The 129,714-nt window shown below is 43.9% G+C and overlaps 1 protein-coding gene across 2 annotated transcripts; it reads left to right on the top strand.

Moving 5' to 3' along the window:
- Window positions 1-28,509: 28,509 nt before the first annotated feature.
- spire2 (spire-type actin nucleation factor 2) lies at window positions 28,510-128,211 on the top strand. 2 transcript variants are annotated; one of them, XM_085991623.1, is made up of 15 exons: window positions 28,510-29,814; window positions 35,286-35,329; window positions 54,220-54,573; window positions 80,298-80,375; window positions 83,223-83,387; window positions 94,581-94,667; window positions 103,578-103,707; window positions 107,222-107,397; window positions 109,171-109,384; window positions 111,074-111,210; window positions 112,598-112,735; window positions 113,855-113,922; window positions 114,717-114,744; window positions 122,538-122,638; window positions 124,583-128,211. In XM_085991623.1, the coding sequence occupies exons 1-15, from the start codon at window positions 29,532-29,534 to the stop codon at window positions 124,782-124,784; spliced, it is 2,205 nt and encodes a 734-aa protein (XP_085847749.1). In that variant the 5' UTR covers window positions 28,510-29,531; the 3' UTR covers window positions 124,785-128,211. The 2 variants fall into 2 exon arrangements, with proteins under 2 accessions (XP_085847749.1, XP_085847747.1); XM_085991621.1 differs by having other exon boundaries at window positions 28,512-29,814; window positions 111,071-111,210.
- The last annotated feature ends 1,503 nt before the right edge of the window (window positions 128,212-129,714 follow it).

The raw sequence follows: 129,714 nt of genomic DNA, 5'->3' as shown, positions 1-129,714 counted from the left end.
AGTGGATGTGGTGTATTTGGACTTTCAGAAGGCTTTCGATAAGGTCCCGCATAAGAGATTAGCGTGTAAAGTTAAGGCACATGGGATTGGGGGCAAGGTACTGACTTGGATAGAGAACTGGTTGGCAGACAGGAAGCAAAGATTTGGAATAAACAGGTCTTTTTCCGAGTGGCAGGCAGTGACTAGTGGGGTACCGCAGGGATCGGTCCTAGGACCCCAGCTATTCACAATACAGGAAACTCTCTTTTAAACGGCAACTAAATATCCGGAATTCTCTATTAACCGGCAAAATTCATACTCCGAAAACAACACCTCAATAACCGGAAATGTTGCCGAGTCCGAGTCTCCTGCGGTGGCCGAGTTAGTCAGTGGGGGTCGTTCTCCAAACTGCCACTACTTGGCTTCTTGGTGCTGTCGGAAGTCCAATTACTGTATACTGCAAATTTCTTGATTTTTTAATTTTTGTTTGTTAAAAATAGCCTCGGTAGAAAACCCTCTCCGTTATCCGGAATTTTTAATCAACCGGCACCATCCCGGTCCCATCGGTGCCGGATACCAAAGAGTTTCCGAGAAGCTCCAGTATGATTTGGACAGGTTGGGTGATTGGGCAGAAGCATGGCAGATGCAGTATAATGTGGATAAATGCGAGGTTATCCACTTTGGTGGCAAAAACAGGAAGGCAGATTATTATCTGAACGGCAATAGATTGGGAGAAGGGGAAGTGCAACGAGACCTGGGTGTCCTTGTGCACCAGTCGCAGAAGGTAAGCATGCAGGTGCAGCAGGCGGTTAAGAAGGCAAATGGTATGTTGGCCTTCGTAGCGAGAGGGTTCAAGTACAGGAACAAGGATGTCTTGCTGCAGTTGTACAGGGCCTTGGTGAGACCACATCTTGAGTATTGTGTGCAGTTTTGGTCGCTTTATCGGAGGAATGATGTCCTTGTCATGGAGGGAGTGCAGCGAAGATTCACCAGGCTGATACCTGGGATGGCAGGAATGACGTATGAGGAGAGATTGGGTCGATTGGGCTTATACTCGCTGGAGTTTAGAAGAATGAGAGGGGATCTCATTGAAACTTTTAAAATTCTAACAGGACTAGACAGACTAGATGCAGGAAGGATGCTCCCGATGGCGGCAGAGTCCAGAACCAGGGGTCACAGATAAGGGGTAAGCCATTTCAGATTCAGATTCAGATTAGATTTATTTGCCATATGTAACAAGTACAATGGAATGCTTGTTCCCCGTAGGGACGCGTCAGCTATACATACAGCGCCGCGTTCAGAGTCAATACAATGGCTTCCCGTGGCAGTGGGAGCACGATGTCCCTCAGCCGCTCCGTCCTCCTCTTCACCGCGGCCTCCTCCTCATTTAGGACAGAGATGAGGAGGAATTTCTTCATCCAGAGAGTGGTGAGCCTGTGGACTTCTCTACCACAGAAGGCAGTGGAGGCCAAATCATTAAATATATTCAAGAAGGAGTTAGATATATTTCTTAAGGCTAAAGGGATCAAGGGATATGGGGAGAAGGCAGCGACAGGGTACTGAGATTGGATGATCAGCCATGATCTCATTGAATGGCGGAGCAGGCTCGAGGGGCCGAATGGCCTACTCCTGCTCCCATCTTCTATGTTTCTAATAGGGGAAAACTATAAGGTTAACTGTCCAAAATTCTTATCTGATGTATTGAATCAAGAAAAAAACAATGAAGTTGTATCTTTTGCTCAGTTTTCAATTAAATCACTTGGAATTGACAACCCTAGCAACTCTTGCCTCTTTAACAAATCTCTAAAGATAATGACACAGGTTAATTAGGTCATTTAAAAAGCAAACCAAGCACTGGAGTTCATTTCTAGACCTGATAGAATTGAAAAGCAGAGAGGTTATGTTAAACTTGTATAGAACCTTGGTTTGACCACGGGCGGAGTGCTGAGCACAGTTCTGGCCCCATATTATAAAAAGGATTTAGAGTTATTGGAGATGGTGCAGAAAGATTCACAAGGATGATACCAGAACTGAGAGGTTATAACTATTAAAGACTGAACAGGTGGGGCTCTTTTCTCCAGAAAAGAGAAGGCTGAGTGGTGACCTGTTGGAGGTCTTTAAGATAATGAAAGATTTTGATGGGGTAAAAATGGAGAAAATGTTTCCAGTTGTGGTGGACACCAAGACTAGAGGTCATAAATATAAATTAGGGGGCATAGTTTCAAGGTAAGGGGCAGGAGGTTTAGAGGGAAACCTTTTTCACCCAGAGGGCGGTTGGAATCTGGAACTCACTGCCTGAAAGGGTGGTAGAGGCAGGAACCCTCAAAACATTCAAGAAGCATTTAGATGAGCACTTGAAACGCCATAGCATACAAGGCTATGGACCAAGTGCTGGAAAATAGGATTAGAATAGACAGGGCTTGATGGCCGCCACAGACATATTGGGCTGAAGAGCCTCTTTCTATGCTGTATAACTCTATGACTCTATGAGTCGCTAATAAATCCAATAAGGAATTCAGGAGAAACTTCTTTACCCAACGAGTGGTAAGAATGAATCACTCACTACATAAGAACATAAGAAATAGGAGCCAGAGCACGGCCCCCCAAGCCTGCTATGACATTCAATAAGATCATGGCTGATCTTCTACCTTTCCCACCTTACCCCCATATCCCTTGATTCCTTTAGTATCCATAAAACTATCATTTTCAATCTTGAATATACTCATTGACTGAGCATTCACAGCCCTCTGGGGAAGAGAATTCCAAAGATTCATAACCCTTTGAGTGAAGCAGTTTCTCCTCATCTCAGTCCTAAATGGCCGACCCTTATCCTCAGACTAGGATACCCTAATTCTAGACTCTCCAGCCAAGTGAAACAGCCTCTCAACATCTACCCTATCAAGCCCTCTAATAATTTTATATGTTTCAATGAGATCGCCTCTCATTCTTCTAAACTCCAGAAAATATAGGCCCATTCCACTCAATCTCTCCTTGTTGTACAGCCCTCTCATCCCAGGAACCAGTCTGGTGAACCTTCATTGCACCCCCTCTAAGGCAAGTATACCTTTCCTTAGGTAAGGAGACCAAAACTGTACACAATACTCCAGGTGTGGTCTCACCAGGGCCTTGTATAATTGCAGCAAGACTCCAACCCCCTTGCAATAAAGGCTAACATACCATTTGCCTTCCTAATTGCTTGTGGTACCTGCATGTTAACTTTCTGTGATTTGTATACAAGGATCCTAAATCCCTCTGAACACCAACATTTCCCAGTCTCTCACCTTTTTAAAAAAATATATATATATTTTGCTTTCCTATTCTTCCTACCAAAGTGGATAATTTCACACTTCTCCACATTATACTCCATCTGCCACCTTCTTGCCCAATCACTTAACTGCTCCATCTCCCTCTGGAGCCATTTTGCATCCTCCTCACTTTCCCACCTAGCTTTGTATCGTGAGCAAACTTGGATATATTACACTCGGTCCCCTCAGCTAATTCATTGATATAGATTGTAAAAAGCTGAGGCCCAACCACTGATCCTTGCTGCTCTCTGCTAGTTACACCCTTCCATCCCAAAAATGACCTGTTTATTCCTACTCTCTGTTTTCTGTCCATTAAACAATCCTCAATCCATGCTAATATATTACCCCCAATCCTATCAGCCCTACCACAAGGAGTAGTTGAGGCAAATAGCATAGATGCATTTAAGGATTAGCATAGACCAGTTGGGCCGAATGGCCTGTTTCTGTGCTGTAGACTCGCTAGAACCCAATGTAGATGTTAAGGCTGGAACTAGGTAACATGCTCTTCCTATTCGCTGTAAGGGCATTCCCTCAATTGTCGTTCTTGGCAAAATGTTTACAACGCAAGGTTTAACATTGAGTCCGAATTCTCCTTTTAGTTAAAAGGAAGTGATGCTATTTCTTCAAAATGAAAAAGTAAGAACAATGAAAATGTTGAAAACAGACGGCTGCTCAGACAGTTATTTGGGGAGAGAAAGACAGGACATTTTGGGGAGAGCCTGCTTCAGAATTGATTCGTTTCACCATTCACAGAAGAAGTAACTATTTCTTCACCCATTCACATAAGATAGTGTAAGATTCGAAAATTTTCATTAACTAATCACACAAGAAAACAGGATTAATAATACAGCTTTATTGACCAAAAGAAGCTTATACAGAAAACCCTTTGATAAAAAGGGGCATACAAAATGGCCGCCGGACCTCGTGATCAGTTTCTGGGACCATTTGATTTCTGTTACTGCAAGCCAGACAGGCTTGTGGATTGAGGACAGTAAGCCCGCGAAAGCCAGTATCGGGAAACCGAAACTCAGGGAACTGGGCATACATATTAATTGGATTCTAAGTACAAGACAGTTTCAGGTAACAGGACGGGGCCCATCAAGATATGGGCGGACAAGTGAATGAACACTTAAACCCATTTACTGTACAAAGGAAAGACCGTTTAACAGCCATCAAGGGCAATCTCCAGACCGATCAATATGCGAACCGAGTTACGGTGACAAAGTAAAAGACATTATCGGCCAGGAAGGCCAGTTAAGCTATCACCGGCTCCCGTTACAAGACAAAGCGCCCCTGCAGAGATTTCTGCCCGCCAAAAATATTACAAAGACTGGACTATGATCTGGCGGGAGATAAGACTGTCCCAAAAGAGTATAACTAGGGATTTGAAAAGTCCATCAGGGCGCGATTGGAATCTTGGCGATTGGCGATTCTCGTAAAGACACACTGGGGGCAACGCTTCACCTTGACAGCTACGCTTCATTCGTAGGACGATTCACTTCTTCGGTACAATTCGTAACTTCGGTGACGACGAGAAGACTTTGGCTGGGAAGCCAGATCGGCCAGGCAAGGCTCGACTACGACGGGAAGACAAAGGAGGGTGGCCCGGGTACTTTTGTCGGGAGATCATCGACGACCCAGGCCGAAGGAGAAGACACCCTCTGGAAAACCGCCGAGCCAGGCTGGAGCGAGAAATAAAAGGACATTCCGGGCCTAGCCAGTCAGGGCCTCGACATACCATTCGGCCAGAAACTCTCGGATTCTCCCATGTGTATCCAGTTCTTCAACGGCTTGTTAACGGATTCAACCATGACGAGCGCTCATCAAGGCTGTGTCCACTGCCTCATCGTCTGAGAGAGAGAGAAAAACAAGCTGCGCCAGAAGTTTCCAAATCCACGTGACGACGGAAAGCTGTACCAAAAGGCTGCGTACCCCCTCTTTTGCGAATCTGAAAGTGGTGAGCATGATTCCGAGTTCCTCAGGTCGAAACTTAGTCTAGGTCTAGGGGAGGGGGTAAGGGTAATCGTAATGTGTTTCCCCTTTTTCGATGTGCCGTGTGTTTCCCATTTCCGTGGAATTAAGTTTATAGATATGTGCATGTTTGTAGTTGCTTTAATTTGTGCTTATGACATGTATTTTATAATGCTGCAAACTGTTTAATAATAAAAGCATCCATTTCGTGCTATTCAACCTGGTCTATTGAGTCTTTCTCTGCACTACAGTTCCCTGCACCTAAGTCCAAGGTCTAGAACCGTAGGGGAGAGTGGGTCGAACCACTCAAGGGTAATTATTGCACGAAGCCTGGTAGGAGACCAGAACGAGCAAGAGAAACCCCCTACAATAGATAGAGCTAAGGAAGGACATTACCCTTACTCAGCTAATTTATCAAAAAATACACCCTCACCCCACCCCCCACCCCCCCCTCGCATGGCATCCAACTTTATTTCATATATGATTCGCTACTCTACCCAGAAGTCAGTTTTCGGTGTTGATCACTCTTTGTGAAGAAGGACTTCCTGAGGTGATTCCTAAATTTGCAATTCACTAGTTTGAACCCGTCTCTTGTCCAGTTTTAATTTTAAGATTTTCTTTTTCTATAAAAAATGTTTACTATCTTAGATACTTCTAAATAAGGTCCTCCTATGAAGTGGAAAAGCTGAAGTTTCTTCAATCTTTCCTTACGACTCAGCCCTCTGATGCCAGGGATGTCTTTTGACTCTTCTCTGCACCACTTCCAAGGTTTTGATGGATACAGAACTCAAGGTTAGTCTGACCAGAGTACTCTACAGTTTAAGCATGACTTCCTTCAGCTTGTACTTTGCTGTTTTGGTTATTTTGTTCAGCTTTCTAGTTACTTTGGTTTCCTGCTCTACAGTGATTGGATGTGTTGTGTTCTGGATGTCTTTCAACTTTACCATGAGCTATTTTGATACCATTCATGGGGAACTTGCACCACCCATTTTCTTCTTCCTGTGTGAAATAATTTCATCTGTATTGCATTTCATCTGTTAATTTTCACCTTATTTACATATTTTGTTTAACTCATTCTATTTTATTTTTAAACATACTTTTTGGTACATTAGACAAAAACATTGTATAAAGCTGTTGTTTATACTTCCATATTTAAGAGAACATTACGTAAGAAAATGCAGCATGAGAAAAGGCCATCAAAAGTTCCATGTCGTTATTTCATCATGGATGTGTGTCTCAACTCACTTGTTTGTAAGGGGTTTTCCTCGAGAGATTTCCTTGAGGTTTCTCTCTCTAGAGGCCTCTCTCTCTTGCACAGTAAAACCTTGAGTGGTTCGACCCACTCGCCCCTTAGATTCTATACTCTGGACTTAGGCGCAGGAACTACAATGTAGAGAAAACTCTTGTAGACCAAGTTTGGTGAAACAAAATGAAATTTTATTGCATAAGGAAAAATATCAAATCAAATGCAAGCAGATGAGGGAGTACATGGGAGGGAAAAACACACAAACAAATCATAACGACACAGTACTAACTAAAGCAAATACAGGCATCTTATACTCTACAAAGATCATTATGAAATAAGGAAACACACGGAACATCGAGGGACAACAACTCATGTTAATTGTACCCTTAAATCCACCCCCTTATTAAACCTATCTAGATCTGATTGTGAAGGGCCAGAAACATGCTCACCAATCCCACTAGGAAGTGCAAGGTTTTGAAATCGAGTCTGTGTTTGGTCCTTTCAGGCGTTTCGTCTCCACGTGGACCGTGGAGTCCCTGCGAGCTGCGCCACACCTCTCTCCTGAGGTGGGGGTCAGGGGCGGCTGGACACCGGCGGGCCTGGATGTCGGCGGGGTCGAGGATTGTCGGCTCAACCCTGGTTAGAGGAGCCTTGGGCTGGTATGGCCCCTTTGCTTTCGGCTGCGGCCCGGGTATGGTCGATGATCTCCCGATGGTTTTCCCCGGGGCGGGACGCTGGTTTCGAACAACTTTCTTTATGCAGTCATAATTCTTCTTCCTCCTCCGACGGTGGAGAGGAGTCCGCTGATCTTTCCCCAAACCAGCTCCTCTTTGCCCAGCTCAAAAGCTGGACCGGCTGCTGAGGCTGCAACGACTGTCCGACTGCCACCTGTAAACTGTCTTTCAGCTCGACTCTCCTTGTGACTGTTCAAGCTTGCCTGTCATGTCGAGAGAGTGTTTAACTGCCGAAAAAGTCTCTCCAGATATACCTTTCTTCCAGAGGCTTCACTTCCCGCCCAAAATCAGGTTAGTCTTTGTTTTAATTTTGGCGGGCTGAGAGCACAGTGGGGTAGTTATTATATTTAAAATGTCCTAAACGGCTGGTAACGGGCCCATCTCTGGTTTGAAATTACCTCCATTGCTTTGAATGCCCTGCCGATCTCGTTACCTAGTCCTGGGTGCTGTTCTCATGAATATGAAATTGTCCCCTTTTGTCTGGGGCAACATCTTGATGGCCTCTGTCTCCAGGCCGATCTTGACTAGATCTGCATCTAATCCATATGCATACCTGTGGGTCTGGTTTCGTTTCTCAGGAACGGCTTCCAGAACTTACTGTGGATTGAATCCACAAATCTGTCTGAGGTTGCGCAGGAACCATTTTAAAGTGTCCCAATAAGCTGATCACATGGTATGGTGGCCATTTTGTATGCCCCTTTTTCTGGGCTTCTTTTTAAAACAGTCTTTATAATCACGGCCTCTTCTGCCATTTAACCCTTATTAATATTAAATCCAATTTTGCGAATCCTACAGTTTATCTCTCTACTTTAAGGAATATTAATTTACTTCACCAACCTAATCTGAAAAAAATATCCAGCAGTGAATAACACTAACCTTTAATCTGCTGCTCTTCATTCCTTCAACTCTGACCTCTTGTGCATCCCCCACTTTCTTCGCCCCACCATTGGTGGCCGTGCCTTCAGCCGCCGAGGCCCTAAGTTCTGGAATTCCCTCCCCAAACTTCTCCTCCTCTTAAGATACTGCTTTAAACCTATCTCTTGCCTCTTCTAATGTTTCCTTCTTTGACTTGGTGTTAATTTTTTGTCTGATTAAGCTCCTGTGAAGCTTGGGATGTTTTACTACATTAAAGGCGCTATATAAATGCAAGTTGTTCTCAAAAGATGCCAGTTAAGCACCTTTTTTAAAAGTGCCAATTGATCCTGAATAAAAGTACCTGCTTTGAAGTTTGCAGTTGCACCAAAAACATTTGATATTTCTATCACCGTGTGCTGGATAATTAAACTGGTGTATTTGGCTGGCATCCATTTACTGGTCACACCCCACAAACTCTTGTGTTTTGTTTTGAAGAAGTCACCTCAAATATATTATTCTGATTTGTAATGAGATGAAGATGATTTAAATGTAGCGGTTGATCAAGAGTGGTGGAAAAGTTGACTCTGGTGGCAGCTAATTTCAGTGGTCTAACCTGTTAGATCCGTGATTCGGAGAGTATGATGTTTTTCAATAACCACACGGATGCTGTAACTTAACAATCAACAGGTATTTACTGGAGTAGGGTAGTCTCAAGACTGGGGGTACAGAGGCATGCGCAAGGCTTATATACAGGTGTGGTCACTGCCGGTACTACAGTATACAGGAGCTGTAAAAGTAGTTCTCTCTTAAAGGTACATACACTACAATTCCTCCCCTTTTAGATTAGTAGTACCCATAATATTCAAATAACAATTAACATGTACATTAAACAACAATAGTCCATTTATAGATTCAGTCTTTGGGGCGGCTTCCTGATCCTTTCGGGATAGCGCCTTTCCTGAGGTTCTTGTTCTTGGTGCGGAGGCGATTCTGGCCCCTTTTCATCGGTTAGTTCATCGGTTTCCACTGCTACTGGTTCTGAGGTAGATGCTACCGGTATGTTGGGTTCATCCCCAGGTACTCGAGACATGGGGTTGACTCGTTCCTGTGACGCTAAGATCTGATCGACGTGGCGTCTCACAATGTTCTCCCCGACATCCACTGTGTACATTAATGGCCCCTGCCTTGTGCATATCGTTCCGGGTTGCCATTTCTCTGTTCGGTAGTCACGGGCCAAGACTGGTTGTCCTACATTGAAGCTCCTTGTCGGCTTCTCATTGATGTGCTGGAATTGTTTGTCCTCAACATTTCTTCGCACATTTGGTCTGAGCAAGTCCAGACGAGATCTCAACCTTCGGTTAAAGAACATCATGGCCGGGGTCTGGTTGGTAACTGCATGTGTCGCGTTTCGGTAGGCTAGTAAGAAATTGTCCACCATATGCTGTAGTGGAATTTCATCATCGCACATGGCATTTATCGCCTTCTTAAAGGTTTGTACGAACCTCTCAGCCAATCCATTTGTGGCTGGATGATACGGGGCAGATGTGTAATGCCTTACCCCATTCCTTCTCATAAATTTTCGAAACTCTTCGGACACAAACTGTGGTCCATTATCAGAGCAAATCTGCTCTGGCAAGCCGTTTCTGGCAAATATGGTCCATAGGACTGCAATCGTTTTCTCTGTAGTGGTTGAGGACATTTTTATCACCTCAGGCCACTTTGAATGAGCATCCACTGCTATTAAGAACATTGAGTCCATGAATGGACCAGCGAAATCAATATGCACCCGTTGCCATGGAGAGGAGGGCCACTCCCATGGGTGTAGAGGGGCATGTGGTGGTGCATTTTGGACCTTCTGGCATCCTGAGCAGCTCTTGGTTAGGTCTTCAATTTGTTGATCGATTCCCGGCCACCACACAAGCCCTAGCAAGGCTTTTCATTTTCACTCCCCCCAGATGACCTTCATGTAGCTCATTTAGCACTCTCTCCCTTAACTTGGGTGGAATCACCACTCTGGATCCACACATCACTGTCCCCTGGCATACTGACAGCTGTTCTCTTCTGGATGAGAATGCTGGCAACAGTGAGTCGCCATGTGTTGGCCATCCCCTCACCGTCAAATCATATACCCGAGACAGCGTCGGATCATTGCGGGTCTCCTTCTCTATATCCGCGTTCGTTACTGGCAATCGTTCAATTATTGACGAATAAAATATCTCGATAGGGTCCACTGCTGGTGCTTCCTCCACAGTAGGCAGTGGCAGGCGCGATAGCCCATCAGCGTTTCCGTGCTGTTTCGTGCCTTTATATTCTATTTCATATTGATTTGCCCCTAGAAACAGGGACCATCTTTGTAACCGTTGTGCAGTCATCACTGGAACGCCCTTCTTAGGATTAAAGATGGAGACAAGTGGTTGGTGGTCAGTCAGCAAGGTGAACTTCTGCCCATGCAGATAGTGGTTGAATTTTTTTACTCCCCATACTAGGCTGAGGGCCTCCCTGTCAATCTGGGTGTAGTTGTGCTCGGCTGAGGTTAGTGACCGAGACGCAAAGGCTACTGGCCTCCAACCCGTCTGGGAATTTGTGCGACAGCACCGCTCCAATACCATAGGGTGATGCATCACATGCCAAACGAATTGGTAGTGCTGGGTTGAAATGGGCCAACACCTCTTTTGATGTGATCAATTCTTTACACTTCTGGAAAGCTCGTCTACGTTCGTCATTCCACTTCCATGGTACCCCTGTTTGCAGTAGGGTGTTCAGTGGGTGTAATACCGTGGACAAATTTGGTAAGAACTTATGGTAGTAGTTTACCAGCCCGAGGAACGATCTCAGTTGTGACACATTTTCCGGTGCTGGAGTGTTGACTACTGCCTCAATCTTTTCAGGGGACTTATGTAACCCCTCTTCATCGATGACGTGGCCACAATACGAGATCTGTTTCTGGAAAAACTCGCACTTGTGGCGATTAGCTCATAGCCCATACTCCTTTAATCTGGTGAGCACCGTCTCCAAGTTGGCGAGGTGATCACTGTCATTTTCGCCCGTGACCAGGATGTCGTCCAAATAACACTGGGTCCCTGGAATCCCTTGCAGGACTTGATCCATTGCCCTTTGCCAAATAGCCGGAGCCGATGCTACCCCGAACACCAGCCGGTTGTATTGATAGAGACCTTTATGAGTGTTAATCGTAAGGTATTGTTTCGAGGCTTCTTCTACCTCCATTTGCAAGTACGCCTGGGCTAGATCAATTTTGGTGAAGCGTTTACCTCCAGATAGCGAGGCGAAAATATCCTCAATTCGTGGAAGCGGATATTGTACCATGTGAAGGACTGGGTTCGCTGTCACCTTAAAATCCCCACAGATGCGGACCTTCTTTGGTTCCCCAGGCGTATTACTCAACGACCTCTTCATTACAGGAACGATGGGTGTAGCCCACTCGCTCCAGTCTACTTTGGACAGTAGTCCTGAACATTCCAACCCTTCCAGCTCTGCTTCGACAGCTGGTCTGATCGCATAAGGCACTGGTCTGGCCTTAAGAAACTTTGGACTTGCATTTTCCTCTATTTTAATCATTGCTGTTATGCCTTTTAGTGTTCCGAGTCCCTCCTGGAACACTTCTTTTGCATCAGTTAGCATTTTTGACAGTCGTCCAGGTGTGACGTCGTCATCCTTTTTGGCCTCAACCTTCAGTGCCTGTATGGAATGCCAATCTAATTGTATCTTCCGGATCCATTCACGTCCTAGCAGTGGTGGTCCTCCATCTGGCAATACATATAGGTCCATTTTAGGTATTTCCTGGCCTTTATATATCACTTTCACCCTTATTTTTCCTTTGGGGTAGACTTTTTGCCCCGTGTACGTCTTCAAGACAATCTCTGTAGCTTTCAAGGGCATATGTGAAAATAGTCGCTTGTAGTCCCTTTGGTTTATGACTGTTCGTGCTGATCCTGTGTCCAATTCCATTTTCACTTGGACTCCGTCTATCTTGAGTGTAACCCAGATAGTCTGGTGATCCTCCATTTTGGTTACCTTATGTAGTTTCAGACAACCCAGCTCCTTGCTTCTGGAGTCTGTGTCACTTTTCTGTCCGTCTGAACTACTGTCCATCACCTTGTGTACCTTTTTGTACTTCTCCTGTGGAGATTTCTTACTGTTGGTTTTCTTCCCAGACCTGCAGACTCTTGCTATGTGTCCTGCTTTTCCACACTGTCTGCACACTTGGTCCTTGAACCAACAATCCTTCTGGTCATGTGTTGTTCTGCCGCAGCGATAGCACTTCCCTGTTCCATAGGACATTTCATTGGTGCCATATTCTTGCGGTCTCCTTTGTATCTCTGCAGCGCCCCTTGCGGCTGCTTCGTGTGATACTGCCATACTGAAAGCCTTGTCCAGCGTAAGATCCTTTTCTGATAGTAGCCGTTTCTGGGTTCCTTCACTTTGCAGCCCGCACACAAACTTGTCCCTTAACGTATCTGCTAGTCCCGCTCCAAACTGGCAGCGTTTTGATAGCTTGCGCAGTTCCGTTAGGTACTCAGCATTGCTTTTGTCTTTGTGTTGGTTCCTTTTATGGAACTTAAATCGTTCTGCTATCCGCAGCGGTGTGGGGTTTAAGTGGTCCTGTAGGATTTCTACTATGCTTTCGAAATTCTTGTTCACAGGCTTCTCTGGGGTTATTAGGTTTCGCAGTAACCCATAAGTTTTTGCACCCATGGAATTTAACAAAACCAGTGCTTTATTAGCATCTGGCACTTCATTCGCCCTGCAGTACACCTCAATACGTTCCACATATGTCGCCCAATCTTCGACTTCATTGTCGAACGTAGAGATACTGCCACTCTTCGGCATCCCTGGGTGTGATTTAACTGTCAAAAATGGCGTCTCCCGCGCTTCCCCTTCTTCTCCGCTGGCACAAAATGGCGCCTCCCGCACTTTCCTTCCTTCCCGCGCTCGCCCTTCTTCTCCGCTGCGGCTTCTAAAAATGGCATCTCCCGCGCTCTTCCTTCTTCGCGGCTCAATGGCGTCTCCCGCGCTCTCCCTTCTTCTCCCCGCGGACACTGTTCAGCCCTTGAGCCCTGGCTGTGCTCTGCGCGTTCTTTTATTTTGTGCGCCTTTCCCGTTTCCGCCGCTCAGTCCTGAACCCGGCTGTTGCTTTACCCTCTCTCTCTCTGTTTTGTTTTTCCTCGACGCCGCTCGGTTTTTAACCCCCGGCTGCGCCCTGTGCGCTTCACCCTCTCTCTTACCCCGTCGACGCTGCTCGGCTTTCTCTCCTCCATCGGTCGGCTCCAGCCGCCGCTGTCCGGGAAGGGTCTGCGCTGTCCCTGTCGTCAGTCTATTGCTGATCGTCGTGGCTGGGGAACCAAGCCCGGCTCTCCACAGCCTCCCCTGCGATGTTCACTCTCTGCCGGATGACTGGGCGGTTGCTCGTGGTCGACGCCCGTGTTTCTGGCTCGACTTTCTTCCACCACCCTCCCGGAGCGAATCCTCGAAGGGAAATACAGAGTTGCAGGTAGATTCGAATCGACACTCGTCGCCACTGTTAGATCCGTGATTCGGAGAGTATGATGTTTTTCAATAACCACACGGATGCTGTAACTTAACAATCAACAGGTATTTACTGGAGTAGGGTAGTCTCAAGACTGGGGGTACAGAGGCATGCGCAAGGCTTATATACAGGTGTGGTCACTGCCGGTACTACAGTATACAGGAGCTGTAAAAGTAGTTCTCTCTTAAAGGTACAGACACTACATAACCAGTATTGAAAAAATCTATAAACATTTCAGCCAGGTCCTGATCACAGGATTGTTTTGCTGCCTTCCATTGTCCAACTGCCACACCATCTGCTAGTAACATCGGTAACATGAACACCTCCGATCAACATCCTGTGATAAAGGCCAGTCATACAATCTAGTTTGTCCTCGCGATCCATATGATTACAGAATTCATCAAAATTGACTCTGGAATAGAATCATGGAATTTACAGCATAGAAGGAGGGCATTTGGCACATTGTGCTTGTGTCAGCTCCTTGAAATATAAATCCACTTCGTTCTATTTTCCTAAATTTTCCCTGTTTGTTTAAATTTTTCTTCTTCAAATATTTATCCATCTCTTGTTTAAAAGCTGCCTGCCTTCTCCGTTCCTGCCCAACAGGGAGAGTTAAAATCCCCCACCCCCAAGTTTCTCTACTCTCTGCTCATAACTAAAGCCTCAACCCAAATGTGATTTTAGTGAACAACTTCTACATCCTCTCCATGGCCTTGACATCTTCCTAAAGTAAGGCCACCATATTCTAACTGCGGCCAAACCGAGGATTTGTATCGGGTTAGCCTTACCTCCTTGATTTTTGCACTCTATGTACAAATCTAGGATCCCTTATCCTGTAGTTACTGATAGGAGGTGTAAATATGCTAATCAACTATCAAACGCAATGTGACTATTATTTGTAAAAGGCAGTTGGTTATTTTGATGCTCTTCATGTAAATTATGCCAGTGGCAACACTTTTGTGAAGAAACTGTTCAACTTGTCAAAGTCATTACAAATACTGGTGGGGAAGCTGCAGAAATCAGGGCATCACATTGGTATGTGGACAGTGAAAGCATTTGTACACTATGGTAGCCCTTTTTTGTCCTTCAGCATGATAGGCTGGAATATGAAAGTTAAAACAGTGGAGCCCTTGTTTCTAAAAGCTGGCATAAAGCTAAAAGTTTATTTGCAGGGAAAGGAAGTAATTGTCTGTATCCAACTTTTTTTTTCCTTCTTTTTCATCCTCTATGCTTCAGTAGACAGTGCAAGGTTTCATAAGGTGAAACTCAAACTTTTTCTGGGTTCCACACTTATGCCAGGTGACCTGAATTGTCATATCCCAGTATCATTGTACCCTAGGTATTATAAAGGTCACAATTTACATGGCAATGCCAATAGGCTGATGACACATTTTAAATTAATGTATTTTCAAGAATGTAACTGTAGCCTTGCCATAAACAAACAAAGGCTTATTTGCAGGACAGTTAGAAATAAATGGATTAGTGCCTGAAAACTGGAGAAGGAGAAGGGCAAATGCTTTATCAAAAAGGGGCATAGAGTTAAATCTGTGAGCTACAGACCAGTGAGCCAGACCACCAGAGTCGGCAAAACATTTCGGGGAATCCGGAAGGAAGAAATAATGAAACACCTAGAGAAATATAAGAGGGAGTCAGTGAGACTTTATGGGACGAAGGTTGTGTCTGACAACTATATTGGACTTTATTTGAGGAATTGAAGGATCAGTTAACTGGGGAACTGAAATAAAGAGTAGATTGCCTTTCAAAAGCTAGGCTTTATTAACCTTAAAAAAGCCAGCAGTACATGCTGAGCACCCAGTCTCAACCAAACTGTAGAAACTGAATTTAAGATGGCCACCACAGGTCACATGGAATCAACTAACCAATAAGTTTACAGCATATATTTCAAGGCAGGAAAACAGGCAACCAATTACAATGCTTCTTATAAAACAAGAATAATCACCACATTCACCCCTCCTTTTAAAATATACTTCAACCTAGGTAGCCTTTACAGTTTACAATTAGTTATTTATGACTAGAGCAATACATGTATAATGCCTTCAACAATTTTAAAATTTTACTATTAAATTATTAATTATTTTAAAAGTCCATTTTTAATCGGTCGACCGGATATCTTGTTCGTGTCGACCTTCTTAGCCTTGGTGGAGTTCCTTGCCGTCCCACACCAGGAGACACAGAAATATCTTCTGCAGGGCGGCTATCAATACCCTGATTATCAACGGTTTCCGGATTGGAAGTCCCATTAGAAGGTAGACTGGGAGGGTCATGAACATCCATCGGGGGCAGACTAAGAGAATTGTAAGTGTCTGCAATAGGATTGGAAATGTTCATAGTATCTGTGACGACATCAACATTATCTGAATTATGGCTATTGTTAATGTCCTCAGGAGAGGGCTGGCCACCACAAGGAGCTAAGTCTTTAACTGAAACCGTACTTTCTTTCCCATCTTGGAATCGGATGTGAGCATATTGGGAATTTGCCTCCAATAGCTCCACCTCCTCCACTAAAGGATCATACTTTGACAGTCTAACATGGCATCGGAGCAGCACAGGTCCCTGCATAGTAAGCCATGAAGGTACCGAATATCCCGTAGTGGATCTCCGCGGATAGTTGAAGAGCCTTTCATGGGGGGTCATATTAGTAGCCGTTGAAAGCAATGATCTAATGGAATGCAGGACATCAGGCAGTACCATTTCCCACTGTGTATTCTTAAGGTTCCGGGATGTCAAAGCCAACATAACTGCCTTCCAGATCACCCCATTATATCGTTCGCACTGTCCATTACCCTGGGGATTATACGGGGTAGCTCTGCTAGTAGAAATTCCCCGACTCTGGAGGTATTCCTTCAACTGGGAAGACATAAAAGAACTTCCCTGATCCGAATGGATATACGCAGGCATCCCAAAGATGACAAAAAGTTGAGTCAGACATTTAATAACTGTAGCAGCTGATACATCTGCACAAGGAAAAGCAAAAGGGAACCTTGAAAACTCAACCACAACAGTAAATATATATCGATTCTGAGTCGTTGAAGGAAGAGGCCCCTTAAAATCAACGCTCAGGCGTTCAAAGGGAGAAGTAGCCTTTATAAGGTGAGCTCGTTGAGGCTTAAAGAAATTCGGTTTACACCGGGCGCAGACAGAGCATGACGAAGTCATCCGCTTGACGTCTTCAACTGAAAGGGCAAATTCTCTTAGTCTGCCCCCGATGGATGTTCATGACCCTCCCAGTCTACCTTCTAATGGGACTTCCAATCCGGAAACCGTTGATAATCGGGGAATCCGGAAGGAAGAAATAATGAAACACCTAGAGAAATATAAGAGGGAGTCAGTGAAACTTTATGGGACGAAGGTTGTGTCTGACAACTATATTGGACTTTATTTGAGGAATTGAAGGATCAGTTAACTGGGGAACGCAGTAGATGTTTTATACTTAGATTTTAGAATAGCCTTTCACAGAGCCACACAGGAAATTGGTTCACAAAGTCAGAAGACAGAACAACTTCTGATTGAGCCAATATCAATCCCTCTGTCTATGCACCCTAATTTCTTATTTGCCTTCTTTATTGCTGTCACTTGCTGTACTGATGGTTTCAATGAGCCATCTCCAATTACCCCAAATTCCACTCGTGCTGTCCACTATAGTCTACTTCATTTGCTTTTCCCACTGCTTATTCGCCTTCCCCAGTCTCATCACCTTGCATTTGTCCACATTAATCGACATCCACCACTTATCAGCCCTATCCTCCAATCTATCCAACTCACTGTGTTTCGTTTGCTTGTTCTGTGGTATTTGCAACCCCCAAGGAGGATCAGAAATTGGCTCAGTCAGAGGAAACAAAGTGTAGTTGTTCATGAAGCTGCATTATACAAACATAGAAACATCGAAGATAGGAGCAGGAGTAGACCATTCAGCCCCTCGAGCCTGTTCCGCCATTTAATGAGATCCGGGCTGATCATCCAAATTCAGTACCCTGTCACTGCTTTCTCCCCATATCCCTTGATCCCTTTAGCCTTAAGAAATATATCTAACTCCTTCTTGAATATATTTAATGTTGGCCTCAACTGCCTTCTGTGATAGAGAATTCCACAGGTTCACCACTCTCTGGGTGAAGAAATTCCTCCTCATCTCAGTCCTAAATGGCTTACCCCTTATCCTTAGAATGTGACCCCTGGTTCTGGACTCCCCCGCCATCGGGAACATCCTTCCTGCATCTAGTCTGTCTAGTTCTGTTAGAATTTTATAAGTTTCAATGAGATCCCCTCTCATTCTTCTAAACTCTAGCGAATATAAGCCTAATCGACCCAATCTCTCCTCGTACGTCATTCCTGCCATCCCAGGTATCAGCCTGGTGAATCTTCGCTGCACTCCCTCCATGGCAAGAACATCCTTCCTCAGATAAGGCGACCAAAATTGCACACAGTACTCAAGGTGTGGTCTCACCAAGGCCCTGTACAACTGCAGCAAGACATCCTTGTTCTTGTACTCAAACCCTCTCGCTATGAAGGCCAACATACCATTTGCCTTCTTAACCGCCTGCTGCACCTGCATGCTTACCTTCTGTGACTGGTGCACAAGGACACCCAGGTCTCGTTGCACTTCCCCTTCTCCCAATCTATTGCCATTCAGATAATAATCTGCCTTCCTGTTTTTGCCACTAAAGTGGATAACCTTGCATTTATCCACATTATACTGCATCTGCCCAATCACCCAACCTGTCCAAATCATACTGGAGTTTCTCTGCATCCTCCTCCCAGCACACAAGCCCACCCAGCTGTGTGTCGTCTGCAAACTTGGAGATATTACATCTAGTTCCCTTGTCTAGATCATTAATATATATTGTGAATAGTTGGGGTCCTAGCACCGATCCCTGCGGTACCCCACTAGTCACTGCCTGCCACTCGGAAAAAGACCCATTTATTCCAACTCTTTGCTTCCTGTCTGCCAACCAGTTCTCTATCCAAGTCAGTACCTTACCCCCAATCCCATGTGCTTTAACTTTGCACGCCAATCTCTTATGCGGGACCTTATCGAAAGCCTTCTGAAAGTCCAAATACACCACATCCACTGGTTCTCCCTTATCTATTCTATCAGTTACATCCTCAAAAAATTCCAGTAGATTAGTCAAGCATGATTTACCTTTTGTAAATCCATGTTGACTTTGTCTGATCCTTCACTGTTTTCCAAGTGCTCTGCTATTACATCTTTTATAATGGACTCTAGCATTTTCCCCACTATAATTCCCCATTTTCTCTCTACCACCTTTTTGAAATAGTGGGGTAACATTAGCTTCCCTCCAATCCATGGGAACTATTCCAGAGTCTATAGAATTTTGGAAGATGACCAGCAATGCATCTACTATTTCTAGGGCCACTTCCTTAAGTACCCTCGGATGTAGATTATCAGGCCCTGGGGATTTATCGGCCTTCAATGCCGTCAATTTCCCTAACACCATTTCCCTACAAATACTGATTTCATTCAATTCCTCCCTCTCATTAGAATAGAAAAACGTGATTAACGGGGTATCTCGGGTCAATTAGAGAATACAGCCAGAGAGATGGAACATGAGTCCCAGGTGATAATAGTAAGTTTGTTTTTAGCATCAGTTTGGCTGTAGTTGGAGTATGTGGTACAGTTCTGGTCATCCTACTATACTGGGGACATGCTGGCTTCAGAGAGGGTTCAGAGGAAGGCAATAAACTGAAACCATAGATTAGGAACCTGAGCTCTAAAGAGACTGTAATGAAGCTTGGAATTTTTACAATGGAGAAAAGCAGGCTCTGGAGAGACCTTATTAAAGGTTTAAAGATCCTAGTGGGTAAATAATCTTAACCACAATAAATTGTTGGCATACCACAAACTCTAACCAGGGGGCACAGACTCAAGCTTAGAAGAAGGAAGATGAACAAAGAGTTTAGATATATCTGCTCCACACTGAGAGCAGTAAATATGTGGAATAAACTCCCGAGGCAAATAGTGTTAGCGAATTCAGGAAGGAACGGGTTAGTTTTGTGGCAACAAAGAACAATGACGGGGGGGTGCTTCACGTGAAAGGTGACGGCATCAATCCCAGGCCACCTGCATCGCTGATTCACTTTTGCATGATGTAATTTGTAAGATGGACATAGTGGAAAATAAAAATCCTTCAGCCTTCAAGCATTGCTTTCTGAGTTGTAAGAGAAATTTAAAAGCAATACTTTCTAGTCCGATCTCCTACCTTGAACTTGGATCTGGTTTCGAATCCAGCTTCGTTTGATGGGTTGAAAGGCTAATCTCTGACGGCTTTAAGGCCTCTACTTGAATTGAGATTTGACAAGCAACGTTACGTATGCATTACTATTTTGCACGAGATAAATGTAACACGAGAGGAATTTTCCCTCTAAATTGTCAGTCTCATTCAGTATGAGGCCATGAAGAGATTTAAACAATAGGATGAGAATTTTAAATTTGAGGTGTGTTGGACATCCTGGAGAGATGTATGTTGGACGTCTTGGGGAGTTAAGGGTTAACAGTGGAACTTCTCTATTTTAAAGCAGCAGTCTTTCCGATATAAACAGGATGACTCTGAAGTGTCATGAGGAGAAGGTATTGCTTGTTTTCTGAGATGTAAAATGCTTGTGTAAGGAAATAAGTGTAGGCATTAAAATGTAACTTTGGTTTTAGGGTAATAAAACAGGGGTAGGAGTCCTTTTGCTAAAGATAACAGTAGGTAAAGGAAGTGTTATTTAAGGGAAGTGGTTCTGAGGTAAACAATTGCCAACTGTTTACATAGAGAATCTGTTTTCAGAGGATCTGGGAAATAGATACGTCATTTTGACATTTTCCTTTGATTTATTTAAAATATGATGTACAAAGGATTATGGTTTTCAACAGTATCTGAGTGTATTCAAATGATTCAGAAACCGGAAAAGCCACTCTCTCTCTACAGTTAAAGGCCGATCACCCTTCTGTGTATCATAAAGTCTGTTCCGTATACTCCACTATGAAGTTTCATGTTTACTCAATGTGTTGTTGTGAACCAGAGGAGGTTGCTTAACAAGGTGCTGGGAGACAGGAAGCCAATGTAGATCAGCGAGCAGCACAGAGGTGATGGGTGACTGGGACGTGGTGCGTTACAGGATACGAGTAGCAGAGTTTTGGATGAATCGAAGTGTATAGATGATGGAAGGCTGGCCTGGGGAAGTAGTCGAATCTGGAGGTGACAAGAGCATGGATGAGGGCTTTAGCGGCCTAGAGACGGAGGTGGGCATTCTTCCTGATGGCAAGGATATGAGATTGGAAACTTGGCTTGGGGTTTAATAGGAGGCTGAGGTTGTTAACTCTGGCCCAGAGCATGTTTTCTGATTACTGGATCTGAAGGTCAGTACCGGGAGTGCATTGGAGTGTCATGGGTTAGTGCTGTGAAGTGAATCACCAAGGCACTAAATTCCTGATCTCCGCCATGCTGCAGAGATGTGTTGACAGCAGGCCTGATTTATCTCTTGGCGGTGGGGTAGTCAACCCAATCTCTCCTCAATCTCTCCTCATATCCCAGGAATCAGTGTTGCGCCTCCTCATCGCCTGTTGCGCCTCCTCAAAGTTAGCAAATGAATTAAAATAAACATTTTGCAAAAAATAGCTGAAACAGTATTTGACTAGCAATTGGCAGCAGTTAGGATGATTGGCTATGATAAATTGACCCTTAGTGTTAGGGGGATTAAATACGTGGGGTTACGGGGATAGGGTGGGATATGTGTTGGTGTAGGGGTTACGGGGATCGGGTGGGATATGTGTCGGTGCAGGCTCTATGGGCCGAAATGGCCTCTATCTGCACTGTGGGGTTTCTGTGATTTCTGTGATTTCTGTAAAATCCTGATTTGTACACATTCTGCTAATGCCTATCATGTGTTCACACGAGGTATAATTATGTATACCAAAAATATTTACAGATCATGTAACACAGTTGTTACTGCAATGACCTTGCATACCAATTATAACTATTGTGTCAAATACCTTTGAGGAAACGTGAAGAAGCTCTCATTTTTAAATAGGTCTGAATCATCATCTTTTAGTTACCAAGTCTCCATTTTAACATCCACTACAGTATATAGACCTTTATTGTTTTTACAGATTCCCACTCTGCAGATTTTTTCTGACTAGATTACCACTGTCCATACAAATTTCTATTGTGTATACAGTTCTGTACCGCTGTACAGATTTCCACTACGTACTGCTTGAACCTGAGGCTGTGCCTGCATGTAAAAGTATGAAATGAAGACATTTTGCCATCATGGTTACGCAAATTCTATGCACTGTTTATATTTCAAATTCCCTGCATTGAATGTCCATTGAATTATTTGTATTGTGATTTTTCCTATTGAACCTTTCTTCCCCCTCCCCCCCCCCCCCCCCAGGTTAAAATTTCTCTGTTCAAGGCTCATGATCTACATTTTGCTTTCACTGATTCTAAGCAAGACCTAAAACTTAAGAGGCCTGATGGGACATATTTAAAGATGAATTCCTTTTGCTTCTCTTGTGACTAGAAAGTTATGTATTTGAATGCTGGCTGCATGTTGGTTGGATCCACTCACCTAAATAATACTCCCAAAGTTTTCAGTTGCCTTCAACAATGGCGAGCTGCACAGAAGCCTTACTGAAGTGCCTTCTTCAATCCAAATACCAAAGTGACAGCACTTGAAGAACTCCACCCTCCAGAATAAAATTTGCCTTGGCAAGAGGAACTTGGAGAAAAATGCAAGGCCAATTTAAAATAAAATAAAACGTATAATTGTCTATCTTTCTTTATTAATATTTTACTTATTCCTACATTTTTATGAATTAAGCAGCTTTGATTGCTTTGTGGAAATCCAGATAGGAGACTAGTTGCAACATTAAAAAAAAATAGTTTTATTTAGTTTTTCTCCTCTTACCTTCATTAAGTGGGCACTTGCTACTTCAGGCTTGATAGAAAACAGAAGAATCAGTCTATAACGTCTGATAGATGTACTAATCTGGCCTTGGAAGCTAATAGCCCTGTTGGCTGTGTTGCCACAGGCCACAATTGACAAAGATTCATTTTTCTCTAAACTGAAACATTCCGCTTCCATAAGTCACTTCACTAAAAATGACATGGCAACTTAGAACTGAGAGAGTTCACCACCTGTGTGATGTGGAGACCAAGCACCATCCACCACTCTGTAGTAAGCACTTTAAATTGAGTGTGTATAGTTTTAAAACCAAATTGCCTGTCTAGATACTCCCAAGTTGGCTATGAAATGTAAGTAAGTTTTGAGCTTCACAACATCAAACCTGGCAGCAGGAAGTGAGCACATTACAAGCTCTACAATTTTGCTTTGAATTGTTTCATGTTAGATCTTCATGTGGAAATGTAAACAGATTACAATTTTGAAATTTCAAAAATATTGCATTGTTTATGGCAGAATTGTATTCTTGGATAATGTTAGCCAACAACACTAAACTAGTATCAGCCAAAGCTGTTCCTGTAATTATTGTACCTCCCCACCTTCCATTCTGGAGTTGCATTCTTCTTCCACCCACAGACCAGTTAGTTTTCTGGAATTAATTAAAGAAATATTTCCTAATTTCTTGGGTTTAATTTGTGATGGCTGAGGTTAGAAATCTACAGAAAACCCTATAGAATTAAAAAATCTTACAAAACAGAAATGGGCCTATGTGTTACTTCACAAATGTCAAACATTGGAATGGAAAGGGTTAACTCTTTCTCTCATTACATTTTTCCTAGTTACTAGCTTTGGAATGCTGAAAGTATGATATAATGCTGCTCTAACAGGTTGGTTGAGCAGGTTGGGCCTATACTCATTGGAGTTTAGAAGAATGAGAGGTGATCTTATTGAAACATAAGATTCTGAAGAGGCTTGACAGGGTAGTTGCAGAGAGGATGTTTCCCCTCGTGGGGGAATCTAGAACTAATGGGGCATAATTTCAGAATAAGGGGGCACCCTTTTAAATCAGAAATGAGGAGGAATTTCTTCTCTCAGATGGTGGTGAATCTTTGGAATTCTCTTCCCCCCAGGAGCTGTGGAGGCTGGGTCATTGAATATATTTAAGCTGGAGATAGACAGATTTTTGGGAGTCGAGGGTTATGGGGAGCGGGCAGGGAAGTGGAGTTCAGGCCAAGATCAGATCAGCCATGATATTATTGAATGGCGGAGCAGGCTCGAGGGGCCAAATGACCTACTTCTGCTCCTATGTCTTATGTTCTTATGTAACAACACATTCATGATCTCCAGTCTTACTCCTAATTTAATTAAATCTATTTGCTGTACCAATGCCATCTTTTTCACTGTTTCTCTTCGTGCTTGGTCAGATTCTATCTGTTACATTTGCTGGGTGAGAAGACTGATCTCATCAGTTCAGGAGCAATATGGTGGAGCAAGTGAGACAAGGAGCTTGGAAAAAACCCAAAACCTTAACTGCTCTTAACAATAATTGTACATTTTAGTATCTCTCTGATTACTGAATTTCCCTAGACAGCACCCTAGACTTTCAATGATTGTTAACGTCAACATGATATAGTAATGTATAAGTGCTAAAAATTGAATGGACTGAAAATAAGCCAAGCCAAATATTTACATTGACCTTTTGCCTTCAAAATTTTAAACCTGTTGTGGCAATTAGGTTTCCACTGCATTTTCACATTTAAAGTAGCCTTGAAAGGGATGGTAAGTATCTGTGGAAAATGTGAGTGTGAATATTTGCTGAAAGAAATTTCACCCAATGCTAGCAAGCATTTTCTCATAAATATTTTTTGCTGAAATTGTGTGCTAATGAAGTTGAGAAATATTAGTTCTGGGGAATTGAAAATGTCTATTGATTCTATACATCAAATGACCTTTTTACAATAAGACTGTTTTCACAGATATGTTTCTTCTATAATGTCAGCTTGCTCAGTTGGTAGCACATCACCTCCTTGTCAGAAGGTTCGGAGTTCAAGCTTCCCTCCTGGACTTGCCCACATGATCTAGGCTGGCTCTCGGTCAGTATTGAGGGAGTGCTCCACTGTCAAACTGAGAACCTGTCTGTATCCCATGGTACTGTAAGAACAGAAGCGAGTTCTCTTGGTGTTCTGGCAAATATTCCTTCCTCCACCAACACGAGCAAAAAACAGATTAACTGGCCATTTATCTCATTGCTGTTCGTGCGCAAAATGGATACGCCGTTTGTCCTACATTAAAAGAAACATCATGGAGAGGTTTCTGAAAGAAGGTGCTATAAAAATGCAAGCCTTTCTAAAATCTAACCGAATCCAATAAAAGGGATTTTGTTTTTAGCTGCAGAAGAGTTTGACATTGCAAGCAGTTTCTCCCTGGCGACAGATTCTCAGGCGAATTTGTTGTGTTTGTATCTTAATTAACGGTCATTAACCGCGGTCATGTCGGCAGTGGTCCAATGTGTCAAGTCTGTTGTATTTCTGGGGTTGAACACTAACGGTGAATGCTAATGGCGCTGTGAAGAATACCTTTACAGAATTCTGCAAATTTGAATGAAAAAAACCCTTCATGCAGCACTACAATGCAGAATGCTTAAAACAACGACACCGGAGATTTAAAAAATAAGATACAATTCATGTTAATTAGGAGAACTTTGGAGGGGAGAAGGAAGCCAGTTGGTGGAATATATGGAGCATATAAGGATGCATTTCTGTCCCAGCATTAGTGTCGCAGTGAAATGGTTTCTGCTGCACTGTGAAGTTAGTCTGTAAACAGAGATTGACAGCAATGGTCTGAGAGTGAATTGCACCGGAGCTGCTAGAGTGAAACCCCAGGAGCTGGAGCTTAAACCACAGGCTAAACGCTGCCTTTTGCCGTTCAGGGTGAAAAGTGGAGCCAGGATACGCCTGCAGCTTTGTCAGCAAGGCAGGTAAAATTGAACCTTTTACTAAAAGTAATTAAACAATTCGTTGCCCCTCTTGCCGATAATGTAGGAAACTTTGTGAAATTGCTGGTAAATGCCACAAACTCGCGTGTGCGCATGTTCTCTGACCATTGACATCACACACACGCAAAATTGCATTCGTGTCAAAGGGGAAGCTGTGTGTGTTGTGCCTTTCACTGTTAAAGAATAGCATGCCGTGCAAACACCGCATTTCCACCAGTGCCAAATGGTATACTTTGCATGTCCTTTGATTGACTAAATTGTGATCTTATCTGATTTGAACATTGGAATTTGGACAGAACCCATAAAGAAAGCCAGGAACGAGCAATAAGTACAGGTTAAACTTTGTATTAGTCGGCAAATAGTAAGGCTTACATTCCAACCTACTGATGTAATACAGTTGAATACACCTTTCCCCCTTCCCTCAGTCACAGCCATAGGAAGTCTAGCTTCGTTTGAGGATTTTGATCTTCATTCGACCATAAATACTGAGGCTGCTATTACTACACCTGTGAATGAACAGATCCATCTTCAGCTCCACACCGCACAATGTTTGGTTACTTTAAAAGGAAACCAACTGGTGCAATCTCGTCCAGCTTCTAATCTCTTTTACTTCTTTTGGTTCTTTTATTCTTTTGTCCGATCGCAGCCCTGCCTTCGATCTAGTTCCTTTTCTCTCCAGTTTTGAAGAAGGGTCAAACCCGAAACGTCAACTCAAATTTCTCTCCACGGATGTTGCCTGACTTGCTGAGTTTTTCCAGCATTTTCTGTTGTTATATTGAATTGAGAGCCTGATTCAATGAGGTAGCCTAAGGCAAGACTTGACACATTCCACTGTACCTTTTCCAGAGAGTGAAGTTGGGATCAGTTTGATATGGAAGTAGTGAGGACATTATAAGGGCAGCACAAATCTAGATTAGGGTTTAATTACAGAGACAAGGGGATTTCACAGATTGCAAAATGATGGGCTGGGCGTGACTGGCACTGCACATTGCTGTAAATGTCCTGCTATGAGATTGAATGTGTTGCTGCAGTATTCCGCCACAATGTTTCTCATACTGCGATGTGCATTTGATAAGAGCACCCAATCTGGGAACATTGGTAATTATCTGACACAGCCAGACTCCTTGGTATCAATCAACTGGGCACTAGTTTGGGTTTATAAAAATGTTTCAAATAATCCACTTCAATAAACACATTGTGGATCTGACTTGCTGCTGCTCAGTCTCTCTAATACCACTTGGACAAGCATGGACTAATAAAGGAGAGCCAGCATGGATTTTTTAAGGGCAAATTGTGTTTGACTAACTTGATTGACTAACTTGATTGAGTTTTTGATGAGGTAACAGCGTGGGTAGATGAGGGCAGTGCAATTGATTGTATTTATGGACTTTCAAAAGGCATTTGATTTTTAAAAAACACATTAAGCTTGTTAGCAAAATTGAAGCCCGTGGGATGAAAGGGGCAGTAGCAGCATGGCTACAAAACTGGCTATGGGATAGAAAACAGAGCACTGTGGTGAATGGCTGTTTTTCGGACTGGAGGGAAGTATACAGTGGAGTTCCCCAAGGTTCAGTACTAGGACCACTGCTGTTTTTGATATACATTAATGACTTAGACTTGGGGGTGCAGGGCACAATTTTGAAATTTGCAGATGACATGAATCTTGGAAGTGTAGTAAACACTGAGAAAGATGGTAATAGACTTCAAGAAGACAGACAGGCTGGTGGAATGGGCGGGCACATGGCAGATGAAATTCAGTGCAGAGAAGTGTGAGGTGATACATGTTGGTAGGAAGAATGTGGAGAGACTGTACACACTAAATGGTACAATTTTAAAGGGGGTACAAGAACAGAGAGACCTGGGGGTGCTTGTGCACCAATCTTTGACGGTGACAGGGCAGGTTAACAAAGCAGTTAATAAAGTATAGGGGATCCTGGGCTTTATAAATAGAGACATAGAGTACAAAAGCCAGGAAATTATGCTAAACCTTTATAAAACACTAGTTCAGCCCCACCTGGAGTATTGTGTCCAATTCGGGGCATTACACTTTCGGAAGGATGTGGAGGCTTTGGAGAGGGTACAGGAAAGATTTACTCGAATGCTTCCAGGGATGAGGGATTACAGTTACATGGATAGACCAGAGAAGTTGGGGTTGTTCTCCTTGGAGCAGAGAAGGCTAAGAGGAGATGTGATCAAGATGTTTAAAATGATGAAGTGTTTAGATAGAGTAAATACAGAGAAACTGTTTCCAATGGCTGAAGGGTCGATAACCAGAGGGCACAGATTTAAGGTGATTGGCAAAAGAACCAGAGGTGACATGAGGGAAAACCTTTTTACGCAACGAGTGGTTAGGATTTGGAATGCACTGCCTGATAGGGTGGTGGATACAGAGTCAATAGTAGCCTTCAAAGGGGAATTGGATCAATACTTGAAGGAGAAAAGATTGCAGGGATATGGAGAAAGAGCAGGGGGGCTGGGACTAAGTGGATTGCTAAGCTGCACGGCCGCACCGCTGTCTACCAGTCCCACGCAGCCCGGGACCGGCTTTTCCAGTGTGAAATTTCGCGCATGTGCTTAACTTTGATCAGGCCGCGCAGCCTGTTAAAGGGGCCACGCACCCGAAAAAAAAATGAGGGAGAACCATTGGCGCAGACTGGATGGGCCAAATGTCCTCCTTCTGTGCTGTACTCTTCTATGATTCTATGAAAATATGAGCAAGGGCAGGATACTGGAGAAAAACTACAAAACAAAGCCAGTAAATTGCAATCGACAGAACCTCAAATCAAATAACCAGCACTAAACTCAACTAGCTTCTACTTTCCACCACTGAAGATGCACACGGTCATTGTAATATACGTTGACTCTGTTTCTCTCTCCTCGATGCTGCCTGACCTGCTGAGTGTTTCCAGCATTTTCTGTTATTGTAATATACATATTTACCTGTCAGAAACCTTTCAATCACCAAGATTAGTTCATGCACGCTATAGATCGAATAACAATGGATAATCTCTCTGCCCTTAAAAATCATTGTTTTAAAAACTTATTTCAGGAAGTAATAGAAGGAAGTGTTCCACAATGTGCCCGAACCCTTCAAGTTACAAATAGGCTAGATATTACAAAGTAACAGCAAGATCAAGTGAACCAAACAGAAATATCAAAGAATCACCACGTTATGTTTTAGGGTGTCTCTAGGATTGTGTCTGTTGGTCATCCTTGGCTAGGAAGCCCAGATTATAAGACTTATTATATCACAGAATCACAGAAACCCCACAGTGCAGATAGAGGCCATTTCGGCCCATCGAGCCTGCACCGACACATATCCCACCCAATCCCCGTAACCCCTACACCAACACATATCCCACCCTATCCCTGTAACCCCACGTATTTAATCCCCCTAACACTAAGGGTTAATTTATCATAGCCAATCAACCTAACCCGCACATCTTTGGACTAACAAATGAATAATAGATGCGCGGGCTGTGCAGCCAGGCTGTTGGAAGCAGGTGATCCTGGTGTTGGCAGTGTTAGAGTATGGGCTCATTCTCGCCAGTGAAATACAAGCACATTGCACTCTCGCTGCTTGGACGTTGCTATATATGTTGCCGTGGGTTATCAGGATGCCGTATGCTCACAGTATGATATACCAAGCGACATTCCACACAGTCCAAGCCTGCGGGCGAACAAAGAAACATTTTATGGTAAGCCCAGCTGTCAACGCCCAAGTTGGCAGTTTACGGGATACTTTCCAAAAGCTGCACTTTATTCCAATCTGAGCCGCCTGCCCTGGTCTGTCTGATTTTTTTTTGTCCTCCTAGTTCTTCTCTCCTCCCATTTGGCTGTGTGTTTAGGAGGCTGGGCTGGCCCGGAGCAGGGCGATCACATGGTGCCGGCTGATTGACACCGGAGCTGCGGACTGGGACTCGCTGTTATGGAAACCTGGAGAAACGTTGGGAAGTAGAAATGAGAAACCGAAGGAGAAATGGCCAGGTCGGGCAGTGAGGGAGAACCCCAGCAGCAAGTAGCCGGGTCCGGCGAGGTGCTGGAGCCGCAGGTTTTATCCCTGGATGAGATCCTGCGAGCCTACAAGCAGCCGATCAATGAAGAGCAAGCCTGGGCGGTGTGTTACCAATGCTGCCGCTCGATGCACCGACACTGGCACCAGGAGCAGGTGCGCATCGGCCGCGTCAGGGAGCTGGCAGCCATCCTGCTGCACCGGGATGGCACCGTGTCGCTGTGCGGGGAGAAGAGGCCACCGCTTACAGGTAGGAAGCAAGCCAAGTCCGCTCACTTTAACAGTTACAGCAGCGGGGTAAACGGGTAACATCCAGCCATAAGTTTCTAGTCTGATCACTTCAACCCCAGCCTTGTCCCATATACTACAATTACAGCTTCAACCCCAGCCTTGTCCCATATACTACAATTACAGCTTCAACCCCAGCCTTGTCCCATATACTACAGTTACAGCTTCAACCCCAGCCTTGTCCCATATACTACAGTTACAGCTTCAACCCCAGCCTTGTCCCATATACTACAGTTACAACTAGACATGTCCCATCACCCACAGAGAAGCTAGCCATACCATAATTACAGCTATCTGTCCCATCACCAGAGAAGCTAGCCATACCATAATTACAGTTATCTGTCCCATCACCAGAGAAGCTAGCCACACCATAATTACAGCTACCTGTCCCATCACCAGAGAAGCTGGCCACACCATAATTACAGCTACCTGTCCCATCACCAGAGAAGCTAGCCATACCATAATTACAGCTATCTGTCCCATCACCAGAGAAGCTAGCCATACCATAATTACAGCTACCTGTCCCATCACCAGAGAAGCTGGCCATACCATAATTACAGCTACCTGTCCCATCAACCCCAGAGAAAAGAAAGAAAAGAAACTTGCATTTATATAGCGTCTTTCACGACCACCGCACATCCTAAAGTGTTTTACAGCAATGAAGTACTTTTGGGGTGTAGTCACTGTTGTAATGTGGGAAATGCGGCAGCCAATTTGCGCACAGCAAGCTCCCACACAGCAGTGTAATAATGACTGGATAATCTGTTCCTGTTATGTTGATTGAGGGATAAATATTGGCCAGGAAGCCACCCAAAACCACCAGTCCATGGCGGTCGCAGGGTAAGCGCTCTCCCTGAGTCGGTCGGCCCACTCCCGCTACAGACGCTGTGCATCAGCGCTGATGAGTTCGGCGAGTCGGTGGGGAGGCAGCAGAAGCAGCGATCGAGGCCACGGCGACCTGCTGTAGCACGGCGGCCGGCAGCTCCTCGGCGGGAGGCTCGGAGGTCGAACCGGTAGGAGAGGAGGCGGCCAGCGGACCGAGGGCGGGAAAAGCAGGCCCTGGAAGGTCGGACACCGCGGGAGGCTCGGAGGTCAGACCGGGTGGAAGGAGAGCCAGGGAGAAGCAGGCCCTGGGACGTCGGTACCACGGCGGCTGAAGATTGCCGGGCAGGAGTGCGGGAAGGCGGAGTGAGGCGAGAGCGGACCCTATTGTGATGGCGCCGATGAAGATGGCTGCCGTCCTTGCGGGCTCCGTGCGTACCAGGCAGCTAAGTGTCCTTTGCTGATTGGTGCGCTCGGCTCGTTAAGAAAAAAGCATTTCACTGACTGGATTTCACTTCTTGTATTTGGTTATGTGACAAATGAAATTGAAATTGAGCCATGCCCCATCTCGCAACACCGCTTGGGTTGTAGTTTCATTTGCAGTTGGCCTGAGCTGTAGGTAATTACCGAGTTATTACATAAATGAAGTGGACATCTAGCGCAGTACTTTACAATAGGGTTAGAGTAAATGCATCTACTATATAAAACAAATTGTTCACTGTCTCCATGTATACTAGCATGTGAAAACAAAACATTGTTCTTCGTACTATCCATATATATATGTAAATGTCTAATGTAAGATAAAAGTTTCTATTGTAAATAATCTTCATTTTCATACAGATTAAGAGACTGTTGTGAGCCTCAATTGATTGTAATTGGAAGGAGTTCAGGATTCCTAAATATAAATAGACTTCTAATATGTAAACTAATTTGTGCCATCCATGTTCCAGAATTGTTCAGGTGTTGATGCTTTATTTATTTAAAATGTTTCAGCTTTTCAAACTCTAGATTCTTTAAATCCCAGGCAGAGAATTAATGAAAAATATTGTCTTGCAATCCAGTTCCTTAATTAGCCTACATTTCCTTCATTAGCCTACTGTATATTTGCAATCATACAGGATCTGGCACTTGTTCTGAAGTAAGTTTACCAGATGTGATCCAGAGAAGAACTTGTTACACAGAACATAGAGCTGACTTGAAGGGAATTAAAAAGCAATTGTCCAGTCATAGGGTACACACACTATTTTTGAAATTCATCTGAACTTCTTGAATGGATTACAGTTCCCTTTCAATTATTTGTTAATATTGATAATGCATAATTTTGGACTTGTGTGTGAGCATCAAATAATGGGTCTTCTTACTTAAATACGGCTCTAGCTAGACTCAGTTTTAGCAGAAGCATTCTGTGTTGCCAAATGCAGCCTGAATGCTTATTTGTTCACACATTTGACTAACAATGATCTGTTTTGAGGCCTTTGCCATTACCATGTAGGGAAACAATAACTGAGAAGTGTGTAGGAATGACACAGTTAGCTTGGCCTCTAAATTCTGTATTCATTCCACCCCCACCCTCCCTACCTCTGCCTAAATGGGTTTGCCCATTCTGCTGAGCTCCCAATCTCGACTGCGCTGCCAGCCAAGTAGAAAGAACAACTCCTGGGTGTAAAGAATATCCCTGGGACACTGCCATGCCCCCCTCTCAGCCAGTTCAAGAGTGCTATTGGCAGAGAACTGAGCGTGGGTTGCTTGCTTCTTCTTAACTGTGGCTGGTGCCTTACCTCAAGGTGTTGAAGGCGGGAGGAAAATCAGTAGATTCTTACCCTTACAAAATTACAAAGCAAAATTTGCTTGTATCCCATACGACTCTAAATCTACTTTTATTTTGGTAGCATACAGCACTCCTCCCCACCCTGCCGCCTGCTGCATGGAGTTGGAGTGTTAAGAGCAGTTTTTGTTCCACTCTGCTCCTGACAATGAATTTAAAAGGAGATGATAAAGTTACGTTGTTTATGGTGTGATGCAGAGCCAAAAATTGACAAGTTCCATGACTCACTGGTATATTGAGTATCAATTGGGATTAAGTTAGCCGTGGTGAATTTAGTACTTAAAGGGATTTTCAAAATTCTGCCCAGTCACCTCCAGGGAGAAGAGGAAGAAGTTAATTTACAATGGAACAATATTTGTATTTCCTCTACTCTTGTGTATATGTAATTTGTAATTTATAAATTTGTATTTTATTTTAAAGTAGTATAGGGACTTCATGTATCTTGCATAAACAAGATATGCAAAGAGGAACTGTGAAATTATCAATATTGTTGTATGAACGTGGAAGTTTTGTTAGCAACACGCAAGTGACAAAACCAGTTCATCCACACTTTAATCTACATCCTCTTTAGGAACAGATACTGTAGCTATACAGCTTCATTCTTCTCCTGTATGAGTCAGAGTTCACTGTCCACCTGTTTTTCAAGTTCATCTGGGAGGTGTCTATAATCGTGGGGAAATTCCTATTTTGTACACAAACTGACCTTTTTGCTGCAATTATCAACAGGAGGAATGTTGCCATCAGTTGTTCACAGCTATTATGGAATGTTTGAATTATTAAATCATGTGAAAGTATCAAATTACAAAGGTGGACATCTACCACCATGATATAAAATAGGGTACACCGTCTGTGATATTGTATTAAAATAAGATTTACATATATGCATGGAGCTTATCTATTAAACCAGTTACATACATACAAAGAACTATTTGTAAGCGCATAAGAAATTTGTGGGGTCTATCAAAGGGCTGTTTATCAGGCTTTGAGCTGTTTGGTCAACATAAATTGGGCTTTTGCCAGGAGTAGGAAAATTCTCACAATGAGAGGTCTCTAATAATGGCAGTCCTCTGTATATAGGCAGATTAAGTAGCAATCAGCCAAAGTTTTGCATTTGAAGACCCATCTCTTCACAGGCCCTAAGCTCTGGAATTCCCTCCCTTAACATCTCTGCCTCTCCACCTCTCCTCCTTTAAGACGACCCTTAAAACCTCTTTGACCAAGCTTTTGGTCACATGTCCTAATATATCTCTATGTGGCTCAGTGTCAACTTTTGTTGGATAATGCTCCTGTGAAGTACCTCGGGATGTTTTACTACATTAAAGGCACTATATAAATGCAAGTTGTTGTTGTTGGACCAAGTTATCAATCGTGGATTGATGAGCACTTGGAACAGCAGCTTTGAATTTAATCCCAGCTGTTTTCCGACAATACATCACACATTCTTAGGAACATTCTATACGAAGTAATTTTCAGCTATTATTATTTTACACTAGGAAAAACATTGTAATGTTTATTCATTGAATAGTATAAATATTGGTCCTAAGTCATTACAATGTTTCACAAACTTTAAGAAGTAGAGCTTGCTTAAAATATATTTTTGGCCAATGTGGTTGGACTACCAAGCCTCCACTGTACCATTATTAAACCCTTGGCTTGAATCTTGCATGTAGTTGGCTGAAATGCCAATATTGAGTTAGGAGAATTAATAGGATACTCTGGAATATGTCCTTTAACCAGTCTTGTCCTCACCTTTCACCCCACCAGCCTCCACATTCAACGGATCATCCTCCGCCATTTCCGCCACCTCCAACGTGGTCCCACCACCAAACACATCTTCCCCGCACCTCCCCTTTCAGCATTCCCAAAAAACCTTGTTCATCTTCTCTTATCCTCAACTATTTCTATTTTTTTTTTAAATGAAAAGGAACTATAGAACATGATTCATGTCCCGCAACCAGACTGACCAGATAATTCGTGAGAAACAAATTCATGCGTTCTATATAGTCGGAGTAAGAAGTGGAATGTAAATCATATTCCATGGTTCTTCAAGTAATCTGTTCATACTACAAAATGCTGAAAAATTAAATGTTAATTGTAATTTAGGAACCACATGAATTGATTTTTTTTTAATTGCCATCTGGCGAACATTGAAATATTCAGTCTATTCCACTTGAAGTATGGAGATAACCATTCATTGTGAGAATGCTCCTAAAGTGTAACCTGTCTAAGAACAGGTAAAAATAATCCAGTCGGTGCTGGTGTCCAAGCTGGAATTTGAACACCTAACCACTGCCAGTGTAAGTGCTCAGCTCGAGCACTTGTATATTTTGTGTTTTTAATGTTAATTTTCCACAAAGATTTGTAGTCGTATAAAATAAACCTATTATATTTTGTACTTTATTACCACTGACCCTAAATTAAACGCTGGCATACTTTGGCTCTTCTGCTTACCTTGGATCATTATGGGATAAAGCTTTCCTCAAATGCTCCCGCTTGAGATGGACAGATACTTTAGGCAGGGAGTTCTTGGCAAATGTTAAGATATTTTAAGAACAGGAAAGCAGTGGGGCAGGGAGAATATGACTGCCATAGATTTGAGAATGTTATGTGATCTTGGGGAGATGGATGGAACATCTTGCCTGCTCTTGGCAAAGTTATAGATCTATCAAAAGTGCTAGTTGACAAAAAGTTAATAAAAACATTAAAGTATAACTTCATTTGAATTGTTGTGGTGAAATCTGTCCCCAAAGAATTGTTGGTCTTGACAACCTATTGTTTCATTTTAGATTCCAAGACGAAGATTTCCCCTCCATTTTGTACAGAAGGACAGGTATGTATCTGTCAATTACAGTAATTCTGATGATTGTCTTTTGGTCATTTAACAGAAATAATCAGTTTCATGAATCAATCATTTAGAATAGATTGCAATAGAAACTGAACTATATAGTTTGATAGCTGCTTCTTGGCCGATGAATGATTTAAGACATACCTATTAGGTGTGTGGCAAGCAGAATATATCCCAACCTTCAGGGGGTTGGGAAATCTTAATTGTGTGCTGTTTTTGCCCTATGCTCCACTTCTCCTCTCCTGAAAGTATTGGCTCCTACTCAGTATAGTTCTGTGGACACTGGGCAGTCCAGTATTTTGCCCTAGTGGTCATTGTTCATGTGTGAGCCCAAACAGTGAATGCTATATGATTATTGAGTCATGTAGAAGAAGGCATCACAGAGCAGCCTGATTCTGGACTCCCCTGATATCCATACAAGTGCATTTTCCAGCAGAAGTTAATGGATAGTTAATTGTGGCATCCCTACTGACATGAATCAGTCATTCATGAAAGAAAGACTTATGAAATAATACTGACCGGCCTGCGAGTGGCGCTGTCCAGGGAGAGTATAAATACTCGGGCATGGGCCCAGCTTGCGCAGGACATTCTTAACAGGAACTAGTGAAGGACACAACTAGATCTCCATGTTGTAAAACAGTTGAATAAAGCTTTGTTTAACGCTTAGACCAAGTGCCTAGTAGTTTTCTTACGTCACCTACTGCCAATCCAGCTGAGATCACCTAATCCATATCAGAACGTCAAACATAGAAACACAGAAGATAGGAGCAGGAGCAGGCCCTTCGAGCCCGCTCCACCATTCAATGAGATCATGGCTGATCATCCAAATTCAGTACCCTGTCCCTGCCTTCTCCCCATATCCCTTGATCCCTTTAGCCTTAAGAAATATATCCAACTCTTTCTTGACTATGTTTAATGAACTGGCCTCCACCGCCCTCTGTGGCAGAGAATTCCACAGGTTCACCACTCTCTGGGTGAAGAAATTCCTCCTCATTTCAGTCCTAAATGGCTTACCCCTTATCCTTAGACTATGACCCCTGGTTCTGGACTCCCCAGCCATCAGAAACATCCTTCCTGCATCTAGTCTGTCCAGACCTGACAGAATTTTATAGGTTTCGATGAGATCCCCTCTCAATCTTCTAAACTCCAGTGAGTATAAGCCCAATCGACACAATCTCTCCTCATACGTCATTCCTGCCATCCCAAGTATCAGCCTAGTGAATCTTCGCTGCACTCCTTCCATGCCAAGGCCCTGTACAACTGTAGCAAGACATCCTTGTTCCTGTACTCGAACCCTCTTGCTACGAAGGCCAACATACCATTTGCCTTCTTAACCGCCTGCTGCACCTGCATGCTTACCTTCAGCGACTGGTGCACAAGAACACCCAGGTCTCTTTGCACTTCCCCTTCTCCCAATCTATTGCCATTCAAATAATAATCTGCCTTCCTGTTTTTGCCACCAAAGTGGATAACCTCACATTTATCCACATTATAGTGCATTTGCCATGTTTCTGCCCAATCACCCAACTTGTCCAAATCGTACTGGAGCTTCACGACATCCTCCTCACAGCTTACCCTCCCACCCAGCTTTGTGTCGTCTGCAAATTTGGAGATATTACATCCAATTCCCTCGTCCAGATCATTAATATATATTGTGAACAGCTGGGGTCCTAGTACCGATCCTTGCGGTACCCCACTAGTCACTGCTTGCCACTCGGAAAACGACCCGTTTATTCCAACTCTTTGCTTTCTGTCCGCCAACCAGTTCTCTATCCAAGTCAATACCTTGCCCCCAATCCCATGTGCCTTAATTTTGCACGCTAATCTCTTATGTGGGACCTTATCGAAAGCCTTCTGAAAGTCCAAATACACCACATCCACTGGTTCTCCCTTATCTATTTTACCAGTTACATCCTCAAAAAATTCCAGTAGATTAATCAAGCATGATTTACCTTTTGTAAATCCATGTTGACTTTGTCCGATCCTGTCACTGTTTTCCAAGTGCTCTGCTATTACATCTTTTATAATAGACTCTAGCATTTTCCCCACTACCGATGTCAGGCTTACCGGTCTATAATTCCCCGCTTTTTCTCTACCACCTTTTTTGAATAGTGGGGTAACATTAGCTATCCCCCAATCCATGGGTACTGTTCCAGAGTCTATCGAGTTCTGGAAGATGACCAGCAATGCATCTACTATTTCTAGGGCCACTTCCTTAAGTACCCTGGGATGTAGATTATCAGGCCCTGGGGATTTATCGGCCTTCAGTCCCATCAATTTTCCTAACACCATTTCCCTACAAATACTGATTTCTTTCAGTTCCACCCTTTCATCAGACCCTATGTTCCCCGGCATCTCTGGGAGGTCATTTGTGTCCCCCTTTGTGAAGACAGAACCAAAGTATGTATTTAGTTGGTCTGCCATTTCTTTGTTTCCCATTATAAATTCCCCTGATTCTGACTGCAAGGGACCTACGCTTGACTTCACCAATCTTTTTATCTTCACATATCTATAAAAGCTTTTACAGTCAGTTTTTATGTTCCCTGCTAGCTTACTCTCATATATTCTATTTTCCCTTTCTTAATTAATCCCTTTGTCCTCCTTTGTTGAATCCTAAACTGCTCCCAATCCTCAGGATTATTGCTTTTTCTGGCCAATTTATATGTCCTCTCCTTGGATCTTATGCTATCCCTAATTTCCCTTGTTAGCCACGGTTGAGTCACCTACTAGTCTATATGGATCAGACCTATGGGCACTAATTTCTGTCTACTGGTGTAAGCCAGTTCAGTAGCTGTCCGCCTTGGCTCAGTGCTAGCACTCTTGCCTCTGAGTTAGAAGGTCATGGGTTTAAGCCAGAGTTTTGAACACTTAATCTAAGCCGACAGTTCAATGCAGTACTGAGCCGCTCCATTGTCAGAGATGCCATCTTTTGGATGAGACACTAAACCAAGGGCCCAGCTGCCCTTTCGGGTGGAATTAAAAGATTCCATTCAAGGAAGAACAGGAGAGTTCTCCTAGTGCCCTGGGCAACATTTATCCCTCAACCAACATTATCAAAAACAGATCGTCTCTTCATTTATCTCATTGCTGTTTGTGAGATTGTGCTGTGTGCACATTGACTGACCTGTTTATCTACATTACAGTAAAAGTATTTAATTGGCTGTGAAGCACTTTGGAATGTTGTGAAAGGCAGTATATAAATTCATTCCTTAAATGGCTAAGAACTGGTTTAAATCTTGGCACAGTGGTAATGTGCTATTAGCGCTCAGTCTTCATGGTTCAGGTCAATTGCATAATTATTCACAGCTGCAGATGAAACTAAAAAGGATATTGACAATTAAAGGGCAGTCCTAGAATAGGGAAACAATTCTTAACAGCCTTTGTAAAGACTCTGTGCTATTCCAAATAATTGGCAGACTTTCCAAGGCTGGAGTGGGAGAGGGCAAACATGAAGGGTGAGGAATCCTAATGCACAACCAGGAGTCTGCAGACGAAGTGGCTACGTAGCCCAAAAAGTTACCTCCTGTTTGATGGCTGCTGAAATGGAGATGATGGTGCTTGAGGTGGTTGAGAGGAGGGCGGCTCTGTTTTCCTCTCTGACACCATCAAGTTCCTTGCCTGATTGTGAAACTAACTGATCTCTGCATCTATGTGGGATTACTATGGGTGAAGAGCATACGAAACAGATAACCAAATCGGTGTAATAACAGGTAAATATCAGCCAATCACAAAAGCCAACATCCAGTGCCATTATAAGAGCTTGCTAGGGAACAATATAAATTAGTATAGAGGGTTAAAAAGAGACCAGTTATGAATAACAAGTAGATAGCCTGTGTATTTCTTTGGCAAAGTCCTTGCATTGGCATTGTTTTTTTTTTCTTAACACTGAAGTTAGTACCTTGAACTGTGCCAAGCTGTTGGGTTCTAAATGTAGAACTTTTTGAATATTTCACTACACTAATGTGTGCCATTCTGGGAATTAATACTGCGTGCTCAAAGATACAATTCTAGTGTTCAGGAAAGCAGAAATAGCATTCACAGTTTTGTACCTTTTTATATTCTCCAGGTGACAAATAAAGTTCCCTGGTTAGATAAGGTAGAGCAGTAATGCCTGGAATAAACTCTTGTCATCTCAATTTCCAAGAAAGTCTCCATTAATTTGCAAAGGCCACTTGCATTTTCATAAAATGTCAGCTGTTAAACCACATGAAGCTTTAAGGTTTTGAGACTGCTTCACTGGATACTTAAGACCACGCAAAAACTAATGTGGAAGATTTTTAAAATTTGTGTTAATTTAGATACTGACTTAAAAAAAATGTATCTTATGATTTTTCTTCCCCTTCTTGTGTTCTTTTATTTCCCCTTCTTTATGTCACCTTATACCATGCACAATTCTTCAGGATCCCTACCCATAAACCTCTGTCAGTACAACTTCGATAAACTATCGGAATTAGACGCACCATAACAAGCTGAAATATTGACACTATTGTCACAGAATCCTGGGCAACAGCAGATAAACCTAGAAAGAAAGAAGAAAGAAAGAAGTTGCATTTATAGAGCATGTTATCATCTCTTTGGGGCATCTTAAACCATATCACAGCCAATTAATTGCTTGTGAAGTGCAACCGCTGGTGTTAAGTAGGCAAATGTGGTGACCAGTTGTGCATAGCAAGGTCCCATAAACCGCAAATTAGATCAGTGACCGGGTAAACTGGTTTTATTTTAGTCGTGTTGGTTTTGAGGGAGGAATATTGAACAGGACACTAGGCAGACCGAATGTGCCTTGAGATGTAAAATAAATTTAAAGAACAGGTTAATATACTAAAGAGTAGTCAGCACAAATTTCAAAAGGGAAGGTTATGCTTGACCAACCTTATTGAATTCTTTGAAGAAATAACAGAAAGTGTAGATAAGGGTAATGTAGTAGACTTAATATATTTGGATTTTCAAAAGACCTTAGATAAGATACCACATAGTAGACTCATGACTATGGTCAGAACATGGGTCGGGGGACAATAGCAGAATGGTTAGCAAGCTGGCTACAAAACAGAAAACAGAGTAGGGGTTAAAGGTAGTTACTCAGACTGGGAAATGGTGTTCCACAAGGGTTGGTGCTGGGACCACTGTTGTTCACTATTTGCATAAAAGCTTTCGACTCTGGAATCGGAAGTACAATTGCAAAATTTACAGACAACACCAATTTGGAGGATGTAGTTAATACAGAGGAGGACTTGCGGCAAAATACAGGAAGACATTAATAAACTTGCAGAATGGCCGTGTAATTGGCAAATGAACTTCAGTATAAAGGAAGACAGACTTTCATTTATATATTGCTTTTCGCAACCACCGGATGTCCCAAAGTGCTTTACAGAGGTACTTTTTGAAGTGTAGTCACTGTTGTAATGTAGGAAATGCGGTAGCCAATTTGTGCACAGCAAGCTCCCACAAACAGCAATGTGATAATGACCAGATAATCTGTTTTTTAGTGATGTTGATTGAGGGATAAATATTGGCTAAGACACCGGGGATAACTCCCCTGCTGCTCTTCGAAATAGTGCCATAGGATCTTTTACATCCACCTAAGAGGGCAGACGGGGCCTCGGTTCAATATCTCATCCGAAAGACGGCACCTCCGACAGTGCAGCACTCCTTCAGCACTGCACTGGAGTGTCAGCCTCGATTTTTGTGCTCAAGTCCCTGGAGTGGGACTTGAACCCACAACCTTCTGATAAGTGTGAGGTGGTACATTTTGGTAGGAAGAATAACGAGGCCACATACTCCTTGGAAAGTAAGTGTCTCAATGGGGTAGAGGAACAGATCTGTGGGTACAGATACACAAATCACTAAAATTAGCGACGCAGGTTATTAAGGCTCTTTTTTAAAAAGCAAACAAAGCACTGGGGTTCATTTCCAGAGGGATGGAATTGAAAGCAGAGAAGTTATGTTAAATTTGTATAGAACCTGGGTTAGACCTCACTTGGAGTACTGCGAACAGTTCTGGTCTCCATATTATTAAAAAGGATATAGAGGCACTGGAGAAGGTGCAAAAAAAGATTTACTAGAATGATAGCAGAATTGAGAGATTATACCTATTGGGAAAGATTGAACAGGCTGAGGGTCTTTTCTCTAGAAAAGGGAAGACTGAAAGGCGACCAGATGGAGTTCTTTAAGATTATGAAAGGATTTGATAGGGTAGATGTAGAGAAGACAATTCCACTTGCGGGGGAGACCAGAACTAGGGGTCATAAATACAAGATAGTCACTAATAAATCCAATAGGGAATTCAGGAGAAACTTCTTTACCCAGAGAGTGGTTAGAATGTGGAACTCGCTACTAGAAGGAGTAGTTGAGGCGGCTGGCATAGATACATTTAAGGGGAAGCTAGATAAATACATGAGGGGGAAATGAATAGAATGATATGTTGATGGCATTAGATGAAGAAGGGTGGGAGGAGGCTCGTGTGGAGCATAAACACCGGCATGGACCTGTTGGGCCCAATGGCCTGTTTCTGTGCTGTAAGTACTATGGCCTAGAAATTCAGTGGCGCCCCGGTGCCAGCCTCGCCAGGGCGCTAAAAGTAGCGCCCCGGAAGTAGTCGCGGCCGCCCGCCGGAAATTGACTTTGCGCGGCGCTACTCGAGGCGTCCCGCATCCCTCTTGGGGCGCTGCAACTCAATATCGCTGCGCAACGTGCCACAGCGCCACACGCTGCGGCACGGCGTGCTACGGTACTGCAGGCCTTCCTCCCCTTCTTAAAGGGGAGGGGCCTGCTAGAGCGCGATCAATGATCGCGAGTGCCGGCAAAAGAGCCCGGCACCCAGGAGAAGTGCCGGGCTCTTGGAACACAGCTGGCACTCCGTGGGGGGGTGGGGCTCAGGAGGCCGGGGACGGCCGCGCGGAGAGGTGCTGGCAGGCGGCCAGCAAAAAAAAATGGCCGCCCCGCACCTCAGCGCCTCTACTGCTGCAGGTAGGCCCCCCTGAAACGGTCGCAAATAGCGACCGGCGTTAAAACAGGGGGGCGCAACTACATTTTGCGATCGGGGCGCTGCGCACACCGATGACGTCATCGGTGGCGGCGCAGCGCTAACGGCTAGCGCTGCCATTAGCGTACTGCTAAATTAGCGGGAGGCATGGCCAGTGGCGTCCAACCCACTAAGTGCCCTCTTAAGGCGCTAACAGGTGGCGCAGCCCACTGAATTTCTAGGCCTATGTAGGTAATATTTAGGCAAGCTTGAACAAGATGTGCTAAGTCAACTGTGAGTTTTTGTGTATTATAAGCATTTACAGTATATATAAGTGAAATATAAATAATGGTTATTCTGAAGGGACAATTTGTCCCCTCATAGTAGCTAGAATATATTTCACCAATAGATGAATGCTTGTAATCTCTGTCGTACACAAATGATAATTTATTCATGATTGGAAGGCAATGTTTATGAGTGAGTGTTTCTTTATGATAATGGACTATACGCTTCTCATTAAGTAACTTGCTATTATAGATTGGATGATGTTGCAGCACAGAGGAATGCTGCAACCTTTGCTCATTGGCACATCGATCCGATTTCTTTTTACCTTGCTTGCTCAAGCAGAATTTCAAAACGTTATCATGAAAACAAAGTGTTGGAACTTAGAAATCAGTTTCCTGGGTATATTGGAACACCATCTGTTACCTGTGCAATAGTATTTGTCAGCAAAACTCATTGTGTTTCTGGCTAGAGAACTTAGGTTTATTTGTTTTTCCAATTATGATGTTGTTGGCTCCATTGCTACTCCTGTCCACAGCTACAGTTCCACACACAAAGGCATGGCAATGGATTGTAGAATTCTTCTCCCTTCAGTAAACATGCTTGGCTGCGAATGTACAATAGGAAAAAGATTCCTGATTTATTAAGATGCTCAGCTTAGTGGCTTGACTGTATCAAATGCATCCTGTCATGTGTGAATTCTGTGTGTATGATCATTTAGTAGGTCAGAGTGGTGTTCAACCTTTTGGATCAATGGAGCAAATTCTGGTGACAAAGTACTGAGTGGGCCACATCTGATCATTATAATTCAAGCAGAATCGTGATTAAAAAGCTATGTCCCACTCTGAACCTATTTTGTATTTCCTAGAATCCTTGGACCATGCCAGTCATCCTTTTTCACTTCACTTCTCTCCTCTCTCTCTCTCTCTCTCTCTCTGCCTTTTATCCAATTGTTTAGATCAGGATGTTGGCACCAGTGACTGGGTGTCACTGTCTTTTTCATGCAGAACATCTTGGGACAAGTAAATACAGAACTTTCTGTTTGGATACTGAGGAAATTGTTGTGTTGACCTTGAGGATTCAGTCTGGAATTTTTTTTCAATATTCCCTAAATGGTATAGTTTTTAAAAAAAATAAAGAAATTCCTCCCTTCATGTTTAAAAGTTACTCTTTTCCCATCCTCCTTTAGATTTGCCTATCTCCATACTCTTAGCTGATTGAGACAGACAATCTCCCCCGAGCCCTTTGCTGCTTTGTAAGCTGCTGTGTAGAGCTGCACAGGATTAGCATTGGGTGATTTCCTGACACTCTTCCTTCCATAGAGGTGCATAGCTACCACTTGCAGTTTATACCCACAGGCCCACCAGAGGTCAGGAACTTGTCCGGTAGGAAATTATAGGCACAAACATATACTCTAGTATTGTATAGCATGGACCAAAGTGCTGTGCCAGCAGATTGTATATGAGCATATTTGCAACTAGCAACAATGGGAAATGAGAGAATTTGAAAAATTCACAAAAGTGTGAACCAAATATAGACTCCGTTTTAGTTCTTTTGGATGCAAACCTGCTGTGTAACTATTTTGGTAAAAGAATGATCAGAAACAGGACATACTTTTCACTGTGTACGTATTAGTAGCATTAATGAAATTCAGCTGCAGACTCAAAGCTTCAGTCAGACCTTGTTTTCTAGTCCACATCCCAGCCTGGCCATAAAGCCTTCGTATCTTCATTGAAGCTCCAGTGAAATTCTTAGATGGTGCCCAGATTTTGGGTGTGGACATTGCAGTCTTTAAATCTCTGAACTGGGGTTTCTTTGTCATTTGTCCTATTTTTTTAAATATTGTGTGAACAAGTTTCTAAATTAAAACAAGTTGTTAAACCTGGCCAACCAAACCCTCAGTCCTGCTTAAGGTGAATTACGTTTTCACAAAGATCGCAGTTATTACTGACTTCACTCAAAAATGAGCCCATTACCCCCTGGTTTCTAATTTTCTACAATGATATTCTATGATCCAAGGAAAAGGTAGAATGTTAAAATTACTGCTATTAACACAGAATCCGATCAACTTGACTGGCTGTTACTGTGGAGGCCTTGAATACTTAACCAGATCAGCCATTGATAAATGCTTCCTTCGCTTCATTCTTCAGTCAAGGAGGGGGCTTATAGATGGTTTCCATTAGTGGTGAAGGTGACATTGTGATATTGAATGGTTCTTTAACAGGATTGTGAAGCCAGTCTAAATAACTAAAACCTTAATAAGGTATAATATTCTAACTGGCCGTTTGCATTGTGTGTTATTGCATAGAAATCAGGGTTCAATTTAATTTTTATCCAGAGCTAACCATAGCAAATTAATGAATCTTAATCTAGAATTAAACAGTGCTTTCTTTTCAAAGTGATCACAGTGAATAATATGGCCATTCTACTATAGAACGGCCTCTGCTTTTTAAAGTTTATATTACTTTAACTATTTTAAAGGGGCCAATAACAGCGGGAAAGTGAGTGCTTTTGCAAATTCAGTACTGCGAACAGGACTCACATTACCGATCAGTACATTGTGATTGCCTCTGTGTACAAACCCCCAAAGCACCACTGTGCCATGTCTCTAAACCATGGCATGAAGGGTGATGTCATCACATCACTGGTTATGTCTGCTCGCCTGGTCGAACTTTATTTTTTTTTAAAGTTTAAAAATGCATTGTAAAAGTTTTCATTGGTTAGTAAAGGCGAACAGAAAAATGTTGAATGATAGAAATCTGAAATAAAAGCAAAAAGTGTTGAAAAATGCAGCCTAGGTCCATATCACCTGAAAGAGAAAACCTAGGTCATCATTTCAAGTGGGAACTTTTATCAGAACTAGTGAGAGTACCCACCTAAAATGTTAGGCAATCGTTCTCTTTCAGAGGTTGACTACCATTCTGGGTATTTCCATTATTTCTGTTTTTGTTTTCATTAATTGATGCATAGCCAACTTGCACAGCAGCGGTCAAAGCACGATGGAACGTGAGCTGTAGTTGTACCTCGGGTACCAGTCTGAGATTATTATCTGCCAGCTGCAATAAACCATCTATGGACTGGAGTTATACTGCAACCTGACCGACATCAAGGTCTAATGACAGCAGTACTCCATTTATTTCCCTGGCAGCTAATTTGCAATATTAGGTGAGGTGGTGGGAGCATCTATTTTGTTCTAACATTAAAAAGAACTCTATAAAATGTTTAAAGTTCTGAGGAGTAGGTGCATGGGCTGCCTACGTATCTTTAAAATGTGGCTTTTCACCAGATTGGAGTTGTACTGCAGCTGGTGAAGACTTGAAGTGCTGTGAGGTGCTATCTTGGAGCGGAGCCTTTATAGCATTCCGATCAGGAGCACACACCTAATTTATACTGTCACTTTTTGCATTAATTAGAACCCAGAATTGTCTCTCATTGACTCATGTTCAGTAAAACTGCACCCTTAAGACTTCATGAAAACTATCCAACTTAACATGCCTGACCACTTTTTTTTTTAAAAAACCTTAAACGGATTTTGGATTTATAAGTCTCTCGGAAAAGTCAGCCCCTTTGTGTGTCATTCTATTTTTACTGACCATTTCAACAATTGTATTTTTTTTAAAAAACATTCAGCAAGAAATGGAGATTTTTAACAGTTTTTTCCTATTGAACTGTGCAGCCTTCTGAGGGAACAGGCAATGTGCTATCGATGAATCAAAAGCATCTCAAATATCACTCCATCAGCTCTTCCACTGAAGGTTTTCCTTCAGTAAGTGGAGATCAACCCATCCCCCTTCGTTCAGCTCTTACTAATGGTGCCTTTGTGTATAGACAACTCTTTACAGGTTGTAAGGAGCCAGAGAGTTGAATCGATGACTAGAGGCCTAATAAAAGCTACAGCGTGTTATCCCATTACAGTATTCTGTTAACAGCTGCACACATGGTGCATAGTATCCAAAAATCACTCTAGATATTGATGAAATATTGTAACATTTTAAGTAACGTGTAGTCATTTTTCAACTAGAATTCTTAAAATGTGAATAAAGCATTCATTGTAAGGTTGAAAAAAATATATAAGTATAGGTGGAATTTAAAAGCCTTTGGTACTGTTAGTCTAGAATGGCTTACATTGGTCAGTCACAGGGAGTAATAAACGCAATGATCAATGGGTACAAGTATTGGCACTGTGAGCAGGGGTGTCGGACCCAGACCTATACTTTTTGTATTGGGGAACCTAGATGAAGGACCAAAACCCAGAATGGAGTATACCACCATGGTTGGGAAGAATAGGAGGGAGTAAAAACTGAGGGAGGTGAGGAGTACCACCCTGCTTTGAAGCACCTTTTTGTGGTGTGGAACTGAGGGTGAAATGGAACAGTATGTTAATCCCATCTTCAGTAGCAGTGTGACTGGACTGGATGTTGCAGGAGAATCTGGTACATGACAAGACTTAAGTAGGCAAACTCTGATTTTAGTTTTGCTCTTGTTATCTTAAAAAGGCACACATGGAAGGAGACTGCAATTGTCATATGGAAACTGTGAAAAATGTAAAAAGAGTTCTTTGAAATCAGATATTCCACTTATTTTTAGCTATTTCATCTGCTGCGTCCTATTGTCCATTAGATAGTCAGTTCCCAACAGAGGGATTCATTCATTGAATTCAGTCAAGTGATAAAGATTGAAGGAAGGAAGCAAGAAGTCTAAAGGGAAAGAGAACCTTATTCTGCTTCCCCACTCCCTTGTTTATTGATCTAGCCCAGCTAGATTTTGCCTTTACAAATGTGGACAGAAATGGCATTAGTCAAGAGATTTCTTGCCCTACCAGAGATAGAGTTCTATTCAGCAGGGTAAGGATTGTAACTCGCCTTTCAGGGTCCGCAGGTTCCATTAATTGTGGCAGTCTAATCCCTTTCTCTGGTCTGTATCTGCTACTAACTTTACTTCATAAACTAATTTGTTTTAATTTTCCTTTATTTTGCAAAATCATGTAAGTGAATTGTTTTACGCTAACATTTAAGAGCCATTGATGTGCTGTGTGTTTATTAAATAATTGTCATCAAGTGCCATGTCAGTACACTTAAGTAAGTCTGCATTGCAAATGTAGATAATCACGTAGCAAGCAGTTGATTACTAGGGTCCTGTCATATGAGAGTTACACCAGTCCTTAATGAGTGAAGCTGCCTGACATCAACCCGCTTCTGTTCAATGTTCTGTTTAGTTGAGATCTGCTGACACTGTTTTATGGAGAGTGGAGCGTTTAATAACTCAGTCAAAACCTAATCTCATCACATCACTGGCATAAAATGAAATTGCTGTCTTTAGTTGGCCCACATCTGAACTTCTGCTGCCACTCAAATTACTACATTTCCCCTTTAAAGCCAGCGTTAAACAGACCTGGCTGACTATTCTCATTTTACAGCCAATTAAAAAAAAATCCACAGTTAAGAAATGCATGATTCTTTCTAATAGATTGCAGTCCATTTAAACAGCAAGTCTCAGCATTGTGTCATACAAGCTGTCTTGGCTGCAGTTCTGTGTAAGGCTGACATGCACTAGAATTTCCTCGGGGCTATTCCCGCTCCGCCACCATAACTTTGGCGAAGGTTCGGCGGAAACCCTGCTTCAATGCGTAAATGGAGTTTCCACTGAAGTTATGGTGGCAGAGCAGGAGCAGCCCTGAGGAAATTCACACTGGTGTTCTGTATTCTGAGCGCAAACCACAAGGCGAGTGGGTCATCACTGAAAGCCACTAGCCTTGTTAGGTACAGATCTGAATGTTTTAAGTATGGGCGGGCAGCCTGGTGGAACACTGCTGTGCACGAGTACGCTGTGTCGCAGTGAGGTGGGCTGTGCACGCATCCAGGAGTGAAATCAGGAAACACTTCTTCACACAGGGCAGTGGACATGTGGAATTCTCTCCCCCAAAAAGGCTTTGGATGCTGGGTCAATTGAAATCTTTAAGACGGGGATCGACATTTTTATTAGGGAAGGGTATCAAGGGATATGGATCAAAGGCGGGGAAATGGAGTTGAGGTACAGATCAGCTATGATCTAATGAAATGGCTGAACAGACTAGAGGGGCTGAATGGCCTACTCCTGTTCCTATGTCCTACAAGTAAGACATATTTATATCATTTTAATTTACTGCAGTAAGCAAACAACATGTAAGTGTAGAATTGCTTATTGGAACAACTGAACTAACTCTCACTGTATGTTTTCATATAGTCTTGCACGCTTTGTCTAGGTGATCATGTTTATTGCTAGGAAGATTTGCACAGGTTCTCTGCAGAGTGTGCTCTGGATTGTTGCTAAGCTTCCACAACACTGTAATTGGATTGTTATTTTCTAGTGATGCTGATTAGCGTGGGTGGTAACTGTCCAGAGCCTCCCTTCACACATAGTATTGAGATTAAGGTCAACAGAACCAATTGCTGATCGCAATCCATACCAGGAGGATGAAATCTTTCACTCTTAAGGCCCTTCATATGTAAACATAAATGTTTCTTTCAAGTTATCTGACAATGTGATCTGTTTTTGTACCGGAAATGGAGAAAGGAGTATGTGGGAAAAATGTTGGTTCGTGTTTACCAATATTATATAGGTGATGTTTGGATTTTAGGTTCCTAAACATTTAAGAATCCTGCCCCATTGCTTTCTACTTTTGGACTGTCTGCAGGCACCTGAACGTCAGCTTTGAGGGCAATTTGGATGGTCAAACAAGAATTGTAATCCAAACCGCTTTATTGATTGGCTCAGTTTTCCTAAGTATTCAGCTTTCGCTCAAGCTTATTAAAATCTCAACAGTTAGCAACAGAGTTAACCTTAAGAAACTAGAACACAAGAAAAGCAAAACTAATAAGTTTAAAAAAAAACTAAAAATACAAACTGTGAACCGGTGTACCATGGGGTCAGTGATAACCCTGAGTGGGTTGCGGGTGGGCGCGAGACTGAAACACCACTCGCTGGCCTAAATTTCAGGCCTGGGGTATTTTAACTCCTGGGTCTCATTTTAAATGTCACCAGTCCGCTTCCTGCCAGTTCCAGGTGGCAGTAGGGCATAGAGTGGCTGTTGGCAGGAGAAGATTGGGCTGCCCTTGGCCACCTATGGGATGGCAATAGGACCATAATGCCACAGGTAACGATAGAGAGATGGCAGAAATATTAAATAATTATTTTGCCTCCGTATTTACCAGGGAGATAGAACAGGTGGACATGACATTGGATGATGAGATTAGTAATGAGATAAGTGCATTTAAAATTTTAAAAAGGGGATATCTATATATATAAAGCGGCTCTTCTGTCTGTCCCGATGTCTGTCTGTCCCTCCATGTTCTATACGTTTGAAAGTTACAGAGCGTACCGACGCGCGTGTCACCTCAAAAGAAAGCTTGCGATTCCGGACCGGTCATAGGCGTATTTACGTTTCGGCTGGACAAAAATCCCGCCCGCGGTATCCCAAAAACGTTCAGCGTTCCGCTCATTAGCATCTCATTAGCGACCGTGTGACGTCGAGGTCCACCAATCGGGCGGCGGGTTCCTTCCTACAGTTGAGTGTCGAGTGACTCGACGATTGACCAATCCTATGCTTCGGTGACCTGACCGGTCGACCAATCGGTGCGTGTGTGGGCGGGCCTTATCCTTCTGAACCGAGGTGAGTGGACGCCATCTTGATTTTTCACAATTTTTTCCCCCACACTTTCTGTGTGTTAGGGAACTAAGGTAAATATTTTAATGATGTGTTAGGGAATTAAATAACAATTTAATGGGGGGGGGGGGGAGAGCCTCGGGAAATCGCGGGGTGGGGGGAGAGCCTCAGGAAATCGCGGGGGGGGGGAGAGCCTCGGGAAATCGCGGGGGGGGGTGGAGAGCCTCGGGAAATCGCGGGGGGGGGAGAGCCTCGGGAAATCGCGGGGGGGGGAGAGCCTCGGGAAATCGCGGGGGAGGGGGGAGAGCCTCGGGAAATCGCGGGGGGGGGGGGAGAGCCTCGGGAAATCGCGGGGGGGGGGGGGAGAGCCTCGGGAAATCGCGGGGGGGGGGAGAGCCTCGGGAAATCGCGGGGGGGGAGAGAGCCTCGGGAAATCGCGGGGGGGGGGAGAGCCTCGGGAAATCGCGGGGGGGGGGGAGAGCCTCGGGAAATCGCGGGGGGGGGAGCCTCGTGAAATCGCGGGGGGGGCGAGCCTCGGGAAATCGCGGGGGGCTCGCGCCGCCCGCACTGACCGCGCATGCGCCGCCCGCACTGACCGCGCATGCGCCGCCCGCCCGCCCACAGCGGCCGTCCATCAGCCGCGCGATACGCGGGGGACCTCCGCTCCGGACCTCAGGCGCTAGGCAGGGGGAGGGGCCGGAGAGAGGGACAGAGGGGAGTGGGGGAGGGAGGGCGACAGAGGAGGGGAGGGAGAGGAGGGGAGGGGAGGGAGGGATAGGACAGGGAGATGACATGACAGGGAGAGGGGGGACACACAGGGGCAGGGAGACCAAGCGCCCCAAAATTGCCCTCGCAACGCGGGGCTCCCCAGCTAGTATTAAATAAACTAATCAAACTCAAAGAGGATAAAACCCCTGGTCCAGATGGATTGCATCCACGCATTTTAAAATAGTCTAGGGAAGAGAGAGCAGAGGCATTACTAAACATATTTAATAATTCGTTAGAAAAAGGTGTAGTGCCAGAGGACTGGCAGACAGCTGATGTAATACCGATATTTAAGAAGGGGGATAGAACATGTCCAGGTAATTATAGACCAGTCAGCTTAACATCGGTGGTAGGAAAAATAATGGAATCCCTACTAAATGAGAAAATAGAAGAACATCTAGAAACCAAAAATAATATGATGAATAGTCAGCATGGATTTCAAAAGGGAAAGTTTTGCTTGACCAACCTTATTTGAAGAGGTACAAGAGAGAGTAGACAATGGTAATGCAATAGATGTAATTTATCTGGATTTTCAAAAGCCCTTCGATAAGGTACCCCATAATAGACTGATGAACAAGGTCAGAGAATGCGGAGTCAGGGGACAAGTAGCAGAATGGATTGCTGGCTGGCTTCAAGACAGAAAGCAGAGAGTAGGGGTAAAAGGTTGCTATTCACCATGGCAGAAGGTGGGTAGTGGTGTTCCACAAGGATTAGTGCTGGGACCACTGCTGTTCATAATTTATATTAATGATTTAGACTTTGGAATCAAAAACACAATTTCTAAGTTTGCGGATGACACCAAATTTGGGGGGGATAGTCAATACTGAGGAGGACTGCATAAATTACAGGAGGACATTAATAAACTTGCAGAATGGGCATATAATTGGCAAATGAAGTTCAACACAGATAAATGTGAGGTATTATATTTTGGTAGGAAGAATAGGGAGGTCGCTTATCACTTGGAGGGTGCGAGTTTAGGTGGGGTAGAGGAACAAAGGGATCTCGGAGTACAAATACACAAATCACTAAAAGTTGCGACACAGGTTAACAAGGCCATAAAAAAAAAAGCAGCAAACCAAGCACTAGGGTTTATTTCTAGAGGGATAGAATTGAAAAGTAGGGAAGTTACGCTAAACCTGTATCGAACCTTGGTTAGACTACTGCGTACAGTTCTGGTCGCCGTATTATAAAAAGGATATAGAGACACTGGAGAGGGTGCAGAGAAGATTTACAAGGATGATACCAGAAATGCGAGGGTATACATATCGGGAAGGGATGAACAGGCCGGGTCTCTTCCCTTGGAAAAAAGAAGGCTGAGGGGTGACCTAATAGAGGTCTTTAAAATTATGAAAGGTTTTGATAGAGTGGATACAGAGAGAATGTTTCCACTTGTGGAGAAGAGCATAATTAGAGGCCATCAATACAAGATAGTCACCAAGAAATCCAATCGGGAATTCTGAAGAAACTTCTTTACCCAAAGAGTGGTGAGAATGTGGAACTCGCTACCACAAGGAATGGTTGAAGCAAATAGTATAGATGCATTTAAGGGGAGGCTGGACAAACATATGAGGGGAAAAGGGAATAGAGGGTTATGCTGATAGATTTAGATGAGGAAAGACTGGAAAAGGCTCGTGTGGAGCATAAACGCCAGCATGGACCGGTTGGGCCTGTTTCTGTGCTGTATATCCTATGTAACCTACTGGCTTGCAGGAAAGTAGCGGGGAAGAAGGTTTTGGAAGGGACTTGCAGGAATGAAGGGGGCAAAGGAGGCTGTGACTTCCCTTGTGGGACTCGAGGGGCTTGCCTGCTCCTCCTGGCCTTGCAAAGGAAATTTTTAACTTGTCCGCCGGTCGTCTTCATCTTTCCCACCAACTGCTGACCTGCTGCAGCCTGGCAAGAAAGCCACGGCAGCCTCCTCACCTGAAGCCTCGGTTTAAATGCCATTGGGTTTCTATTGACGTAATAGAATCCTGATTTGCAACAATTCACGAGCCCTCTGCCGGCTTTAGGTGGCCATTTTATCCGCCTGCACAATCCTGCAGGTTAAATTTGGAAAATGCAAAAATGGGTCGAGCTCTGAAAGGATAAGTGACTTGCTCGTTGTTAATTGTCCACCTGCCCGGTTTCCGCCAGGCAGATAGGGTTAACATCAATCCACTGTACAGGGCCACAGTTGCCCACATGGTAAGATCCTGGTCTCGGCTGTGCTGTGCTGTCCTGTGAGATGGTGAATGAGCAGAAGGGAGATGAGGGGTTTCTATACAAAGAGGCAAAACCAGGGGAAGATCTCCTCTGAATACTTTTATGCATCTAGTGTCAGCCTTGGCTGGTCACGCGCTCACCGTCTCAACAACACAGGCAAACTGAGTGAGCCGCAAGGTAAAGAAAACGTCTATCCAAGTGTAGAAAGCACCCACACATATAAGCCCGCTTATCAAAAATCTCCCCTTTTTATGCTGATGCTTTGAGTTATCTTTTGTTGCCAGGAATGTTTGCAAATTGTTACTGTTTCATGTTCACTTTCATTTATGAGAATAAAGTAGCGTCTTCAAAGTGGTGATCTCTTTTAAATATTTGTTATTGATCCGAACTAGAATGTCGCTTCTAAAGTGATTTAAAAAAGAATGTTTCTGTTGTTCGATTTTATTTGCAGCAGGCAATTTCATGTACCTGTTACGTGCTCACCATCTCTGATGATAGTACTGAGTGATCCAGGTACTCTGGGGCTGGAAAGCGTGTCTATAACTGTGAACTGGCCATAACTCTGAAATATCACTGTGTACATAAAACAAAAATTAGGAAAAGTAACTTACAAGTGTACATGTGACTTCAGGTACAGTAAATGCTCAAACTTATCAAATGAACAAAATCGAAGCAGTAAAGTATATTACAGGTTGAGCGTCCCGAACCCGGCAACCTCGGGACTGAGGCCGAGCCGATTTTTCCCCGGACTTCGGAACGGATTTCTGATGTCTGAAGTCCGATACAGTCCGGATTCTGGAATTCCGATTTTGGGACGCTCGACCTGTACTCCAATCGCTCATGAATTGAAAAGCACAGTGTTTGACAAAATGGTAACTGTTTAAAAAAAAGTCAGCTACAACTCTAGCGTTGCACTGTATTTTTGTATCTTTGTGTGGGGGTGGGGTGGGGGGGCGGGGATTAATATAAAATTCAAGGCCATGCATTCTTTTGACTAACTTGTTTTTTCCTTCTTCCTTTCAGGTGGTGCAGTCCCTGGGATTTGCTATTTACCGGGCGCTGGATTGGGGTTTGGATGAGAATGAGGAGCGGGAGTTGAGTCAGCAGTTGGAGCAGCTCATTGACCAGATGGCAAACAATGACTCTGAAGGCAGCAATGGCACAGCCGATGAGGGGTACAGTGGGCAGGATGACGAGGAGGAGGGCGTTAGTACACCGCGGTCAATGAAGGCTTTTGAACAAGTTACAAAGGCATGTGCTGCACATTTAATGGATCGTAACGAAGCAGATGCACATTTTCAAGCAGTCTGCAGGGCATTGTTTGTGGAAACCTTGGAGTTACAGACATTCCTGGTGAAAATCAAAGATGCTAAAGAGGTAAGACCACAGTTCTTTTTATGGCTGGAGGTAGTTTAAAATGTTCTTAAATTATTGTATTAGGAGGCCAGGCCACTTCACATGGGAACGAAACCGTAAAGGTAATGTCATTTGTTTCAGTATAGTGGTATATTCGCTGTCAAGCTCTGCAACAGGGCAAGTGGCATGAGAGGAGAATCCTTATCTTGGTGATGTTAGCTCAGTCTGGCTACTGGGTTTCCTGGTATTCGAATGGGACTTTCACCCAAGCTCAGCAAGAAGCGCTAATCATCAGCTCCCTCATGCTGTTTAGCAAGTCAGAACCTCTAATAATGTCTTAAACACTTAAAGACTTGGGGGTGGGGGGGGGAGGAATTCGGTCACGCCCCCTTTGGGGCGCTAACTTTGCCGGGGTGCTACTTTAAGCGCCCCGCGCTGTAAATTGAATCGTAATGCCCCAAGCAGGAGGCGGGGCGCTACTGGAAGCGCTCCCCCTCCCTCTTGGTGCGCTACCATTCAATATCACGGCGCTACGTGCAGCAGCGCCACACGCGTCGGCACGAAGCACCGCGGTACTGCAGGCCTCCCTCCCCTGATTAAAGGGGAGGGGCCGAGCACAGCGCGCACCGGGGCCCTGCTGGACCACCGAGGAGCGGGGTGCCGGAAAAACCGCTGAATTTCGCAGGAGGCATTAGCCTTCGCGCTAACAGGAGGCGCAAAGCAACCCATTTTCCCCCCCCCTTGCTGTTTAAACAAAAATATTCATAAATGTATGAACCACAACATAGGCTGTAATCATGGTTCTCTGATCTTAATTAAAAACCGTTCTTTGCTGGTAAGACTCCATCATTTTTTAATTTAATAGTTTAAAAAAATAGTTTTCAGAATCACAGAAACCCCACAGTGCAGATAGAGGCCATTTCGGCCCATCGAGCCTGCACCGACACATATCCCACCCGATCCCCGTAACCCCTACATCAACACATATCCCACCCTATCCCCACGTATTTAATCCCCCTAACACTAAGGGTCAATTTATCACAGCCAATCAACCTAACCCGCACATCTTTGGACTGTGGGAGGAAACCGGAGCACCCGGAGGAAACCCACGCAAACACGGGGAGAATGTGCAAACTCCACACAGACAGTCACCCGAGGCCGGATTCGAACCCAGGTCTCTGGCGCTGTGAGGCAAGAGCACATATATTTTGTCAAGTCACTGTACAGTTTGTCACATGGTACGTACAGCAGGATATGTTCATGCTTTGGGATACTTGGTATGTTGTGCACATGCTGACAACAGTGCACTGTTTGGGGATCAGGATAATTTGATGATGGTCCTTAGTATTTGGTTGGATCTGGGAATTTCCATATATGGTGATGGACCAGGTCAGGGCATTGTCTTTTGTGAAGACTGGATGGAAGCCTGGCTTTACCTTTTATGAGGGTGATCAAGATTTATGTGGGAGCTGCCTGGGTCATATGGGTTACCAGGAATGGTTTAGACTGCCCGGTATTTCCTGAGTTCTATATACACGCACATGTTTTTTATATATGTCTTTAGGTGACTTAACACATGATTAGTCTGGCCAACAGGGCCCAAAGGTGACCTGCTGCTTTGCCAGTAGCGCTGCTACTCTTAGTCTGTTTTTGCTTGCCTGTTGGCATCCTGAGCGATCTGGTCACCTATTTTCCCCCGCCCCCCACCGCAAGTATATAACATCCACGCAGTACCACCCCTGATGGGCACCATTAAGATCATCAGCTCAAGATGTGGTTTGAACACATCCTGGCACTCCTTGGTGTAGTATGCTGAAATCCTGGTCCTCTGTTCCACCGGGTTGCCTGTTTGTGCTGCCATGATCACACATATCAAACACACTTGAAATCTTTCAAGGAAGTGAAATGTTTGGTAGCTATCCAAAAATGTCAGACTTTATTCACAAGAGAATTTAACTGTGAAAATCATTTGAACAGGTAGCCATCTTGCCTCTGATTATGAATTTAGACACTCCATACCCTGAGCAGATATTTTAAAATATCCTTTGGTTTATTTATAGCTCAACAGAAAAAAATAAAGCAATCAAACCAGAAAACCAGGAACAAAATAAGGCACTGCCCTATGCAAATGTTCATAAGATGCTTATCAGCATTGTGTACTCATGACACATTTCTAACTGTAATTTAAGGCTTGGCTATTTGATTTTGTTGCGGTTTGATGGTTATCTCGTGACACACCAGCAGCATTGGTGGATCTATTACACTAGTATGTAGCACGCCCATAAAATCTACGTTGGCTACATGCATTCTTTTCAATCCAGTGCCTGTAATAGGTACACACCATTTATACCTCAGTGGTTTTCTGCTTGGCGTAAGCCAAAGCTGCTTTTATTGTGTTCTGTTTGGATGGTGGTCAGTCAGTCCTCACGCCCAACATTTCCCGCATTCAGGTCATCTTGAACATAATATCACAATCTCAGTTTTTCATGATCTTCCACATAGAGCTTTGGGCCCATTCTATCACCTTTTTAAAGGCATCGAACTTCAGTCTTACAGCTCACCTGCTCTGTTCATCACAATCTCTCTGTAAGGAGCTCTGTTACTGTACACAGGTCACGCCTCCGGAAGCTGTATTTGTTGGGGTGGGAGGAGGGGTAGTGATTATGGAGCATCTGCTAAAGTGAATAGCTAATCCAGAAACACGGAAGCTTTTTGCAGATCAATAATGTAGACATACTTCAAATACCATTCACCATAATATTTTCTTTCTTCCTTCATCTTCAAACCTGCCCACCGACTGCCATTGTCTGCTGGTTACCTGTGTGAGCTGTCAGTAAATGCCACACTGATCAAATATTAAACAAGAATGGTGCACAACATGCAGACTTTTGATAAATAACACACACCATTCTGATTAATTGATGGTTGTTATTTTTTTTTTTAAAGACTTTATTTTCAATGTTCAATTTGAGTACAGAAACAATCCAGGGAGCAATACAGCAATGCAAAGGGGGAGCACAATAAACATCAAGGAAAAAAATATCTGAGCACAATTCCTTCGCATTTCTATAAGTGGTGCCACGTAGAGCCATCAGAAAGGAGCAATTATTGTGCTATTTAACAACAGTAACTTGCATTTATATAACTCTTTTATAATGTGGTAAATGTCTCGAGGCACTTCACAGAGGTGGAAACAGATGCCGAGCTGTGGTGGGAGAATAATTAGGGAAAGTGACTCTTAACTTCTGTGGTTAAAAAGGTTAAGGAGGCTGTTGAAAGAAGGACAACAATAAGAATTCTTATGGTGTGAGTTCCAGAGTTTGGGGCCAAGACAGCTGAAGGCTCTTCTATGTTAGGCAAGAGGCGATGTGGTAAAAATGAAGCATCTGATCTGAACAGCTCTAAAAATTTACTGGGCACCTCTACATTGCCCTTAATGAAGTTATTCTCTACTCCCCATCCCCGCCTTCATTGCATCATCCTTGCACACACCTACCAAGGCATTGAGTTTAATGTCTCCACAAAGATGCTGCATCTTTTATTTGTCACTATATTTACATTGTTAGAGCAGCATTTATAATGTTAAAAACAAATCTTGACTGTTTAACTACAAGGAACACATTTGGCATTCAGCGAATTTATGTTAGCGGATACATGTAGAGTCTAGCTAAACAAATTTACCTAGGGTGAATGTAAACAGAAAACCCTGATTTTTGCGTTCCCCATGCCATCATAAGCCTTGTAAAGTGCCCCGCAAGTTCCAGGTTTCCGCACGTGCTGCGCATCCGCAAAAACCCGGAACTTGCGATGTGTCAAGGTTCGCCTCGACAGATCATCTGCACCGACCCAAAAGTCACTTGCGCTGGCGCAGAGTTGAGCTAGTTGCCCAACTACTGCCCAGCAAATGCCCACGGAACCCTTACACCTGGTAAAAGCAGGTGTGGGGCCTGCTTTCACCAGCGTAAAGGTTAATATAAATCTTAAATTAAAAACTTAAAAATAAAAAATCATGCACAAACACTTAAAATTAGCTTATGTAAATCTTGGCCCGGATTAAAAAATTTCAAGTTATTTTTCAAAAATTTGAATTTTTATTCGTCAATGCTCTATTGAAGGGGACTTTTAGTTAAATGGGAACATTTATTTTTATTCCAGTTGTATAAATTATTTAATTATTTGGGGATTCCCAATTTGCTTATGGGGATTCCGTTCGTAAATGGAATCCCCATAAACATGTGAGGAATCCTCCTTTCTGATTGGAGGACCTGGCCCACGTGATCCCAGGGACGCTTCCGAACCGCCTGCGTCCCTGGTGTCCGTGGGTCTTTACGCAGTCATACGCCTGCAGACCCAGGACCCAAAGTCTCCGAAGCCCAGGAGACTGAAGGTAGGTGCGGATTTGTTTTTCGGGTTGGAGGTGTACTCCGGAGGTACGCCTCTGACCACAAATTCCAGCCCATTATTTTATTTGCTAAAAACTCGGAGGGTTATAACCCAATCCTGTGTAAACAGCATAGAATGTTTATTGAGTTAATTACATTCCTGTCAACCCTGCCCATCGGACTCATGCATATTGTCTGACCCATAAGTGTAAGGTAGGGCTGTTCCAGGGCAGGTCAGCATCACTGGAAACTAACAGCGTGTGACTTTCATCTGTGTTACTGCTACTCGAACCTACTGAAAACAGAATGTCTTCAGAACGCTTTGACTACAGGTTTCTGTGTTAACAGTCAAAAGTATTTTAATCAGTGAAACATTTTAAACATTGCACAAATAACATTTCAGAAATGTTCGTTTACAAATGTCCCTGACATCCCAGGGTTTGGCATTAATCATCACACACGTCTTGGTAGTGAAAATGATACTGGCTAGTTTCCTGAGCACCACCTTGCACAAACTCCAACGTGCCCAAATTGACACAAGCTGCATAGTACGCATCATATCCTGTACTAAGTCAGTCTCCTAGCACCCCTGTCCTCACCGACTTCTGTTGGTTCCCTCATCTCCTCAGACATTGATTTCAAATTTCTCATTCTGGTTTACAAATCCCTTCATGGTCTTGCCACACATGTCTCCGTAACCTTGCTCAGGTCTTCATCCTGTGTGCCACACTCCTCCCTCCCTCCACTCCACTACCTGTAGCAGAGCTTTTAATCATCACACACCTGCACCTACAATTCTCTGCCTGACTACATCTTCCTTCAGTTGCAAAAACATCCTCAAAAACGCTTTGACCAAGGTGGGGGTTGGTGAACAACTCAAGGCTGCCTTAAGTGTAATATAAGTTTCAGTTACCTCCCCATAACATTCTCCCAACTCCTGCTCTATGTCCATTGCCCTCCTCACCCACCCCCACCCTTTTGTGAAGCACCGTTGGATATTTTGTTACATTAAAGTCACTAAAAAAAGAGCAAGTTGCTGTTATAGCGTGTTAGCCTCTGACTTAGGAAAAGAGTGTTGCAATTATAGTCTGCACTCCGAGCCCTACTGTGAACCCAGGACGGGAGACCAGATTTTTCAGTCTGGTGGGAAAGCTGGCTACTGATGGATTTGTTACTGCAGCTCCTGATCGGGTTTTTTGGTGCATCTAACAATGTGTGACATCAATTGGACCACGTTGAGTGGGGATATCCACAGGAAGATGCAAAGTAGCGGATATAATGGGCTGGATTGTGCTGTAGAAGTAACGGTGAGGCTAACTGTGCTCACTGTTATTTACATGGAAATCTGACAACAACTTCTGGCAACCACACATACGCAGTTAAACGTGGAAATCCGGAAGTTGCTGTCCGAGGTGCCCTGCTCCTTCAAAAGCTGCGCAATACCGGTATCTCACCATCTGACTCACCATTCAAATACATTGAACAGCGTGAAGTTGCTGTACTTACTTCGATATGGACTAAACTCACCAGAAAAAGTTAGGGCTTGTCCATTGTAATATGCGTACCCTTTTAAAGATGTGGTAAGTCTTAATTACTGCCAAATAACCTCTCTGGCACTGAAAATTAACTTTTAGAAACATAGAAGATAGGAGTAGGGAAAGAAAGATGGGATTAAGAGAGAGATAAAAGAGACAAAGACAAAGAATTTTTTTTTATATCTCCAACAATAATTAAAATCTGAAGGAATGAGACTCTACACTTGTAAAATTCTAACGGGACTAGACAGACTAGTTGCAGGAAGGATGTTCCCGATGGCGGGGGAGTCCAGAACCAGGGGACACAGTCTAAGGATAAGGGGTAAGCCATTTAGGACTGAGATGAGGAGGAATTTCTTCACCCAGAGAGTGGTGAACCTGTGGAATTCTCTACCACACAAGGCAGTTGAGGCCAATTCATTAAATATATTCAAGAAGGAGTTACAGATATTTCTTAAGGCTAAAGGGATCAAGGGATATGGGGAGAAGGCAGGGACAGGGTACTGAATTTGGATGATCAGCCATGATCTCATTAAATGGCGGAGCAGGCTCGAGGGGCCGAATAGCCGACTCCTGCTCCTATCTTCTATGTTTCTATGTCCATTCGCCACAGCACAAATTCCTGTGATTTTATGTTTGCCAATCAGGGTTTACAGTATTATGTTTGTGGCCATCTTAATTTTCTCTCATATTAACTGTTCCATGATATGGACATGGTAACTGTTTTCTGGGATTAACACTTTTTTATTACAATTAGGTTTGCTATTTAGTGTGTGATGTGTGTAATAAAATCTCTAATAGTGCAGGAAAATCACATTACACAGCCAGAAAATCAAAATGAGTTACAAGCAGATGATTTCTCAGTAATCATGTTGCTCTTTCTGTATGAACATCCTTGTGAATTGCAGGCCTGAAGCACATCAGGAGTCTGCACCCACATGAGCACCTACAGCTCATGTAAAAAATTACCAGAAACACAGCAATTACAGGTAGTAGGGAATAGTTTAAAATCTGTAATCAAATCGTAGGATTCAAATGATTCTTATGAAATGCTCAAGTGTTTCTGTCACATCACCTGAACCACTCATTTTCTAAAGTTGTTACTTTAAAATATGCTCATCAAGGGGTGACAACATATTTTTACCTACGGTTCACTTACATTGCTGTCAAATGGCGTACACCTTGCTGGCCATTTCAGCAAATAGTAGAATATAGAAACACTTGACACACAGGGGATGCTTTTTCTCTGGTTATTTATTACTTTGTAATGATTCTCAGGCATCTGCTATCTTGTATAACAACACAAGCATTATCTTCAGATAAGATGAACAGTATTTCACTTTTATTACCACCAGATTGGTGTCCCATGCAACATCTAGCAATTCCTATGTATTGCAGAGAGAGGGAGAAAATTTGTGCAAGTTATCTTGATCCTAATAGTTAGAATAGTGATGAAGCTGCTTTCTGTACACCTCACATTTGTACACAACCCAAATCCATAATTTGAAGCTTGTACCTCATTTATAAATTGTTAGGATTCAGATACCGAGCTTTGGGTGGAGACCATGTGGTCAAAGGGTGCTTAGAATTTAGAGTGAACAGATTGTGTTCTTTTAAAGGAAGTCGATATTATAGGTCTGATGTTGGGAAGATGCTTGCCCAGATTCTTTTGAACAAGACCAAAACAGACAATGTTCTTCCTGATTCCCAGTGCAAAGAACAAAAACGCAAGATAAATGTAAAGAACAAAGTAAGGACCCGTTCATGGTCTTCATTGACCTGAAAGGCTTTTGGCATGGTCAGCAGACAGGGTTTGTGAATGCTCCTTGCTAAATTTGGTTCTTCTGACATGTTTATCAATGTAATTTGACAACTACATGATGGAAGGTCAACCGGAGTGATTAGCAACAAGCAATGTGTGATGTCTCCATCGCCAACATAGTCAAACAATGGTATGTTCTGATCTAGCCTTTTTGCCTTCTCTTTGCCATGTTGAGTGTCAGATCTCCACAAAGGAATTTACAGCCACCTTAGGATTGATGGGCAGCTGTTGAACTTCCACAGATTACAATCAAAGACAAAATTAAATAAACCCTGGTTTATGGGGCCCTGATGATTGTGCTCTGTTGGCCCACATATTAGAAGAACTCAGGCCAACTACAGCCAAAATCTACAGGCCTTTGAAGCTATATTCCAGCTTGCATTTTATTCACAGTACACACCATCACTGTTCACTGTTGAGGGGGCACACCACTCTTCACTGACGGAACAGATCACTCTTCACTGAGAGAGCTTGGCTAAGTTCATTCTAGCAGCTTACCTATGTGGAAAGTACCCAATCATCAGACCACCTCTTGATGATGAAGTGTGTTATTGACTGAAGAAGATCTGCTACTTGGTGCTGTCTGAGGAAACGGGTGAAAATCGAGGCCAAGCTCATGGTGTAGAAGGCTGAGGTTCTGTCATCTCTTTGGCTCTGACAGTTTACAGTTTACAGATACAGGAGACTTTGGTTTATCCGGAGGTTGTATGTCCGGAAAACTCGATCTACCGGCAGAAATCCGGAGCCATTTTGTTAGGTTTTTTTTCTTCTCGTGGCTTTTCTTTCAACAGTCAGGCTCTGGAAAGTCTCTCTGAAGCTGTTGCTAAGCTACAGAGACGCTTCCAAGGTACGGGCCGACTGTTTAGAAGCTGTTGCTAAGCAACAGTGTTTGTTGTCAGATACGGAGATGAAAACCTCCGTATGCTTCAACATTAAAGCTGGTATGTCCGGCAGTTTTGATAGATCGGCAACAGCTCGGTCCCGTCGGTGCCGGATATAACAAAGTTTCCTGTACCACATTGAAGACCATCTCTGCAGACTTTACACGATCATGAACATCAGATGACGAGGCAATATTCCAAACACTGAAGCCCTGACTCATGCTGATTGGTCAGGAATTGAAGCCAAGCTGATTAAGACTGCTGAGATCCTGATTAGAGGCTGCCTAAGATTGACTTCCTCTCTGCCTGAAAGAGGGCAAGCATTTCCATGGAGAACAGTTCAAGCATTGTAAGAACTAATTATATAAATAAAATAAGGTTAGATAGAGATGGCAGTGCAGGTGGTGTGTCATACCTGCAGCATTTGGGAGTTGGTGGAGACCAATGAGATCCCGAGCAACCACATCTTCAGTATGTGTCTGCAGCTTGAGGAACTCCGGCTCAGAGTTGTTGAGCTGGAGTCCGAGCTGCAGACATTGCGATGCATCAGGGAAGGGGAGAGTTACCTGGACACTTTGTTCCAGGAGGCAGTCACACCCCTTAGGTTAAGCAGTACTTTTGAAATGGTCAGTGCTCAGGAACAGGAGGGTGTGACTGCGAACCTGAAAGGTATGGGGACCCAGGATGTAGTGATGGAGGAGCCTCGGCCCTTGGCCTTGTCCAACAGGTATGAGGTACTTGCTGCCTGTATGGATGAGAACAAGGACTGCAGGGAGGATGGGCAAGCTGACCACTGCACTGTGGTACAGGATGCCATTCAAGTGGGTTGAGTAAAAAGGAATGTGGTACAGTAGTAGTTATAGCTCAAGAGGTTAATAACCTTGCTTGTATAACAATTAAAAGAGTACGCAGAAGACAGAGTTCAGTTAACAGCCACCTTTACTTCCAGAAGAATCTCTCACTTAATGCACTCTATTTCCCATAGTGCATTGCACATCACAACTACGGTAAGCTATGTGGGACAATTCAAATACAACATTCAAAATACACAACATCTCCTTCCCTCTTACATTAGATGTCCCAATAGAACCACAAAATTTTAAAAACACAATAACCTGTTATACCCATGGGGATTATTCTGCCCCAGATAAAGGGTAAGTCTCTGAACTATAAGTTCATACGTATAGGGGCCCGCCACTCTTTGGTAGGATACCGGCGGTCAACCTGGCTCTCCAGTTCATTGTCTCTCACAGGTGACGTCACCACAGGTGTAGGCGGCTGGGGTGCCTGTATACAGGTCTCCCTTGCTGCAGAGATAGGGGCTGAAGCGGCTGCTTCCTCAGAAGGTGAGCCTCTCGGTGTAGAAGGCGGATGACCCACAGCGTCACCCAATGGCAGATAAACTGCTGTTGGTGGTTCAGTGGGTGTTGCTGCACTTCGTAGAAGCTGATCGGTGTGTCTCTTCCAGACAATGTCCTCGGGTGTCTGTACAGTGTAGGATACTGGACCAGTCTGTGCAATGACAGTAGCAGGAACCCACTTAGGTCCACCACTGTAGTTCCATGCCAACACATGTTCACCTGGACTGAAGACTCTGTCTTTGGAGCATTGTTGACGTCGTTTGATCTGCTTGTCCTGCTGATACTGTACCATGTCTTTCACCTTTGGCGGTTTCAGCAGGTTGAAGTTGGTTCGTAGCTCTCTTTTGAGCAGTAGAGTGGCAGGTGATGCTTTTGTGGTCGCATGTGGTGTGTTCCTGTAACTCAACAGGAAACTATTCAGGCACTGATGAAGCGTTCCCTGGCCTTGCGATGCCTTTAGAGAGTGTTTCATGGTCTGAACAAACCTCTCAGCTAGACCATTGGTCGCAGGGTGGTATGGTGCAGCCCTGATATGTTGTACGCCATTCACCTGCAGGAATGTAGCCATTTCTTGTGACACCCACTGTGGACCGTTGTCTGAGACAAGTTGCATCGGAGATCCAAATCGGCTGAACACCTCACCTAACTTCTCGATGGTCTTCTCAGCGGTGGTGGACCTCATTATAACAACCTCTGGCCACTTACTGTGCGCGTCAACAGCCACCAGGAACATTCGCTCCTCGAATGGACCTGCAAAGTCTACATGAATGCGGTGCCATGCTTCCTCCGGAAAGTCCCAGGGGTGAAGTGTTGCAAGCTGTGGCACATTACGAACTCTCTGACATGAGGAACAGGTTTTAGCTTTGTCCTCAATCTGTCCATCCATACCCGACCACCAGAAGTAGCTCCTCGCTATTTCTTTCATACGAACCATTCCGCAGTGTCCGGAGTGTAGTTGCTGTAACACTGGTTTCCGTAGCGATGGTGGAATAACCACTCTCCTCCCCCACAGCAAACATCCAGACTGCACCGACAGTTCGTTTCTCCTTAAGAGATATGGTTTCAGGTTTGGGTCATCGCTGTCAAGCTTGCCCCTGACGATAATGTCCAGCACTGCAGACAACACTGGGTCGTTTCTGGTGTTTCGTCGGACCTGTGTCGAAGTAACAGGCGTGTTCTCCACCTGCCTAAAATAGCAGATGTCCATGCTACGCGTCATAGGCTTGGTGACAGGCAGTGGCAACCTGGAAAGACCGTCGGCGTTGCCGTGCAGGTCAGACTTGCGATATCTAATGTCAAAGGTGTGTGCAGACAATAGCAGCGCCCACCTTTGCATTCTGCTCGCAGCAAGTGACGGAATCCCTGTATGTGGCCCGAAGATGGCCGTGAGAGGGCGGTGATCTGTTAAGGTGAACTGTCTCCCGTACAAATATTGGTGAAACTTGCGAACACCAAAAACGATGCTCAGTGCTTCTCGTTCTATTTGGGCGTAGTTAGTTTCAGCTCTGTTCAAAGTCCAAGATGCGAATGCTATCAGCTTCTCTTCTCCGTTTGGCATGATATGAGAAACGACCACTCCCACACCATATGACGATGCATCACAAGCTAACTGTATTGGTAATGAAGGGTTAAAATGCATCAAAGCCTCTGACTTCAGGAGCGTGTCCTTTGCTGTCATGAACGCCTCCTGGCACTTGTTAGTCCATTCCCACTTCTTGTCTTTACATAGCAACCAATGCAGCGGCCTCAGCATCGAGGCTAGGTTCGGTATGAACCGTCCATAGTAGTTCAGTAACCCTAGAAAAGAACGCAGCTGGCTGATATTTTCAGGTGCTGGGGCATCCACGATTGCCTTGGTCTTGGACGGTGCCTTGTGAAGGCCTGTGGCATCGATCACATGACCGAGGTACTCAACTGATGCCTGAAAAACATCGCATTTATCCCTGCGAACTCTGAGTCCATAATCCCTCAGTCTCTGTAGCGTTGCGTCCAAGTTACACAGATGGTCTTGGTCATCACACCCAGTAACTAAGATATCATCTAAGTAGCACTGGACTCCAGGCAATCCACTAAGGATCTGGTCCATAGCACGTTGGAAAAGCGCTGGAGCTGATGTAATTCCGAAAGGAAGTCGACGATACCTAAATAGGCCCTTGTCGTCACAATAGTCAGCATTTCTCGTGACTGTTCATCCACATGCATTTGCAGGTAGGCTTGACAGAGGTCGATTGTGCTAAACTTCTGGCCCCCAGCAAGTTCCGCAAACAAATCCTCAATATGGGGAAGCGGATATTGCTCCACTGACAATACAGGTACTTTAAAATCTCCACATATCCTAACTCCACCCCCATTCACTCACACTGACTGGTTCTAGTACTCCGCTTTCAACTAGGGCTTCTAAGTCAGCCTCGACTTTTGGTCTGATGGCATATCCATTCAACTGAACTGTGACCTCAGTGATACCTCTCACGGTTACTCTTTCACCGGTATATGTCTTTAATGCTAGGTTAGCTGGCTGAAGTGGAAGGTGCTTTAATGTCTTTTTGTAGACTGTCTCTGACATAAGAGACACTGCTGCACCGGTATCGATCTGCATTCGCACAGGCTGCCCCTCAAGCAAGGGTGAGACCCAGTAGCCATGCGAATCCCCAGCTACAGTCAGCACGTTCAGTGATAGTTCCTCCTCTGAAGTGTCATTTGCCTCTGTTTTATCCTGTTCTACAGAGCGGACATGCTTCTTTGTCTTTTGTCTGAATTTTTTTTCTTCCTTCCGTCTTTGACGTTTTCTCTGTGTCCTTTTTATTTCTGCATGCGCGCTGAATGTGTCCCTTTTTACCACAGCTGTGGCAATCCATGTCCACACACCAGCATGCAGATGCAAGATGCCCCGTTTTGCCACAATGGAAGCAAGGCCCTTGGCGCTCTGTTCTTACTTTGTGCACTTTTTCTGTTGCCCCCAACTGTTGAGCTTCCTTAGCTGCCAATTCCATGGAAATACTGATTTCAATGGCCTTTTGTAGAGTCAGATTACTCTCTGTTAATAGTCTCTTCTGTATGGCTTCAGTTCTCATACCACACACTAGCCTGTCTCTTATAGTATCATTTAGTATGTCATTAAACTCACAGTGCTCTGATAGTCTTTTTAGTGCAGCTACAAACGTGGTCACTGTTTCTCCTTCTTCCTGGTTACGCCTGTGGAACCTAAACCTCTCAGCTATAACTAGGGGTTTGGGTGAAAAATGCCCTTTTAGTATCTCCACAATTTCGCTATATTGTTTAGTCCCTGATTTATCTGGATGCACTAAAGTACGCAAAAGATTGAAAGTCTTTGGTCCCATCACACTTAACAATGTAGGTACTACTTTGTTCCCTCCAATGTCATTTGCTTGTGTGAAGTATTCAAATCGTTCTGTGTATGAGCGCCATTGTTCGACTTTCTCATCAAACGGTCCAATATTACCGATAATTCCAGCCATTTTCCTTCTCTCAGGCTCCTAATTATCATTCACTAAGGATCCTTCCAATGTTGAACTCAACTGAAATCACTATCAGTTATTTAGTGCTTCAATTCACGGATCGTTTCACAGTTGAATAAATGTCCTTCCCGATTTACTCACTGCTTTTTTTGCCAGCTCCTTTATCCTCGAGCCAGCCTCACTTTAATTAACTGTCCACGGCAAAAATAACAGTTTTAAACAGGTAAAACCCGACTATCTTCCGCACAGCAGAGCCACGTAAGTTCAGACGTCCTCGTCGCCACTTTTGTTATATCTCAAGAGGTTAATAACTTTGCTTGTATAACAATTAAAAGAGTACGCAGAAGACAGAGTTCAGTTAACAGCCATCTTTACTTCCAGAAGAATCTGTCACTTAATGCACTCTCTATTTTCCATAGTGCATTGCACATCACAACTACGGTAAGCTATGTGGGACAATTCAAATACAACATTCAAAATACACAACAGTAGTAGGCGACAGTATAGAAAGGTACGAAGGTCAAATGACCTCTCACAGGAAGAAAGGAACAAAGGTCAAATGACATCACACAGGAAGAAAGGAACAAAGGTCACATTACCTCTGTTTCATACAAACACACTGCTAACACAACCACCACCACCAGAGGGTGCTATCTGCACATACAATAGTCCATCGGTCCAGAACAGATACTGTTCTCTGCAGTCACGACCGGGAGTTCTGAAGGTTGTGTTGCCTGCCTGGTGCCAGGGTTAAGGATATCTCCTTGTAGCTGGAGAAGAACTTGGAGTGGGAGGGGGAGGATTCAGTTGTCATGGTCCACGTAGGAACCAACTACATGGGTAAAACTAGGAATGAGGTTCTGCTGAGGGAGTTTGAGGAGCTAGGATCCAAATTAAAAAGCAGAGCCTCAAAGGTAATAATCTCTGGATTGTTACCTGAGCCACGCGCAAGTTGGCATAGGGACAAACAGATTAGAGGTTTAAATGTGTGGCTCAAAGAGTGGTGTGGGAGGAAGAGGTTTCAGTTCATGGGGCACTGGCACCAGCACTGGGGAAAGAGGGAACTGTTCTGATGGGACTGGCTCCATTTAAACCAGGCTGGGACCAGTGTCCTGGCGAACCGAATAACTAGGGCAGTAGACAGCGCTTTAAACTAATGAAGGTGGGGGGGGAGGTGTGGGAGGATTCGGCAAAGAGTAAATTTAAAAGCAACAAGAGCAATGTCACGGCTCTAGAGCAGAGTTTTGGGTAAAAATAAGCAGAGTGGGTCAGGAAGGGACAGAGAGAGTAACAAAGGTAATAAGGCATCAGTGACTAAGGTGACATCAGGGAAAAATAGAAAAAAGTCAAAGCTAAAGGCACTATATCTAAATGCACGAAGCATTCGCAACAAAATAGATGAATTAATAGTGCAGATAGAAATTAATAGGTGTGATTTAATAGCCATTATGGAGACATGGTTGCAAAGTGGCCAAGGTTGAGAGCTAAATATTCCAGGATACTTAACTTTAAGAGGAGATGGGCAAAATGGAAAAGGAGGAGGGGTAGCCCTGATAATAAAGGATGGGATAAAGACAGAAGAGAGAAAGGATCTTAGCTCCAAAAATCAAGTAGAATCAGTTTGGGTGGAGCTAAGAAACAGCAAGGGGCAGAAAACATTGGTGGGAGTTGTTTGTAGGCCCCCAAACAGTAGTTGTAATGTAGGACAGAGTATAAATCAACAAATTAGAGGCGCATGTAACAAGGGTAATACAGTAATCATAGGGGACTTTAATCTACATATAGACTGGGCAAACCGAATTTGCAATTATAGTGTTGAGGATGAATTCATGGAATGTATGCAAGATAGTTTTCTAGATCAGTGTGTTGAGGAGCCAACTAGGGAACAGGCTATTTTAGATCTAGTATTTTGCAACGAGAAAGGGTTAATTAATAACCTCAATGTGAAGGGGCCTTTTAGGAAAGAGTGACCATAATATGATAGAATTTTATACTGAGTTTGAAAGTGATTTAGTTAAATCTGAAACTAGGGTCTTAAATCTAAACAACGCAAACTACGTAGGTATGAGGGCAAGTTGGCGAAGGTAGATTGAGAAACTACATTAAAAGGTATGACAGTGGACAAGCAATGGCCAGCATTTAAAGAATTAATACATAATTTACCACAAATATACATTCCTTGAAGGCACAAAAACCCCACAGGAAAAGTGTTTATTATGTCCGTGTGTAATTGAGACACGGACTGCAGGAGTTGGTTATAACAGGTCTTTACTGAGTGGAGACAAACTGGAACTACTATGCAAAAGTTACTACACAGGCTTATAATACAGGGGTGGTCACTACTGGTACTGCAGTATACAGGGGCTGCAGAATATAGTTCCTTCTGCAAAGTACATACGACAATTCCTCCCCTTTTAGCTAAACAGTACATAACATTCGATTAATAACTAAATAACATATTTACAATTACAGTTGCTAGATACATTAGTTGAAGTTAAGCAATTATAAGTTCAGTCTTTGAGGAGGCTTCCTGATTCTGTCCAGATAACGCCTCTTTGGGGTATCAGGTTCTTCTGGCAAAGTTGATTCGGGACCAACGTCGTTGTTTGGTTCGTCTGCTTCCAATATCACCGATTCTGAGGTAGATGCAATTGGAACTTCGGTTTCATCACCAGGTGTATCGGATCGTGGTGTAGAATTGACGTTTTCCAGTGACTCTAGAATCTGGTCAGCATGGCGTCTTACAATGCTCTCTCCAACGTCCACGGTATACATTAGAGGTCCTTGCCGTGTACAGATCATTCCTGGCTGCCATTTCTCTGTGCGGTAGTCCCGGGCCAAAACTGGTTGACCTATCTTAAAACTCCTGGTCGGCCTTTCATTCATATTCTGAAACTGCCTGTTCTCCACATCTCTTCTGATGTTTGGCTTAACCAAATCCAAGCGGCATCGTAGTCTTCGATTGAAGAACATCATGGCTGGAGTTTGGTTGGTAACCGCATGTGTCGCATTCCGGTAGGCAAACAAGAAGTTATCCACCTTGTGTTGTAGGAGTATGTCTTCATTACACATTGCCTTGATAGCCTTCTTGAATGTTTGAACGAACCTCTCAGCCAATCCATTGGTGGCTGGATGATAATGGGGCGGATGTGTAATGCTTAACACCATTGTTCTTTAAGAACCTCCGGAACTCTTCAGACACAAACTGTGGTCCATTGTCGGAGCAAATCTGTTCAGGCAGCCCATTTCTGGCGAATATGGTTCGTAAGACTGTGATAGTTTTTTCTGTGGTGGTTGAGGACATTTTCATTACCTCTGGCCACTTTGAATGTGCATCCACCGCAATTAAAAACATCGAGTCCATAAATGGACCAGCAAAATCAATGTGCACCCTTTGCCATGGAGATGAGGGCCACTCCCATGGATGTAGAGGGGCTTGTGGTGGGGCGTTTTGGACCTTCTGGCATCCTGTACAGCTCTTGGTCATCTCTTCGATTTCTCTATCGATTCCCGGCCACCACACAAACGCTCTGGCTAAGTTCTTCATTTTTACCCCTCCCAGATGACCCTCATGAAGCTCATTGAGCACTCTATCCTTCAATTTGGGTGGAATTACTACTCTGGATCCACACATCAAGGTTCCTCTGCACACTGACAGCTGTTCTCTTCTTGGCGAGAATGCTGGCAACAGTGGTTCGCCATGTGCTGGCCATCCCTTCACCGTTAAATCATAGACCCAGGAGAGTGTCGGGTCATTTCGTGTTTCCTTTTCTATGTTTGCATTCGTCACAGGGAGACATCCGACTATGGTCGAGTGGAATATCTCCACTGGATCCACTGCAGGTGCTTCTTCCACCGTCGGCAACGGTAGGTGCGACATTCCATCAGCATTCCCATGCTGTTTAGTTCCTTTGTACTCGATGTCATATTGGTGTGCCCCTAGGAAAAGGGACCACCTCTGTAGCCGTTCTGCTGTCATTATCAGGACGCCCTTCTGAGGGTTGAAAATGGAGACAAGAGGTTGATGATCAGTTAGTAGAGTAAATTTCTGACCGTGCAGGTAGTGATTGAACTTCTCACCCCCCACACCAGGCTGAGGGCCTCTCTGTCAACCTGGAATTTATATGACAGTACCGCTCCAATGCCGTAGGGAGACGCATCACACGCCAGTCTTATCGGTAGTGATGGGTTGTAGTGAGCCAATACTTCTCTTGAAGTGATCAGGCCTTTACACTTCTGAAAGGCCCGCTTACATTCATTGCTCCATTTCCATGCTACTCCAGTTTGTAGTAGGGCGTTCAGTGGGTGCAGAATTGTGGACAAATTCGGCAAAAACTTATGGTAGTAATTCACCAATCCGAGGAATGACCTCAGTTGCAACACATTTTCAGGCGCTGGAGCCTTAACTACCGCTTCAATTTTGTCAGGGGACTTATGTAACCCCTCTTCATCAATCACGTGGCCACAATACGATATCTGTTTCTTAAAAAACTCGCACTTGGGGCGATTGGCTCGTAACCCATGTTCTCTTAGTCTAGTGAGCACCTGCTCTAGGTTGGCAAGGTGTTCACTGTCATCTTCACCTGTCACTAGGATGTCGTCCAAGTAACACTGAGTCCCCGGAATCCCTTGCAGGACTTGTTCCATCGCTCTTTGCCATATCGCCGGAGCTGATGCTACTCCGAATACCAGTCGATTATACTGGTAAAGACCTTTGTGAGTGTTTATCGTGAGATACTTCCTAGAGGATTCTTCAACCTCCATCTGCAAATATGCTTGTGCTAGGTCAATTTTTGTAAAACGCTTCCCTCCAGATAGTGAGGCGAAAATATCTTCTATCCTCGGGAGAGGATATTGTACTGTGTGAAGGAATGGGTTCACAGTCACCTTGAAGTCCCCACAGATGCGAACCTTCCTTGGCTCCTCAGACTTATTGTTTAACGTTTTCTTCATGACGGGAACGATGGGCCAGTCTACCTTAGATAACACGCCTGCATTCTCCAGATTCTCCAGCTCTGCCTCGACGGCTGGGCGAATTGCATATGGTACCGGTCTTGCTTTGAAAAACTTGGGAATTGCATTCTCTTCTATTTTTATCGAGGCGGTTACGCCTTTAAGAGTTCCCAGTTCTTGTTGAAATACCTCTTTGGCGTTAGCTAAGATTTTTGACAATCGGCCAGCTGTGACGTCGTCATCCTTTTTACCAGCCACCGTCAGTGCCTGAATGGAGTGCCAGTCTAAACTTATCTTTCTGATCCATTCACGTCCCAATAACGGTGGTCCACCATCTTGCAGTATGTACAGATACAATTTCTGTATTTCCTTGCCGTTGTATTCGACAGGCACCCTTATTTTCCCTCTGGGGTATACTTTTTGCCCCGTATATGTCTTCAAGACAATGGATGTCTCTTTCAAGGGTATGTGTGAGAATAGCCGCTCGTAGTCTCGTCGATTCATGATGGTCAGGGCTGATCCTGTATCCAATTCCATTTTGACTTGGGACCCTGCTATCGTGAGGGTGACCCAAATGGTTCGGTGATCCTCTTTTGCGATTACGTTGTGAAGCTTGAGACAGCTTAGTCACTTGTTCCCGGATTCACTATCGCTCATCTGGTCTTCGGAACTACTGTCGTCATCTTTTGTACTTTCCTGTACTGTTCCTTAGTAGCCTTTTTGTTGTCGTTAGTCTTCTTCCCAGACCTGCAAACTCGTGCAGTGTGTCCCATCTTTCCGCATTGCCTGCATATTTTGTCCTTGGACCAGCAGTCCTTCTGGTCATGGGTTGTTCTGCTGCAGCGATAACATTTTTCAAATCCCCGTGTCATTTCGTGGGTGCCATATTCCTGTGGCTTTTGCTGTATTTCCGCAGCTCCCCTTGCTGCTGCTTCGTACGATACTGCCACGCTGAAAGCTTTATCTAGCGTCCGCTCTTTCTCTGAGAGTAACCTCTTCTGGGTTCCTTCACTCAGGAGTCCACAGACAAATTTGTCCCGTAGGGTATCTGCCAGTCCTGCTCCGAACTGGCAGTGCTTTGATAGCTTGCGTAGTTCCGTAAGGTAATCAGCATTGCTCTCATCTTTATGCTGATTTCTCCTGTGGAATTTAAATCTTTCTGCTATCAGCAGCGGTGTAGGATTTAGGTGTTCCTGTAGGATATCAACAATTTCGTTAAAACTCTTCGCCATCGGTTTGGCTGGAGTAATCAGGTTCCGCAATAGGCCGTACGTTCTTGCGCCCATTAAGTTTAGCAGTACCGATGCCTTTTTCTCATCGGCTACTTCGTTTGCCTCGCAATATACTTCGACTCTTTCCACATACGTGGTCCAGTCTTCTATTGCATTATCGAAGGCAGTGATATTGCCAGTCTTCGGCATCTTGGAAATCTAAGATGGCGCCTCCCGCGCTTTGCCTTCTTCTCCGATTAAACAAAATGGCACCTCCCGCGCTTTCTGTCTTCCCCGCTGCTGCTAGCGCTGTTGCTGGCGTTTTATGCCTTGATGGCGACGCCCTATGGTCTTTGCGCACTTCCCCCCGCGCTGCTGCTAACGCCGCTCTCCGCGGTTCCCGTGGGAAACTGCAGCTCCTCGCGGCTTTCTGCGTTTCTAATTTCTTTTATTTCCCCGTCGTCGGAGCAACCCTGTGGGACACTTTCCTCCCTCTTCTCGGGTCTGTATGCTGCCCGGCTTCATAGCACCGGCTGCACCCTGTGTTCTCCACCCTCTCTCTCTCCTCTTCCCGACAACGCTGCTCGGCCCCGTTGAAAAGCCACCCGATCGAGCTCTAGCCTGCCGCAGCCCAGGAAGGATCAGTGTACTACCTGCCACCAGCCCGATTAGCTGGAACACCATCGACAGGATAACCAAGCCCCGCTCTCGACAGCCTCTCCTGCAAATCTTCAACTCCGATGAATCAGAGACGGTTGCCCACGGTCGACGCCCGTTTCTTCTGTTTGTTTTATTTATTTATTTTTTTTCTTCTGGCCTCGACCTCTGACAACTTCGCTTCAGGGATGGATCCCCATGAGGTGGTGCAGACTGTAGGTAAGTTCGGATCTGCTCGTCGCCAGTATTATGTCCGTGTGTGATTGAGACACGGACTGCAGGAGTTGGTTATAACAGGTCTTTACTGAGTGGAGACAAACTGGAACTACTATGCAAAAGTTACTACACAGGCTTATATACAGGGGTGGTCACTACTGGTACTGCAGTATACAGGGGCTGCAGAATATAGTTCCTTCTGCAAAGTACATACACTACAGTGTTCCAACCGTGGCTCACAAGAGAAGTTAAAGATTGTATTAGATCAAAGGAAGAGGCTTATAATGTTGCCAATAAGAGTAGTAAGCCTGAGGATTGGGAGGATTTTAGAATTCAGCAAAGGAGAACCAAGAAATTGATGAAGGGAAAATAGAATATGAGGGTAAACAAGCGAGAGACATAAAAACAGACTGTAAAAGCTTCTATAGGGATGTAAAAAGGAAAAGATCAGCGAAAGTAAATGTGGGTCCCTTACAGGCTGAGACAGAAGAAATTTTAATAGGGAATAAGGAAATGGCAGAGAAATTAAACATACTTTGTGTCTGTCTTCACCAGAAGAAGACGCAAAACACCTCCCGGAAATAATCGAGAACCAAGGGCCTAGCGAGAATAAGGAACTGAAAAAAATTAGCATTAATAAAAAAAATAGTACTGGAGAAATTAATGGCACTGAAAGCCAACAAATCCCCATGACCTGATGGCCTATATCCTCGGGTTTTGAAAGAGGTGGCTGTAGAGATAGTGACTGCACTGGTTGTCATCTTCCAAAAATCCATAGATTCTAGAATGGTTCTCGCGGATTGGAAGGTAGCAAATGTAACCCCACTAGTTAAGAAAGGAGGGAGAGAGAAAATGGGGAACTATAGGCCAGTTAGCCTGACATCAGTAGTAGGGAAAATGCTAGAATGTATTATTAAGAACATGGTAACAGGGCACTTAGAAAATAATACAGGTAGACTATCCCTTATCCGCAATTCCGAAATTCGAAAACCTCTGAAAAACGAAAGTTTTTTCGTGGAGCGTAACTAGAGTATTTATGGTCTATATTTATCCCACTATTTAATTTACCAAATTATTACTGTACTAATAAACTGTAATACTATTTATAGTCTTCATTTATCCCACTCAGTGTGAATATTCATAAGGTTCGCTGCAGAAATATTAATGTGTTTGCTTACAGGGTGCTGCCCAGACCCCCGCTAGGGTGTTACATACTGATTCTGAATACCAATCTGAAAAATTCCGAATTCCGAAAAACATCTGGTCCCAAGGGTTTCGGATAAGGGATAGTGCACCTGTAATAGGATTAGGCAGAGTCGACACGGATTTCTGAAAGGGAAATCGTGTTTGACAAATCTGTAAGAGTTTTTTGAGGTTGTAACTAGCAGAATAGATAAGGGGGAACCAGTGGATGTGGCGTATTTGGATTTTCAGAAGGCATTCGATAAGGTGTCACACAAGAGGTTATTAAACAAAATGAGGGCTCATGGGATTGGGTGTAAGATACTAGCATGGATTGAGGATTGGTTAACGGACCAAGAAAACAGAGAGTGTGAATAAACAGGTCATTTACAGGTTGGCAAGTACCGCAAGGATCAGTGCTTGGGCCTCCCCTATTCACAATCTACATCAATGATTTGGATGAGGGAACCAAATGTAATATATCCACATTTGCTGATGATACAAAGCTGGGTGGGAATGTAAGTTGTGAGGAGGATGCAAGGACGCTTCAAGGGGATATAGAAAGGCTAAGTGAGTGGGCAAAAACATGGCAAACGGAATATAATGTGGAGAAATGTGAAGTTATCCACATTGGTAGGAAAAATAGAAAAGCAGAGTATTTTTTTTAATGGTGAGAGATTGGGAAATGTTGGTGTTCAGAGGGTCCTGGGTGTCCTTGTACACGAATCGCTGAAAGTTAACATGCAGGTAGAGCAAGCAATTAGGAAAGCAAATGGTCTGTTGGCCTTTATTACAAGAGGATTGAGTATAAGAGTAAAGACGTATTACTTGCAATTAAATAAGGCCCTGGTGAGACCACACCTGGAGTATTGTGTACAGTTTTGGTCTCCTTACCTAAGGAAGGATATACTTGCCATAGAGGGAGTGCAACAAAGGTTCCTGGGATGGGGGGTTGTCCTAATGAAGAGATTGAGTAGACTAGGCCTATATTCTCGAGTTTAGAAGAATGAAAGGTGATCTCATTGAAACATACAAAATTCTTACAGGGCTTGATAGTGTAGATGCAGGGAGGATGTTTCCCCTGGCTGGGGAGTCTAGAACCAGGGGTCGCAGTCTCAGAATAAGGGGATGGCCATTTAAGACTCTGAGAAATTTCTTCACTCAGAGGGTGGTGAATCTTTGAAATTCTCTACCCCAGAGGGCTGTGAATGCTCAGTCGTTCTATATATTCAAGACAGAGATCGATAGATTTTTGGATATTAAGGGATATGGGGATAGTGCAGGAAAGTGGAGTTGAGGTACAAGATGAGCCATGATCTTATTGAATGGCGGAGAAGGCTCGATGGGCTGAATGGCCTACTCTGGCTCCTATTATGTTCTTATATTGAAATGGGGCTTAAAACCCTCTGGAATCAATGTGGAATCCCTGGAGCAACTTGCTACAAAATACTCTTGCCACCTGAAGCAGCTCAGGGCCTCACATGATTTTAACCATTTCAAACCCACAGTCCAAAGATGTGCGGGTTAGGTTGATTGGCTATGATAAATTGACCCTTAGTGTTAGGGGGATTAAATACGTGGGGTTACGGGGATAGGGTGGGATATGTGTTGGTGTAGGGGTTACGGGGATCGGGTGGGATATGTGTCGGTGCAGGCTCGATGGGCCGAAATGGCCTCTATCTGCACTGTGGGGTTTCTGTGATTCTGTGAAACCTCTGTCTAGCAATTCATATTTTGTTTGTTTTTCAGTGTGTATCATGGGCATTTAATGTATTAACCCAGCTGTTGTCCAGTATATGAAAGATTTTATGTCCAGTCGACCATTCTTTGCAGCTTTGATTAGTTAAGTGTATGTAGACACAGTAGGAAAACTGAGAATATAAACATAGGGCATTTTTGTGTGTGTGTGTGTATAGAGAGGAACTTCAGCATAAAATCATGTCTCGGATAACACGACATTTTTAATTCCATTACAGTTGAGCCTAATCCTGTTGTCTCCTGATGCCCACACTTACACACTTTTTTCTCTTTCTCCCTAGCCCAGGGGCACTGAGGATATTTGTACCACTCGTTACTGAGATCAGCTAACTCAGCACGGGCGAAGGAACAAACCTGGGACCTACCTGGTCCATATGGCTCAATCCACACCAGGCAGAGCACTAGCCTGCTGAGCCATCCAGAGAGCCTAGATTTTCTTTAACATTTACATAGAATGTTTAGATTAAAAGTAAATCTGTCCACCATTATAGTTCTCTTTAACATGAACCCTGGGTATGTTCTTGATGAATTTTTGTGTTAATGAGTTTGATTTATCCATGCACGCACCTGGTAATTGTACTATGGACCTTAACAGACTTGCTAACAATTAAAACATGAATGTTAATGTAACTGTTATGCCTCAGAAGCATTTTTAAAGAGTTACTCTCTAACCTTTACAGTATGTGACCACGTGGTATTGGGTCTTTGTGGTGCTCATTCCTTGTCACTTAAAATGAATTTTGAAAGTTTTGTGTGTCTAGAGCATAAGGACTGGAATATTTGGGAACCTACACAGACTAAAATCAAATGCCAAAACATTTCCAGCTCTTCAAAATTTTGCTATTTATTATTAGCCTAACACTGAAACATTTTTTAAATCAGTATCGAGGAAAAAAATTCTGTGCACCAAAATTGTCCTCTTATAAATTTAAGTCTCTTAATATTTTGATGGTTATTAATTTTAAAAAGTCTTCACGTAAACTCTTGCAATAACATTTATGTTTTCAAACTCTTTCAGTCAGGCTTGTTCAAGGCAACCACCTCTTCTAGGCTATTTCTTCCAGTGAATAGTTCGTACCAGTAGATATCATTTCCTCAATGAGCATTACTTCAAACAAAGAGGAGGAATCGTATGTCCAGTAAACTGGGACACTGCCAATATTATTACTTCCTGTACAATAATTCCCACTTTTTTTTTACTATTGCAAATTAATCCTGAGACTTGAAGAACTACATTCTTTTAGAAGTAGGAATACAGTGACTTAATCTAACCTGGAGATTACATCAGTAAATATTACTAGTTTATTTTTAAAGTCCCATTTTATCCTGTCTCATCTGGTGAGATCACGTTTTTTTCCGTACCAGAGGACCTAAGCAGATTTTCACCATAGCATTTTGAATAAAATCTATGATCAAATCTCACCATTCTTTTCCTTGTCATAATTGTAAATGCTTAAAATAGACTTGCCATATTGAGTCTTTTATTTCTGGAGAAAAATTCTGGGAAACTTGTTGAATTCTTTTTGATTTTCACATATAGAAAACACCTTGTTCCTGAGAGGAGTGAAGCACCAAATTACAGCAGTAGAGCCTATTATCTTTTCAACTCTCCAGCACTGGAAGTAAATTATATAGGAACAGTTCTACCTAGCAGTATTAGTGGGGCTAATGATTTTGGGAACTAAATTTTCATTCTCCTGACACTTTTTATTATCCCCTTGCCTGTCTCTCTAGTGTTTAAAATTAGGGAAGTAAAATATCTGGAGAGTCCAGATTAGCTTCACCTTAATCCTTCCTGGGCTTTAGATGCTCCAAAAGACTGTAATGAAAGCCTTTCAGTCGCTACCAAATGTGGCATTGAGCTAAAATAACAACAGAAAATGCTGGAAAAACTCAGCAGGTCAGGCAACATCCGTGGAGAGAAATTTGAGTTGACGTTTCGGGTAGAACCCTATCTTGGTAATCTGTATCTTTCACTTTGAAGTTGGTTTTGATTTGTTCATTTGACAGCTGTTCAGTCTTGGGGGCGGCAGGGGGTGCGAAATGAGGTGGGCCACTATTTGTACTCGTCAATTTGGTTTTCCCAGTGTGAAACTAAACTGCCCCACATCAGATGGAGATGTTTTGGAGAATTTAGACAACCTGCCAACTAATTATTTGTGTATTGCTGCATTTTCATGTGCTTTACAATGCAAGCGGGTGTCTAATCTTATGAGTTTACCAACAGTCCAAAATCTATACCATGGTGCTTCAATGTCACTCTGAATTTCACCCTTTTTATATCTGTATTCTAACTCCTATTGTCTGCCAGATGCTGAAGAAGATGCAGGTTGGAGAGTCACAGGAGTCTCCACTAGTGGAATTGGACAACCTGAACCATACGGACTGGGTGAGTAGTGGATACTTATTCATGACTGCTAATATGTGCATTCAAAAGAGGATTTCAAGAAGTTGATTTTCATCTCATTTGATCATAGTGTGGTGTACTTTCACATGAGCCACTATCCTCTTAGGAACTACTTTGTAAGAATTCTCTCTTACATAGGAATCAAAGGCTTTCTGAAAGTTTATATTAGAAGCAGTAGTTCTCTGTTGCTGAACTTTCTCCTCATCCCTCACAAAATCAGACAGAGCCACACGCAAGTTACAGTGAACAAAGCTGTCCTTACCAGCCGGGCTGCTTCCTGTAATTTCTCATTGCTGAAATCGTGTGAAACCGGCCTTTGGTAATGAAATCTGTAAAAGAAGCAGGTCAAGGGGAGATGTGTTTTATTATGCAAACACAAAACACTTTTGTATATTAAAAAAATTTGCAAATTAAAATTTGAAAATGAAACCCTATTACATTTTTGAAAGTTAATCCAGTGATGTCCTGAATTTCCAAAATTCAATCAGGGCTTACGTAGGTTCCGTTTGCATTCCCTTCCATCAAGTGCAGAACAAATCATGTGCACAAACATAACAGCAATCTTGAATAAACTCTGAATTTACAACTGCACACAAACAGAATTGCACACTGTACAGTTACATGCTTAGGAGTTGAAGAAATCTGAGGTTTTTCAAGACACAGAATATGTTATATGCACAAAATCCTATGAGTGCACTTCTGTGATTTTATTACTGTTTTGTAATGGAGAATGTTCATAAAAATATAAATTTAAATTGGTTGGTGAAGCAGCTTGGCTTTTAACTGCTTTTGTAACTTTGACACCAAGGGGGAAATTTTAACTTAATCTGCCCTTTGGGAAACTGGTGGGATGCAGGTGGAACGTTGGCTTTACGCCCTGCCCAATATTGCTCTCCATCGAGAGTAAAATCAGGCGTTAAGTAAAACCAGTGTTACACCCAATATTTTGGGTTTCTCGCCTGGCAAATTAGGTTAAAATGAACCCCCAATATCTTGCCAAATTTAATACAACTGAAAAAACATTGCTGAGGGGGAGAGAGAAGTCTTTTATTCCTTAATATAATAGAAGAACTTAAGAAATAGGAGCAGGAGTAGGCTATACGGCCACTCGAGCCTGCTTCGACATTCAATAAGATCGTGGCTGATCTTCTCCCTCATTTCCATTTTCCTGCCCAATCCCCATATCCCTTGTTTCCCCTAGAGTCCATAAATCTATCAACCTCAGTCTTGAATATACTCAATGACTGAGCATCCACAGCCCTCTGGGGTAGCGAATTCCAAAGATTCACAACCCCCTGAGTTGAATATATTTCTCCTGATCTCAGTCCTAAATGGTCGACCCCTTATCCTGAGACTATGACCCCTAGTTCTAGACTCTCCAACCAAGGGGAAATAGTCTCTCCACATTTACCCTGTCAAGCCCTCTAAGAATGTTACAGATTTCAATGAGATCATCTCTCATTCTTCTAAACTCCAGAGAATATAGGCCCAGTCTACTCAATCTCTCCTCATAGGACAGCCCTCTCATCCCAGGATTCAATCTAGTGAACCTTTGTTGCACCCTTTCTAAGACAAGTATATCCTTCCTTAGGTAAGGAGACCAAAACTGTACACAGTACACCAGCTGTGGTCTGCTGTCAGTGGCATACATCTGGATTTCATCCTGAGGGTATGTCTGTGACTGGCTTAGACTTTGGCCTAGAAATTGGCCTGAGGCACCCAAGCGGCGCAAAGTTCGCCTGGGTGCTGGAATTTGCGCCGCGATCGCCGCATTAGCGATCGCCGCAAATTCAGTTGAAGTGCCCCTAGAGGGAGACGGGGCGCGGCTCGAGGTGCTCCACGTCCCTTTTAGGGCGCTGAAGTGAATTTCGCAGCGCTACGTGCTGCAGCGCCACACGCTGCAGCATGGCACGCTGCGGTACTGTAGGCCTTCCTCCCACTGTTAAGGGGGAGGGGCCTGCAACAGCGCGAGCCCCGATCGCGAGTGCCGGCAAAAGAGCCCGGCACCAAGGAGAAGTGCCGGGCTCTCGGGAAACAGCTGGCAATGCCGCGGGGGGTGGGGACCAGGAGGCCGGGGACGGAGGTGCTGGCAGGCGGCCGCCGAAAAAGCGTCCGCCCCGCACCTCCACCTTAACTTGCGCCTCTGCCGGCGCAGCAAGGCCCCGTGAACCGGGCGCGGGTAGCAAACGGCGCTACAGCGGCGTTCGCTACCAAATATCGCGATCGGGGCGCGAATGGGGTGCTGCGCACACCGATGACATCATCGGTGGCGGCGCAGCGCAAAAGGTTAACGCCACCATTAGCACCCCTGCTGAATATCGCGGGAGGCGCAGCCAGTGGCGCTACAGCCACTGACTGCCTCTTTAGGCGCTAACAGGTGGCGCTACTCGCCCAATTTCTCCCCCTTTGTCTTTGTATTTGGGGAAATGTCATTTGAAGGAACAAAAACAACTGGTTTGGCTTAAGTTAGGGAAAAATAAGGTATGTCCAACAAATCAAATATTCAAATCTGAGTCAACTCGCTCTTCCCAAGGGCTATTAACAGTTCGTATAGTCAAGATTATTTGAAAATGATGTAATACTCATTAAATTGGACTAGCAGTCTGTTTGAACACACCCTATCATCTAGCTTTTCCTCAGTGTGCCAGCTACATCCAGGAACAGAAGATAAATTCCGCACCAGCATTTTCTTTCTTTTCCCCATTACATCAAGTTGTCTTTATATTGAAGCTTTTTTTGTGTCCAATCAATAGATTTTAAGAAGACCTATTGATTCCACATGTTCCAGAGTTGCAATATGTTTGTGAATTGTTTCCTGTGCGCTTGCAGGCTCGTCTGTGGGTGCAGCTAATGCGAGACCTCCGCCATGGTGTAAAACTAAAAAAAGTTCAGGAAAAGCAGTACAACCCCCTGCCAACAGAATACCACCTTACGCCATTCGAGATGTTAATGCAGGACATTAAAACACACAAATATAAACTACGCAAAGTTATGGTAAGATAAAAGATTTAAATGGTAGCACAGTATCTTGTTTATATTCCTATTTAGATCTAATCATGTTCTGTCCTGTCACATGCAGTTCATATGTTGGGGAAAAAACAAATCGTAAGAACATGAGTCAAGGCGATCCACCCCATTGAAGCTCATCCCTCTAATATCCAGGCTCTCCTATTATAGTGGCCAGCTGCATTTTGAAGGTCTTTAATCTTTTTGATTTCACTACCCCACTTGACATAAGTCATCATTCTTAGAGTAAAAACATAGAAACATAGAAGATAGGAGCAGGAGTAGGCCATTCGGCCCCTCGAGCCTGCTCCGCCATTCAATGAGATCATGGCTGATCATCCAAATTCAGTACCCTGTTCCTGCCTTCTCTCCATATCCCTTGATCCCTTTAGCCTTAAGAAATATATCCAACTCCTTCTTGAATATATTTAATGAATTGGCCTCAACTGTCTTCTGTGGTAGAGAATTCCACAGGTTCACCACTCTCTGGGTGAAGAAATTCCTCATCTCTGTCCTAAATGGCTTACCCCTTATCCTTAGACTGTGACCCCTGGTTCTGGACTCCCCGACCATCGGGAACATCCTTCCTGCATCTAGTCTGTCTAGTCCTGTTAGAATTTTATAAGTTTCGATGAGATCCCCTCTCATTCTTCTAAACTCCAGCGAGTACAAGCCCAATCGACCCAATCTCTCCTCATACGTCATTCCTGCCATTCCAGGTATCAGTCTGGTGAATCTTCGCTGCACTCCCTCCATGGCAAGAACATCCTTCCTCAGATAAGGCGACCAAAACTGCACACAATACTCAAGATGTGGCCTCACCAAGGCCCTGTACAACTGCGGCAAGACATCCTTGTTCCTGTACTCAAACCCTCTCGCTACGAAGGCCAACATACCATTTGCCTTCTTAACCGCCTGCTGCACCTGCATGCTTACTTTCAGCGATTGGTGCACAAGGACACCCAGGTCTCGTTGCACTTCCCCTTCTCCCAATCTATTGCCATTTAGATAATAATAACTAAAAAAGTTCTTCCCAATATATTTTTTTAAATATAAGTCCCGTGATGCTACTTTCCTGACTTAATTTGAAGTAATATTGTAGGTTTATCTCACGTACAACGTAACATTTAATATTTTATATATATTTGTTCGGTCAAAGGAAAGTACAAGAACAAAAAAGATTCTGCAGTCCTTCGAGCTGGTCCCTAAAACGAATGCCTTTTAATCGCCCACACCTTTAAATATTTATCCAATTATCTCTTAAATGATTCCACACTGGCTACCTCCACTGCCGCCCTGAGCAATCCATTGCAAACATTTGCAATCTTCTTTGTAAAGTAGTTCATTCTGAATTGTTTGTGAACCTTCCCTTTTCTCGGCATGAGCTCCTGTCCTAGTTCTAGGGTTTGTGGCAATCCTGGTCATATTATCGGGGTTCAAATGATCTGTTCCCTTAAGAATCTTGAATAGTATCTCCTGGAGCCTTCTCTTATTCAGAATAAACAATCCTAGGCTCTTTAACATAGAAACTAGGAGCAGGAGTAGGCCATTCGGCCCTTCGAGCCTGCTCCGCCATTCAACGAGATCATGGCTGATCATCCAAACCCTAGCACCCGGTCCCTACACCGACAGCCATCCCACCCAAGCCCTATCCCTGTAACCCCGTAACCCCACATATATTTAATCCCCCCTAACACTAAGGGCCAATTTTTATCATGGCCAATCAACCTAACCCGCACATCTTTGGACTGTGGGAGGAAACCGGAGCACCCGGAGGAAACCCACGCAAACACGGGGAGAATGTGCAAACTCCACACAGACAGTCACCCGAGGCCGGATTTGAACCCGGGTCCCTGGCGCTGTGAGGCAACAGTGCTAACCACTATGCCACCATGCTGCCCTCGCCTCATAGCTCAGATACCTTAAGGTCCTTCCTAAATTGCTTCTTTCCAGATTTTTAAGTTTCAGTTTTTCTAACCTTTCCTCATAGTTCATCCCCTTTATACTTTAGATCATTCTTGCTGCTCCCCCTTGCAAACAGATGCTTGCACCTATTTTCTGTGGCATGAGGTCCTAAATTCAACACAATTTGTTCTCTGACCATTACCTTGTAATGCCTCAGATTAACCTCTTAAGATTTATACTCTATTGTTCTAGCAGGATATCCCACATTCTGTTTCGTTTTTTAATTTGAGTTCCCACATTATCTAGATGTTGAAAGTGATGAGCATACCAACACTTAAAGTTCAATTTTAGTTCTTCCTCTCCAATTCCATTGCACCATGTCTGCCTGGTTCACTGGGTATCACTCTTGTCTCTGAGTCAGAATATCATGGTTTCAAGCCTCACTCTAGGCTGACACTCCAGTGCATTACCACGGGAAGATCTACATCATTGGAGATGCTGCCCTTTGGAAGAGATGTTAATCCAAGGCTCTGTTTACCTGTTCCAGTAGTTCAGGTGAATATGACACTTTTCAAAGAAGAGCATTTGGGTTTTGTTGGTGTCCTGGCCAACATTCAGTACCAGTATCCTCCAATAACACCACCAAAAATGAGTTCACTGGTCATTCATCTCATTGCTGTATGTGAAATCTGCTGTGCTGTTATGTTTACCTAAACATCAGTCACCACATTTCAACAGAATTAATTGTATGTGAAGCACTTTTACTCCTGAGCCTTTTTTCATTCATTGTATGATGTAAATTTTTTGACCAATGTAATGTTTAATTTCAACTGCCCTCCCTATTTTAGTATAATCAAATTTGACAAGCTTGTATTTGATATCCAGGTAATAATGTAGGTTAGATCCAACAAGGATCCAAGCACTGGCCCCTAAGGTTCTCCACACCCCCAATCTAACCATCCACCTCTCGTAAGGACTCTCCCTATTTCCTGTTTTTAAGCAACTTTTTATCCAGTGTTGTGTTCTACCTTGAATTCCTGAGGCTTTTAAATTTGATTAGAAACCTTGCATGCTGAATTTTGTCAACAACTTTCTGACATAGCTTCGTTTAGAATTAACAACAACAACTTGTACTTGTATAGCGCCTTTAACGTAGTAAAATGTCCCAAGGCGCTTCACAGAGCGTTAGCAAACAAAATTTGACACTAAGCCACATAAGGTGATATTAGGGTAGATGACCAAAAGCTTGGTCAAAGAGGTAGATTTTAAGGAACGTCTTGAAGGGGGAAAGAGAGGTAGTGAGGCGGAGAGGTTTAGGGAGGAAATTCCAGAACCTAGGGCCTTGGCAGCTGAAGGCATGGCCGTCAATGGTTGAGTGATTAAAACCGGGGATGCTCAAGAGGCCAGAATTAGAGGAGCGCAGATATCTCGGTGGGGTGGGGGGTTGTAGGGCTGGAGGAGATTACAGAGATAGGGAGGGCCGAGGCCATGGAGGGATTTGAAAACAAGGATGAGAATTTTTAAATCGAGGCGCTGCTTAACCGGGAACCAATGTAGGTCAGCGAGCACAGGGGTGATGGGTGAGTGAGACTTGGTGCAAGTTAGGACATAGGTAGCCGAGTTTTGGATGACCTCAAGCTTATGGAGGGTGGAACGTGGGAGGCCAGCCAGAAATGCGTTGGAATAGTTAAGTGGAGAGGTGACAAAGGCATGGATGAGGGTTTCAGCAGCAGATGAGCTGAGGCAAGGGCGGAGTTGGACGATGTTATGGAGGTGGAAATAAGCGGTCTTGGTGATGGTGCGGATATGTGGTCAGCAACTCCTTGGGGTCAAAAATGACACCAAGGTTGCGAACAGTCTGGTTGTCATTGGCTTTGTTCTTCCCAGTATTTAATTGGAGGAAATTTCTGCTCATTTCAGTACTGGATGTAGGACAAGCAGTCTGACAATGGAGGTATTGAGAGGTGGTGGTGAGGTAGAACTGGGTGTCGTCGGCATACGTGTGGACACTGACCCAGTGTTTTCGGATGATGTCGCCGAAGGGCAGGATGTAGATGAGAAATAGGAGGGGGCCCAGGATAGATCCTTGGGAGACACCAGAGGTAACAGTGCGGAAGTGGGAAGAGAAGCCATTGAAGGTGATTCTCTGGCTATGATTAGATAGATAAGAATGGAACCAGGCGAGGGCAGTCCCACCCAGCTGGACGATGGTGCAGAGGCATTGGAGGATGGTGGTGTGGTCAACTGTGTCAAACGCTGCAGATCGGTCGAGGAGGGATGTTTTACCTTTGCCACAGTCACATAGGATGTCGCTTAGGAATCTCCTTAAGGCCGTTTGTTTTTAAGGAATACATTCCAGGTTTCATGTCTCAGGTGAAACAAACGAACTTTACAATACTCCTGAGGAGTCTGTTGAGCCCCTCCCCCATATAATTGATTAATTCTTTTGCCCCTAAGAATAATTTTCTAAGATGCACCTCATGTAGTTTGCCTTTTCGGTGAGTACAGCCATTAAATTTGCCTTGTCTGAAATATCACCCCATCCTTTATGGCATTTCACAATTTTTTTATAGATATCTACTTGCAGAAAAAAGTATGGCCCGGAATTTGTGGTTGTAATGACGGCGAAACTATCAGCGGTCATTACTGAGTAAACCTGACAGCAACTCTGCCGTCCATACATGTGCAGTTACATGCGGAAACCCGGAAGTTGCTGTCAGTGATACCCTGCTCCTCCACAGGGTGCGTTGTTGCTGTCTTCACAGATGCAGTCATCACAGAATTAGTGATTTGACGTGAACTTCAACTTTTTATGCACTATTCTTGTGGTGTATGTGCCTTTAAGAGCAATTATGGTGTATGTGCCTTTAAGAGCATAATGCCGGTAATTGCCACTTGGGCTATATAAGCCTGTGTATTGTGTATATCCTTTAGAAACCCCCCCCCCAGACTTGCTTAGTAAATACCTATGAACCAACTCCTGTCTTCAGTGTCTTTATCTACACACGGACACTACAGTGGCGACGAAGTGGAAACGGACTTACCTGCAATTCGGCAGCACCTCAAGGACATCGATTCCTCCAGCGTCCAGAAGACTCAAGGAAGTAAGAGAAACTGTGGTTTCACCAGCTGGCCAAGCTGGTGACAGGTGCTGCGCTAATCCTTCCTGGGCGTCAGGCTGGAGCTCCAGCGGCGGGCTCTACAGCTGAGACAGGCAGCGAAATCGGAGGCAAGCAATAACGGACTGGGAGGGTGCACTCGAGAGATGGCCGGCGCGGCAAGCAGGTCAGCGTTTAGACCTCCGTCGGGAACGAGTCTCCAACAGTGAATAAACGGAAACCACAGTAAAACAGCGTTGTTATCGGTAGCAGCGGCGGGAAAGCGCGGGAAGCGCCATATCGTTGCTATAGAGAGAGAGAAAAAAAAAAAGCGCGGGAAGCGCCATATCTTTTCTGAAATGCCTAAATCTGGTAATATTGAGGCTTTTGATGGTGAAATAGAAAATTGGACCACATACGTGGAAAGAGTAGAGGTTTATTGCACTGCAAATGGAATAACAGATGAAAAAAAAAGCTTCAGTACTTCTGAACTTAATGGGCGCGAAGACATACGGGCTGTTACGAAATTTAATCACTCCAGCCAAACCAAAGGACAAGACTTTTAAAGAAATTGTTGATACCCTGCAGGAGCATTTAAACCCAACACCGCTGCTGATAGCGGAACGATTCAAGTTCTTCAAGAGAAATCAACACAAGAATGAAAGTAACGCTGATTACCTAACCGAATTAAGAAAGCTATCAAAGTACTGCCAATTCGGAGCAGGACTGTCGGATTATCTTCGAGACAAATTTGTTTGCGGTCTCTTAAGTGAAGGAACACAAAAAAGACTGCTTTCTGAAAAAGATTTAACATTGGACAAAGCTTTCAGTATGGCTGTATCATACGAAGCAGCAGCAAAAGGAGCTGCAGAGATACAACAAGAGACACAGGACTTCGGCACCCATAAAATGACACAGGAGTTCAGAAGATGTTATCGCTGCGGCAGATCCACCCATAACCAGAGGGACTGCTGGTTCAAGGGCAAAGCATGCAGGCAATGTGGTAAGATTGGACACATTGCACGGGTATGCCAATCTGGACAAAATAAATCCACTGACAGAAAACAAAAAATCAATAAAGAAAAGTACAGGAAGGTACAAATGATGACGGACAATAGCTCCGAAGACCAGAATAGCGATAGCGACTCCGGAAACAAGAGACTAAGCTGTCTCAAATTACATAATGTACTTGCCAAAGAGGATTACCAAACCATTTGGGTTACCCTCACAATAGCAGGGTCCCCAGTTAAAATGGAGCTAGATACAGGACCAGCTCTAACCGTAATAAATCGACGAGATTACGAGAGGCTATTTTCGCATATACCTCTAAAAGACACATCCATTATCTTAAAAACATATATGGGGCAGAAAGTCTACCCCAAAGGAAAAATAAGGGTGCCTGTGGTATACAACGGCAAAGAAATACAAAAGTTGTATTTATACATTCTACAAGATGGTGGTCCACCGTTGTTGGGACGTGAATGGATAAGGAAGATACGTTTAGACTGGCACTCCATTCAGGCACTGACGGTGACCAGTAAGGAAAAAAACAATGATGACATCATACCTGAACGATTAAAAGACATCTTGGCCAACGCCAAAGAAGTGTTTCAAGAGAAACTAGGAACCTTGAAAGGCATCACCGCCTCAATAAAAGTGGAAGATACAGCAATTCCAAAAAATTTTAAGGCAAGACCGGTGCCATACGCAATACGTCCAGCAGTCGAGGCAGAGCTGAAGAATTTGGAAAAGGCAGGCGTATTATCCAAAATAGATTGGAGCGAATGGCCAACACCCATCGTTCCAGTCATGAAGAAAACATTGAAAAATAACTCTGAGGAACAGAAAAAAATTCGCATCTGTGGGGACTTTAAGGTGACTGTAAACCCGGTCCTTCACACGGTACAGTATCCTCTTCCGAGGATAGAAGATATTTTTGCCTCACTATCCGGAGGGAAACGTTTCACAAAAATTGACTTGGCACAGGCATATCTACAGATGGAGGTTGAGGAGACCTCTAAAAAGTATCTCACAATAAACACACACAAAGGCCTGTACCAGTACAATCGACTGGTTTTTGGAATAGCATCAGCCCCAGCTATCTGGCAAAGAGCTATGGAGCAAGTCCTGCAAGGGATTCCGGGGACTCAATGCTACCTAGACGACATCCTTATAACAGGAGAAAACGACAACGAGCACCTTGCCAATTTAGAGCAGGTGCTCACTAGGCTGAAAGAACGGGGCCTACGAGCAAATCGCCCCAAGTGCGAATTTTTCCAAAATCAGATATCATATTGTGGCCACATAATTAATAAGGAAGGGTTGCATAAGTCACCTGAAAAAATTGAAGCAGTTATAAAAGCCCCAGCACCTGAAAATGTTTCACAATTAAGGTCATTCCTGGGATTAATAAATTACTATCATAAATTTTTAACCGAACTTATCAACTATTCTACACCCTCTTAATGATCTTCTACAGACAGGAGTGATTTGGAAATGGAACGAAGACTGTAAACGTGCCTTCCATAAATGTAAAGACTTAATCACATCCGAGAAAATTTTGGCTCATTACAACCCATCACTACCAATCAGACTGGCGTGCGATGCATCCCCTTACGGCATAGGAGCGGTATTGTCCCATAGATTCCCTGATGGCTCGGAACGGCCGATAGCTTTTGCGTCACGCTCGTTGAACTCAGCTGAGCGTAACTATGCCCAGATAGACAGGGAAGCACTCAGCCTGGTATGGGGAGTGAAGAAATTCAACCATTACCTACACGGACAAAAATTTACCTTGCTTACTGACCATCAACCCCTCATCTCCATATTCAACCCTAAAAAAGGTGTCCCCATTATGACGGCACAAAGACTACAGAGGTGGTCCCTTTTTCTAGGGGCACACCAATACAACATTGAATACAAAGGGTCAAAACAGCATGGGAATGCTGACGGTTTATCACGCCTACCGTTGCCAACGATAGAAGAGGCACCTACAGTAGACCCAGTAGAGATATTCCACTCTACCATAGTGGAATGTCTACCGGTGACAAATTCTGCCATTGAAAGGGAGACAAGAAATGACCCTACTCTCTCACGGGTCTACGATTTAACAGTGAAGGGATGGCCAGCACATGGCGAACCACTGTTGCCAGCATTCTCGCAAAGAAGAGAACAGCTGTCAGTGTGCCGAGGAACCTTGATGTGTGGATCCAGAGTGGTGATTCCACCCAAACTCCAGGATAAAGTGCTAAAGGAGCTTCACGAGGGGCATCTGGGTGGAGTGAAAATGAAGAACCTAGCTAGGGCGTTTGTATGGTGGCCAGGTATCGATGGAGACATCGAAGACATGACCAAGAGCTGCCTAGGATGCCAGAAGGTCCAAAATGCTCCGCCACAGGCCCCTCTACATCCATGGGAGTGGCCCTCATCTCCCTGGCAAAGGGTGCACATCGACTTTGCTGGTCCATTTATGGACTCAATGTTCTTAATCGCAGTTGATGCACACTCCAAGTGGCCGGAGGTAATAAAGATGTCCTCCACCACCACGGAAAAAACCATCACAGTATTAAGGACCATATTTGCCAGGAATGGGCTGCCGGAGCAGATATGTTCTGATAATGGACCGCAATTTGTGTCCGAAGAATTCAGAAAGTTCTTAAAGAACAATGGGGTAAAGCACTACACGTCCGCCCCATACCATCCCGCCACCAATGGATTGGCTGAAAGGTTTGTCCAGACCTTCAAGAAGGCCATCAAGGCCATGGGTAATGAAGACATAAAACTTCAGCACAAGGTGGATAACTTCTTATTTGCATATAGGAATGCAACGCATATGGTTACTAACCAAACTCCCGCCATGATGTTCTACAATAGAAACCTAAGATGCCGGCTGGATTTGGTCAAGCCCAACATCCGAAGGGACGTGGAGAACCGGCAGTTTCAGGGCATGAATGAAAGGCCAACTAGGGCCTTCCAGATAGGCCAACCAGTTTTGGCCCGGGACTACCGTACCGAGAAATGGCAGCCTGGAACTATCTGCACACGATTAGGACCACTGATGTATACCGTGGACATCGGAGAAAGCATAATAAGGCGCCATGCTGACCAAATCATCAAGTCATCCGAAAAGGGACAATCTACACCACCACTCTATACATCTAACGATGAAGTAGAGATACCCATATCTACCTCCGATCCGGTGATACTGGAGCCCGATGAACCCGACACTGGCCTTCAAGCCGAATCAGCCTTGCCAGAAGAACCTACTACACCACCAGAAACTACTACACCCCCGAGGCGTTATCCGGACCGAGTCAGGAAGCCTCCTGAGAGACTAACTTATAATTAATTAACACAGCAATGTATATTATTTTGCATATAACATGTAATTAATAATTACTTAAAATATGATGTACTAGTTAGCTAGAAGGGGAGGAACTGTGGTGTATGTGCCTTTAAGAGCAATTATGGTGTATGTGCCTTTAAGAGCCCCAGGTGTGCGTAATGCCGGTAATTGCCACTTGGGCTATATAAGCCTGTGTATTGTGTATATCCTTTAGAAACCCCCCCCCAGACTTGCTTAGTAAATACCTATGAACCAACTCCTGTCTTCAGTGTCTTTATCTACACACGGACACTACAATTCTTGCTATAAAAACATTTGAAAAAGTTAAGCATTGTTGAATGAGATATAACTTTGTTTTTAACAGCATACTAAGTCATAATCACTGCTGAACAACCTCTCTGGCCCTGAAAAACTAATTTTATAAGTATGAAGTATCATTCCCTCCATTCCATGATAAAAATTCCATAGATTTTTTTAAATAAAATTTCATTTTAATTTTAATTTTTAAGGTTTATGATATTTCAGCTTCTACCTTAATCCCATGTATATGTCCCAATCTTTATTTCACTTTCTGTAAAATGATTATAAAGTAATGATAATCAGTGGTTTTTTACTTCCTGGTTTGCTGTCGGTGAGAATTCTTCATTCTGATTGATGACTTTACTGTTTGGCGCCACATAAAGTCACGTTGTAGTAGGGGAAATCGACGCCACAGAGCCCGCTACATCTTCGAGGGCCGCTTTCTTCGAGGGCAGCTTTCTTCGAGGTCAGCGGCGAGTGCAGTCCCTTTGCCGTTGACTGCAAAATCCGGGCCAATATGTAATAAAATTGAAGATGTCAGCAGTGAATGTACTACATGTAGTATGTTTACTTTTCAGTTTGTTAAAAACAAATTTAAATAACATACTTCTGTCTTTTAGTTAGTCTTCAATTGTTCTTCATTTTCTGTGGTTATTTCTGTGTGTGTGTTTGCATTTTCCTCTGTGCGGCTGGGCTGGGAGACTTCAAGTTACCTCTGTTAAGCAAAGCATCTTTGGAGGTTTGATATGTGTGGACAGATACATTTACTGTAGATGATCACAAATGTCGATACTTTATAAATGATTGGTAAAATAGTTTAGAGTAACCAAAATAAAAGATGCAAATATATTTAGTGAATATGTGTTCTCAGTTCAATTTAGTTTGATGAACAATATTTCTCTACATCTGCATGGTTTCTAGAATGGGTACAGTGCAGAGGGAATGGATACTGATTCAGCTCTTGTTTCAGTATGTATTTACTTTTAAGATTATTGGACATTAATTCTGTAGACTCACCATTATAATGTGCTTCAGTTCAAAGGGAACAGATCCTGGAGAGAGGTTATATACTGTTTTCATGTAACGCAATATGGGATTTTATACACACAATAAATCGATTTACTCTCTCCAATGAGTCTGAAATTTGAAAAGCATCTGTGCAATTTGAGGATGTATAGTAATTGTGCAATACTTTCCCCATTTTTGTATGCCGTGGTCTATTCAAAGCAAATAGGTGAAGTATAGATTAACACTGCAGAGTATGACATGAATCCAGTCACAATGTTAAAATAAACGGCTCCCCTTTTCTCTTACCTTCTCCTGAAGGTGACGCATGCTGTGGGCATGGTTCTTACTGTCTTATTGTTGTTATAGTACTGAAAAGAAGAATTGAGCGACTGTGCAAGATTGCTAAAGAACAGCCAGCATTGTTGTTTTTTTTCAGTGCCTTTTATTTGTGATATTTTTGCCTTGAAGATAATTGGTAGTCTTGGTGTTTGATTAACACGAGGAGAATTGCATTTCTGCTTGCAGGTTGATGGTGACATCCCACTATGTGTGAAGAAAAACGCTCATGAACTCATTCTTGAGTTTATAAGATCACGGCCACCTTTAAAGCCGGTAAGAGCTTCTCTTACTCCCAAGCTTTTCTATTTCCATCAGACATTTCAGTTTGTGGTTTTTTTTCCCCATGGATTTTGTTTCTTCATCACATTTATTTTTTCGTCCCCTCTGATTGCTGTTAGCGAGGACCTGTGAGCTGGCTCTCCCACATCACTTTCGGTTTTCCACCTGCTTTCTACTTCTGTTTTCTCTAGCTTACTGCTTCCTGTGTTGTTACCAGGTGATTGGCTAGGCCTTCTTAGGACATCGTAAGTTTAGGTAAGAGTTTCTTTTTTATATAATTGGTTAATCATCCCAATCTGAATGTTATCGAAGTATTGGCTTTTTTCCCCACCAGAATATCTGGTAGTTAATCCATGTCTGAACAGATGTCATCTTTAAATGCAAGTAATTGTCAATGAGGTGTCAATTAAGTATCCAGCAATGCACTACAATTCCCCTATCAGTATCCGTGTATCTGCAACTCAGGCTGATCACATGCATAATAGCTCATCTACTAGGATAAGATTTGACGGTAGTTTTAGACCTTTACCGTCCATGTATTTCATATTTTGAAGCTTTGATATTTAAAAGAATTCTACTGCAGAAAAATATAAGATACTATGGCCTAGAAATTCAGTTGTTAGCGCCAGCCGCTAGCGCCTTAGGAGGAGGAGAAGTGGGGCGCTAAGCGGCTAGCGCCCGGGCGCGGCGCGATCTGCGCCTCTCGCGAACTTCACTCAAGATTTAGCGGCGGCGCAAAACCGCAGCGCCCGCTCAGCTGCGCGCGCAGATCCTGACGTCATTTCATGGTGCAATGCCCTTGGTGCGCCCCGAACCGGAACTTTAGTGGCGCCGCCCTTATGTGCGCCTGGCGCCCCCAGCGACTGATAGAGGGGAACGGTTTCCAGTCGCTGCGGGGGGCGCTAATTAAAGGGGACTCCTCCTGCAGTATAAGTGGCAGCCATTTTGTTCCACTCCTTTGTGAGAGACGGATATTTGGAGAGAAACAAAGGGAGAGAGCTTTCTGGTTTGACTCAACGCTCGCACAGGTACTTCTGGCTTCAGGCCAGAGCTTTGCACTTGGATTTAACTTTCAGTGCCATAGCCTTGATTCGAAACATATAATGGGGGCTGCAATGGGTGGAAACGTTGGCTTACTGCATTGCATTCAAAGGGCTCAGAGACGCCGTGAGAGAGTGCCAGTCATGGCCAGATGGAGAAGGGCCAACAGGCGTCGGCACAGGAGGCCTTACCCACCCAGGGTATACCGCCAGCAGTTGTCATACCTGAACATGTCTGAGGAGCAGTGTGTTCGGAGGCTGCGATTCAGAAGGGAGGTGGTCACTGAGATCTGCCACCTGCTTCACAGAGATCTGCAGCCACAGCTGAGGAGCAGGACGTCTCTTTCGATGGCAGTGAAGGTGGCCGTGGCTCTCAACTTCTATGCCACCGGCTCCTTCCAATCCGCTACTGGGGACATTGCCAACATCTCCCAGTTCGCGGTACATTGCTGCATCTGCCAGGTGACCAATGCCCTTTTCAGAAGGAGACGTCAGTTCATCTCCTTCCCCATGACCGTGGACAAGCAGCAAGAGCGTGCAATGGGATTTGCAGCATTAGCGGGCTTCCCCATGGTGCAGGGCACCATTGACTGCACGCATGTGGCTTTGCGGGCATCTCTACAGAATACCGAGGATTACCACAACCGGAAGGGCTACCATTCGCTCAACGTGCAGTTGGTGTGTGACCACAGGCAGCTCATACTAGCTGTCAATGCCCACTTTCCAGGCAGCAGCCACGATGCCTTCATCCTGCGCCAGACTTCTGTGGCAGACATTTTCGAAGCCCAGGCTCACCCACGGGGATGGCTTCTCGGGGACAAAGGCTATCCTTTGTGCACCTGGCTGATGACCCCGCTCCGTGCGCCCAGCACCCCTGCTGAAGAGCGATACAATGACAGCCATCAAGCAACCAGGAACATCACTGAGCTCACAATCGGCGTGCTCAAGCAACGGTTCCGCTGTCTGGATCGTTCCGGGGGAGCCCTACAGTACGCGCCTGAGCGAGTCTCCCATTTCGTTGTAGTGTGCTGCATACTGCACAGCCTGGCTGTCTGCAGGACTCAGCCACTGCCAGCAGACATTGGAGGACCACCAGAGGAGGAGGAGGAGGAGCACCAACACAGGAGGGAGGCACAAAGTGCAAGGGCTGTCCGTCGGCGGCTTATTGCAACTCGGTTCTAGGCCCCCTCTCAGGGAATGGCTTGTGCCAATGAAAGAAGATGAATGTAGCCGCTCCGCAAGCCCTCAGCCGGTCAAGGCAACAAATACTTCCAAAAGCAAACATGGACAATGCGATTTAAGAAAATTTTTTGCTGTGCAAACTCTGTGCCCTTCCCGCATGACAAACTAATTCAGAGAAACCCCCCAAAAAACAGTTAGAGACATAACTGGCTCTCGCAACCTTCAGAAAATGCAAAAAGCAGTTAAACAAAAATGACCATGATCCTCGGCCTTTATAAAAAACAAACACAACAGTCTCGGCCTTCATATTTAAAAGAACACAGCAGTCTCGGCCTTCATATATAAAAAAAACCCTCACGGCCTCATATATAAAAAAATCATTTGGCCACACCTTCTACTTTTTCCCCTGCGAGGGTGATCCGTCTCGCTTCCGCGAGTGGCCCCTTCCCGCCCTGCAGCTCCTCCTCAATGGGACCCCAGTGGCTGCAGCAAGGCTGGGGGAAGGCTGCTGAGGGTCGGATGGTGAGACAGCAGATGCTCTTGGGGGTCGGCCTGGACCAGCTCTGGGCCTGGAGGGGCTGACTGCTCCAACTCTGCTTGGGCGGCAGCAGTCTGTCCTACGGGTGCTGGCAGCTGCAGTGGAGGAGTGACAGTGTTGGCTGCAGGAATGCTGCCAACCTGACAGAGCACAGGCACTCCCTGGTCGGCTGATACACTGGCACTCGCACGGGCCAGCACTGTAGCATGCGCAGCAATCTGCTGAAGCACAGACTGCTGGGCTGCTGCGGCGCGGAGAGGGCCCCGTCGATGCCTGGCCGATCCAGCGAGGGTGGCAGCAGTTAGTGCCCGTGTGGCCTTGGTCTGTGTCTGCATCACACCAGCCTCGGACCCTTCCCCCCTGCTCCCCTCCAGGGAAAACGTGTCCCCATCATGGCCATGGGCTGCCTCGGCTGAGGGTGTCACTGATGGGCCGGCTTCCTCTTCCTCCTCCTCGATTTCCGAATCGGACACAGTGGCAGCTTGAGGGCCCGCCTCCTCAACTGGCGATTCACCATCTGAAAGCAGGGAGGCACAAGAGTTGCTTTAGAGTGAGGACAGGGCGGCAGCGAGGAAGGCATGAGTGCTGCTATGCACTGCATTGGTTCGATAGTGGCAAAGGATGCTGGTGTGAGGCGCAAGTGGAAAGAGAGAGGTCAAAAAGGTGATGCCCTTACCATTGGGGCCCAGAAAAGGGTCGGCATCTCCACTGGCGACGGGGCCAATCAGCCGGCCTGCCATAATGCGCTCCACACGCTGCTCCAGGTCGCTGAGCTGTTTGAGGTCAGGACGGCCTCCCCCGGTCTGTCGCTGCTGCCTTCGGTTGTGAGCCAGCTTGCCCTGCAAGAGAAAGGACGGCCTCTAAGTACAGTGTCAAGCTCTGATCTTGCCTGCACTGCCTCCCATGGTGGAATAGCCCTGACGGTGTGACGCCCTCATCTTGCCTGAACTGCCTCCCATGGTGGAATAGCCATGACAGTGTGTAAAGTCCTGAATGTGCAAGTGCTTTTCATGACAGTCCCATAGCTGCTGGATGAGGGCTGGGCATTAGGGCTTTCAGGTCCCTTTGGCCATAAAGTGAGGTGCATATGCAGGGATGAGGAGGATAATGGAAAGGGTACTCACCCTGACAACCCGAGTGAGGTCGTTGAACCTTTTTCTGCATTGCACAGGAGTCCTGCCAACCATGCTGTTGGAGGTCACCCTGTTTGCCACCTCCCTCCAGGCTTTTCGATACTCGCTAGGCAGCGGCCTCCTGCCACTATCAGGGAAGAGGACAAGGCGCCTGCGCTCCACTGCGCCAACCAGTACCTTCGGGGCACCCTCGTTGAAGCGCTGCGCTCACTCCCTAGCCTTCTCCATAGTCGTGGGCGTTGACCTGTTGAAGCAGCTATGTTCAGGCCTTGATTCAGGGCTGCAGTGTGCAGGGCATGGCAGCCAAACAAATCCACCCTCCCCCTTTAAGAGCTGACCGGCGCCAGCGTGTCTGCCTTCAATCAGCAACTCACCGCACCTGCGCTGCGCCTGCCCTCGGTGGTAGCGCCCTGGCTCGCCGGCTTAGCGCCTTATGATAGTTGTGCATCGCCTGCTTTAGCGCAGCAGCAACCTCTTGGGGCGATGCAACTGAATATCGGCGAAGGTGGCGTTAAGTTGCGCCGGGCGCAAAATTTAGCGAACGCCCGGCTGTAGCGCCCCAAACATGGCTATACTGAATTTCTAGGCCTATGTTTTAGGAAAAACTTAACTGTGTGCTCAGACAGCACATGCACCACAACTAAAGCACTGTCCTGAGGCCTTGCTACCGTTTGCTATAAATCCATCTTGTTTTCTGTTTGCAATGGCCTGGATTTTGCAGTCAGCGGCAAACAAACTGTGCAGGCCGTTCATTGCATTTACACTTGCCCACAGACTTTCTGTGGGCTTTTGCACTTATACTTGCAGTTATTAGAGAGTCAAAACAGCGTGGTGCCCTCTACGGGGGACCTGGGACCTGTGTGAACATGGCAATCAATGGTGTGTCTCCTTAACCAACCAGATTGAAGAATCCTTACTGAGACACGCAGTGACTAAACCAGGAGGTTAGAATATTGAATTCAATGCCAAATCATGTACAGAAGAGGGAAAGAAAGATGGGATTAAAGGAGACAGAGATAAAACAGACCGAAAGAAAAAAAACTTTTTAAAAATCTCCTACAATAATCAAAAGCTGAACGAATGAGACTCCACGATTTTAAAAGTTAATTTTCAGTGCCAGAGAGGTTGTTTATCAGTAATTAAGACTTATTACGCCATTAAAAACTCAATTACACTTGAATGGACAAGCCCTGCCTTTTTTTGGCGAGTTTAATGGGTATCTAGTGGGTTAGTACTGCAACTGTCGGCGAGGTAGTGTTGTAGCGCCATGTCTGGAGGAGCAGGGTACCTCGGACAGCTACTTTCTGATTTCTGCGTTTAACTCTGCATGTGCAGCCGCCGGATGTTGCTGTCCTTTTTACTGCTTAATAACAGTGAGTGCTGAAAGCCTCACCGTTATTTTTACCACAAAATCTGTGCCAATCTATTTTAGTTTGGTTTTTAAAGGGAACAGCACTCTGGGAGGAAGCACACTCAACTTAAAGTACTTTGGTGGGGAGGGGAGAGAAGCAGACAAAGAACAATGTATAAAACATCTTTTGCAACATCTGCTCCCTGATGGCATCCATTTGTGCCTGTCCAAATCAGCCCACTGCTAAGATGCAATATTACATGTCTCACTTGGAAAAGAGCTCCTCAGATATCTTATCCAAGTCAGTCTCTGAATGCCAGGCACCACGAGCATTGATTAATATTTGTACGAATCCTGGATACTGATCCTTGTTCATTGCCATGGTAATTAGCCGGAGATGAAACGATCTGATATGTCAGCTAAGTAAGTGTTCTCTTCCCATAATTAGAGAGAGAGGCAACTGCATGTGTGGCTCAGTGTGTGTTTTATTTATCCAATTGTTACAGTTAATAACTTATTTTCTCTGCTGCACAGTACATCATTCTAAAACCATGCTCCACTCTTTCATACAATATCTATATCAGCACCAGTAAAATCTCTTGTCCAGTATCCACTCTTTTTAATGAAGTCAAGCACCCTCTTGACACTTGACAGAACTGCAGATGTCTTGTCTGGGACAAGTCTGTACTAATATATGCATTGTCCTCAAATTCAGTATCTGTACAAACAGAAACTAAGGTTAAATCTGCTGCGCTGTATATCTGTGTCCGTTTGGTTTTCTGATGATGGTTGTGGCTTTCTTTTTTCTGCATCAGCAAATTCAAGGTGCATTATCTCTCCAAGTAAGACTTTTGTATGTTTGCAGTCTGTTGAATGCAACACCTGTAATCTCTGCCCTGCACACACTGGTACTGAGCAGAATATGGGGGCTATGCACAGCACTTAGCACAGTGTTTGCACCTTCAGGAAAGGAGCGAGGAAAAGTTTTTTAAAAGATGTTTTCATGGCACCTAAAAACAAAGTGCACTGGTTTTGATTTGGAAATGCTGAGCTGTAACCTTTGACAAGGGAATTGAATATTTTAATTTAACCAAATAATTAATTTAAATGATTTAACTATGGTTCTAGGTCTATGGTGGTTTTTTAGAGTTGGGGAGTGTATTTGTAATTTTGTTAGCAATCAGATTTAAAGTGGGTATGTGCTGTGCAGCTATCAGTCGATGATGTAGTATCGGTATTGTACTGAACAGTACCACACATGGACACACACACGTGTGTGTACTATACTAGAGTATTGCAGGTGGACTGGCCTTGAAATAGTCTCTAATTCCTGCGACAATACATGTATGCTGATGCAATCAGCCCTTCAAAGTATTAAGGAATATTACATTGAAGATATGCCTTGCGATTTTGTTTCTAAATTAATCACCAGTTTCACCTCAGAAAAAGAAAGGTGCATTTATATAGCACCTTTCATGACCACCGGACGTCTCAAAGCGCTTTACAGCCAATGAAGTACTTTTGAAGTGTCGTCACTGTTGTAATGTAGGAAACGTGGCAGACAATTTGCGCACAGCAAGCTCCCACAAACAGCAATGTGATGATGACTAGATAATCTGTTTTTGTTATGTTGATTGAGGGATAAATATTGGCCAGGACACCGGGGATAACTTCCCTGCTTTTCCTTGAAATAGTGCCATGGGATCTTTTACATCCACCTGAGAGAGCAGACGGATTAATGTCTCATCTGAAAGACGGCACCTCTGACAGTGCAGCACTCCCTCAGCACTGCACTGAAGTGCCAGCCTAGATTTTGATGCTCAAGTCCCTGGAGTGGGACTTGAACCCACATTCTTCTGACTTGGAGGCCTGTTTAAAATCTGGACACATAGTCAAAAGTGTGTTAGAATTACGACACTCAGTTCGGCCCCACAGCAATCCAGTAGTGGGCTCTTGAAAATGTGAATTGAACTGACCAGCTAATATCAGAATCCCAAATCAAACACTGCAATGCGAGGTGCCATCTGTCTCCTGGCGGTGTCCTTAATTGTGTCAAGATATTCCCAAGCAAGTTTTAAAGGATGGTTAGGAGTCGGTTGGGATAGGAATATTAAATTAAAACAAAATATGATCTGGTCACAACACAGACAAGATTGAGCCGATCTTTACTTTGTCATTTGAATGGCTGAAAAACATCTGCCTCTAAAGCCTATTTTAGCCTATTTTGTTAAAAGTTCTTCCACCTCTGAAATCAACAAGGGGAGGAAATGATAAAATAGGTAGAAAAAATTCTATTGGGGGGGGAAAAAAGATTCAAATTAAAGTTAACGGAAATAGGAGAATTGGGGAAAGGAAGACGAGCATAGACAAGCAATATATACATATTTTAAGTTATTGTTTTTAATTAGAATTGTGTTTTTATAGTTTAGTGTAAATGTTCCAACAATAAAGCTGCTCCTGAAATTTGTGTGGCTTTATTAGTGTAGCATTGTGTTTGTTTCAGCATTACTGTGCTTGAGATTCTGTCCAGCCTACAGATAGTCATTTCCTTGGATCTGCTGGCAGTTTAAATGTTAAATATTGTGGGCATCTAAATGCTGTTGCCTGCATAATTTAATCCTATTGTCTCAGCAGAAAGGTTCCATTCAAACAGCCTTTAGTAATAGAAAAGCATACTATGAGAAGTAGTCTGGTAGCTTAATGTTTTTTACGTAGCGGTCACTAACTTGGGTTTCATAGCTGCATCCTGTTCACCTTACCTTGGCTTTTTTGAGGGAGTTTGTATCTGACAAATTGCTTTCTGGAGTACTGCACAGAAGCAAGATTAGAGGGAGGAGGTTTAAGTTAGCTAAATAATTGTTGTCATGTGCTTGTTATATGATGAATTTGTCATTAACAGTAAGTTTGGCGCTAGAATTCTAGTCCCTAATCTCACTTTTCAGTCATTTTGTTTCCATTTGACCAACCCATACAAGTGGCCCACATTGTGTCTGCTGCAGTACAATGGCTGGAGCCAACATAGAGCCTCAGAATCAACCGCCTTGTAACTATTTACCAAGATAGACCCAACTTCTTGGGCTAGTGGACTTCTGCTGCTAAGTACATGCTCGGCAGGATTGTGCAGGCTCTGCACGCTGGGGTGCTCCAGTTTCTTTCAAATCTCCATTGAGTGTGCACAGGCACGTAGGTTCAACACAAGATACAGCACATACTTGCATGTGTCTGCATGATGGCACTCTGAGATTTGAAGGAAATTGAAACCTGCCACTCTGCAGATAACATAACCTGGCTTGGAGGGAGCGAGGCAGTGTTAGTAATGCTCCTCACTCACACAGGTCAGGTAAGTGGAACACAGACGGTGGAGAAGCCTGCAGCCTACACTGACATGTCATCTCAGCTGGATGTACATGTGCGATAGCAAGCAACCTGTAATTTTAAACTTTTTATTAAATCCATATGTTCGTCATCTCCTGAGAAAAATCAAGGTCAGCGTGTTAGATGTGAGATTTTGAATCGCCCCATGAGATTTGAAAATTACATACAAATTGTAGATTAGAATCTTGTATATTACTCAAATTTCACGTTATTTTTCTTGTAATTACTCTGCTTTAACCAGTGCACTTCTGGATGAAATAAATGCTTCTGACTAATTGTTCTCAGGTCTCTGAAAGGTATCTTCGGCCTAAGCCTCAGAAGCCACGCAGTCTACATGAGCGAATTCTGGAAGAGATCAAGTCGTCGGAAAGAAAGCTTCGACCGGTGCAGACAGCTGGTAGAAACAAGAACAAAGGTGAGTTATACTTGTCACCTTAAAGGTTACAGGAGTAAGCCATTAAGCCCCTTGAGCCTGTTCCGCCATTTAGTTAGATCATGGCTGATCTGTACCTCAACTTCATTTACCTGACTTTGATCCATATTCCATGATACCCTTACCTAATAAAAATCTTTCGATCTCAGTCTTAGAAATTTCAATTGACCCAGCATCCACAGAATTTTGGGGAAGAGAATTCCACATTTCCACTACCCTTTGTGTGAAAAAGTGCATCCTGATTTCACTCCTGCCATTCTATTGCAAGATATGAGGATTGCTTTCAAAGCCCTCTCGATCATATGATTTCATGCCAAAGGAGGATTTATCAAAGAAAGCATGCTGAGGAGGTTAAATGACACCAGAGATGGAGTGTCCTTACCCACTATTATGCCATCGCAGCCACCTGGCAGTGATGGAAGGAAACAGCCTCTACAGGATTGGTTCAGCAGGGAGGCAGCTGCAGGGTTTGATACATCTGCTGCAAGGACACCTGCCATCAACTTCCACCGTAAAGATGACACCACCAGCGGCAGTCAAATTCCTCCCTCAACTTTTCCAATTCCACCTTCTTCTATGTTGGTTTAGGATTCATCAGCAGTATCGGCCATTTTCTTTCCCACAGATGTATTTTTTTTTAAATGGCTCATGTGTTGTTGAGCAGTCAGCACTTTTATCTCTTTCCCACTCAGTAGCAACAGGAAGTAAGGAAAGGTGAAGCCAGAGCCTTTCCCTGTCCGGGCTAGTACCATTCTATTCTTATGTTTTACACCTAAGCATGACACAGCTGCCCAATTTCACATCCTTGTTGCATTTCCCAAAGTGCAGGTGTGATTGATGACAGTCATGTGGCCATATGAGCAGCAGGTTCCTGCTCCTTTTCTGGCACCGTTACTTGTTCCACCTCAACTGTGCACTGTGATTCACCTGGTGCTACCTCCTCAAGCTCAGTATCTGCATCCTCAAGACTCTGTGTAGCTATACTGGTGCTGGCAAACATTGGTTACATATAGGATTACATAGAATATACGGCACAGAAACAAGCCATTCGGCCCAACCAGTCCATGCCGACAGTTATGCTCCACTCGAGCCTCCTCCCGTCTTTCCTCATCTAAATCTATCAGCATAACCCTCTATTTCCTTCTTCCTCATATGCTTGTCTAGCCTCCCCTTAAATGCATCTATACTATTTGCTTCAGCCACTCCCTGTGGTAGCGAGTTCCACATTCTCACCATTCTCTGGGTAAAGAGGTTTCTTCTGAATTCCCTATTTTATTTCTTGGTGCCTCTAGTTATGCTTTTCCTCACAAGTGGAAACATTCTATCAAAACCTTTCATAATTTTAAAGACCTCTATTAGGTCATCCCTCAGCCTTTTTTCAAGACAAAAGAGACCCAACCTGTTCATCCTTTCCTGATAGGGTATATCCTCGTATTTCTGGTATCATCCTTGTAAATCTTCTCTGCACCCTCTCCAGTGCCTCTATATCCTTTTTATAATATGGCGACCAGAATTGTACGCAGTACTCCAAGTGTGGTCTAACCAAGGTTCGATACGTGTTTAGCATAACTTCACTATTCAATTCTATCCCTCTAGAAACCCTAATGCTTGGTTTGCTTTTTTAATGACCTTACTAACCTGTATCGCTACTTTTAGTGATTTGTGTATTTGTACTCCCAGGTCCCTCTGCTCCTCTACCCCACCGAGACTCGCACCCTCCAAGTAATAAGTGACCTCCCTATTTTTTTTTAATGAAATGCAATATCTCACGTTTATCCGTGTTGAAATTCATTTGCCATTTATATACCCATTCTGCAAGTTTATTAAGGTCTTCATGTAATTTGTTGCAGTCCTCCGCAGTATTGACTATCTTCCCTCCCCCCCCCCCCCCCCCAAATTTGGTGTCATCCACAAATTTAGAAATTGTGTATTCCAAAGTCCAAATCATTAATATAAATTGTGAACAACAGTGGTCCCAGCACTGATCCTTGTGGAACATCACTACCCACCTTCTGCCACTGTGAATAGCTACCCTTTACCCCTACTCTCTGCTTTCTGTCTTGAAGCCAGCTAACTATCCATTCTGTTACTGTCCCCTGACTCCGCATTCTCTGACCTTATTCACTAGTCTATTATGTGGTACCTTTATCGAAGGCCTTTTGAAAATCTAGATCAATTACATCTACTGCATTACCCTTGTCTACTCTCTCTATTACCTCTTCAAAAAATTCAATGAGGTTGGTTAAGCAAGACTTTCCCTTTTGAAATCCATGCTGACTAATCATTATTCATTATTATATTTTTGGTTTCTAGATGTTTTTCTGTTTTCTTCTTTAGTAGGGATTCCATTATTTTTCTTACTGTTAAGCTGACTGGTCTATAGTTTTCTGGACTGTTCTATCTCCCTTCTTAAATATAAGTATTATGTTAGCTATCCCCCAGTCCTCTGGTACTACATCTTTTTCTAACGAATTATTAAATATGTGTAGTAATGCCTCTGCTATCTCTTCCCTAGATTCTTTTAAGATGCGCAGATGTAATCTGTCCAGACCATGGTTTTTTTCCTCTGAGTTTGATTAGTTTATTTAATATATCTCCCCTTTTTATTTTAAATGCAGTTATTTCATTACTAATCTCATCATCCAATGTCATGTCCACTTGTTCTATCGCCTTGGTAAATACTGAAGCAAAGTAATTATTTAATATTGCTGCCGTCTCTCTATCACTGCCTGTGGTGTTATCCTGTCCATCCCTTAGTGGCCCTATTCCCATCCCAACCTTCCTTTTTTTTATTTATGCACCTGTAAAATATTTTACTATTTTGTTTTATGTTCCTTGATAATTTAATTTCATAGTTCCTCTTTGCCTTCCTAATTGTTTTTTTTACTATTCTCCTTTATCATGCTCTCCCCTGCTGTCCATGTACTTAATGTATGCCTCCTTCCTTAAGTTGATGGCCTTGTAGAATAGCAGGGAGGCTTGGTTAAAGCTTCTGGGGTAAGTACAATCAGCTTGAGATGAATTCCCTATAGCAAGCCCCAGTTTGTGCCCATTCAATTATTTCTATCCCTAAGCAATGATGTAATGAGTAAAGTTTATGAATTAAATCAGGATTTGGGGGGATTCAATCAAACAGTCAAATCTTATTTTTTTCTGCCTGAGTTAGAATTTGCTTGTTTTTAAAATCTCTATTGTCCATGTGCAGCTGCAGTCAAGTCCACAACATATCACCACTACATATTCACGAAGGCCTGGTGTAAAGTGGCTTATCTCTACTTAATGTAATTGTCCTACTATTAAGTTAAATAGACCAAACCTGCTCCAGGTATAAAAGAAAATTCTAAATTGTAATTAATTCAGTGCATATTTAACATTATTTTCTCTAACGAGCAAAATAAATGATGTAAAATCAGTCCTACACTTAGCAATGCTTTGTGCTAGCTTAAAGTAGCTAATCATTGTTTATCTTCATGTTATAAATTCATTGCCTTTGTAGAAGTGACATTTGGATCACTGCCATGCCTTGTGCATGCCTGCTCTGATGAGCTAAAGTCTACTTCGTGCATTGATCTCTCAACTCCCGAATCCATGGGAAGTACACAGCGGCCTAGACCCAGGGTACTACTTAAAGCCCCGACGCTGGCTGAAATGGATGAAATGAGCATTTCAGAGGTAGGAATATTACTTAGTCTACTTAAACTGAATGAGAACTGAACTGTTTCTAATCAATGTGAAGACTGATGGAACTTTGAAGAAAGTTAAAGCCTGTATTATAATCAAGATACATTCCAGATAGCATAAACTGCAAGAGCAAAACTTGACTGCTATATGAATTTCCCCAGAACAGAGAGCATTCAGATTCATCAGCTGTTAAGTTACTGTGCAGTGTGTAGCTGAGCCATATAGACCAGGCAGGTTTTTCTTTTCATTATCAGGAAATGGATGTCTCTGGCAAGGCTGCCATTTCTTGCCCATCCATAGTTGCCCTAGTGACTTACTAGTCCACTTCAGAGGATAATTAAGAGTCAACCACGTTGCTGTGGGATTGGAGTCACGTATAGACCAGACCAGGTAAGGACATCCATCCCTAAAGGACATTAGTGAACCCGTTGGGTTTTTCCAACAATCCGGCAGCTTCATGGTCACTTTAACTGATGGTGGTTTTTAATTTTCAGAATTTTTTAAAACTAAATTCAAATTCTCAAACTGCCATGGTGGGATTTGAATTCATGTTCTCTGAATTACTAGTCCATGTCTCTGAATTACTAGCCCAGTAACATATCCACTAAACTACTGTACCCTAAAGGGCCTAGGGTGTATCCACAGGTTGTGCTGAGTTAGCTGATTTCACCGAGGGCTGCAATAGGACCTGACTACAGAGTTGTTACTTTTGTGTTGCAGTATGGCTGCACCATTAAATGTCCTCCGCTTTAATCTATCACCATTTTTTGTTCATTTTTGACTTGTTGGTTTGTAATGGATTTGCCAGGCACAGATGTAGGTGAACGTTTAATGAAGATTGCGATGTGAAACTTTGAGAGGTGTATGGTACTCTAGCAATACTAGTTACCATTACCTTTTTTTTTTGCACCATGTTACTGAGAAATCATCGGCCCGCAATTTGCGGCCAGCGGCGAAGCGAAGGCGTTCGCCCCCGGCCCCGAAGTACGCTTCACACAAGGATCTGTGTGGATGGGGGACACAGCGCAGCCTGCATCAGAGCTGTGAATGACAGACCGCAACTTTGGGATTTGGCGTATCCTGAAGTTACGTTCAGTTTCAAAGGCAGAATGACTGCGAATGCTGCCAGTTTGCTACCATCCAGACTGCAAATTCCGGGCTAAAATATATTAGGCATTGGGACTTTACTCCAAAAAATGGTGGGAATCTTCATTATTCTTAATAGGAATTGACCGTCAAGCATTTGGGCCTAATTCATAGGGACATGGTTAAATTGTACTAAATTGCATTAATTTAGAATTAAAACAGGTTGCTGTTCATTTATGGAACCCTATTGCATTTATTATCACGACCATTTATGAAAGTGCTTTGTGTTAAATAATAAGTCCCACTGACATATAATATTGTACATGCCAGGCTTTAGATATGTATTCTCTGTGTGTAACCTTCAAATGACAGCTTCATCCTACCCATGACTGTGAGCAAGCTAAAGGGTCACTGACTATTTTAGTAAGATTAAATGTACAAGAGAACAAAGCTACTGGTGTCAGAGATCAACAATAAATCCACCAGGATTTGGGACACCAGGATAATAACATTTGTGTGACTTTTGCTCATGCTAGACCAATTGTTTTCAGTATAACTTTTTATCAAATGGGGGTTAATGATCTCCATGTTGTTTAGAATAAGAAGCAGCTCCTGAACAGACTGGAGTGATGCACAAACTCAGAGGCATTAGTTGTGTTGCATTATTTATTTTAAAAGGAGGAAGAGTCACCCAATGGAGAGATGCGAAGGGTAACCAGCTCCCCTGTTCCTCTAAAACGCGATCGCTCGTTCTCCGAACATGATCTCATCCAGTTACAGAGCGAGTTAGCCCTGTCACAATCCGAATCTGCTTATCTCTCGTCAAAGGGCTCTGACGCGGGACTGTATTCAGGGGCCGAGACTGTAACTGGAGCTGTGTCTCTGTACAAAGGTGAGTTAATGTGATTTCTACTTCCTTTTCCCCCTCGAGACTGCTCACTCATTCCGCAACAATCCCTTCAACTGAGAGAACATCATATTCTGGGCTGCAGGCTTCTCCATGACTGCTGCTCTGTGAGTGCCTGATAAAGCTATTCCATTTTTGAGACCTTTCCCACCCCCATGGTTACTGTTTAACATTCAGTGTAGTGGCCTGGCTGATATATTATGGAATTCTTCTAACCAGGACTCAGAAGTTCCGGACAACCAGCCTGAGGACTCAAATTCATGACTTTCTGGTAGAGTGCTGAATGCTCAAATAGTTGAGTGAGAGGATTGAATAAATTTTAGCACCTCGGTACTCATTGGCAGTAGAATAGAACAAGTGTGGGACTGGGTTGTAAAAAATAAATGGACTTTACTTGTGAGCAAGTGAAGCGTTGCTTTTCTATTGAAACTTTTACATTGATATATAATTGTAATACCTGTAGAACCTATATTCTGTTCAATGGCTGTTCTTAAAAAGAACTATAGAAAGGTTTGTACAGGCACTCGAGCAACACAAACACTCAAAGTTCACAACACCAACAGACAGTTCTTTAACTTCAATATTCTAGTTTTGATTTCAACACCTGCATAGCCCTGAGAGAGTAACCGTCGCACCTGGTGAAGTGATTCATATTCGTGGGCAGTGCTGTTCTAGGGAAATGAAAAATGAAGTGACTGGGACTTGAGCTGGTCCTTTGTGGTGGATTTTCTTTCTCCTCTATAGGCATTCTGTCTTTAAACTTTTATTCATTTATTGTAAGTTCATGAAAATAAGCTAGAGTATGTCTGCACGAAACTGGGATTTGATGCAGTGAGTATCCTACTTTGGGTGGTTATATGTGTTATTTTTTATTTGCAGAGGTTGTCCTTTTCAAATTTCCTTCTAATTAATCAGTAAATTTATGTAAAGAAAGAAAGACTTGCATTTATGTAGCGCCTTTCACAACCTCGGGACGCCCCAAAGCACTTTACAGCCAACTAAATACTTTTGAAGTGTAGTCACTGTTGTAATGTAGCTGGATCTCTTTCAATCTGAATAATGGAACAACAGCTTGTGAATGATGTGAACTTTTATTTTTTTTAAACATTTGGCCACAAAATTGAGCTCAGAGGCCAGAACATCGTTTTTGTGTGGGTTCTATATATTTGTACCTAGTATTACGTGACAACTGAATAGGTCATTAAAAACCTCTGATGCACCTATTCAGTAGATTCTCTTTCCTCTGATTGCTCAGTTGGTTAAAGGGATGAGTAGCTGAGCCATACAGCTCAAGTATATTCTCCGCTTTCTCCTCCCTAATCCAAACCTCAGGACCCCTGGTTTAGGAAAGAAAAAATCGGCCAGGATTCCCACCCTTAATTGCTATCCATGCAAACTCTGCTTGTGTGTGGCCGTTGGATGAGGATATGATTGGACTTGGCGGTTAGTCCTTTGTGATTGAATTGCCTGCTGACTCTGGGCTTACACGTGAAGAATGACCACGTGCGAGAGGTACCAGAGGATAACCAAGGAACCATATCCCACAAATATGTCAACACCTTCAAAGGAGATGGGGAGAGGAGAAAATTGATTGGAAAAAAGGGAGGGGCTTTGATCTTGCTTTCTACTGTACTAAGTTCCTACAAACATGATCTTTATTTATGCTTTCAGTAGGACAGATTAAGGAGGTGTGGCCTGTGGATTCCCAGGCAGCTCAAAGCACTCGTTCTTATTCAGTACGGGGAGACAACCGCCATTCTACGAAGGGTATTCCAGAGACTGTGTTAAACTCTTCCAAACGCCAGTGGTTGGTGAGTACCTGTTCTCACTTCTAGGCAAGCTTTGTGTTGACTCATTTTCACATTTTAAAGGTGCGAAATGTTTGCCTTATTGTCACTCACTCTACAACTGTTTCACTGCAAGAACAATTGGTATATTTAAGATCTGTTGTCTGTACTGGTTGATTATTAATGGTGGTGTTTGATTTGTAGAGATAATGAGGGTTAATTTTAACTTTTGGTGATGGTGTAAACGGGGCAATATTGGATCAGCCGCCAGTTATGCACTTCTACCGATTTTTCATTTCTATTGAAGTCAACTATTGGCATCTTGAAGCAGTGTTACAGATGCCTGGACAGATCAGGGGGCATCTTGCAATACCGATCTGCTGGGGTCTTTCAAGATCACTGTCTTCTGTGTGCTCCATAGCTTTGCCATTTTAAGAGACCTAACCAGAGAGGAGGTCCATCCACAAACAAGGCCAGATCAGGGCCCAGAGGATGTTGTTGCTAAAAAACCTTTGCAGCCTGCAAGAGTAGTAAACTAGGCTGTCATAGAGAAGACATTCGTCCAAGTGCTTGACCCATCCATTTAGCTAACAATCAACAATCATGTGAATTATGCAGCAGCTTAATACACCTTCACCAATATTATCCTCAGCATTATTCGACAATGTCTATTTGTTTGAAGATTTCTGTGGTTTATTTTTAAGTTTTGCCAGCCTAACTCCATATTGAACTTGCCAAATGCGACATCACTACCTCGGAGTATGGCAAGTGTGTATTGAAAGCACACAGCTGTCTTGTGTGATTTGAGGTTCTGTCCGAATAAAACCATTCTTTTATCTCATTTTAGAAATAACTTAAATAAACCCATAAAATGAGTGAACCAGAAGCAGCACGGGATTCAGTGATTCATTTAAAAAGTAAACTTTTGGGTGACGTGGCCCCACTAGCTTTCAGACCCTTCGGCCTTGGGTTGTGCATCCAATATGGCTCAGTGGTTTCTGTAAACCATGGTGTATCCTCCTATTTATAAATTCTGGACAGGTTAGAGGATGTTTCCCCTGGCTGGGGAGTCTAGAACCAGGGATCACAGTCTCAGAATAAGGGGTCAGCCATTTAGTACTGAGATGAGGAGAAATTTCTTCACTGAGGGTGGTGAATCTTTGGGATTCTCTACCCCAGAGGGCTGTGGAGGCTCAGTCGTTGAGTATATTCAAGACAGAGATCAATAGATTTTTGAATATTAAGGGAATCAAGGAATATGGGGATAGTGCGGGAAGGTGGAGTTGAGGTAGAAGATCAGCCATGGTCTTATTGAATGGCGGAGCAGGCTCGAGGGGCCGAATGGCCTACTCCTGCTCCTATTTCTTATGTTAGTGCGGGGAGACTGAGTATGGAATATTTTTCACTGCAGGAGGAATTCAGGCACCCAGTGGAGAGCCTGGCACTGACTGTGGAGGAGGTTATCAATGTTCGGAAAGTCTTAGTGAAAGCTGAAATGGAAAAGTTTCTGCAAAGCAAAGAGCTCTACAACAACTTGAAAAAGGGAAAGGTATGTGTCTTGTGCGCTGTTCACACTTCTGTTATGATGTTATTCAGTCCCCACTGGCTCTTTTTTTTTCTCTCTCCCTTTTGCCAAACCATTCTCCCAAACCATTCATTCGTCACCACGTCATTTCGAGTGGTTTAGGAGCAGGAGGCCTTCTCTGCAGCTTCGCACATCAATTTTGTGTCTTGTCTTAGCCAACCAGTGATGCACATCTCCATCACAAGTGAGCCAGGTAGCATGCCAGCGTTTCCTGAGGCTGTAAGTACTAGTTAGAAACTCAGCTAACATGTACACTAGAGCAGCATCCATTGCTGAAATTGAAACTGCAAATGAGGAGAGGGAATCTTAAACTGACTTCAGAGCCTCTGTTCTTTGCAGTCTCCAGCCTGAACAGTAATCTTGTGCTAAACAACTGCTCTGTAATTACCAGCAGACTGGGCTAATACTCCTGCTCAGCCACATCAGGAAGTATATCCATTAGAAATGGTGAGTATTATATTAATTTGGATATGAATTTGAAGCTTTTATTCTCATTGTGCTGCCTAGATTTCTATGTTCTCAGCTTGTTTAACTTTCAAAACATGGCTCCGATTGGCATGTCCAAACAAACAAGGTGCAAAATGCCATTGTTTACCATGTGGATGCTTCCAGTCTGGATCTGGTGATGACATCACCTATAAACATCTGGGGATATATTTTGCTCTCTGTATAAAATTATTTTGCTGGGAAAATTTATTATAATTTAATACTGTAATAGAATAGAATTTATCTTTACATAGAACGGAAAATATGCCCCCCGCTCTTAACATTTTTCAGAGTGGTCACTTAGTATGAGTTTATTTGTAGCTGGGATTATGAAAAAATTAAGTAATAAATACTTTACACCAAAATGCTATGTTTTCCTTTTTCTTCCCCTTGCCCCCTCCAGCCTCCCCTGCAGTCGCAGTCCTAGTTTATCTGCTCCATGCTTTAGGGTCACAAATGAAAATGGTGAACAATGCTGAAACAAAGTCCTGTTTCATATGTTACATTTTATAGATACATTATGTAAAATGGAATTTTATGTTAAATCCTTTTGATTTTAGGGGTTCTGACATCTTACCTTTGACCTTTGCCTTTCAGGTGTGCTGCTGTTGTAAAGTGAAGTTCCCCTTGTTCTCATGGCCTTCAACATGTCTATTTTGTAAAAGGTAACTTGACTAACAAAAACAGTTCTCCTCTAACTTTTTTTAACTTCAAATGTACTGGTTAATATTTCCATCAAAATGTCTGAATGTGGTCCAGTTAATCCACCAGTTCATTCAGGCAAAGGCTATCTTGGAAAGAAGGGAGTGAAGAGTAAAGTAAAGCTCTAAGGGAAAAGACAGACTCAAATTCCCCTCCTTCATATATGGAAACATGCTGAGCAGTGTATTTTATGGAAAACCTTTTATCGGTTAGACAAAACAAGAGCACAATCTCACCCCAGGAAGATTTTTGATTACATTGATTTCAGCGAAACATCTCAAAAACATTCTATGCCATAACTGCAAGATATACATGCTTTGTTTAAAAATTTTACTGGTTTTAACCATCTTTAGCACCTTGGGATGTTTCTCTGTTAAAGGTGCTACATAAATGTTAATTGTTCTTATGAGATTTGGTTACAGTTTACCTAATAGATGAAGATATTACATTAATATGTATTTGTGGATTGAATTATTTTTAAATACAGTCAAAAGAATCTAATGATAGAACTTAACAAATGTTTGTCAAATAACTGCAATGTAAAGATGTCTTCTTTCAGTTTCAACTCTAGGCACTTTGAGTATGTTGGCCTCAGATTATAGCAAACTTGACAAGATTATTAAAAAAATTACATGAAAAATAGCCCAAAGATCGCTGCAATCATTTCATAAATATTGTTAGTTTAGATCATTTACTTTTTAGTACTGTAACAAACTTTCCTGTAATTTAAAAGCACATCTATTTTCTTTCTCTTCAGATCAGTCTGTAGTTCTTGCAGTTTAAAGGTAAGAGTTGGTGCAAAAGTTACTTGATAAAGAATTCCATTAACACTTTACCATAGAAATCTGATCCATGAAATCTTGATCCACATATTGTCCAATGAATTCCTTCTGGTTCAACAATGTGTGGCACTTTGTAGATTGGATTTAGACACTGCAACATCTAATATAAAATAAAAAGACCCAAAACTAATGGGGGGAAAAAAGAATAAACAATGTACCCCCAAAACAGGAGCAGCATGTCTCCTGACCCAAGTAACACAGGGTAAGGATCACCACTTGTGCAGATCCCAGGACAGTAAATGTTTGTTCATAGAAAGTATAGCAACTGCCATTTCCCTGAACAATAGACGTGATCAAGCAGTAAGTGTTATTGTCCCGGAATTTGCAGTTGTCATGGCGACGAGACTTGTCGGTGCTCTCGCTGTCATTACTGTGTAAAACTGACGGCAACTTCTGGCATCCACACACGCGCAGTTAAACATGGAAATCACGAAGTTGCTGTCAATGATACCCTGCTCCTCCACCGGGTGCACTGTTGCAGTCTTCGCAGATGCAATCAACACAGAATCAGTGATTTGACATGAACTTCAACTTTTTACGCACTATTCCCGCTATTAAAAACCATTGAAAATGTTAAACCTTGTTGATTGAGGTGTAACTTGAGTTTTTAATGGTATACTAAGTCATAATTACTGCTGAACAACCTCTCTGGCCCTGAAAGACTATTATATTGTGGAGTGTGGCGGAACCACCAGAGGATGACGGATAATTGTATATAATTCCTTTTACAGCAATGTAGTACAGCTGGGGGCTGCACCTTTAATGTATCTGTTAACTATACTAGGGCTTCTTTCCTGTACTCCGCGTGATGACGTCATGCCGTCCATCACGTGATCTCTCAACGGCGGGAAGAACGTGATGACGTGATGACGTCAGAGCTCAGAACCTGCTAGCAGTTGAGCTCGGAACCTGCTAGCAGTTGAGCTCGGAACCTGCTAGCAGTTTCCAGAGAGGCTTTCAAGCAGACCAGACCTATTTGCATTGTATCCTACTGTTTCCTGTACAGCTTTGTTTGTTCATTAAATTTTATTGTTTTTGATTTTCTGAGTCGATCTCAATTCTTCGGCTAGGAACCCCAGTTCCTACATTGGTGACCCCGATTTCTTCGAACAATTTTCATTGAAGTTACATCATGGACATGAACGCCGTCACCCTCAAACTGCCACAATTTTGGGAGCAACAACCGGCCGCGTGGTTTTTCCAGGCGGAAGCCCAATTTGCAATCCGGGGAGTAGCAGGGGATTCGACCCGTTATTATTACGTGGTCTCCACCCTCGACAGCGCCACAGCCTCGCGGGTCGTCAGCCTCCTCGAGAGTCCACCGAACGATGGCAAGTACGAAGCTTTAAAAGCACGCTTACTGCAGATTTTCGGTCTGTCCAAGTCGGAGCGCGCTCGCAGACTTATCTCCATGCCCGGCCTCGGGGACTCAAAACCCTCAGAGCTCATGAGCCAAATGCTCACGCTTTTGGACTCGGAATCGCAATGTTTTCTGTTCCGCGAGCTGTTTCTCTGTCAACTACCAGAGCCAGTACAGACAGCCTTGGCCAATTCCGCGATCACGGATTGTGCTGAACTCGCTGCGGAAGCGGATAATATATTCACCGTCTCACAACAATCTTGTACAGCCACGAGGCTCCAAAACTATGCTGAACTCGCCGCAGAGGCGGATAAAATATGCTCCTGCACACAGCCATGTTGTGCAACCACGAGGCGCCCATCCCCCACAAGAGCGAATCCGACTCCTCCTGCAGGCTGGTGTGCATACCATGCTCGTTTCGGCGTGAAGGCCAGAAATTGCCGTCCGCCCTGCAGTTTCTCCCCCCCCCCAAAAAAATACCTCAAACCAGCGGTTTCTGAGAAGATCAATAATGCCTAAGGGACGCGCCGGAGTTGCGATGGCCGTCGGGTCCGCAGGGAAACTCCTATACATTACAGACTCCCTGTCAGGGCGACGTTTTCTCTGTGATACTGGCTCCCAGTGCAGTATCCTACCAGCGTCGAAGCTAGATCTTCAATTCGGCGGTCAAGGTCCCCCCCTCGAGGCAGCCAATGGTGCAGCCATTCGCATGTTCAGAAAGCGTAGGGTCCAGTTGAGTTTTGGCGGCCAATGTTTTGTTTGGGAGTTCATCACGGCGAAAGTCTCACAGGCCATCCTGGGGGCAGATTTCTTCTGCGCAAACGGGTTTCTCGTCGACGTCTGACACTGCCGGCTAATCAGTGCCTCCACTTTTCACTCGGTCCCCTGCCACCGAAGCACCGCGATGTCTTGGTCAGTTGCCTGTGCAGTCCCATTTCCAAATGAGTTCTCTCGTCTTCTCAGTGAGTTCCCTGAGCTCACCAGGCCCACATTTTCTTCTTCAGTCGCAAGGCACGGTGTGGCGCACCACATTACCACGACAGGATCCCCCGTTTATGCGAGAGCTCAAAGGCTGGAACCCGGTAAACTCGCGGCCGCCAAGGCGGAGTTCCATACAATGGAACGCCTGGGTATTATTCAACGTTCGAATAGTCCTTGGTCCTCGCCATTACACATTGTTTCTAAGCCGGGTGGCGGATGGCGACCATGCGGCGACTACAGACGCCTGAATGAGGCTACCACACTGGATCGGTACCCAATTCCTCACATTCAGGATTTTTCGGCCCATCTGGCAGGGAATTCCATCTTTTCCAAAGTAAGCCTCGGACGAGGCCTACTTTGGAAATCATCAAGTGCCCGTGTATCCTCAGGACATCCCCAAAACTGCCGTCATCACACCTTTCGGGCTCTTTGAGTTCCTTCGTATGCCGTTTGGGCTGAAGAATGCAGCACAAGCCTTCCAACGTCTCATGGATTTCGTGTTGCGCGATCTGCTGTTCATCTTCGTCTACCTAGACGCCATCCTTATTTCAATTTCAATTCAATTTCAATTCAATTTTATTTGTCATATATGCAGCAGACATGTGTACTGCACAATGAAATGTTGATTTTTACGAGTCCTCCCAACATTGGAATAAATATGGCATAACAATGATAAAAATACTAATAGAAATACTAATAGAAAGACAGTAATAATAAATAAAACAACAGTAATAAATAATAATAAATTAATCGTTCATGAGTCTTATGGCTCATGGGGTAGAAGCTGTTCCGAAACCTGTTAGTATGAGACCGTATGCTTCAGTATCTCTTACCGGACGGGAGCAGGGCGAAGAGGTTGTGGCTGGGGTGACTCGCGTCTTTAATGATTCTCAGGGCCTTCCCCCCGGCACCTCTCGGGGTAGATATCCTGCACAGCAGGTAGTTTAATTCCTATAGTGTGTTGTGCAGCTTTCACTACCATCTGTAGAGCCTTGCGGTCTGTGGCGGTGCAGTTGCCATACCAGGTAGTGATGCAGCCGGACAGGATACTCTCGATGGTGCACCGGTAGAAGTTGGTGAGAATCTGGGGGGCCATTCCAAATTTCTTCAGTCTCCTGAGGAAGAACAGGCGTTGGCATGCCTTCTTGGTTACAACGTCGATGTGATGGGACCACGTTAAGTCCTCCGTAATGAATACACCCAGGAATTTGAAGCTGCTGACCCTCTCCACCTCAGCCCCTTCGATGTAGATTGGGGTGTGTCCCTCCCCCTGCCGCTTCCTGTAATCCACGATCATCTCCTTTGTTTTGCTGATGTTGAGGGAGAGGTTGTTGTACTTGCACCATTCTCCTAGGGCTCTTACCTCCTCCCTGTAGCCTGTCTCGTCGCCATCTGTGATCAGGCCTACGACGGTAGTGTCATCAGCAAACTTGATGATGGAGTTGAAGTTGTGCGTGGCCACGCAGTCGTGAGTAAACAGGGAGTACAGAAGGGGGCTGAGCACACAACCCTGGGGAGCTCCCATGTTCAGGATCAGTGTGGAGGAGGTGTTGCTGCCTATTTTCACTACCTGGGGTCTTCCCGTCAGGAAGTCCAGGATCCAGTTGCATGGGGAAGTGTTAAGTCCTAGCTCACTGAGCTTGTTGACAAGCTTGGAGGGGATAATGGTATTGAATGCTGAACTATAATCAATGAACAACATTCTCACATAGGTGTTCCTCTTATCCAGGTGTGATAAGGCAGTGTGCAGTAACAGCACGAAAGAACACATTACGCACTTACGTACCCTTTTTTCTCGTCTCAGCCAACATGGCCTTATTATCAACCTGGCCAAGTGCCAGTTTGGGTTGCACAGCATTGATTTCCTGGGACACAGAATCACCTCAGAAGGCGCCGTCCCACTGGCCACAAAGGTGGAAGCAGTCACCTCGTTCCCTCTTCCTCAGACCGTCAGGGCCCTCCAGAAATTTCTGGGAATGGTCAATTTTTATCATCAGTTCGTCCCCAAGGCGGCATTGTTGATGCAACCTTTGTACGAGGCCCTCAGAGGTAAATCGGGCAAAGACACGATCGATTGGACACCCCAGATGGACCAGGCTTTCCTCGACACTAAGAACGCTTTGGCTGCTGCGACCATGTTGGCACATCCCCTTCCGGGTGCAACCATTGCCCTTACCACCGACGCATCTGATTATGCCATCGGGGCAGTACAGGAGCAGTGGGTTGACGGCACATGGCAACCACTGGCTTTCTTCAGCCGCCAATTGCGGAAGAACGAATGCAAGTATAGTACTTTTGATAGGGAGTTGTTGGCATTGTTTCTGGCCATCTGCCATTTTTGCTTCCTACTGGAAGGACGCCCATTCACGGCTTTTGTAGACCACAAGCCACTTACTTTTGCAATGGCCAAGACAGCGGAACCATGGTCGGCACGGCAACAACATCATCTTACGTACATATCTGAATTTACAACCGACATACAACATGTCTCGGGCAAAGACAACCTGGTGGCGGATTGTCTCTCCCGCGCCCAGCTCCACGCAGTACACCTGGGAGTCGACTATGTTGGTTTGGCAAAAGAACAGAAGGCAGACCCTGAAGTGCAGGCATACCAGACCGCACCTTTCAGCTTACAAGTGGCTGATGTCAGTTTCCAGGCCGCAGGGACCACACTCCTGTGTGACATCTTGATGGGCGTCCCACGTCCAATCGTTCCAGTCGAATGGCGCAGGAGAATTTTTGACACTATCCACGGGTTGTCACACCCTGGCATGAGAGCGTCACAACGACTCATGGCAAAGAAATTCGTCTGGAAGGGCATGCATCTCGACGTCCGTGACTGGACCAATACCTGCGTGAGTTGCCAGAAGTCCAAGATACAACGCCATGTTAAGGCCCCAGTCGCCACTTTTCCGGTTCCGGAGCGTCGATTCGACCATGTGCACGTGGACCTGGTTGGTCCTCTCCCTTCCTCTCGTGGGTACACTCACCTCCTCACCGTGGTAGACCGCACCACCAGGTGGCCAGAGGCAATTCCTTTGGTTGCCACCACAGCAGCAGACGTCTCCAGAGCCTTCATCTCGTCGTGGGTAGCTCGGTTCGGGGTACCGGCTGACATCTCCTCCGACCGGGGGCCTCAATTTACCTCTGAGCTTTGGAACGCCGTAGCTCAAGGTTTGGGCACCAAGCTTCATCGTACCACCGCCTACCATCCACAGGCGAAAGGTCTGTGTGAAAGATTCCACAGGTCCCTTAAAGCCGCACTGCATGCTAGTCTCCGTGGGCCTAGTTGGGTGGACAGGCTCCCTTGGGTGTTGCTAGGTTTTCGCATGGCACCTAAGGACGACCTGCATTCTTCTTCAGCAGAGCTGGTTTACGGCCAACCACTCAGAGTGCCTGGCGATTTTCTTCCTCCTCACACGGAACCCTGGTCCCCAGCTCAGCAGCTCGTCAGCCACCAGGAAGCGGCTAGGAATTTCATCCCAGTGCCTACGTCGCATCATGACCTGCAGCGCTCCCATGTCCCGGTGGATCTTAAGAGCGCAGAATACGTGTTCATTCGGCAGGATGCTCGCAAAAACCCGCTCAAACCGCCTTAACACAGGTCCGTTCCGCGTCATCTCGTCAGGTGACAAGTCCTTCACAGTCGACGTCGGCGGTAAGCCTGACCACATCTCCATTGACCGGTTGAAACCGGCGCATCTGGATCTGAGCGAACCAGTCGTCACCGCTCAGCCGCCTCATCGTGGTCGTCCACTGTCGACTGCCAGTCCAGTACAGCCACAGTCATCCGCCGAGTCGCCAGTGCCCGCCTCACCGGGTCGACCACAGCCAGCCTCTTCTTCTCCGCCTGCGGCGTCATCCCAACCACAGCCAACGGCCAGTTCGTCTTCTAGCGCTCTGTTCCAGCTGCCGGGGTATAGCAGTCGGTCGGACAGACTCGTCAGACCCCCTTCTCGCCTTACCTTCTCTGTTAAAAGCAATTCTGGGGGGGCGCATGTGGCAGAACCACCAGAGGATTACGGACAATTGTATATAATTCCTTTTACAGCAATGTAGTACAGCTGGGGGCTGCACCTTTAATGTATCTGTTAACTGTACTAGGGCTTCTTTCCTGTACTCTGCGTGATGACGTCATGCCGTCCGTCACGTGATCTCTCAACGGCGGGAAGAACGTGATGACGTCATGACATCGGAGCTCGGAACCTGCTAGCAGTTGAGCTCGGAACCTGCTAGCAGTTCCAGAGAGGCTTTCAAGCAGACCAGACCTATTTGCATTGTATCCTACTGTTTCCTGTACAGCTTTGTTTGTTCATTAAATTTTATTGTTTTTGATTTTCTGAGTCGATCTCAATTCTTCGGCTAGGAACCCCAGTTCCTACAGGAGTGTCATTTCCTCCATGCCATGATAAAAATGCCATAGATTTTTTTTTTTGATTTTTTTATTTCAAAGTTTGTTTATGATATTTCAGCTTCTCCCTTAATCTGATGTGTTTGTCCCACTCTTTATTTCGCTCTCTGTAAAATGATGAAAAAGTGAATGATAATCTGTGCTTTTTAGTTCCTGGTTTCCCTACTGTGAGAATTCTTCAGTCTGATTGGATGTTCAGCCTGCTTGATGACTTCACTGTTGTTGGACGCCAGAATTAAATTGACACCGTAATAGGGGAAATCGGTACCACAGAGCCCGCTAAATCTTTCTGGGCATCTTTCTTCGAGGTCAGCGGCGAGTGCCGTCCCTATGCTACTGACTGCAAAATCCGGGCCAATATTTATGTTTGTGTTGTGTAGTGAGAGGGCGGAGGTCTAGACACTGGGCAGCCCCGAGCCTTCAAAAAGAATCAACAACAATTAATTTCAAAGTAAAGTGGGCAGGAGCATGATTGATTTAATACATCTAAGGTGTTGTTAGTTCCAGCAGAGTCACACTAGGGACACTGGTGCAGGAGTCTAACCATTTTGAAGGTGTCATGCCTTTTAATGGGCACATCCCTATAATCAGAACAACTAAAGTAGCACTGTTTCATTATACTATAGTCAGTCCTCATACAGTATATGTAACCAAACTCTTGGCATTGTTCTAATATATGAAAAATACCATCATGTCCCCACATATACTCCTTACACCGTAAATACTTGTGCAGCTGCTGTTGTAGGCAGAATTGGTTTCAGCAACGTTTCTGTCCTTCCTAACCTATTGCACAAGACAGAACTTCGTTGTATATTCTGTTTGGTTTTCATATAAAATCACTCTTGCATGAAGAACCAAGACCTCAGCTAAACATCTTTCTTCCCTTCCCACTACCACCACAAATGCCGAGTACATGGAGGTTAATGGAAACAGTGCCTTGCCTATAATAAAACTATGAAAGGTAACTACTTATATTTTCTACAGATGAAGATTCCCTCCAAGAAACTTGCCCATATCCCAGTCTACACTGTGGGTTTTGAGACTATCCAGGGAACCAGTCAGATAAAAGGATGTTTCCAATCTCAGTAAGTATCTGGACTCTCTGCTACACTGGATGTTGAAGCTTTCCATTACTTGAACTTCATTTTAGTGAGATATTGAGAAGTATATAACTGCCGCAACAATAGCTTTCATTTATTTCGCGCAGTTGCCACCACTAAGGCAGATGATGTGTAGGTGGAAGTAGGCGATCTTAGTGATGGATACGATATGGGATTTGAAACTCGGCTTGGAGTCGAAGAGGATGCAGATGTTGCTCACCATTGGCTTTAGGCTGAACAAGTGGTTTGTGTAGATGGTTTTGCTCACCACTGTAGCATGTAATATTGACAACGTCAATATGTTTCATGCCATTCATGTGGATGATGTCTGCGCTACAGGATCTCTGGTTGTGATGCAGTTGCTGCAACTTTTATCGAGTGTTAAGCCACAGTTAATGGAAAATAGCTGCTTCATAAGAACCTGTGCATAATTGTCAGAAAACGCAGGATGATAAGGTAACTGATGTGTACAGAATTATAATTATTTTTGGTTCTATTTTGAAAAATGCATGTAATATATTGTTCCAGCAGTTTTGTCAGTGGGCCTCCGGGTGGAACAGTCTGCCATTGGAAAAAGTGGAAATCAAACTTTGTAAAGTTACTTTGCGAAACAACAGTAAGATTTATCCATGTGACACCAACAGTTAAAGATAGAGTGCGGCCCAAACTCATTCAAAACTTGCTCCTTTGAAGTGGAGCATCTGAGGTGCTTGCTAATGAAGTTTCCTTACCACAGAGATAAGTGTTAGAACTGGGACTTTTCCAATAATAGAACTGCACAATATGGAGAAAGGCTACTAAACAATAAAAAATCAGAATTAACAACAACTTTCATTAATGTAGCCCCTTTAATATAAAAAATGTTCTAGGGTGCTTCTTGGGAGGAATATGGAAAATATACATTGAGCCAGAAAAGAACTTGAGGCATTACCAAAACTTGGAGGTTTTTTAAAGGCGGAGAACTTGGTGGAGAGGCAAAGAGCTTTAGGGAAGGAATAACAGAAAACATGATCCAGGCAGCTGAAGCCACTGCTGCCAATGGTAGGGCAAAGAGGAGGAGGTACACAAGAGGCTGGAGTCAGTGGAACAAAAAGTTCGTGGGGTGGGGTGGTGGCGGGATATAGGAGTAGAGGAGAATGTGAAGATAGGTAGGGGCAAAATCATGGAAGGATTTAAAGATAATTTTAAACTTGAGGCTATGGGGACAGGGCATTAATGTAGGTCAGCGAGAACTTGGTGCAGGACAGGATATTTGCAACAGTGTTTTGGACAAATATTAAATACTTCTTTGTTAGCACATGGGCATGGAGATCCAAATCATCATCATTATCTGCCTCAGTGGGAAAAACGCATTAATTCAGAATGACTGACTTTTAGAAGTGCAGGAAATCTTAGTTATTTGATCAAACTTGAAAAAATAACAAAAAATCCCTGTGGTCTTAAGATGTTCTAGCCCCTACATTTGTGAATAGGGAAAAAGTAAAGGAAACAATCTAATTTTGCAAAAAGCGATGAAAGAAGCCCTCTCTGGTCAGCCTCAAGCAGTATTTAGTTTTTTTTATTTGATTGGAGGGGTGCATTATTGTTGAAGTTAGATTGGTAGGTACTATTCTTGCCCTAGATTGCTGTTAGTGCTCTAATAGTGTAAGAAAAAACACACATTTAACTGAAAAAACTTATAACTAAGAGTAAATAGATAAAAGCTTGAGTTGTTACTGAAGTATAGCTTAATTCTGATAGCTAGACTTGTCAAGAGTCGCGAGAGTTGTACATGGTGCCAGTATTTTGACAAATAACCCCTTTGGCCTTTGTATTTTTGGACTTTTGTTGTCAGTAAAATGTCTTCCAAGTAAGAGTGCTAGTGAGGGACTATCCTACTGTTCGGTACTCGGTCTTTCAAATCTTGATTTTGGTCTCTTTGTGTTGCAGGTCTCTGAGGAGTCTCAGTAATCGGTCAGTAGAACAGGAATTTCCGCACCTTTACACACACGGCTGTAGCTTCAAAGAAGTTTGTGCTGAATGCATAAAATTTGTTGCCGACGTCATCAATTCAAGTAGAAAAAGTGTGGACCTTCTGAATACCCCTTCGAGGAAAGCACAGTCAATGTATGCTCGCTCAACAAGATCCTAAAAAAAAAGTAAAAGCAAGAACTGATTGCATTATAATCATTACATGATTCCAGCCAAAGCTGTCAGCAGCCACGCTCGCTGCACGTGCTGTTGTTAATTCCTAAAAGAACAATATGCAATGCTTCAAAGACGTGCCCATGTCATTCTGATCTCCTGCAGGCGTAACAGATGTGGTGAGGATTAAGGACACAAATGAGTCAAGTGTTTATGGAGGTCACGTGATATGGTTTAACATTTTCTTGGTAAAATGCTTTTCACATTGATGCATGACTCACCGTTACTGCAGAATCAAGGCACACATGAGGACCCAGATGAGTTCATGGGCTTTGGAGGCTTGGCCTTTGATTATTGAGATGGGGGTGAAACCTGAAAGTTCCATCCATTGCTGGCAACCAGCTCTAAAAGCTGATCAGGGAGTGGGGAGATGTACAGATTAAGAGTTTGAAACTCCGCTATCTTGACAGGGGCAAGAGGTTGGGTCAGGTTGGAATGCACAACATTGGAAATTTATTTTTTCACATTTTATTTTCAATGATTTCATTAAAATAATTTATTTTTCCTCTTTTCTTTCTTGGCTTTTGTTTACTTGTTACAATCTCCTGCAGGCTTCACTATTAATAGCTCTTCAATGCTTCCTTGCTGTTGAAGCACCCGTTGCTGATCTTTAAATTCTATTACATTGGAGACTCTATTATGGCCTATACTGAGTGTAAGTTTTAAGGTTCTCGGGATGTTCCTCATCCAAAACTAGCACAGCATCTCATTATACGCTATGGGTTTAACCATAGGTTTTACTTTGTGGGTCCCTTTGCAATTCTCAAATAACTGACCTAGTATTTATCATCATTTCCTGTCAACTTAGACACCGGGGATCAATGTTTATGTGTACTGTGCCATGGTTGTGCATGAGGCCTATCACGATACCAAAAGCATCAGAGTTCATTCTGTTTTAGTGCAGCCTAAGGTGATTTCTTACTCCTAGCTGAACATAGTGTAAACGAAATAACAACAGAAAATGCTGGAAAAACTCAGCAGGCCAGGCAACATCCGTGGAGAGAAATTAGAGTTGACGTTTCGGGTCGAAACCCTTTTTCAAAACTGGAAAGGAAATAAAATAAATCGAAGGCAGGGCTGCGATAGAACAAAAGAAGTAAAAGAGACATTAAGAGGTATTCAAAACCAGACGAGATGGTAATAGGACAAGTGGAGACAAAAGATGTCAACTTAGACACCGGGGGATCAATGTTTATGTGTACTGTGCCATGGTTGTGCATGAGGCCTATCACGATACCAAAAGCATCAGAGTTCATTCTGTTTTAGTGCAGCCTAAGGTGATTTCGTATTCCTAGCTGAACATAGTGTAAACGAAATAGCTTTGAATCTCACTCATGATACCTGGAGTGAGATCAGGCAAGGCTAGTCGGAATTCAAAGTAGGATATTATAATTAGTCCTGTTACTTCAGTTACCAGAGTTAACAGGCCTAGAGAACAATTGAAGAAATTTAACTTCCCTTTGGCTGCAGTTATCTGACTGGCTGCTGCAATGCCCATTGTGAATAGACATATTGCTGTAGCACTTTTACTCCACTTAATGGACAGCAGCTATAGTAAGGTAGTAAAGAATCTTTTAAAAGCACTTTGTCTTCTAGTATTAGCAATGGCCTCATAAATCTACAAAGAAGTGTCTATCAGTGGTATCTGATGTCATGAGTTATATATACCAGTGCTTACATGATGTAGTAACAACAGAAAATGTATCGTAACATATCAATACATTTTTAAATGGGACAATTTCTCTTTAGGAATGTGTAGAACACTAGGGCATACTGCCTTGAATTTCTTCCCGCTACTTTGCTGGATCTTTTGTGATTGATATTCCAGAACTTCTCAGTAGTGTGAAAGGGACACTAACATTGATGATGCTAGAAATAGAAATTATTTAGCTTGGGGAGTGTTACAAAATTAAAACCTGAGAGGTACAACTAATATCACAAACCTGAAGTTCTCAAGTGCTTTTATAAAGTCATTGGACTCCAGAACTTACAGTACCAATGTAACACACTGCGCAAGCTATTGGGGTTTGGTTGGTTTTTTTTTACTTTATATTCTCCATAGTTTGGCCATTCTTGTGCTCACTGCATTCAGGCAACATCCCATAATGGAAAGAGATGAGATGGTTTGCAATGTTTTACCAGGATATTCACCATCTGTATACTCTAAGTAAACAACTAATGAAGAATAGAAATTCTAACTTGAGAGAGAATTGGACATTAAAATTATAAACATAGCTGTTGTTTTGCAAACCTAGAATTATTTAAAGCTCTCCCTTCTCGTGACTTGGCCTTTTTAGTGACAGATAAGGGAGCAAATATAGAATAGGCTGCAGACTTCAGTGATTTGAAACTTAAATGATTAAGAAGTGGAAAAGCAGGTTTCAATTAATGTGGAACATTGCATGTTTAACTGTTTATAAAGTTGCCAGAGACCAGATAATTGAATAGAGGTTGTAAGAGTGCCTTTGATTGTGACTAAATCTGGTCAGGAACATTGTAGTACAGCTCCAGAATGTACTGTTTAAAAAAAAAATGTATAAATATATAGGACTGGGGCAACTCTGTCATTATCCTACTCTGGCATAATGTTTCTCATTAGTCTTTCTGCATGTTTAAAATGTTTAACCAGGGACCCAGTAAGACAGGGCATGATGGCAGAATTTAATGGGCTTGAAGGCTTCTCCATTGAGTATATTCACAAAGTTAGTCTGGTCACCCTCTGCTGGATGCAATGCATGCTGTAGGGCAGTCACCAGGAAGTGAAATGGCAACTCAACAGAACATCACATCTTAAGAATACACCTCCACAAACATGCACTGTGATGCCAATGAAGTTCCTAAGCCAGATTTGAAGATCTCCTACCTAGAGGTCAAACGGTTTCTAACTAAGTCAACAGAAATGCTTATGTCTGCAATTCCCCGTCCAGGTGTCCATTCAAAGCAATACTCTAGCAATCACAGAAATCATACAGGCATATGCTGTAGGGCAAAGATGTTAGCTTCTGGTTAAGACATTGCACTGCAGTGAAAAATTGCATTTCACCAAAGGAATTTATGAAGAAGGAAACCTGTGTTTCAGCACTAAAAGTCTTCAGTATGATAAGCAATGAATAAGACTAATTGTCAATGCACCTTCCCTGGACTGATGGAATGTGTGTTGTGTGTACAATGACTGGATTTCAGTCAAACAGCATGCTAAAAATAATAATAGTATGAAATAAAGAAATAAACATTTTATATAGGGCCTGCTGTCCAACGCTGAATGTAAAATTTATTTGGTATGTATGTATTTTTTTTTGTAAATACAAGTTCTATTTACTGCAGGATTAAATAAAACTGTCCAGGGACATTTCTGCTGGTCAATAATTTATAGACTTAAAGTTGTAAGCAAATATTTGAAGACTTCATTGATCACATGTTTTCATTCGTAATGTAGACTCTACAGAACAACAGAAATTACAAGTACAGGTAGACTACCCTTTATCCGGACTTCCGAAAACCGAAACCCTCTAAAAACCGAAGGTTTTTTCGTTCAGCGTAAGTCGTGCGTATGAACGAAAAAACCTTCGGTTTTTAGAGGGTTCTGGTTTCGGAAGTTCGGATAAAGGGTAAGTCGTGCGCATGACCCCCCGCCGACCCCGACAACCGCCGACCCCCCCCGGCCCTGACAACCGCCGACCCCCCCGCCGGCCCCGACAACCGCAGACCCCGCCAGCCCCGACAACCGCCGACCCCCCCGCCGACCCCGACAACCGCCGGCCCTGACAACCGCCGACCCTGCCAGCCCTGACATTTACTCACTGAGTCACCTGGGTTACTCCAATCACTTTTCATCTCTAACACTGTTTGTGATGAGGACAAGAATTTGCAAGATCAGCGTACAGTTTTGAATGCACCACGGCCTCTCGGACAGTCAATTTCTCCGCCGACCCTGACTGACTTACGCTGAGCGTCAGCGTAAGTCGTGCGCACGACCCCCCGCGGACCCCCGCCGACCCACCTTCCGAAATCCGAAATTTTCCTTTATCCGAAACTCGGCTGGTCCCGAGGTTTTCGGATAAAGGATAGTCTACCTGTAGTTAAATTATACAAATTTTTATGAACTTTAAAAAAAAAGCAGGAACTTAAACAATTTTAAAAATTAGATCGTGCATTGTAAGATATGAAGATTATTGATGGGTACTCAAACATATACTAGTGCTTCTGATATGTCTTCCTTTTTCCTCAACTGAGGATTCCTCTCCACTGTGGTTGACATGGCCCCTCGACCGTGTCCGTTCCATTTCCCGCACTTCTGCTCTCGCCCATTCCCCTCCCTCCCAGAACCACGATAGGGTTCCACTTGTCCTCACGTTTCACCCCACCAGCCTCCACATTCAACGGATCATCCTCCACCATTTCTGCCACCTCCCAGCATGATCCTACCACCAAACACATCTTCCCCTCCCCTCCCCTTTCAGCACTCTGAAGGGACCGCTCATTCCGCGACACCCTGGTCCACTCCTCAATCACCCCTAACAGCTCCACCCCTTCCAACGGCACCTTCCTGTGCAAGCGCAGGAGATGCAATACCAGCCTTTTTACCTCCTCCCCACTGTCCAGGGCCCCAAACATTCCTTCCAGGTGAAAGTGATTTATTTGTAGTTCTTGCAATTTAGTATACTGTATGCGCTGCTCATGATGCAGGCTCCTCTACATTGGGGAGACCAAACGCAGATTAGGTGACCAATTTGCGGAACACCTCTGTTCAGTCCGTAAACGTGACCCCAAGCTTCCGGTCGCCTGTCACTTTAATTCTCCGCTCCACTCCCAGTCTGACCTCCCTGTCCTCGGCCTCTTGCACTGTTCCAACAAAGCTCAACGTAAGCTCGAGGGAC

This window comes from Somniosus microcephalus, chromosome 6, assembly GCF_052327205.1.
Source record: "Somniosus microcephalus isolate GS21.2 chromosome 6, FLI_Smic_1.0, whole genome shotgun sequence".
Classification (NCBI taxonomy): domain Eukaryota; kingdom Metazoa; phylum Chordata; class Chondrichthyes; order Squaliformes; family Somniosidae; genus Somniosus; species Somniosus microcephalus.
Note: the sequence above shows the minus strand (reverse complement) of the source record. Positions and strands in the feature narration are given on the sequence as shown.

Coding starts and splice junctions, on each gene's coding strand:
- spire2 (XM_085991621.1), top strand. CDS start 29,532: ATGGCCAGGTCGGGCAGTGAGGGAGAACCCCAGCAGCAAGTAGCCGGG. Junction 94,668..103,577: donor CACGGCCACCTTTAAAGCCG/GTAAGAGCTTCT, acceptor AATTGTTCTCAG/GTCTCTGAAAGGTATCTTCG. Junction 113,923..114,716: donor ACATGTCTATTTTGTAAAAG/GTAACTTGACTA, acceptor CTTTCTCTTCAG/ATCAGTCTGTAGTTCTTGCA.